The sequence below is a fragment of the Macrosteles quadrilineatus genome, unplaced genomic scaffold, assembly GCF_028750875.1.
Source record: "Macrosteles quadrilineatus isolate MER2022 unplaced genomic scaffold, UCM_ALF_1.0 Scaffold_4__1_contigs__length_99947679, whole genome shotgun sequence".
NCBI classification, from domain to species: Eukaryota; Metazoa; Arthropoda; class Insecta; order Hemiptera; family Cicadellidae; genus Macrosteles; species Macrosteles quadrilineatus.
In genome coordinates this window covers 30,400,460-30,542,346 of record NW_026542597.1, presented here as the reverse complement: position 1 = coordinate 30,542,346, position 141,887 = coordinate 30,400,460, and the positions used below count along the sequence as shown (strand labels likewise).

General features: G+C 34.6%; 5 protein-coding genes and 2 non-coding genes across 13 annotated transcripts; 3 read left to right on the top strand and 4 right to left on the bottom strand.

Annotated features, from left to right (window-relative positions):
* The first annotated feature begins 12,644 nt into the window (after nt 1-12,644).
* On the top strand, nt 12,645-19,198 carry LOC128993536 (uncharacterized). Its single transcript, XM_054417507.1, has 6 exons — nt 12,645-12,728; nt 14,054-14,135; nt 15,344-15,435; nt 17,422-17,499; nt 17,647-17,748; nt 18,547-19,198. The coding sequence occupies exons 1-6, from the start codon at nt 12,700-12,702 to the stop codon at nt 18,572-18,574; spliced, it is 411 nt and encodes a 136-aa protein (XP_054273482.1). The 5' UTR covers nt 12,645-12,699; the 3' UTR covers nt 18,575-19,198.
* Nucleotides 19,199-32,057: 12,859 nt separating this feature from the next.
* On the top strand, nt 32,058-78,483 carry LOC128992183 (dynamin). Of its 7 annotated transcripts, none has more exons than XM_054415642.1 (18): nt 32,058-32,330; nt 37,448-37,521; nt 38,045-38,194; nt 40,008-40,211; nt 42,174-42,366; nt 43,662-43,782; nt 44,166-44,254; nt 46,187-46,386; nt 46,972-47,117; nt 47,638-47,795; nt 53,724-53,750; nt 57,350-57,518; nt 58,193-58,315; nt 59,149-59,268; nt 64,489-64,695; nt 65,366-65,544; nt 67,289-67,486; nt 76,839-78,483. In XM_054415642.1, the coding sequence occupies exons 1-18, from the start codon at nt 32,167-32,169 to the stop codon at nt 76,903-76,905; spliced, it is 2,589 nt and encodes an 862-aa protein (XP_054271617.1). In that variant the 5' UTR covers nt 32,058-32,166; the 3' UTR covers nt 76,906-78,483. The 7 variants fall into 7 exon arrangements, with proteins under 7 accessions (XP_054271617.1, XP_054271611.1, XP_054271612.1 ...); XM_054415636.1 differs by lacking the exon at nt 76,839-78,483 and adding an exon at nt 71,068-73,048; XM_054415637.1 differs by lacking the exons at nt 40,008-40,211; nt 76,839-78,483 and adding exons at nt 38,847-39,050; nt 71,068-73,048.
* Nucleotides 78,484-79,463: 980 nt separating this feature from the next.
* LOC128993375 (lactosylceramide 4-alpha-galactosyltransferase-like) lies at nt 79,464-80,677 on the top strand. Its single transcript, XM_054417240.1, has one exon. It carries the CDS (start codon nt 79,573-79,575, stop codon nt 80,581-80,583), a length of 1,011 nt encoding a protein of 336 aa, XP_054273215.1. The 5' UTR covers nt 79,464-79,572; the 3' UTR covers nt 80,584-80,677.
* A 4,134-nt stretch (nt 80,678-84,811) lies between these two features.
* On the bottom strand, nt 84,812-84,883 carry Trnad-guc (transfer RNA aspartic acid (anticodon GUC)). The gene has a single exon. It is a non-coding gene; the product is annotated as a tRNA-Asp (tRNA).
* A 999-nt stretch (nt 84,884-85,882) lies between these two features.
* On the bottom strand, nt 85,883-85,954 carry Trnae-cuc (transfer RNA glutamic acid (anticodon CUC)). The gene has a single exon. It is a non-coding gene; the product is annotated as a tRNA-Glu (tRNA).
* Nucleotides 85,955-101,739: 15,785 nt separating this feature from the next.
* LOC128991498 (innexin inx1) lies at nt 101,740-120,157 on the bottom strand. The gene is made up of 2 exons (XM_054414424.1): nt 119,367-120,157; nt 101,740-103,815 (listed from the first exon to the last, which is right to left on the bottom strand). The coding sequence occupies exons 1-2, from the start codon at nt 119,877-119,879 to the stop codon at nt 103,243-103,245; spliced, it is 1,086 nt and encodes a 361-aa protein (XP_054270399.1). The 5' UTR covers nt 119,880-120,157; the 3' UTR covers nt 101,740-103,242.
* A 16,347-nt stretch (nt 120,158-136,504) lies between these two features.
* On the bottom strand, nt 136,505-137,418 carry LOC128992829 (gastrula zinc finger protein XlCGF49.1-like). The gene is made up of 2 exons (XM_054416572.1): nt 137,409-137,418; nt 136,505-137,070 (listed from the first exon to the last, which is right to left on the bottom strand). The coding sequence occupies exons 1-2, from the start codon at nt 137,416-137,418 to the stop codon at nt 136,505-136,507; spliced, it is 576 nt and encodes a 191-aa protein (XP_054272547.1).
* Nucleotides 137,419-141,887: the final 4,469 nt, after the last annotated feature.

The following is a 141,887-nucleotide window of genomic DNA, read 5'->3' as shown; positions in this document are numbered from 1 at the left end:
TGTCAAAACATTGCCCTCCTTTTCACTGGTTTTACCTTTCAATAACACAGTGCTCAAATCAGTTGTGATCGGTCGGCCTTACAGAAAAGCTGAGGATGACATAGACATACTTTATTTGCAGCACAAAACATTCCATACATGTCATAACATTTAGAATAGGTGCATTGTCAAAATTAAATCTATATCTATAAAAGAGGAACTATGTATGTATGTATATATATGTGTATATACGTTATGGACTCCGAAACCGCTCGACAGATTGTAATGAAACTTTCAGGCATTATTAAGCATCTTTCAAGGATGGTTCGAGTGAAGTTTGGTGCAGATCCGTCAAAAGGGCTCTGCCCCAGAGGGTTTTAAGTGGGCCAATGTCAGACTTTTTGATCTAGAATGTTTACAAATAAATATAATTTAAAAGCAGATGTTTACTTTCACCAACTGTTTTGTAGGTTTGAATAACTACAACATTCTGTATTAGCATTAGTCATGATTTGAAATCGTGCCACAGTGTTTCTACAGATTGCAGCACAGAAAACTATTTTACTTTTGAATAAGCCCAAAGTATTAAGCCCCAATCGCAGCACTCCTGTGCACTTAACAACGTTTGTTTAAATTCACCAATGTTAAATATTAAAACATAAAAACCTTTATAAAAGTACTGTATTATAAACAATAAAAGGGATGACTTTTTTAAATGTATGACAACAGCTAATTTGCAACCAAAAGGTGAGTGAGCGTAGCGAACGAACATCAACCTGGAGGCGAGTAGCGTAGCGAACGAGCTAACCTGAAAACAAGTGAGCGCAGCGAACGATTTCCAACCTGAAGGTGAGTGAGCGTAGCGAACGAACTTCAACCAGGACGTGATTGAGCCATGCGAATACTTATGAAGTTAAGCGGGGCAAAGCCCGCGGGTACAGCTAGTCCATACATAAAACAATTAACATTTAAAATAAACTTAAAACTAAACACTTAAAATCAAAACAAATTTAAAAAATTACAAATTAATGTTCTGTAAATATCTTCAATTAAGTAAAAAAGTCTTGTCAATAAGTAAATTATTTATTGTCTCTTTAAATTTGGTTTTGTTTAATGACTTGCAGCATGGTGAAAGCACATTGTACAATTTCAGCCCAGCATACAATGGAGAATTTTCATAATAGGGTCAAACGGTGCTTGGGGAGTCTAAATATACAGGGTCCCGTAAGTAGGCCTAAACAGCCAAACTCCGGGAAATGGTTCTATGGGTCAAAATAAAGAGAAAAATCAAGAATAAAATGTTTTTCCAAAATCGCTTTGTTAACCAGATATCTGCCATTTTGTATTTTTTACATAAACATTTTTATTTTTGAAATTTTTTCAACCGATCTTTATAAAACTTGGTATGTAGATTAAGGTAGTAAAAATCAACTTTAAAAAAGAAATTCATCTTGATTCAACTTAAAATTTCAAAATGGCGGCCATTTTCGTTTTTAAATTTTAAAACTTTCTCTATCAAACGGTACCAAGTTAAAAAAGGTCTAATAATAATTAGCTGAAATATTAAGAGTTTTAGTTGTAAAATGGGTTAAACAGGACTATTTTAGCCTTATTTTACCCCATTTTACAACTAAAAATCGTATAGCTATTTATCATTCAATCTTTTTAACTTGGTACCGTTTGATAGGGAATTAAAAATGCCAAATAAAAGTGTTCTTGACATCTTTTCATAAAATTTGCCGTTTTTGAGTAATTTAAGTTTTAAAAATTAAAATGGATGCCATTTTGAAATTTTTTATTAAATCAAGATGATTTTTTTATTACACTGGTCTAGTTCACCTTTTAACGTACATACAGTACCAAGTTTCATAAAGATCGGTTAAAAAAACGCTAAAGAGAAAAATGTGTTTCAAAAAACACAAATTGGCGGATATCTAGTTAACGAAGTGATTTTAGAAAAAAATGTTATTCCTGATTTTCACCTTAATTTGAACCATAGAACCATTTCCTGCAAACTTTGCTGTTTGCTTACAGTTAAAATATATTAATATATTAATAATAATTAATAATATATATTAATATATTAATAATAATTAATAATATATATTAATATTAATATATTAATAATAATTAATAATATATATTAATATATTATTGAGTATATGCATGAAAATTTAATAAAATTTGGAAATTACATGAAAACTATAACTATAAACCTACGAGAAAGCTATACAATTTCAGAATCATTGGTCAAGTGTTTCTTTTATCAGACCAGGCTATCAATCAATCAATAAAATTCTTTATTTCATACGAAGTTCATTGCTAGCAATTTGTACAACAGTATCATCAATATGTCACAAGGCTGAACCTTTCATTTCAAGTGTAAACCAGTATCTCCTCACATACAATTTATTTGTCGATTAAGCTGAGTAGAAACAGAGATGCATCATTAAAGTAGAACTGTCCTCATTAAGTAGGTTTGAACTGATTGAGAGGAATACATGCAACTGAAGGGGAAAAGGAGCAACAAATGCACTAGTACTTACTAGTGTCCAATTACAATTTGATGGATTTAACCAAAACCTTTTCTACTGTATTTAACTTATTTTCAGCCGTTAAATTTCAAACAATACGTTTTAGCTACATCATATTAACATTATTATTATCTTCATCGTTTGAGTTCGGGTTTGCGGCAATGTATTTTTATGAATAAAACCTCTATATTGATACCAAACTTGACCTCTGCTGCTATTTGACTGTATGGGCTATTAATTAACAGCTGTGTCTAAGGATTATGTCGGTCTTAGTCACTAACAAGACTATACAAGATCGCGCCACTCATTCCACACTCATCTCCATTCATACTTGGCTTAAAATACCTACATTTGTATAGTCGTCATTTCAAAGACAGGTAAAAAAGTATTAAAAGTATTTAAAAATGTTGTCTTACTCTGTGTGGCCCATCCCCCTTAAGGGATAAAACGTGATAATAGTTTAAGACAGTATATATTTATGGCTATTATTGATATACCAAATCTCATTACTTTATCTATATTGGTAAAAATATTTACCCAATCCGGGACTTCATCAAACGAATCGTCCACACCCATTCTTTATATCAATTTCACTGCATCAATTGCTAAAAAAATAAGTGTAAACAAAGAAAAAGTAAAAGCAATAACATATCGTTTGTTTTGAGACAGCTGCTTGGTTATAATGACATTCATTTGAAAGAAGAAGTGGTTACATGTTGAAGGGAAAAGTAAACATGCTAGTAAAGCTAGTGACGTAATTGTATATGTTTATTATCCATATCGTTATCAGTTCTAATATCCTTGATAATTACCCACCCTCATTGAAACAATGTACATAGTAATTTGCATATTAATTTATTTAACCTATAGGTAAGATATTTAAATTTGAAATAAAAGTGATATTTTTGCCTAAATCAGTGCCCCCAAACGTAACCAGAACTGAACAAACTCCAAACAACCTTATTTTAGAGTTCGTAAAAGATGGTTTGTATAATTATTGCAGTAGGTCAATGATTTACTTTGTGTTCAATCTATGTTATCCCATCTTTGGATAAAATCCGGCTGAGGTTGTGGTAGTAATTTAAAATCGTGATTACTGATGGTTATTGCTTGATCTCCTTTTTTTATGACATCAATATTACCGGGCCTAAAAGGCTACCAAGATGAATTAAAGTATCAGGTAAATCGAAGATAAAAACGTGACAGGTTTTTTTTATCAACCACTTGACGGATTTTCACGGTTTTTGTGTTGAAAGAAAGATAATTTTGAGAACTAGGTAATGTCAAAGCCATAATTTTAGTTTAAGGTATCAGTTTTTTAGAAATTAAGTTTTAATTTTTAAAAAGTCTAGCAGCCGACGTAAACATTCTAGACCAGTTTTTGCTATACAGTAATACCATTTGCTTAACGCAACAGCTGTAAACATTCAGTGTTTTTTAAATTCAGTATTTGGATGAAATTGAAATGACATACGTATGGTTAATATATTTTTACTATGTGTAATGCTGTGATCATTAATACGTTAATTTATTCGGTAAGAGGATGACAGATTATTTAAATATACATAATAAAATACTTGATGTCCTAATTTATATTTTTGAGCAGTCTTGAAAATCTTTAGTTTGTTTTAGTGCAATATAATTTGTTATAACTAACAGCTTGTTGAATATACAAATATTCCATATTCTATAGAGATCTATGACGTTACCTATTTTATTTACTTTGTGATTTTGTCATTGATTATAGGAAATAAGTAAGATTCTATAACCATTGCTATATACGAATCGAAGCTACAGTTTTCAAAAGAAAGCTTATGAAAATGTTTTTTACTACTTCAATTTTTGAGGAAAGGTTGAGAAATAACAATGATCACATGCTTTAATTCATCTTGGCAGCTTTTTCTTTGAAATAAATTTTGAACTGCTTTAAACTATGCTTGAATTAGGAACATAAATATTGATATAACTATATACAGTTTTAATGGACTACTCGATTCCCGTACGTAGGACGGGCCAACAGCTCGTTTTTATTTATTTTGACTTCAATAGTGCTTTTGTCTCATATAATATTGGTTATAAATAGAAGGAACAATCAAAGACATTAAAGTACTGGTAACTCTTATTAATCTACAATATATGGTTATGGTGTATTTGTATTTAATTTCATTTTAAGTATGTGTTTACAAACCCTGACTTTTTTACATTTATATTTTAAGGGAACAGATTAAACCCTGGTCTTGGTCATATGGCAAGCTTTTGTAAGTAATTCAATGGTAAATTTGAATGAAATCTGGGCCCAGATTCGACCCAACTTGAGATCCCCTAACTTCAGATTTGCAGTCGAGCGGCTCGGAGCAGGTGAGCCACTCGGGTGACTCGCCTGTAGGCAGTAAATCGTACGATTTTCGTAAACAACGATATTATGAACTGCTCAAACTGCACTCATTTATCAAGATTCTTTCGGTCTATTTGCGAACAAATTCTTTCTGCACACAGTAGTTCACTCAGACCAGACCTCCTTAACCATCCCATAAGTGGGCACCTACCGTCGTTGCGTTGATTCGTTCACAAATAACTATCTACATACAACGGGCGAACTAATGGTTCTTTACTTAACGAATTTCCAATGTAGAGGATGAGCTAATCACCGTATGTCTCATAGACCTAGGCCCGGTTCCCGGTTCCCTAGACCTAGACCGATTTTTCGTTTTGATGTCCCCAGTTTTTGTTTTGTATCTTGACATTGTCAACGAGCACATAATATAAATATTTATATTATGTGCTCTTTGGATATTGTACGATTGAAGGTCGTGGATAAAAAGACCTGGGCTTGGGCCGTTTTCTTTCCAACACGAAAAAATACAAATGGCGTAATCGCAAAAATAAAAACATGCTTTGTACATAGCTGAATCTATGTTAAGTGTTTTACGGGAAGGAATTTCTTTCATTCATCGAATGTAGGTCAGATACTAGAGTGAGGAGTAAACTGTAAACTTGGCCACTGCGCATGCTCTCCTCATGTATCGATTATAACATTAAACTCCGTCAGTATCCGAGTATTTGGCTCCGGCGTGAATCGAGCAAAGGCCTTCGCAAGCAACAGTTTGTTATCCCAGGGTGTAAATGGGTCATCAAATGTATAAAGGGGGCTTGAACATGATTATTGCCTGACATTCCCACATTTCGCATAACACAGCTACATTGCATGGCGGATTGCCTGCCATTCCCGATTCCAGCAATTTTACATCCACAAAGCGACTAAATTGTATTGCTTCAATTTTTCTCCCGGATATGGGCAATCCAATTATTTATGGAAAAACATTGAACACGATTATATTCTCACACAACAGTTATGGTAGATTCGTTTGGTATTTCGTACCTATTTTACACTATCCCACTTCAGTACGAAGCGATAAAATTATGTTGCTTGTAACTATTGACAGTTTTCCAATGTTATGGAGAATGGCTCTCAGCTAATGTTGGAAATAAAAGTATATTTACAAATTACAATCAAAGAGGTTTAACATTGATTAATTTTAATCTCCATAATTTTTGAAATGTAAAAATATTATTAATTTATGTTTTAACGCCATCCTAATGGCGTCTTGGTCCCGATCTCGATGGATTTGGACGTCTTTTTCGGGTGCGCTCGGTCATTCTCGTCTTAGTTCTAACCGATTGAATATATATTCATGTTAATTTGATCATTTCTTATTTTTGTTGGCTTGTATCGTTTTAACTGTTTGGTAATAGTACAATATCAAGTGGGAATGACTGGTAAATACTTCTAAAAAAGCTTTTTCTATAGCATTTTACACATATAAATTAATTTTTTGAAGAAAATTAAAACGATATAGTCGTAAATTTGAATCTAAGGAGGAAAAACCACCCTTCAGATGAAAGAAATTTTAAAAGTTAACTGAGTAGTTTGAGAGGACTTAAAACGTCTACAAGCGCAATAAAAGAACCCTTTTCATTTTTACAGAATTTGACATCAGCCGCTTTCATCTGAAGGTAAACATTTTTTAGTAGGTTATCTGCTCTCATTTGCACATATAGACATATTGAGTTAGAGTTGATACAGTAATCAACCTTTGTAACTGATTTTTATGTAGATCTGATGTACCATGCTTAAGCATTATTATGCCTTACTGGTACTCAGTATTCAGCATAACGCAACAATAGCTTATTCCTTATATGGGAAAGTCGTTAAAAATAATTAAAACTTGACCTTGAGTCAAAAGTCAGTCGGTAAGTTACCAATCTAAAATACAAATAACAAAGTACCTACCATAGAAGTATGATAGGTTCTTAAACTGCATTGTTGTAAAAGCTAGTTATTTGATTGATTACACATTTTATTTCGTCTATACATAATCAAAACATTTTTAAGATTTTTATCCGCAAAGACTTTCCAAATTTATTATATTGGAGAAATAAATCTAAGTTCTTTTCAAACATAATTTAATTTATTTTTAAACACTACCCTGTTCCTAGTCAAATAGCCATTTACTATATCAACCTGATGGTTAGTTGCAATACTTTTACACGAATCAAAAACTAAGTAAAACCTATAATTTCCAAGACAATAATTACATAAAGTAGTAATTGCTAAAAAAATACTAGAAGCTATTTTGAAAACCGATGTTAAGTGACTAAATCCATAAATATTTATAACATCATTTTACAAACGATTATATTAAGAAAATTAATGCCATCATAAAACTGTTGAAAGCCCAATTTCGTCATTTGGTACTACCCGGACCGGATGAGAGCTGACGATTGAAAAACGTCCTGTTTTTCTCCAACATCGTCATTGCATCTGAACATTGACTGAAGAAGAAGAAGAATCACAACATCTATCTCCGCTCTACTATCGCGCGGATTGCTTCCGGTCAGTCGTTCATCAGAGGAAATACAAAGAGTCGTTTGTTTGTTTCAACAGAAGCGATGCGTTTGAGCTTCCGAGTACCGAGATAGAAGATGAGTCAATATGAGACTGATTTAGTTAAGATTATTGCGATATGTCGACACGATTCACGAAACGATTCCTTTTGTTCCGTAGAAGAAATAAAACCCCTACTTATTTTAAGCTAAATATGCAAGGTGAAATGGAGATGATCTGTGTAGTTTTGTTACTGACCTAAGATCAGCTGTTTTATTAATCCGGATCATTTAGTAAAAGTCCAATTAATCGACAACGTGTAGTGTAAACTCCACAGTAAGTCTGTGTGAGTGGATTGGATCGTTGACCAGAGAATACAACAATTTGGAAATGTTCCAACAGCTGAGGGTTGAAATATGGCTTCGTTGTACAACTACAACTCCTAACCTCTTAACGATCTGTACACTAATGTGAACTACAGACCAATCTATTACATAAGACATACACTTATTTTTTAATTTACATGTTTATCTTATTTTAGGGCAAATCTTACAGTGTGCATACTGTACTTTTTTGTTGAATACCACAGGAAAAGCAATAGTTTTTAAGTAGACTGTTTATTTGGTAAACAAATTAAAGTTTGTGAACTCCCATAAGTTTTAGTAAAGATCATAACATGCATACTCCACGTATACTGGACAGAATTATGGTTTCGAGCCCAAACCCCATAAGTCTCCATGGTTACTATGCATACTACAGTGCTTGCAAGGGTGTCCTCACTTATAATTCAAGTAAGTTTAACCTCAGAATGAATTATTACTCTGAGGCTTAAAACAGAAAATACACTGCTAGATCTTAAGCGAATGTTGGTACCTCATAAGAACGGTGTTGATATTGACGTATTTTTGTGAGTAATTACAGGAAGTAAGGGAGGAATACCCCTCATCAGAACAGCCCCCCCCCCCCCCAACCACTCATTCACAACGGAGAAATCCACATCCCAGCTGTCATTTATGTTGGTAGCCATGACAGCAGCGCAATCAGCTGACACTCATTGTTACCATTACACTCGAGTCTTCCTAGAGCCAAGAAAAATCAATTGGCTGCTTGACACGGTCGTTTTGTGTTATATATTGTAAATATTGTGACATGATGACAAAAAACAACGCTTAAAACTTAGTATTATAAATGACTAGGTACTGTATAGAAATGTACATTACATTGACATGGTAAAGTCGTAGCCAGTATAAAAATTGTTATTAAACTTAGCCATTAGCAGAGTGCGCTTACGAAAATTACTGGATTCTGTCAACTATCACTCCATGTTTCCCCCCCACCAAATTCATAGGACCTTGGACGACTTATTGTTAACTATAGGGCTAGTTTACATTAACTGCCACTGTTACAAAAACTAGGAAGAGGTTTTTATCTGTAGCACACTCTCTGATTTTTTAAATCCCAATACGTTACTTAAACGTTCACAAAATATATACAGAAATTTGATTGTTTCAGTTGGCTATGTGCACATTGTAAAAATAACGCCCGGTAAACTTAACGTCCGGGAAGAGAGGCCTGAATGCTTTTCAGACCAGGAACAAGGCAAAGATTATCTCAAGATTACCCTACTAAAAAAGGACAATTTTCAAAAATTGCATGGTTGATGATGTACGGGTTTGGAAATGATCACTGGGAAAAAATGGGTATTTCCTAGCTACAAGGTAACTTCGCAGCTGCACTGTTAAATGTTATTAAATAGCAAAGTTGTCATACTATAAATTAAAACACTCCCACGAATACAGTGAAAACAGACAATGAAACGACAATGTCGCGTAGCTCTGATTTTTCTTGGCTCGAGGGCTAAACAGACCCATGGATACTGAATTATACATTCTATCTATAGGCCTATATGGTCCAGTTATAGCAAATTATTTTTTTTATGATTGTTTAATTGTTTATGTCAAATACTTTGATCAATAGTAAGCCGTTCTTGCAACACATTTAAAATCATTGTTCTTTATTCTAGATTCAAATCCCGTTGCAAAACTGGGGAAATTTGATCTAAAAAATAAATAAAACCATGTTTGTTTAAATAGCAAGGTTTTAAAGTACAGTATTCCCCGTAGGCACCCGCAGGGTATAACATTGTCGTAGTTACTGCAAAAGAATTAATTTCGACGGTTAGCTGAAAAAATAGAACGGGAATCAGCAGTCAAAACCTAGATTCTTTCAAATGTATACAAAAAATATTATAGCGTTATGTGTTATACCCTTAGTTCGTTTAGCAATACATAGCGTAATTGCTGTGCTACTTTGTGCCTCACCGTCAAGAACATACTTGTATTTGACAAAAGTATGAGTGAGTAGAAATACAATTTATTATTATTTACTTTGTAATTACCGAATACGAATACATCACACACAAGTGCCTGTGAAGTATTACATCACTGCCATTTAGATCGTATTTTTCAACAATGAGCATGAACACTATTCGCAAGACTGTGGGAGTACATTTTTCCTGACAATAATCACAGACACACGACTGGTCAGCCTTGGATAGGCCAATGATGACGTCACCGGCGATTAAATACGTGAGTATTGTAACAACATTTCTGTACAACACCTTCGACTTTGGATAAAACTATACAGTACATGGTACATTCCCATTTTAAACTTTTAGTTCATTTTAGAATGAGCAACGACAGAATACGCTGATGAAATTATTGATTTCGGTCGATTACGCCAACATTTAAAATCGAGCCAAACTTTCGACGCCTGTTTTTTTCCTTTTTTTGTTGCACCACTTTCGAAGCATCAAAAAGCTACTACCTTTTCCCAAAATCGAACAGGCGACCTTTTTGATTTTCATGCGAGCACTATAATATGTAAGATGGATCCTGTCTCCTGACTCTTCTTTAAACATTAGTTAGTCCCCAGATAGGAGGTAGACGAAGGGTCCATGGTCCATCATTCAGATCGTAATGACCACTTAGCTACCCAGTTCAGACCACTGTGGGGGAAAAACATTAGTAATAGTTTTAAATTAGCGTTATTTGATCGATAAAAGTAAACAGCAAATGTAAATAAGCGATAGATGAGTCATAACCAATTGCTGGTAACAGGCTACGACGGCGCCGAGGTCATTGCCACAGCTTATCAATGACTGATACCAGAGTAACCTTGTCCGAGCGACGCGGAAACCACTCCAAAGGAAACTAACTATAGTAACCATATGCTCACCCAATTTTAGAAAAGAATTAATGAAAAGCTGCAACTTATGCATGTTTAAAAGTAACAACCATTGGTACGATATCAAAATTCAATAACTTAAAACGCTTAACGTGTACTAGTACAGTAATCTCTACAATATCTACAACAAAATTTGTCTTAACGAATGTTTTGATAGATCATCGGATTTATTTGACTTGTCCCGCATTCATTCATCAAATGTGAAAACTGTTGCAGTTGTCCTGTGTAAGGACTTACATGGAAATAATGCAGTGACTCACCTGAGTCCTTACTGCCTGTAGAATGACTCATGACTCATGTCCCCCGTATATAATTTTTTAATGCACGTGAGTTAATTTTCGTCATACTGCATCAAAAACAGCAGTTTTTAATGCATGCGTTGCGGTTGCGGCTCTAGAGTAGCATAGGGAGTAAAAATCAGCTGTTGTAAACCGTTGTTAATTTCAATTGTGGCAATCGTATCGATTGAAATTATTTTTCGATTGGTTTATTATGTATGTTTAGCCTATTGTCGATCGCTCGACATATCGATGGTATAAACTGTAACACAATCGTAATAGACGAAATGATTGAATAACCTAATAAACAGCTGCTTAGTTGCATTAGCAGAATTAAAAACAAGCTAGAAGTTGTTTTGAGAGGTTACCTGTACATAAAAACTATTTCGTTTTCTAGCTTAATTTGTTAATTTATGATGCAATATGACGAAAAATATAGTTTACCACACGGGCAAAAAGTGTCTTTGTAACCCTCGCTCCATTTCCGACCTCGGCTTCGCCTCGATCGTAAAACTTGACCTCGGGTAAAAAATAGTCACTTTAGGCCCTATAGGGATGAAATATACTACATTTATTTACTTTTAAATTACTGTAACTGTTTTCTACACCATTTCCAATTTTATTTGAGAGATATACAGTTGTGTTTATTTCAGAACATGTTAGTCAATTATTTTTTTTTAGAAATATCAAATAAAATTGAGAACAGTCAGTTTATTTGAGAAGGCATCAGATGAATTTAAGAGCCGTGAATTCAATTTAAGAAATAGTTAAATGTACATACTTGAGAACTTGTGATTTAATACTTTAATACATTTCAATGAAATGGCGACCATAAAGTAGGTATTTAAAGCCAAGTATGAATATGGAGATGAGTGGAGGCAGGATGAATCGCGTAATTTGATAAGGAAAAATAAATATTCAACTGATTTTTATCAAATTCTCAAATTAAAAACTCACATTCTGAAATTAAATTAACGATTTCTCGATTCTATACTGTATAATACTTTCTCAAATACAATTGACTATTCTCAACTACATTTTTTGTTTTATCAAATTTAACTGACTTATCTAATTTACATTTAATATCTTCTCAAATACAAGAAATATGATTCTCAAATACAATTAAAAACTTCCAAAATAAATGTGGAAAAGGTGTAAAAAACACAGGTACATTTTTATCACGTCTTTTTAATTTGAGAGTTTTATCTTTAACAATAAAGAATTTAAGCCGGATTTTCTTATACTATAAGATACAGTAGGCTACATAAGAAAATACTGCCCTAGCAAACCTGTAGACTAAGGGAATTTCCGTTTGCCTGAATGGATTTTCACATAAATATTTCCTTAAAGATATGAGATTTATTCCCTATTTTAACATTAGGTTTTACGAGTACTTATTGAATTATTCGTTACCTTGCCTTTGTTCTTGCAGGTTTCAGATGGTTCCTCCAATATATTTGGCCACAGCCACAATTATGGTATCTTCAGAAAGTAGAGAAGTTCTATTTACATATTATACATACACTATATACACACACAGCACAACAACGCCATTTAGTTTTCATAGGTTTTCCAGGGCAAATTAATAAATTTTATCAAAGTATTTTTCAATTCAAGTAGGCCTACAGTACCATCAATGTAGGCTATATGAAACTTGGAAACTTTGGAGTAAATTATTTTAAATAAATAATTAAGATGTACACAATCTTTTTTACAGGTGGAAAAATACCAAAAGCTAAAGGGTGAATACCAAAAGCTGAAGAGTTTATATCAAAAGATGGAGGCAGAGCACAGACAGATGAAAGAGTAAGATTTCAAGTTGTGTATTTTTTCTAGTTACAGTAATTAGATGATGACTGTGTTCCTAAGTCATGTGTGCCATTTGGACACTAAACAAATATTCATTGTGAACACTTCACTAAAAGCAAATACGTTTGGTTATCATTCAGGAAGTGGTAAGTTAGTCTATATAATTACAATTTTAAGATAACTATTGGCCATCTATAAGGTGCAATGATGTAAGCAACATGTCTTCATTTTAAATCAACAAATTTTGCAATTGCCATGAAATATTTCTCCGTTGTGAATGTATTAACTACAAAACGGGTAGAGTGACACTATGTTAATGTTCCTGTATTACTAAGGAACCAACTGTTCTTTATATCTTTGTGTTTGTTGTTTTACTCACTTGGTGAATTTAGGTAATGTGTTTTATTAATGAAAGGTTGTAGAAGTTTAGTATTTTGTTTTTCGTATTTCCTAACTGTGTATTTTTTAATGAGCTTTAGGTAAAGAGGTCTGACCAAAATCTAAGCATTTTTGTACAAATATATATTTTATGTGAATTGAACATCAATAACATTTTATTGGCTTTGCTACCGTACCGGTACCATTTTACATGCTGTATTCTTCTTTAGCCTATTGATTTTTACTATAGTTATAGGGATACAAATGTATTGTATATTAAAAAAAAAACTAAATTATATTATTGAATTACAAATCAGTGCCACTTACACCGGTCTATGTAGCTTGATATTTTCTTACCACTTATCTGAATTAAAAGAAAGATATATAATATCATCAAAATAATAAATACTGTATGCAGTATAGTTGAGTTATATCTCTTAAATCAATGGTGGAAGTGTAACTATTTCATACTAGATTGAAAGATCACTCCCATTGCAAGGCCCCCGTACAGCTAATAGTTGAATTACAATTTCTGTTGACAAAATTAGCTATCATAATTTTCTAAGTGTAATAACAAATGTAAAAACTGCAGAAGGTTTACAGTTTATACTACTCTTGCGACAAAGATGTTGAGTAGCCTTTTAATATTGATGGTAAAATAAGTACCAAATATAAAAATATGCATAACAAACATCGTCATTTGTATACCATCAAAATTTACGGGGATGGACAGTAGAATGGAGAATGGACGCAGAACTCTGCACGACCGATTTGGTGGTGTAAGCCTTGGAGGGGGGATGGGCACCCTTGAGGAGTATCGAGGCTGGTTTAGTGTACTGTTGTAATTAACATGAAATCTGACTAAATTAGTCATAAGAGAGTTTGATAAAAAGCTTAAAGATAAAATAATTTGCAAACTGCTAAAAGTTATTGTTATTTTCCAGGGAGAATATGATGTACAGAAGAAGACTAAATGCACCTCCATCTGGTTCCTCTCTGTTCAGACAAAACAGTCAAGAATCTCCGGTAAGTAGTCTTGAATTTACCTGTGTTTTTTAGAAATGTTTGTAATTTTTTATTTACAGGAATATTTAAACCAAGCACAAACCAAAATCCAGACTCATCCTATATTCAAAATACGTCAGTAAATAATTGGACCAGAATGATTTACAATTACAGTAAAAACATAAAAAAATATTCTCTTTTCAAATATTGTTCGCCATAACACTCTGTTTTAGTGGACTTTTAGTGGATGGATTTAGTCAGTTGCTGTTTGCCGTATGTTAAATTGTATGGAATTTCTTTATGTACTACTGTGCCTCAGTGGCGGATCCAGAGGGGGGGCGACCGCCCCCCCCCCTCGGACATACATATACATATATCTTTTACTACATGTGATACAGTAGTGTATACAAATTGTGTAAAATAATTTGTCACACTAACTTTGGACAAAGAAATCCATTTTGAACTAAAAAAAACTGCCATTTTGGAGACTTACTTTACACAAATTTTTACTCGAACCCCCCAGACCCCCTGGTTTGCCCCCCCCCCCCCTTGTGGCTGTTCTAGATCCGCCACTACTGTGCGGCAATAAATTTTGCCGGACACCAACTGATTACAATTAGTTTTAGTGGTATTGAAAACCTTGTATATTTTTAAGCATAACCAATCATTAAGTGATAAAACTTACACTTAACTTTATTCTGAAGATAAAATTAAAATACAAGCTTGTTACTAAACCTACATCATATAAGTTTGATATAAACTACAACATAACCTCTCAGAGAAGCTAGGAGAAGTGGTTGTTAAGTCCTTAGGCCAGTGGGAACATTTAAGAGATTTTGACAGATTTTTATTTGTTAGATTAGTTTAGGGTAGTATGGCAAAAAATATTGATCATATTTTTCCAAAATACCGTACTTGTATGGTTATCTTGCACTAGACTTCAGTTCGCTCGGAAACAACTATACTTGTCAGGTAAACAGCTATTTTCCGGACTACTATGTAATATACTATTTCCTGAAGTAAAAACTCTGCTTTTTGGATAATATTTAAAATTTAAATATTTTTTTTGCTCACAATTCATTTTACAGATGTGCAAAACTTATCTAACTGACATGCAGTCAAACAAATTCAAACTAGTCAAAGTAAAAAGCAATGAATGTGATAATATAATTTCACTTTTTAGGAATTTTATAACATTAAATAACAACATATTGTTTGCATGTTTTTAGTTCATTCGGACATCGGAGAAAGAAAATCGAGCGCCAAGTTCGCCTTTTTTTGTCACCCCGCCGAGACCTTTATCTTCTAGTCAGATATACAGGTAAATAGTTAAATTAGCTAGTTTTCTTTTACCAAATAAAAATATTCAACGGAACTAAATCCAATCATTAGACGTTTTATTTGATAATGCGGTAAAGTACAGACACTGAAAAACAATTTTTGAGAAGAAAAAACTGTACCAGGTGTTTAAGGAAAGATCTCTGCATTTGTCATCAAACTTATAACAGTATGGATTAAGTATAATTTAATATAAAAGTTAAACAAAATAATAATCTGCGTTTGAATGTATGAAATTTATTTCTTAGACGTTTCAATTCTCTCCCTAAATAAACGGTATCAGCATTCTGACACATACTTTCTCCCATAAGTTTGTCAACAACCTTTATCATGTGTAAGTGGTGAGTGTAAATATACGCAAATGGGATTTGTACAATATTGTTCAGAATTTATTTATTTGTAAGAATAAAACTTATAACTTATAAAATTAAATGTTCTGACTGTCCAAACTATTACATAGGTCAGACCGGCAGATCATTTAACACGTTCGCTACTGAGCGTCGCATATATGCGACGCCGCGGTCTTTGCCACAGACCGAGGTATACATTTGAATCTTACACATAGACCGACTGTCACTTGGATAACAGTACACACAGACCACGGGCGAAAACCTGTAAAACAGTGATCATTTACATTGTAATACGTTACAATCGTGTTTGTAAATAAATTATTCTTGTTTATTTGTATTTTTTATAACCTTTTGTAATGTCGCATATTTGCGACGCCCGGTCTACAGCGAAGATAATAGTGAAAATTATCATAGTTTTCTTCGTTTTCTTGAAATAGACTAAACATCGCATATATGCGACAGTTCATTTTTTTGTGTTTTAAGGTGAAAGTAAGTAAAGAAATAAACAGATTATTCAAGAACAGTTTATAACTGAACAAATATAAAAGCTACATAGGACAATGCAGCATACATACTGCATACATAATACAGTGATGCAGAAAAGTAAAGACCAGTTTTTCCAACTATTATATGACGTCACCAATCATCATATCCACAGACCAAGCGACGCAGTTGTGCGTCAGACATCTCTGTAGACCACTGCAGGGAATTCAGTGCCTTCAAATAGACCGTTACAAAGATATAAGCATTTTAATAACATTAGAACCCCGACGCAAATATGCGTCGGCAGTCTATTTTAATGTGACTAGCCGTCGCACATATGCGACGGCAGTCTATGGGTGGAAACCGGCCGTCGCATATGTGCGTCGCTGGTCCATGTGAATGGAAAATTTCATACTATTGCAGTAGCGAACGTGTTAAGAAACGTTTTTCTGAACATTTACCTAAACCAAAACAAACAGAACAAAAATCCAAGTTCGCTGAACATTTATTAAATTCAAACCATACTGTTAGTAGTTTTAATGATAATGCAGAAATTTTACATGTTTGTAAGAAAGGCTTCATGCTAGACACCCTCGAAGAATTCGAAATATACAAAGCCACTAAATCCTACCCGTACAACATGCTCAATGAAAAACTTAATTATGGTTCAAACAAACTATTCAACACAGTCTTAGATCACTTTGGTAACAATTATGTTGGCAACACGAGTCCTGGAGGCACAGCTGATAAACGAAATGGAGTGGGGTAAATAGTCAGTCATCGTCGTCGACCAGTTCAGTGACGTGTGCCGGCCGGCCAATTATGTTAAATGTCTACCGTGTTCGTGTTATGTTTGTTTGTGTGTTCGATATATTTAAGTTTTGACGACATTCAACGAATGTAATATTTTAACGTTCCGTTTTTGATAATGACTACGTAGTAGTCGAAACTATAGTCAACGGATACCGACTAAGGAATTGTGGACGTCAAGGTACGTAACCTGTTATAATCAAGTAAGAATGCCTTCAATTTATCATAAATATAGATTTGTCTTTTTAATTTTTTTTTTAAGTCAGAAAGTTTTATAAAAATAGTGTTCAATATGAGGAGTTTTATTTCTAATATTTATGTTACAGAAATGTCAACACCCCATCAACACCAATGTCAGATGGAAGTACTTCACCAATCTCTGTGACTTCCAATCAAAGTTACCGGTATGTTTTTATTTATGTCCAACCTTCACATTCTAGGATGTAGGCTCTTAATTCTATTTTATCAGAATGCAGTTATGGAAGATTTCCCACTTATCTGGACAACTTTTATCAGAATTTGTGTGTTAAATGTACAAAGTTTTGTTACAGTAGCTGTGTCAGTGGCAGAAGCAGTCAGAAAATGTATCGGCCGGGACTCACTCCTCCATTCAATAGACTCAGCTTACTGTCTGTCAGCGCACAGCGAACCAGGTATTTTGTGTTCTTAAGCCTCGAGCGGGCGCTTGCGGAGTTTTCCTCCGCACTTGTAGTTTTTGTTAATATAAATATGCATAATGGGTGTCGGCAGTCGTGTCCACACTTCATGCACATCATCCTGGGAATGCCCCTAAGCTATTTTTACCCCCGAATTCCTCCTCATTTTGTTGTCAGTTGCAATTCAGTGACGCGGTGTCAGTTTGCGGAGGTTTACTCCGCTTGCGCCCTATCACGTAAGTCCTTAGCGCAGAGTTTATTTCCTCGTGCCCTATTGTCAAACTGTGTGTATATTTTATATATACAAAATTATAAACATGTTTAAAAGTATTATTTCATTTATAATTACTATCAAATATATTTTGTTTGTATGTATTTGTATAATTGCATTATTGCGGGACAAAACTCCGCACGTGCTCTCTCTCTTAACATACCTTTATACTAGAAAATTGCTCAATATGACTATTTGTGAAACATTATTCATATAATGTTAAAGAAAAAATCTTATTAACAAAGAAATTATGTGTCTGATTAGGTTATTCAACATTTACATATAATATTTCGTTATAACAACAAGTAAAATTGGTAAAACTTATGCTATTTAGTGTTGCGGAATAAAACTCTGCATGCGCCCCCTTCTGTTTTACTGGTGAAGCACCTCCTTGAGGGTTAAGTTGAGGAGTCAATCAGTCAATATAATTAAGATTAAATATTTAAAGTTCAGTGCATACTACAAAAGTGAAACAAATTTAAAACTTTTTAAAGCTGCTCTAATTAAAATGTTATTTTTTTCAGGGAAACAAGTTCAAGAAACCAACATTAAAAGAAGTGGTGCAACTAGAGCCTTTTAGTTAGGTTTTTTGTTGTTCGTTTAGTTTTTCTAACTTCTAAGTGATATTTTCTTTTATGTTATTACTTTTCTTCCTAAGTGATATTTTCTTTTAGGTAATTACTCTTCTTCCTAAGTGATATTTTCTTTTAGGTAATTACTCTTCTTCCTAAGTGATATTTTCTTTTAGGTAATTACTCTTCTTTCTTAGTGATATTTTCTTTTAGGTAATTACTCTTCTTTCTTAGTGATATTTTCTTTTAGATAATTACTCTTCTTTCTAAGTGATATTTTCTTTTAGGTAATTACAATTAGGCATTATGGTGACCAGGGGATTAAATAGCTAACTGTTTTTGTTAAACTTAAAATTTAGTCTTGGTAATAGTGTCAAAAGAGTTTAACGTTTTGTAAACATTAATTTTTATTTAAAAGAAATAATTAATTTGATTTCTAGTAATTGACTTAAACAAGAGGTTAGTTCAGTAGTTTAATGCATTGTACAGGATTGAAAACCTTTAGGTTAACTTATTCATGCTTTTTTCAGTTTATTATCATAGATAGATATCTTTAGTGTCATGTTCATAGTGTTATTTTCTTGTTGCATTAAATTAATTTAGTTTCTGTACCCTTTCAATAAATATTAATATAAAAGGTATGTTGACCAAATTATTTATTAGGTTCACTAAATAATCCCTAGGTTATTAAATAAAAAAAAAATTAATAGTGTTTTAAAACAATTAATAGTGTTTTAAAACATAATCAGATACAATAACCTCCCTCTAATAAGAGGATCCCCTTTATTACCTATCAAACAGACATTGCTTTGACTGGTCATTGTCAAAACATTGCCCTCCTTTTCACTGGTTTTACCTTTCAATAACACAGTGCTCAAATCAGTTGTGATCGGTCGGCCTTACAGAAAAGCTGAGGATGACATAGACATACTTTATTTGCAGCACAAAACATTCCATACATGTCATAACATTTAGAATAGGTGCATTGTCAAAATTAAATCTATATCTATAAAAGAGGAACTATGTATGTATGTATATATATGTGTATATACGTTATGGACTCCGAAACCGCTCGACAGATTGTAATGAAACTTTCAGGCATTATTAAGCATCTTTCAAGGATGGTTCGAGTGAAGTTTGGTGCAGATCCGTCAAAAGGGCTCTGCCCCAGAGGGTTTTAAGTGGGCCAATGTCAGACTTTTTGATCTAGAATGTTTACAAATAAATATAATTTAAAAGCAGATGTTTACTTTCACCAACTGTTTTGTAGGTTTGAATAACTACAACATTCTGTATTAGCATTAGTCATGATTTGAAATCGTGCCACAGTGTTTCTACAGATTGCAGCACAGAAAACTATTTTACTTTTGAATAAGCCCAAAGTATTAAGCCCCAATCGCAGCACTCCTGTGCACTTAACAACGTTTGTTTAAATTCACCAATGTTAAATATTAAAACATAAAAACCTTTATAAAAGTACTGTATTATAAACAATAAAAGGGATGACTTTTTTAAATGTATGACAACAGCTAATTTGCAACCAAAAGGTGAGTGAGCGTAGCGAACGAACATCAACCTGGAGGCGAGTAGCGTAGCGAACGAGCTAACCTGAAAACAAGTGAGCGCAGCGAACGATTTCCAACCTGAAGGTGAGTGAGCGTAGCGAACGAACTTCAACCAGGACGTGATTGAGCCATGCGAATACTTATGAAGTTAAGCGGGGCAAAGCCCGCGGGTACAGCTAGTCCATACATAAAACAATTAACATTTAAAATAAACTTAAAACTAAACACTTAAAATCAAAACAAATTTAAAAAATTACAAATTAATGTTCTGTAAATATCTTCAATTAAGTAAAAAAGTCTTGTCAATAAGTAAATTATTTATTGTCTCTTTAAATTTGGTTTTGTTTAATGACTTGCAGCATGGTGAAAGCACATTGTACAATTTCAGCCCAGCATACAATGGAGAATTTTCATAATAGGGTCAAACGGTGCTTGGGGAGTCTAAATATACAGGGTCCCGTAAGTAGGCCTAAACAGCCAAACTCCGGGAAATGGTTCTATGGGTCAAAATAAAGAGAAAAATCAAGAATAAAATGTTTTTCCAAAATCGCTTTGTTAACCAGATATCTGCCATTTTGTATTTTTTACATAAACATTTTTATTTTTGAAATTTTTTCAACCGATCTTTATAAAACTTGGTATGTAGATTAAGGTAGTAAAAATCAACTTTAAAAAAGAAATTCATCTTGATTCAACTTAAAATTTCAAAATGGCGGCCATTTTCGTTTTTAAATTTTAAAACTTTCTCTATCAAACGGTACCAAGTTAAAAAAGGTCTAATAATAATTAGCTGAAATATTAAGAGTTTTAGTTGTAAAATGGGTTAAACAGGACTATTTTAGCCTTATTTTACCCCATTTTACAACTAAAAATCGTATAGCTATTTATCATTCAATCTTTTTAACTTGGTACCGTTTGATAGGGAATTAAAAATGCCAAATAAAAGTGTTCTTGACATCTTTTCATAAAATTTGCCGTTTTTGAGTAATTTAAGTTTTAAAAATTAAAATGGATGCCATTTTGAAATTTTTTATTAAATCAAGATGATTTTTTTATTACACTGGTCTAGTTCACCTTTTAACGTACATACAGTACCAAGTTTCATAAAGATCGGTTAAAAAAACGCTAAAGAGAAAAATGTGTTTCAAAAAACACAAATTGGCGGATATCTAGTTAACGAAGTGATTTTAGAAAAAAATGTTATTCCTGATTTTCACCTTAATTTGAACCATAGAACCATTTCCTGCAAACTTTGCTGTTTGCTTACAGTTAAAATATATTAATATATTAATAATAATTAATAATATATATTAATATATTAATAATAATTAATAATATATATTAATATTAATATATTAATAATAATTAATAATATATATTAATATATTATTGAGTATATGCATGAAAATTTAATAAAATTTGGAAATTACATGAAAACTATAACTATAAACCTACGAGAAAGCTATACAATTTCAGAATCATTGGTCAAGTGTTTCTTTTATCAGACCAGGCTATCAATCAATCAATAAAATTCTTTATTTCATACGAAGTTCATTGCTAGCAATTTGTACAACAGTATCATCAATATGTCACAAGGCTGAACCTTTCATTTCAAGTGTAAACCAGTATCTCCTCACATACAATTTATTTGTCGATTAAGCTGAGTAGAAACAGAGATGCATCATTAAAGTAGAACTGTCCTCATTAAGTAGGTTTGAACTGATTGAGAGGAATACATGCAACTGAAGGGGAAAAGGAGCAACAAATGCACTAGTACTTACTAGTGTCCAATTACAATTTGATGGATTTAACCAAAACCTTTTCTACTGTATTTAACTTATTTTCAGCCGTTAAATTTCAAACAATACGTTTTAGCTACATCATATTAACATTATTATTATCTTCATCGTTTGAGTTCGGGTTTGCGGCAATGTATTTTTATGAATAAAACCTCTATATTGATACCAAACTTGACCTCTGCTGCTATTTGACTGTATGGGCTATTAATTAACAGCTGTGTCTAAGGATTATGTCGGTCTTAGTCACTAACAAGACTATACAAGATCGCGCCACTCATTCCACACTCATCTCCATTCATACTTGGCTTAAAATACCTACATTTGTATAGTCGTCATTTCAAAGACAGGTAAAAAAGTATTAAAAGTATTTAAAAATGTTGTCTTACTCTGTGTGGCCCATCCCCCTTAAGGGATAAAACGTGATAATAGTTTAAGACAGTATATATTTATGGCTATTATTGATATACCAAATCTCATTACTTTATCTATATTGGTAAAAATATTTACCCAATCCGGGACTTCATCAAACGAATCGTCCACACCCATTCTTTATATCAATTTCACTGCATCAATTGCTAAAAAAATAAGTGTAAACAAAGAAAAAGTAAAAGCAATAACATATCGTTTGTTTTGAGACAGCTGCTTGGTTATAATGACATTCATTTGAAAGAAGAAGTGGTTACATGTTGAAGGGAAAAGTAAACATGCTAGTAAAGCTAGTGACGTAATTGTATATGTTTATTATCCATATCGTTATCAGTTCTAATATCCTTGATAATTACCCACCCTCATTGAAACAATGTACATAGTAATTTGCATATTAATTTATTTAACCTATAGGTAAGATATTTAAATTTGAAATAAAAGTGATATTTTTGCCTAAATCAGTGCCCCCAAACGTAACCAGAACTGAACAAACTCCAAACAACCTTATTTTAGAGTTCGTAAAAGATGGTTTGTATAATTATTGCAGTAGGTCAATGATTTACTTTGTGTTCAATCTATGTTATCCCATCTTTGGATAAAATCCGGCTGAGGTTGTGGTAGTAATTTAAAATCGTGATTACTGATGGTTATTGCTTGATCTCCTTTTTTTATGACATCAATATTACCGGGCCTAAAAGGCTACCAAGATGAATTAAAGTATCAGGTAAATCGAAGATAAAAACGTGACAGGTTTTTTTTATCAACCACTTGACGGATTTTCACGGTTTTTGTGTTGAAAGAAAGATAATTTTGAGAACTAGGTAATGTCAAAGCCATAATTTTAGTTTAAGGTATCAGTTTTTTAGAAATTAAGTTTTAATTTTTAAAAAGTCTAGCAGCCGACGTAAACATTCTAGACCAGTTTTTGCTATACAGTAATACCATTTGCTTAACGCAACAGCTGTAAACATTCAGTGTTTTTTAAATTCAGTATTTGGATGAAATTGAAATGACATACGTATGGTTAATATATTTTTACTATGTGTAATGCTGTGATCATTAATACGTTAATTTATTCGGTAAGAGGATGACAGATTATTTAAATATACATAATAAAATACTTGATGTCCTAATTTATATTTTTGAGCAGTCTTGAAAATCTTTAGTTTGTTTTAGTGCAATATAATTTGTTATAACTAACAGCTTGTTGAATATACAAATATTCCATATTCTATAGAGATCTATGACGTTACCTATTTTATTTACTTTGTGATTTTGTCATTGATTATAGGAAATAAGTAAGATTCTATAACCATTGCTATATACGAATCGAAGCTACAGTTTTCAAAAGAAAGCTTATGAAAATGTTTTTTACTACTTCAATTTTTGAGGAAAGGTTGAGAAATAACAATGATCACATGCTTTAATTCATCTTGGCAGCTTTTTCTTTGAAATAAATTTTGAACTGCTTTAAACTATGCTTGAATTACGAACATAAATATTGATATAACTATATACAGTTTTAATGGACTACTCGATTCCCGTACGTAGGACGGGCCAACAGCTCGTTTTTATTTATTTTGACTTCAATAGTGCTTTTGTCTCATATAATATTGGTTATAAATAGAAGGAACAATCAAAGACATTAAAGTACTGGTAACTCTTATTAATCTACAATATATGGTTATGGTGTATTTGTATTTAATTTCATTTTAAGTATGTGTTTACAAACCCTGACTTTTTTACATTTATATTTTAAGGGAACAGATTAAACCCTGGTCTTGGTCATATGGCAAGCTTTTGTAAGTAATTCAATGGTAAATTTGAATGAAATCTGGGCCCAGATTCGACCCAACTTGAGATCCCCTAACTTCAGATTTGCAGTCGAGCGGCTCGGAGCAGGTGAGCCACTCGGGTGACTCGCCTGTAGGCAGTAAATCGTACGATTTTCGTAAACAACGATATTATGAACTGCTCAAACTGCACTCATTTATCAAGATTCTTTCGGTCTATTTGCGAACAAATTCTTTCTGCACACAGTAGTTCACTCAGACCAGACCTCCTTAACCATCCCATAAGTGGGCACCTACCGTCGTTGCGTTGATTCGTTCACAAATAACTATCTACATACAACGGGCGAACTAATGGTTCTTTACTTAACGAATTTCCAATGTAGAGGATGAGCTAATCACCGTATGTCTCATAGACCTAGGCCCGGTTCCCGGTTCCCTAGACCTAGACCGATTTTTCGTTTTGATGTCCCCAGTTTTTGTTTTGTATCTTGACATTGTCAACGAGCACATAATATAAATATTTATATTATGTGCTCTTTGGATATTGTACGATTGAAGGTCGTGGATAAAAAGACCTGGGCTTGGGCCGTTTTCTTTCCAACACGAAAAAATACAAATGGCGTAATCGCAAAAATAAAAACATGCTTTGTACATAGCTGAATCTATGTTAAGTGTTTTACGGGAAGGAATTTCTTTCATTCATCGAATGTAGGTCAGATACTAGAGTGAGGAGTAAACTGTAAACTTGGCCACTGCGCATGCTCTCCTCATGTATCGATTATAACATTAAACTCCGTCAGTATCCGAGTATTTGGCTCCGGCGTGAATCGAGCAAAGGCCTTCGCAAGCAACAGTTTGTTATCCCAGGGTGTAAATGGGTCATCAAATGTATAAAGGGGGCTTGAACATGATTATTGCCTGACATTCCCACATTTCGCATAACACAGCTACATTGCATGGCGGATTGCCTGCCATTCCCGATTCCAGCAATTTTACATCCACAAAGCGACTAAATTGTATTGCTTCAATTTTTCTCCCGGATATGGGCAATCCAATTATTTATGGAAAAACATTGAACACGATTATATTCTCACACAACAGTTATGGTAGATTCGTTTGGTATTTCGTACCTATTTTACACTATCCCACTTCAGTACGAAGCGATAAAATTATGTTGCTTGTAACTATTGACAGTTTTCCAATGTTATGGAGAATGGCTCTCAGCTAATGTTGGAAATAAAAGTATATTTACAAATTACAATCAAAGAGGTTTAACATTGATTAATTTTAATCTCCATAATTTTTGAAATGTAAAAATATTATTAATTTATGTTTTAACGCCATCCTAATGGCGTCTTGGTCCCGATCTCGATGGATTTGGACGTCTTTTTCGGGTGCGCTCGGTCATTCTCGTCTTAGTTCTAACCGATTGAATATATATTCATGTTAATTTGATCATTTCTTATTTTTGTTGGCTTGTATCGTTTTAACTGTTTGGTAATAGTACAATATCAAGTGGGAATGACTGGTAAATACTTCTAAAAAAGCTTTTTCTATAGCATTTTACACATATAAATTAATTTTTTGAAGAAAATTAAAACGATATAGTCGTAAATTTGAATCTAAGGAGGAAAAACCACCCTTCAGATGAAAGAAATTTTAAAAGTTAACTGAGTAGTTTGAGAGGACTTAAAACGTCTACAAGCGCAATAAAAGAACCCTTTTCATTTTTACAGAATTTGACATCAGCCGCTTTCATCTGAAGGTAAACATTTTTTAGTAGGTTATCTGCTCTCATTTGCACATATAGACATATTGAGTTAGAGTTGATACAGTAATCAACCTTTGTAACTGATTTTTATGTAGATCTGATGTACCATGCTTAAGCATTATTATGCCTTACTGGTACTCAGTATTCAGCATAACGCAACAATAGCTTATTCCTTATATGGGAAAGTCGTTAAAAATAATTAAAACTTGACCTTGAGTCAAAAGTCAGTCGGTAAGTTACCAATCTAAAATACAAATAACAAAGTACCTACCATAGAAGTATGATAGGTTCTTAAACTGCATTGTTGTAAAAGCTAGTTATTTGATTGATTACACATTTTATTTCGTCTATACATAATCAAAACATTTTTAAGATTTTTATCCGCAAAGACTTTCCAAATTTATTATATTGGAGAAATAAATCTAAGTTCTTTTCAAACATAATTTAATTTATTTTTAAACACTACCCTGTTCCTAGTCAAATAGCCATTTACTATATCAACCTGATGGTTAGTTGCAATACTTTTACACGAATCAAAAACTAAGTAAAACCTATAATTTCCAAGACAATAATTACATAAAGTAGTAATTGCTAAAAAAATACTAGAAGCTATTTTGAAAACCGATGTTAAGTGACTAAATCCATAAATATTTATAACATCATTTTACAAACGATTATATTAAGAAAATTAATGCCATCATAAAACTGTTGAAAGCCCAATTTCGTCATTTGGTACTACCCGGACCGGATGAGAGCTGACGATTGAAAAACGTCCTGTTTTTCTCCAACATCGTCATTGCATCTGAACATTGACTGAAGAAGAAGAAGAATCACAACATCTATCTCCGCTCTACTATCGCGCGGATTGCTTCCGGTCAGTCGTTCATCAGAGGAAATACAAAGAGTCGTTTGTTTGTTTCAACAGAAGCGATGCGTTTGAGCTTCCGAGTACCGAGATAGAAGATGAGTCAATATGAGACTGATTTAGTTAAGATTATTGCGATATGTCGACACGATTCACGAAACGATTCCTTTTGTTCCGTAGAAGAAATAAAACCCCTACTTATTTTAAGCTAAATATGCAAGGTGAAATGGAGATGATCTGTGTAGTTTTGTTACTGACCTAAGATCAGCTGTTTTATTAATCCGGATCATTTAGTAAAAGTCCAATTAATCGACAACGTGTAGTGTAAACTCCACAGTAAGTCTGTGTGAGTGGATTGGATCGTTGACCAGAGAATACAACAATTTGGAAATGTTCCAACAGCTGAGGGTTGAAATATGGCTTCGTTGTACAACTACAACTCCTAACCTCTTAACGATCTGTACACTAATGTGAACTACAGACCAATCTATTACATAAGACATACACTTATTTTTTAATTTACATGTTTATCTTATTTTAGGGCAAATCTTACAGTGTGCATACTGTACTTTTTTGTTGAATACCACAGGAAAAGCAATAGTTTTTAAGTAGACTGTTTATTTGGTAAACAAATTAAAGTTTGTGAACTCCCATAAGTTTTAGTAAAGATCATAACATGCATACTCCACGTATACTGGACAGAATTATGGTTTCGAGCCCAAACCCCATAAGTCTCCATGGTTACTATGCATACTACAGTGCTTGCAAGGGTGTCCTCACTTATAATTCAAGTAAGTTTAACCTCAGAATGAATTATTACTCTGAGGCTTAAAACAGAAAATACACTGCTAGATCTTAAGCGAATGTTGGTACCTCATAAGAACGGTGTTGATATTGACGTATTTTTGTGAGTAATTACAGGAAGTAAGGGAGGAATACCCCTCATCAGAACAGCCCCCCCCCCCCAACCACTCATTCACAACGGAGAAATCCACATCCCAGCTGTCATTTATGTTGGTAGCCATGACAGCAGCGCAATCAGCTGACACTCATTGTTACCATTACACTCGAGTCTTCCTAGAGCCAAGAAAAATCAATTGGCTGCTTGACACGGTCGTTTTGTGTTATATATTGTAAATATTGTGACATGATGACAAAAAACAACGCTTAAAACTTAGTATTATAAATGACTAGGTACTGTATAGAAATGTACATTACATTGACATGGTAAAGTCGTAGCCAGTATAAAAATTGTTATTAAACTTAGCCATTAGCAGAGTGCGCTTACGAAAATTACTGGATTCTGTCAACTATCACTCCATGTTTCCCCCCCACCAAATTCATAGGACCTTGGACGACTTATTGTTAACTATAGGGCTAGTTTACATTAACTGCCACTGTTACAAAAACTAGGAAGAGGTTTTTATCTGTAGCACACTCTCTGATTTTTTAAATCCCAATACGTTACTTAAACGTTCACAAAATATATACAGAAATTTGATTGTTTCAGTTGGCTATGTGCACATTGTAAAAATAACGCCCGGTAAACTTAACGTCCGGGAAGAGAGGCCTGAATGCTTTTCAGACCAGGAACAAGGCAAAGATTATCTCAAGATTACCCTACTAAAAAAGGACAATTTTCAAAAATTGCATGGTTGATGATGTACGGGTTTGGAAATGATCACTGGGAAAAAATGGGTATTTCCTAGCTACAAGGTAACTTCGCAGCTGCACTGTTAAATGTTATTAAATAGCAAAGTTGTCATACTATAAATTAAAACACTCCCACGAATACAGTGAAAACAGACAATGAAACGACAATGTCGCGTAGCTCTGATTTTTCTTGGCTCGAGGGCTAAACAGACCCATGGATACTGAATTATACATTCTATCTATAGGCCTATATGGTCCAGTTATAGCAAATTATTTTTTTTATGATTGTTTAATTGTTTATGTCAAATACTTTGATCAATAGTAAGCCGTTCTTGCAACACATTTAAAATCATTGTTCTTTATTCTAGATTCAAATCCCGTTGCAAAACTGGGGAAATTTGATCTAAAAAATAAATAAAACCATGTTTGTTTAAATAGCAAGGTTTTAAAGTACAGTATTCCCCGTAGGCACCCGCAGGGTATAACATTGTCGTAGTTACTGCAAAAGAATTAATTTCGACGGTTAGCTGAAAAAATAGAACGGGAATCAGCAGTCAAAACCTAGATTCTTTCAAATGTATACAAAAAATATTATAGCGTTATGTGTTATACCCTTAGTTCGTTTAGCAATACATAGCGTAATTGCTGTGCTACTTTGTGCCTCACCGTCAAGAACATACTTGTATTTGACAAAAGTATGAGTGAGTAGAAATACAATTTATTATTATTTACTTTGTAATTACCGAATACGAATACATCACACACAAGTGCCTGTGAAGTATTACATCACTGCCATTTAGATCGTATTTTTCAACAATGAGCATGAACACTATTCGCAAGACTGTGGGAGTACATTTTTCCTGACAATAATCACAGACACACGACTGGTCAGCCTTGGATAGGCCAATGATGACGTCACCGGCGATTAAATACGTGAGTATTGTAACAACATTTCTGTACAACACCTTCGACTTTGGATAAAACTATACAGTACATGGTACATTCCCATTTTAAACTTTTAGTTCATTTTAGAATGAGCAACGACAGAATACGCTGATGAAATTATTGATTTCGGTCGATTACGCCAACATTTAAAATCGAGCCAAACTTTCGACGCCTGTTTTTTTCCTTTTTTTGTTGCACCACTTTCGAAGCATCAAAAAGCTACTACCTTTTCCCAAAATCGAACAGGCGACCTTTTTGATTTTCATGCGAGCACTATAATATGTAAGATGGATCCTGTCTCCTGACTCTTCTTTAAACATTAGTTAGTCCCCAGATAGGAGGTAGACGAAGGGTCCATGGTCCATCATTCAGATCGTAATGACCACTTAGCTACCCAGTTCAGACCACTGTGGGGGAAAAACATTAGTAATAGTTTTAAATTAGCGTTATTTGATCGATAAAAGTAAACAGCAAATGTAAATAAGCGATAGATGAGTCATAACCAATTGCTGGTAACAGGCTACGACGGCGCCGAGGTCATTGCCACAGCTTATCAATGACTGATACCAGAGTAACCTTGTCCGAGCGACGCGGAAACCACTCCAAAGGAAACTAACTATAGTAACCATATGCTCACCCAATTTTAGAAAAGAATTAATGAAAAGCTGCAACTTATGCATGTTTAAAAGTAACAACCATTGGTACGATATCAAAATTCAATAACTTAAAACGCTTAACGTGTACTAGTACAGTAATCTCTACAATATCTACAACAAAATTTGTCTTAACGAATGTTTTGATAGATCATCGGATTTATTTGACTTGTCCCGCATTCATTCATCAAATGTGAAAACTGTTGCAGTTGTCCTGTGTAAGGACTTACATGGAAATAATGCAGTGACTCACCTGAGTCCTTACTGCCTGTAGAATGACTCATGACTCATGTCCCCCGTATATAATTTTTTAATGCACGTGAGTTAATTTTCGTCATACTGCATCAAAAACAGCAGTTTTTAATGCATGCGTTGCGGTTGCGGCTCTAGAGTAGCATAGGGAGTAAAAATCAGCTGTTGTAAACCGTTGTTAATTTCAATTGTGGCAATCGTATCGATTGAAATTATTTTTCGATTGGTTTATTATGTATGTTTAGCCTATTGTCGATCGCTCGACATATCGATGGTATAAACTGTAACACAATCGTAATAGACGAAATGATTGAATAACCTAATAAACAGCTGCTTAGTTGCATTAGCAGAATTAAAAACAAGCTAGAAGTTGTTTTGAGAGGTTACCTGTACATAAAAACTATTTCGTTTTCTAGCTTAATTTGTTAATTTATGATGCAATATGACGAAAAATATAGTTTACCACACGGGCAAAAAGTGTCTTTGTAACCCTCGCTCCATTTCCGACCTCGGCTTCGCCTCGATCGTAAAACTTGACCTCGGGTAAAAAATAGTCACTTTAGGCCCTATAGGGATGAAATATACTACATTTATTTACTTTTAAATTACTGTAACTGTTTTCTACACCATTTCCAATTTTATTTGAGAGATATACAGTTGTGTTTATTTCAGAACATGTTAGTCAATTATTTTTTTTTAGAAATATCAAATAAAATTGAGAACAGTCAGTTTATTTGAGAAGGCATCAGATGAATTTAAGAGCCGTGAATTCAATTTAAGAAATAGTTAAATGTACATACTTGAGAACTTGTGATTTAATACTTTAATACATTTCAATGAAATGGCGACCATAAAGTAGGTATTTAAAGCCAAGTATGAATATGGAGATGAGTGGAGGCAGGATGAATCGCGTAATTTGATAAGGAAAAATAAATATTCAACTGATTTTTATCAAATTCTCAAATTAAAAACTCACATTCTGAAATTAAATTAACGATTTCTCGATTCTATACTGTATAATACTTTCTCAAATACAATTGACTATTCTCAACTACATTTTTTGTTTTATCAAATTTAACTGACTTATCTAATTTACATTTAATATCTTCTCAAATACAAGAAATATGATTCTCAAATACAATTAAAAACTTCCAAAATAAATGTGGAAAAGGTGTAAAAAACACAGGTACATTTTTATCACGTCTTTTTAATTTGAGAGTTTTATCTTTAACAATAAAGAATTTAAGCCGGATTTAGTTTTCCATTTAAGGTTTGTTTTATTATTTTACTAGCTGGATCAATTTAGGTAATCTAAAGAGAAAACGATTTTATAAATCAATATTTTCTTTGTATGCTTTATTAACTATGCCACTAGGAGATGGCACGAAATTGTGCTGAGATCACACCGAATTCCCCGAATGATGACTTATTTGTTGTCTGACACACAGCGAGTAGATCGGAATGAGCCACTATATTTTCTAAAATTTTAACTAGATTAATTCGCAATTTGTGATGGAATAAGTTTTCAATATTAATTTATAGGCATCGGGGTTTACATACATGATGCAACACTTATAATTAAGTTTTATGCATATTTTGTAATTTTATTTTATTTATTGTAGATTATAATTAGCGCATCCATGCCTCTTTCTCATGGAGCTGAAGTTTTGCTTTGAGGCAGCGCAGCGCACGGCGCGGCAGTAGCAGCTGTTTCATTGATCCTCGACTGTTTGGAGTTCGATAGTCAGAGAGCGCGCTGCATTGTGGGCTGTCGTCGGCCATATTAGTTTTCCTCCCCGAAGTGAAAATCTTCTGTTGTGGGGGTCAAGTTGTGCAAGTAATTTTTCACGATGGCGGGTAACGTGGGGATGGAACAGCTTATCCCCATCGTCAATAAACTTCAGGATGCATTCACCCAGCTCGGAGTGCATATGCAATTGGATCTTCCTCAAATCGCAGTAGTGGGTGGGCAAAGTGCTGGCAAGAGTTCCGTGTTGGAAAATTTCGTTGGCAGGTAGGCTAGGCCTAAGATGTTTACTCACAGGTTTTACCATAGTTACCCCTTATTCTAGTTTGGTTACGCAAAATGGTCAATAAACTTGACATTTTATTATGATCACGCGGAATCTCGTCCTAGAAGTGGGCGCATCGGGTCAACAACTTGTTATTAAGCATTATTGATTGTTACATTGACTGACAGGTAGCCTATGCCTTGGCATATTTAACTTTAGTGGGTCACTTAATTCGATGCTAATTCCTAATTACGGTGATATTGCTAGGCTATCTTTTATTAGCCAGTCTACAAGGTAGGCCTAACTTATGCCTCTAATCAAAAGTAGGTTTAGGCTAAGTTACTAGCCTAGTCCAATATAGGCCTACCTGAACACTTTTGGGCAGTGTAGCCAGCCAGCCATACCATTTTATCGAAGTAGTCACAACTTTGAGACAATGTCCCCTGAATGGTGGTGTTGTTGGGTACAGTTTCTTAACTGGGCTATGCTAATACCGATTGTCGATTCGATTAGTAAACCTTCAGTAGATTTTTCGCAGAGGATAAGTTACGCGTCCGGTAACAGGACGTGGATTAGATGTTCGGCAGTTACTGTCATAACCTAACCTAAACAACCAAACTGAAAAGAATCAAATGAAGGTTCAATTCTCTTCATAACATTAACCCTCCGAGTGTTATTTGTCGGAGCTTCGACACATAACACACTTTGTGTAGTGTTTTGTGTCGAAGCTTCAACTCACAAACACTGTTTACGGCCAATGCTCTATGACTGACAAAATCGGATTGAACTGGATCGAGTTAGGTACGGTATCGTTTTATTTGGCACATTCTAAGCTTTCTCCCTAGGTCTGTCTCTAAGCCCTTTTTTTTCTCGAGCCGATCATAATTGTAGCAGACAGATGACGTGCGTATTTGTAAACAGCTTGGTTAACCTCGCACCGATGACTGATGTGTTTTATTATGTTTAATGTATCATTGTTTTAGTGTTAAAAATCAAAAGTAGGTAGTGATATACGTGGTGCATTATAAGAAGATTTAAGTGATTTTGAAGGGCTGGTTGATGATCCTGAAGAAGTAGGTAGTGATATTGATGTAAACTATCAGCCAGATTCCTAGCTATGGTTAGGCTATGCATTCTTAGCTAAACTCTATGTACCGAAATCTGTTTTTTGCCCATAACTTATTTATTTGCAAATCTACTTCCTTATATTAGGTACATTATTATATTTTTGGAATCATCATAAAATTTAGAACAAAGTGGCTATTTTCAAATATTTATAGGCCTATAATTTATACAATTTCATTGAGCGTGAACTTATTTTTTTTTTTGAAAATTTTCCAAAATATTTTTTTTTACCTAAAATTTTTTTGAAACAAATGTTCCTTATGTTTTATGTATAATATTGAAGCCCATGATTTTCCAAACAAAATGGTAGATAGAACAGTATAATTACCGGTAACATTGTCTTTAAGCTTCTCAGATCCGTTTTAATAAAACCTTGCAAATGCGCAAAAAATAGGCAGACATAAAGGCCAAAACTAGGGACACTCGGAGGGTTAAATTATAAATGCCAAAAATTCTAACAAAAGATACGTACAGTTAAGAAGAAATTACATTCAAAGAAAAATCTGTGACAAAAACTTAAAGAAACCGATGGGTTTCGAACCAGGGACCTCTTGGATATCAGCCGAGCACTCTATCCACTACACCACGAATAACGCTGGCCGAACATCGTATCGTTGTGGTAATGGCATTCCGGGACCCCACAACCCGGTGACGTCACTACCGGACGCCTAATCCACGCCTGGTTACCGGACGCGTATCCTCTGTGTAGATTTTTTCACTAACGTATCAAGAAGTTTGGTTAAGTTAGTTAGGTTAGGTTATGACAGTTTAATTTTATAATTGATATAGTAAAAATATCATTCGATTGTTAAACAATATTTTCAATTTGATAATAGTTTCAATCGGTAGGCTATTAAGTTAAGTAAGCTTAGCATAAGTTAGCGCAGTTAAGAAACTGTACCCCGAAATAAGATAATACTGTTCTAAACCAACCTAATTAACTACCTAACTAAGTTAAACTTGCTGTGTAACATTTTAAAATTCCGTTTGATAAGTTATACCTCACATGATTTTTTCGGTTTGAAACGGAATTTTGAAATGGTAAGTTTGGTTGGTTAGCCTATGTTAGGTTGGTATTTCCAATCCAACACGACCACATAAAATAAGTAATTGAATGGAAACAGCCTTTAACTTAGTTACCAATAACTTCAACAAATAATAAGGCAGTAAGTTTAAGTTAGGCCTTGGAAACAACAACTTATACGGTAGCCTAACATGTGTTTTAAAAATCAACAAGCTGTACAATTAAAAAAAAATTAAATTGCCTAGCCTAACTTACAATCATTTAGGCCTATCGGTAAGTTGTAACCCAATCGTATGTTGTTACGCTATCTAGGTAACTTAATTAGGCACCAGTAACTTATTGGATAACAATCTATTTAACCGATAGAGTTCTGTATCAGAGATCTGCCTTTGCAACTTGTGTACGTATGCAAAGGTAGCGTATTGCAAACAGGTAATTTAGGTAGGTCCAGCCTACTTAGTGCATAGCACAAGGTAACTCTGCACTTAAGATTTTTTTTAGACCTTATAACTTAGGCCTAGTTTGCATTAGGCAATCAGACTTTGAATGTAACTTACCTAATGTGCTTCCTTCAAAGAACTGCATTGTAGGCATTTGGTTTTAGTCGGTTTCATTTTAAAAGCATATTCGATCGCTGTCAATTTTCAATTTTTGTATAGACTCGACAGGCAACTTGGCTTTCGCAAGTCCCTGATAACACAATTCTTAGTGCAAAATAAATGGTACCGGTACGGTATCCCTCTTTTCTGTTACACCACTACTACTGTGTGCGCCTAACTTACAATTTTTTTTTTACCAAATAAACTTCTATGAGCTCTGGATGGATTCAATGCCATTAACTTAGTGCAGAGTAGGTTAACCACCTTTAAACATTTGAGGTTTTATTAACTTACAAATGAGGTTAAGTTTGTAGGCATTTAAATATTTTTTGAATTCATCATTTATATAATTGTAGGTTTGTATCAAGTGCCCTAGACAAATGAAAGGCTGGGCTATATGCAAGGAACAAACTGATATAAACTAGGCCTACTAACAAAATCCAATGAGTGCTTGAGAATGTTAACTTACAACTAGGCTAGCTTAATTGAAATTTACTAAATTTATATTGGTAATTTTCCATTGCATTAATTATTAAGTAAATTTCATCTTTGGGTTTGGTCTTAGATGTTTTACATTAGGCCTACAGATGTAGGCTAAGCTTAAGCATAACGATTTTTATAGGTATTTTAAAACTGTTAATTTCAACATTATCAACATTGTTGGGGGAGAAGAAAGCGATATATGGTACTTTATTGTAAAAAATATCTACCTATTAGGTCTATGACCAAATAAAACTGCGCTTATAAGCCTCATTGATAATGTAGAAGTTTCTGCAAATCATGAAATTTTCTGTTTTGTAGAAAAACTACTGTACCGGTACAGTGCCGTACACATAACTTAGAGTAAGATTACAAAGATTTCTAAAGGCAAAAGTTAACAGATTTTAACTAAGGAAATTGAACTGGGTAGACATCGTCCAGTAGGCTTACTTAGATTTGAATCTTCAATATAATATTACTTTTTATGGCCTCCTTGCACTAAGTTAGTTTAACAATGGTTAGAAACTACATCTAACTGTCCTTCATCATGGGCTTATATAAATTATACTATCTTAAGTAGGCCTAAGTTAAGTTATTCAATATAATCCAAGTAAAGTGTCTGGATGATTTCATGATCATGATTATTTGATATGGTACATTTTGAAAAAGATTTCAAACTATTTGTCGTTGTACGTACATATATTATTAAATAAAAATAAGCGGTAACAATTAATTAAGTTCCTGTAGTTGTCTATGATCACTTTCAACCGGTCAAGTAAGATCTGAAGTTTATTATCTTCGGTGATCTCACTTAGTGAGTGAGTCAATGCAGTCTCACATCATCAATGGAATATCTCAAATGTACAGTCACCTCCGGTTGTATGTAAATTTGACTTGATTGCTGCCAATCAATTTATGATTGAAGCTGAATGTTTTAGAACTTTAGTTAAGCATCAGAGAAAAAATCTCTAGGTAAATAATTACTTTGTCGGTTTACCTAGAGAGTGACAAGGATGTTGATGGGTTAGTGCAAAATGCAGTATAGCTCGCTACTTACTTCTCACAATTTTATAGCCTATGTTGCGGCTATTTCTTCCTGCACTTTGCACGCTGAGCACAGAAATGTCACCTGTTTTGTCGTATGCAGCAAAAAAAAGTTTAATTTTTGTAGGCCTAAATCAAAATTTACAAATTCATGCACAATTGAGTGGTGGTTTGTATGAGACTAACTTGTATGAGTAACAGTATGAAAAGAGCAAACAATTCACTTGTAATTTACAAAGATTCAACGTTTAAACAACACAAAAACTAGCAAGTTATTATTTACTGATGATTAACATAATCTTGAAGATAAAGAAGTGTGTTTTGACTCATGCAAATAAAGAAAGTACTTACTTGGACACTTGTCTTCTTTATCTTTGACCGTGGTTACGGATAGATAGTGTCAAATCTTATAATACTATACAATAAAACATATATTTACAACACATAAATAGGCCTACTAAGGCTGTGGCCGAAATTTCATCCCGGCATGAGAGGTTCCTCTACCAACTCTTGCACACTATAGAGGGGCCTTTGCAAGAGAGAATTGCTCACTGTCGCTTTAAAAGCTAGGTCTGGTGTAGGTTGTAAGAAAATCATGAATCAGTATACAGTAAAGTTGTATTAAGTGCTCGAGGCATGTTTAGGATGGGAATAAAGTAGTAGGCCTAATGTTAAATTTGGGAATAAAGTCAATTTATTTGTTTTTAAGTTACCTACCTACTTATTTTCTCTTAACATTTTTGTATCAATACTTTTTGCCCATATTTTCAATTCACCTATAGTCTACTGCGCAACTAACTTAAATTGTTGATGTTTTTGTATTTACAACATTTTTATTTTCTTACAGAGACTTTCTGCCTCGAGGTTCCGGTATTGTTACCCGAAGACCTCTTATTCTTCAGCTGATCAACAGCAGTATAGGTAAGACTGTATGTTGTGGTTAAACTTTTAGTGTACCGGTGGCTCAATTTGATGGAACAACAGTGGAGTTGTGACTCTTAGAGAAAATTACAAAATATTATTAGGCTATATTAAAATACGAGTTAGGCCTTTGCAGTACAAATGTGTCAAAAAATACCATTGGTATTGTGTACTGCTTTCTGTAGTACTAGAGCACTAGGCTATTGTCTATGAAAGATAGGGATTCAGCCTTTTGTTCAAATGTTGTTAATTTAACCGCCAAAACCATAATATTAATCACCAAATACACTCCATCCTATGTTCACTGTGCAGTCCAGAGTAAGCCACGTTTTTTTCAAAAGGAAGTTTTAGCAACTAGTAAACCAACCTAACTTGTAATAAGTCAACAGAATCAAAATATATATTAAAATATGGTAATGGTTAAATGAATGGTGTTTGCAGGGCTTACTAGAGTATTCAATATAGGTTAAGTTAGTATAAGTTGTTGTAATTGTTAATCACCGGGTGCTCGCTTTTTTTGCAGAATATGCAGAATTCCTGCACTGCAAGGGCAAGAAGTTCACAGACTTTGATGATGTGCGGAAGGAGATCGAGGCGGAGACGGATCGTGTGACAGGCTCCAATAAGGGCATCTCCAATATCCCAATCAACCTGCGGGTTTACTCGCCCAATGGTGAGCTAAAGTTACGGGTCCATGACTTGTGTTAGGAATACAAATTCAGTACATGCTGATTAAAAAAACTTATAACAACTGCTTATGTAGCCATCCACAAATTGATTTTATCAAACACAAAACATAACAAATGTCACTTGATGCGTAGAATAAATTTAAAACATTCATTGCAGGAAATAACAATCTCATATCAACAATATAAAACCGCCATGATTTGTAAGTATTAATGGACTCAACATGAGCTGAGGAAAGTCTTTCTTATTTACGTTTAAATTACTATGAGAAGGATCAAGTTGATTCTTGTCGTGAGAAGACATCTATTTGACACGTGCCAAACAAACCTAAGCCTCACCAAAGGGAGTATACCGTAGTTTTTCATAGGTTTGCTTGTCAGATAACTCCATTTAAATCAACAAGTAGTAGAATCCATAGTGGTTTTTGCCGTCAGTCGCATTACCGGTTGGAGTGTTGTCAGTCTCAACTTACCTTCTGAGGATGCCTATTCAAAGTAAGGGTGAAACTTTTTGACAGCAATCTCCAACAGACTAGCAGTTGATGTTGAAAACCCTGGATTCTAATTATATGTACAACAAAAGCCTAGGAATGAAGTTGTAACAGTGGAGAGTGTTGCATTGTTGATGTGGTGTGGCAGTGCTGAACATCACAATGATCGACTTGCCCGGCCTCACCAAGGTGCCCGTGGGCGACCAGCCTGTGGACATTGAGCAGCAGATCAAGGAAATGCTGTTCCAGTTCATCACCAAAGAGACTTGTCTCATTCTGGCTGTAACGCCTGCCAACACAGATCTTGCCACCTCCGACGCCCTGCAGATATCCAAGCAGGTCGACCCTGATGGTAAAACACAACAGACTAGCGTCTTCGTCGCCGCCTGCTCGATCGTTGTGCCTCTTTATATTTCTGTTGATATTTTTGTTTTGTTTTTTTGTGGAAAGTCAGGTCTGCTGCAAGCATTTTGAGCGTTGGAAGTTTATTGTTAGTATCATTGCAGACATTTTCTATAACCTTGGAGAAATATAGGAGTTTCACAATGTGGCAATCTGGAATCTGGCACTGTAAAAGATGGGAGAACACAAATCATAACAGAATTAGTTCACAAAATGGAGTTTTTGTTTCCCAACTCTACCCAGTTTGTATATTAATCTTACTTTCTAGCTTTAGCTCTGGAGTTTAGTAGGCATCCCATTCCCATGTAAAAGTTCTAGCCCGTTATAGAATGAAAATAAATGTAGCTGAATTAAACGACAAACACCTGTTGCCAATTACTTGATTAGGACTTGTGATTTCATACACACAAACGTTTCAACCAAGTCAAGATGACAGGATAACTTACTGAAAACTTTACCTTGGCTTCCTTTTTGATATAAATTAATATACCAGAAACTAAGAGAGAAAACTATGCGTTGCTCTTCTACAATTCACTTTTAAAATACAGAATTGAATACAGCTATTTTTAAAGATGGGGTGTCAACTCTAGTATTTAAATGTCAATGGTTCTACATCCCTTCCCATCTGAAGTAGGAGACAGGTTCCAGATCCCTTGTGAAACATCTCTTATACTAATCAATAATCAACAATGGAAAATGGCTGCTATAAGTTTTTAAACTGCAAACATCACAAAAACAACCATTTTAATGACTATATTACAATTTACTTGTAATATAAAAAAAAATCATTACATATTTTAGTTTACCCGAATTTTGTTTAATTCTTATTCTGCTTGAAGCCAGCACGTGACTTTCCACCTCATGGCTGTGTAAAGTAGTGTTTAGCCACTCTCCTGTTGTGTTGCAGTACTGAATCTGACCCTAGTAGATCTCCCTGGTATGACCAAAGTCCCTATAGGCGACCAGCCGCCAGACATTGAGCAACAAATACGTAGCATGATTATGCAGTTTGTAACTCGAGCAAACTGTCTGATCCTGGCTGTAACTCCGGCCAATACTGACCTGGCCAACAGCGACGCCCTCAAACTGGCCAAAGACGTCGACGGCCCAGGTTAGCCTACATTTTGGTTTGGTGGCGGGTGGTAAAAGTTGTGTGACTAATTGACAAAAGTTTCTAAATTCCAGTTTTCACTTTTCTAGGGTTAAGGGTGTTAACTAGAGCCCAAGGTTTTAAAGATATTCTCTAGCAGGCTGACCTAAATGCGACATAGATAAACAAAACTTGCCACTATATATAAAAGAATATTTTACTGTCACTGACAGTAATTTTAACTATGGAAGATTTAATTTCTTCTCCAAGTTTAATGGTATTAAATATGTTTCAATAGTAGTTGCCATTATCTCTATTGTTTTTCAAACTCAAATTTGTATAAGTTGAAAATGCAGTACTTTTGTATTATAGGCCACCCTTATACAGAGCGCTGCGGCGGTTATGTTAGGTTGCGTTATCGTACATTTTTATGACTCATCTGGCATCGTTCGATTCATAACGAAACGAGGAAAGTCCTACAAACTTATCTATGATAACCAAACCTTACATAACCGCTGCAGCGCGCTATAAAATAAGTGGCCACCATATAATACGAAAGTACCGAAAATGCTGCCAATGATAGTGAAATAATCTTATTTTTGTGCATAGTGTAGTTTTTTTAAAAAATTTTGTTGTGGCTGTTGGGTACAATTTTCCATTTAGGTAAGCCTGCTATACGGACAAAAATCCTTAAAAATTTTGGAGGTAAGGAAAACAGGAGAAGTTAATCAATCTGGTTGACACCACGTTATATATATTTTTAATTCTATTCTTATTCTGTAACCGAAGTCGTTTTGTAGAGTTGTGATCTATCAAAAATCTTAACCATTTTTCTGAGGAAAATTTGAAACGCTTCAAATAAATATTCCACAAGTATTTTAAAAAGTTTAAGGTTTTTTTTATCATCCCGTGGAATAATTTGCAAAAAAGTCCCATAGCAATTGGCATTAAATATCATAGTCTCAATTTATGTAAAATTAATTTTTTAAATGACTTTTTTAGATCCCTAAATTTGAATTTCCACAGCTCTAATTATTTCACTTTTAATATTGATAATTCTTGAAGTTCACCATATGTGATTTTGTAAGACCTATCACATTTTTTAAACGTAGGGTTACAGATAAAAATCATTAGACATATCGTGATTTGGTGAGGAATCTATAACTTGCCTTAATGGTAATTTCAACATACAGTTTTTATTTCTAACCAAGGATTTATGGAAGATTCTCTCAGAAAGCTGGTCTGTTTGGGCTTGGGTATTGTGAAATTTATCCTAAATCATTTTTCAAATGTTTCACAATATTTTGATCTGTTTATCTGCTACAGCTGTGTTACGGCTCGTAAGTCCAACATCCAGGGCACTTGAATCCTTAAAATGTAGTTTGCACTGCATGAATAGTTGTATGTTGTTTTAATTAGCTAATTGCTTGTAAATATGATATTGTAGTATTAATTTTTTGAAACAGTAATTGTTGTTTGGATTCATTATCAACTCAATTTTACTCTTACACTGATTTTATAGCTAAATTCTTTCCAATACTTCCAATAATGTTGGATTAATTAATTTTTTGTTTTTTATTTTTTTTTGTTGTTGTTGCCTTATAAGATTTCTAGTTCTCATTTTAATGTTAATTTTTGAATGTAACTGAATTCTCTTGTTTTTGTTCTAGTATCTTTCTGAAAAATTAATTTAATTTTAATTATGAAGCTTTGTTTGGGATAGGCCTATATTGATTTGCGAACTTAGCAAGAGTTGATAGTATTTAGTTACCCAATATTGGTTTGTTATTTTTAACATTAATATCAAACCAAATAACAGTGTTGCTTGAAACGTATTGTATACAGTAATAACTGAAATCTCATAAAAAATGACCAAGATACAACAAAATCTAACTTTAAAAAAGCAAATTTGAACATCAAAAGTGTTAAGGGAATGTTGCATATTTTTCCGAACTGTTCCGTACACAAGATGTGTTGTGGCAGGATTAAGGACGATAGGAGTCATTACCAAGCTGGATCTGATGGACGAAGGAACGGACGCTCGAGATATCCTGGAGAACAAACTGTTGCCGCTGCGGCGTGGCTATGTGGGCGTGGTCAACCGCAGTCAGAAGGACATCGATGGACGCAAGGACATCAAAGCGGCTCTCGCAGCAGAGCGCAAGTTTTTCCTAAGGTATTTAAGAATTTAAATTGTTTCGAGGTTAAGGCATTGGTCTAAGGAGTTTTATTTCTTTGTTTGACGTTGAATAAGCCTGCTAGGCTTTAGGCTGAGAGCATGGGAAATGGACATGTCTGACTTACTAAGTAGTGATGGTGTGACAAAGACTGTGTAATTAAATGGCATGGCCATGACATTTATTTGTGTTTAGATTTTTGCGTAATGTTTGCAGTAAGTATTTCCTGACTTTATTGTGATTAATTTCCACAATGTGCAAAATTGCATCGAACGCTTTAGCTCTACTACCACTTGTGGCGTATTTTGGCCTCATTTCGTGATTTGGTCATATGATTTACGAACATGGCCAAACCGTTTGTGTTGGAAACAACTGAACTCATTATCTAAACAGAGGAGACAATTTACCGCAACTCACAGGCCCAAAGAGCCAGCTTTGATGATTATTATTAATTGAAGCATTTTAACTAGTGAAACACCCTAATCTTTGGATATATGCAATAATTATTAATCAATGAACTGGACACAACGTGAACTAACATTTGAGCAAATAATGAAATGAAGAGCTGATGGAATAAATGAAATAAGTGATTTTGACAACATAATCTGAAAATAATTATTAATGGAATTAAGAATAACTATTGTGTAACACGGTACCTCCAAGGGGCCCCCATATCCCACGTATTCAGCAAGCCATCTTCCTTCTTCCACAGCAGAGACACGACAACCGGTGTTTCCGTCTTGCTCCCCTACTCTCGTCGGTGCGCATGCGCAACCATAATGTCTTAGGTTGTGTATCATGGCTTGAGCTCACATGAACGTGGCGGGACATTTAAATTATTGTGGACTGACCTCCACAACAAATAATTCTTTAATTCTAGACTCATAATATTTATGTACAGTAGACTCCCTCTTATCCGGACTCCTCGGGACCGAGGCCAGTCCGGATGACGGGATTTCCGGTTAAACCAACTGTAAACTGTGATATTCGACTTAAATTTAGGATAGCATATTGTATTTAGACACGTGATCACTGGTCTCAAATCTTTCCCACGAGAACAGTCATTTCAGTACTGCCCACTTCCTGCCGATCTAGTCCGGTTAAAACAATGTGCTGATACAAATTGTCCGGTTAAAGAGATGTCATTTCCGTCAAGTGTAGTCCGGTCAAAAGGTGTCCGGATAAGAGGGAGTCTACTGTATTATTAATTGCACGGCAAACCAAGATGTTAAACAATCCCAGTAGACTCCTTTTTGTTACATGTGTTATTTTTATGCAAGTTTCTGTTTTGCAGCCACCCTTCATACAGACACATGGCTGACAGATTGGGAACTCCGTACTTACAGAGGGTCCTCAACCAACAGCTGACCAACCACATCCGAGACACACTGCCTGGTCTCAGGGACAAGCTGCAGGTATACAAATGTGACGAACTTAAATAATAAATTACTACATTAAGTAGGCCTACATTTAATCCTTTGTTTGTGAAACCAATATAAGTTTTTTTTATTGTTTTACTGATTTTTTTATAAATAATTATCAATTTTAGACTTTGTGGATTTTTAATGGTTGTTGAAGGAGATTTTTAATACTTTGCGGCGTTGGAGGTATTCACACACACCGATAACAACGTCACTTCTTAGTCTTTATCTTACCTATCGAACTTCGTGGATCCTCAGATATGCAGCCTAGCCACTGAGGATGCCGTTGTAATTTACTAAAAAAGTTCATTTCTTAGTATTTTTAAGTTGCTCAGTTAGTGTTTTCTGTTTAGTAACAAATGGATATATTTTTCCAGAAACAATATCTGGCCCTGGAGAAAGATGTAGACCAGTTTAAACATTTTAGGCCAGACGATCCTTCTATCAAAACCAAGGCAATGCTACAGTAAGTACTTTAACTAAATAAATACTTCCGTATTACCTAACTGTCTTTTACAAAACTGGAAGAATTAGAAATAGCTTTTTATTTAAAAACAACATGTTATTTCTTTAATTTCATCCATGCCCCCGTGGGGATTTACGGATGCAATTGCATGTGTGAGCAATTTCTACACAACTTGTTTTCTATTATTGTTATTCATTTTAGACTAATTATTTAATTTTTTAATTTTAGCAAAACACTGTATTTTCATTGTAACTGGACAGTGTATGATTGTTAATTATAACTTACCTATGTGGCCACTTAAACCTCAGTAGGTTTTAATTATGACAATTTTAAAATCTTAATTCAATGAATCAGTGGCTCAATCAGTTAGCGTAATGCTTTACTTGATACATTCCATGCACTGGCCTTTAAGGCCCATGTGGACAGGCTAATGCAAGGTTTAAAGACCCTTCTACACAAAGAAATTAAAAATGTCATTCCAGTTTTTTGTGGACCATTATGTTTAGGTTAGGCTAATTAATTTTTTTGTTGTTAATTCAAACATAGCTATTGTTATATTTCATAGGATGGTAGATTAATTTACTATACGTTTACATTCTGCTTCATTTATTGATACAGAGTGCAGAAAATGGGTATAGAGAAGCATCTGAACTTGTTTTGGTATGTCCAATGTTGAGCAGAGAAAACTAACATTGTCCCGTAACCAGCTAGGTTCAAATTTTCAAGTTTGGCCAATTGTTTTAATCCAGGTTGTCTAATTGTAATAAAGTCACAGAAATCACTTATTTTCCCATGGGATTACAGAAATAGTAGGCCTAATTGATTCAATTTAATTTAAAATCATAGATTCATATACCATTCAACTGGTAGTCATCATTTTAAAATTAAAATGCCAATATAATTTATTAGTCCACTGTAATGACGTTTGGGAATTTTATTTTTGTGCATGAACTAAAAAACATGACATTCAAAATTTTTCTTTGAAAAAGATCAAACTAGTCCAGTAAAAATTTAACTGCTTAACAACCCAAGAAAGCTGTTTCTTTTAAAATAATTTGGTTTTCCTAACAGTGTTTCTTAAGTTTGCTTGTATTTGTTTTTAATTAAAAACTTCTATTGGACATTTTGTTGCATAAAGAGATATAAAGCCTTAGAAAATGTGGTTTTGTTTGAATACTATTTTAGTGATGAATTGCTTTATTCTGAATCTAATTAATTGTGAATCATGTAATTGAATCAGTTTTGGTTGTTATTCGAAAGTAGATATTTATTTTTATTATAATTTTGTTTCAAAATTCAGCAACTGTGCAGCCTAAACAAGTCCTTAAATTTTCATTTTTTTAAGTAAAATTTAAGTCAATCTTCTTAAAAGACATCTTCTCTGAAATATTATTCTCATCCTTATTTACTTTATTTTGATTCAATATAAAACATATAATGGATTTTCTAAAGTGTTTACCCCAAAATTGCAATTATCTTATTATTATCTCCTGTGATTGTGACAACCCTACTGTCTACCCTACTGTGTTAATGTTCATGACTCTGTTACATTTTTTATTTTATAGTTTTCTTTGACAATGTCTATTGCACAACTGTGTCTAATGACAATAAAGGATTCTTATTCTTATTCAACAACCATCTCAAAATCATGGCGACATAATGATCATTTCCCCCAATTTCAGTAACATTGATTTCTGTCCCAATAATTTTCTTAAAGGCCACAAACAAATTAAAATAAAAATAAATCTCAGATCGAGGATTAAAAAATTCAGATTTGACTAACCCCCAGATTGTGGTTGACTGGCAAATAGCAAGTGTAACTAAATATTAAATTTTACATTTGATTCTCGAATCCAGTAGATTCATCGAATCTCGAATTCGTTAGGTGCCGCTTTAACAAAGATCTGCTAAAATTGAACTGAATGTTGACAGGATGATTCAACAGCTGCAGTCAGACTTTGAGAGAACCATAGAAGGATCAGGGTCAGCACAAATCAACACTATGGAACTGTCCGGGGGGGCCAAGATCAATCGGTTGTTCCACGAACGATTCCCGTTTGAACTGGTGAAAATGGAATTTGACGAGAAGGAGCTGCGACGAGAAATAGCTTTTGCCATTAGAAATATTCACGGTGAGTTAAACTAGTAGATATTTTGGTGATTGTTTACAGATATTAATCCTCAGCACCAATATTAATCATGCACTTGTAAGTAAATTTGAATTGTAAAAAGCTGTAAAAATCCCCATTATAATCCTTAGTTACCAAGTATTACCTACTATTTCTAGTTTGTCAGTCCAGAAACTTCATTTTTGACACATAACCGCTGATTATGCTTCTATTTAATCCTTCTTAGATACATTTACAGCAAGAACCTTTGCTGGGAGTGTGGGGAGGAAGCTAAAACTTTCTTTACCAATATTAAAGTTGAATAACCGATCAAGAGGAAAACACAAATCAGGAGATTACATAGTTGAATAAAAAGTGCTCGCATCTTTTAATCATAGACAACGTGTTGTGATAGCAAAGTTCATGTTATTGCATTTGTGTATTGCGTAGCTTTATTGGCTGTGATGACTATTAAAACCACCAACATTTATTGCGATATGGACAAAGGTAAAAAGCACTCAACTAGACAGCTGTGTATAAGAGGGTTTTGCATTCACCTCAAGTTTTCAAAATCTCTTGGTGTTATTACAATTAATCTGTCTTTTTTAGGTATCAGAGTCGGTCTTTTCACTCCGGACATGGCTTTTGAAGCAATAGTCAAAAAGCAGATCAATAGGCTCAAAGAACCCTGCTTAAAATGTGTAGATCTAGTGGTTTTAGAATTGTCAAACGTTGTTCGGATATGTACAGAAAAAGTAAGTATACAGTTTACTTATTTAAAACTACTACAACTTTTTAAAGTAGGGGCCTTAAATATTTGACTTCAGGAGAAATTGAAAAAACGTAAATCTGAAAAGTTTTGTGCCTGCCTCACTATGAACAGTTTTATATTTTGCTTCTCAGACAATTTTTTACCTGTGATTCAGAAGTTGAGTCCTAGGCGTTGGTTTGTTCCTGTCAATCTTTATTGTTTTGAGTTATTATATTCTCAATAAAAAATTTTGATAAGTTTATCATTTTATTTTATAATAATAATACCGTATCACATTTGTGGTGTTAGAAATTAAGATTTTTTTTTGTTCTAGTCGATATTACTTACTTTGAGATGCTAAGTTCTCACTTTACCTCTCCTTGTTTTATAAGGACTTGATGAAAATCATGGTAGAAGAAGTCAGAACTAAACCAATGAATGAATCTCTGGTGTTCAAAATATCAATTCAAGATTTGTGACTGAGGTTATCTTTACCGCTTCTCACGTATCTTCTGTGTGTGTAGATGAATCGATATCCACGTTTGCGTGAGGAGGCGGAGAGGATCATCACAACGTACATTCGTCAGCGAGAGCAGATGTGCAAAGAGCAGCTGGCCATGTTGGTGGACTGTGAGCTGGCGTATATGAACACCAACCACGAGGACTTCATCGGTTTTGCCAAGTCAGTAACTTTACACTTCCACACAGGTTGTGGCAAACCAATACAAAACTGTGCAGAAAACATTTGTGTCTTCGATAAAAGCTCTGGAAAATACCATGCAAATTCTACACAGTGATGCTCTACGTAAAAAATGCTATCAAATTGGATACAAAATCTTTGGCATCGTCCAGAAAATTACACTGGAAAATGCAAATCTATAAATTCCTTGAGTTTTTCTGTAGTTTAATGTTCCCTTCCTTAGTTTTTTATGCATGGTTTTGTTTTTAATTTTTTAGTTTTAAATACTAGGTTGGGTGTAGATTTTTGCCTTTTATTGCCTAACCTACTTGGGCTGTGCCCTTATAGTTTGAAAATAACACTCCGTAGAAAGAGTACTTTCAAAACAACACATCACTATTTATTTACCAACAGCTCCTATAGATTTTTTTTTTGCATTATTAATAGTTATTATAGTTGTATTTCAGTTTGAGTTTTGGTGCTCCATTTTGAAGAATAAGAGTTAGTGTTGAATGAAGAACATTCTTTTCAGAACTTGAAGAAACTGTTTTCAAAATATTTTTTTCAAAATTCAGTAAAAAAAATGTAGTGGCTATAAAAAAAGGTTGTTGTGACTTAGGTACGTCTTAAAGAGAATAAGAATTGTCTTCAAATTATGTGTATGCCACTACGTATTTAGTATACATGTTAACTTTTAAAATATTATAACTTAACTTCACTACTGTTATCATACATCAGTATACAAAATAATTTCCATTGAATATTCAATGAAGACAAAATATGTAAACTTAAATTTCAATAACTAATTTCCTCTTTTTTCTTAATTAACAATGATTATTTTTTTATAGTCTAATTACAGCTATCTTATTACTTTTTTATTTATAAGTTTTAATTATGTCTTATTTACATTTGATCATTTTATTGTGTGCATCTGTGGTGCCTGTAACATTTATTTCACTTAGAGTTTTTTTTAAACATAAAATAAAAAATCTGGTATGCTTTTTCTTTTTACACAATGACACAATATATTTTTAACCACACCATTCATTGACAAGCAAGTGTTTAAATTCACAACTAAGGTTATACATGCATGAATTTCACAAAACACTTGTATTACTCTTATCTAAAAAAATATTTGAAACAATTAATTATGAGCCTTAAACATTTTTGATAGGGTAGAGGAGTGCAACCCTACAATTTTTCAAGCCAAGCCCTAGTCAAGCCTTTGGAAAAACGCAAGCCTCAAACTTTTTTCGAACCAAGCATTTTTATAATACAAGTTTGCCGACATTTGACGTAATGTCGTATAATATGTATTCATTCGTCAGAAATATTTGCAATATGCTATCTAATGTTGTAATGTATTCAGACAGTTAATATTAAATTTAGTAGGCCTAATGATCAATTTATTGTAATGTGCATTATTACAATGTCATGATGTAATCAAGGTAATATCGTCATACATAATTTCCTGTGGTAGTTTGGATATAATAACTGTCTCCTGTGTTTGCTGAAACATACTATTATTTATCCCAGCGTTCACGGAAACATCATCATCATCCTCTTTCCCAATTGCAGGCAAATACCTGAACATCTTCCACGGCTATGTAGAAATCACAAGTCTCCTGCAATTGCAGATAAAAATATTCAATATCTCCCACAGAAACATGACTTCACTTTCCCAATCAAATCCTGGACAGATCCTGCAGTCATGAAAAAAATCATTGTCTCATGCAATCAGAAAAACTCTTGTAGTCACAGCAAAATAGTGAATTTTGCACAGATGCATTCTGGGACCGCAATAAGCTTGGCTCGAGCTAAATTTGCTGACTTTCCGTTTTATTTCTCCAGCTTGAAGGCCTGGCTCAGCTTTAAAATAGAGCTGCTCGCACATCTCTACTTAAACGCCAACCTTAAGAATGAAACTTACACTTAACTTTTAGTTATACCTATTTGTATATAAACATAAAACAAAAACAGCCAGAGGTAGCAGGATTAGTCTAAGGATAGTTTTCTTCTTTATGAAATAATTTTATATGATCCACATTTCCCATGACATGATCAAACACAGCTTATCCAGACATAGTTAGTTAGGGTTTTACTGCAAATCACTAAAATGCAATCAGTCTCGTCTTGGCTTTTTTGTCACTTCTGCTATTTCCACTAATGTTTTGTTTTTCAAATTAAATGAGAAATACCTCAATTAAAGAAGCACAAAGGGCTGGCAAGAGCTGTTTTTCTATCACAGACATAAAAATAAATAATTCACCTAGGCTAAATAAATTAAATTAAATTTGTTTTTATAAAATCTAGTAAAGTTAAAATAATTGGGCTAACCTTTAGTAACAATATGCACACAAACCACATAAAATCTAAATCTGTCACATCAACAGTATAGAAGCACCCATGCTTGTTCCTAAAAAATCTTCATCCCAAACAAACCTAGCATGTTAGTTTTGTTTTCCCCTTGTCATAAATCTAAAGTAGACCAGGGCTGAATCAATTTGATGCTTGAACTTTGTGACAAAAGCTTCAAAACAAAACAAAAAGTTTGACACTAAACTCATTTTGACCAGTGAAACTTTGCAGTCTTTCTGGGGGCCCACTCTGTATGAAAGTAGATTGATTTGGTTTTTAATCCACACCATTATTCACATAAAAACCGTCACCAACCAGGTTGTAATCTTAAACTGTACCGAAATCAGTCTATAACTTTGCCTTCGGAGCTTTTGGTGGATCTTAGTAAATTAAATATTGGTATCTTTGAAAAAAGGAGAAAACCACACTTGTTAGGTACATTTTTTTCTCATGATTTCTCTAATTCTACCTATTTTATACCTTCGACATTTGACGCAAATAATGAACAGACATTTTGTAAAATATTAATATTTTTCCAGCGTAAAGTAGTTTCAAATGACTAACTGTACAACCTTGTTGCACCGGTAAAGCTATTGTTACAAAGTTCAACGCCTGTTGCCGCTAAAAAAATTCTATTTGAAAGCTTTTAATCATAAACTTAAAGTATTTTCCTCTATTGTTATGCATCACACAATGCTAAGAGATATAGGATCTTTAGCCGATCACTGCACGGGTATCATTCACAGAGCAAGTTTGGGAAAGGGTGCTTGAGCATGCCTCTCAACTGTTCAAGAATGTTACCAAAATTCCAGACATATATTTCTGTACAGAATTTGTTTTGGTTTGTTACAGTAATTCAACAATCGTAAGGTTCTCTAAAAGGCACAATTTTTTTCATTCACACAGAAGCTCGAGTTGGTATGTAAATACAATCTGGTGTATATCATTGAGAAGTGTAATTTGTTCTAAAGTTTAAGGACTCTGAGAGTTTTACTCTATTTACAGTTTAAATTTGTAATGTATAGATTGGTCATTCTTGCCCAATATGTAAGATATGTTCTGTATTTTGAATTTTGGTCCTTCCTCAGATCCGCCTTTGACTTATAAATGTGTAAAAGAAGAGAAGAAGGATTATAAACTTAAAGACTAAACCCTACTTACATAGTATTTGTAGCCTACAGGTACATTCAAAGTAGACATCATTTATACATTATGTACAGATGAGATAAAACATCATGTAAATCGGTGTAGATTCTTAAACCTCATAAGGGCATTTCAAAGTTTATAAGTGCAGTTAGATGCTAAATAATATTTAATCTTTTTAATAACTTTTAAATTAAGGTTTTAAAAAAACAAAGAACACAAATATTTTATTTAATCGTATACTTTTAGCGAATTTCCCATATAGGGAATAAGCTATTACCGTAGTACTCATGGTAAGACCTGGACCCGGAACCGATTTTTTTTTTCGTTTTGAGGTCCCTAGAGGCCAAAAACACCATCCGTTCAAATTCATATATATATATATATTTATATATATATGTGTCCGTTAGCGCGATAACTCGAGCAAAAATGATCCGATTTTGATGAAATTTGGTACAAACGTGTAAACCTACGTTTGTTCGAACGAGTTCGCGAACCAGCATGATCGGACCATGGGAACAGGGGTTTATGGGGGCTTTTATGGGGTAAAAATGGGTTTTCCCTATTTTTGACCCAAAAAACATAAAATTTTGAAATTTCTTTCCAAACTATTTTGTAGAGCTTAAAAAAACAAATAATTTAGTATATTGAAGCGTTATAATGCGCCTAATGGTTACGGAGAAAATTCCAAAAAATTGTTAATTTAAAATTCCCATGTTATTCTTATGGAGAATAAGTAAACCGTTGTAGTGTGCTTGTTTATTAACATATTTTGCCCAAATTTGGAAAATGTTTTTATTTCTTACCAACTATTAACATTTTAGGCCTACATAAAAAAAAATTTTACCCTCCCTGTTGCAGCAAACCTAAGTATGTGTTAAACTGATTCTATTTAAATAGGGAATAAATGTGATATTTTTAAGGAGACATTTTAGTCTAAATCCAATCAGGCAAATGGAAATTCGCTTAGTCTGCAGGTTTGCTGCGGCGGGGGTATTTTCTTTTAACGATATTGTCATTTTCTAACAATCTGATTTTAGGTCCTCAAGAATTCATTGTCCTCATGATAGTACTTAATGAACATTGATTGTGTTTGAGACTAAACAACAATAGATAGAATACTTCTATTTTTAAACACAATATAGTGAGCTTTTGCGTTTTTCCTGTCTTCTATAGCCTAGGGTTATTTCTTGCTAATTTATACAATAAACCTAAAATTGGGTTGAAGTATGGGATGCAGCTTTTCCATTTACAAAATCTATTGTTAGACATTTTGTCACATATCTGATGTTATTTTTATAATTTTATATTTTACAATTTCAATAACGGGAGTGTATTTTTTAAACTCTTGTTGTATGTATGTCCCAAAGACTTTTTAACAGTTTAATTTTTAACATTAAAAAATAATAAATATCATTGTCAACTCCTGGAGGTTTTAGACTTTGCTGGATATGGTTTGTTTGAAGTTTTCTGTATTTGAAAATTGAATTTGTGAAAAAAGGTATTTAATAATGAAATACACAAACCCTACAGCAGTTGATTTAGGCCAGTTGTTTGACAACTGAATATAAAGCTATTTAAATCTCAAATTATATTTAAAGATTGGTATTTACTTATCTGATTGCTTTGATCAATAGTATTTCTTGTCCAATTTTATGTATTGGTTTAAGAAATTGGTAATACATATTGAAACTATCACTAATTCTTGGGTAAATACATTGCTTTATATATTAATGTCTTAATAACAACCAATGCCTGAGAAAAAATTGTTTATATAAAATGTGACAATTTGTTATTTTTGTGTTTTGAATGATTCAATGTAGGCCTACCCAAGAATTAATGAAAGTTTGATGATGTTAAACTTTTTTCATTAATTTAGATCAATGAAATTTTCATTGGAGGTTTCATTGGAACCAAGCAAAGAATGAACAATTATTGTTCTTTTACATAGGAGTAAATAAATACCCTATAAAACAAGCAAGGACTGCTTTACAATTGCAGTCTCAATACTACTAAACTATTTCAATAGCACCTCCTCGTTAACTGGATATTTTCTTTTTTTTTGTTGGAAGTTTTTCTGTTTAATTTCTGCCCCTGCATTTTCATTTTATCTCTATATCAAATTTCTACACAATTCATCTCAATTTTTATTTTTCAATTTTCTGTTTTGCCTACCTTTGGATGTTTTTATGTTCTTTTGTTGGTTTCTTCTTCATATTTTGTTTCTCATTCCCCAAACTAACATTGTTTACCAAGGTCAGGGAGCTGAATTGGAGAGATTTGCCATGCTTGTAAATTGTATTTCTCAATCCGATAGGCTTTGGTCTAACCAACCGAAGCAGCTTTTGATTGATTTCCCCAAATATGGCGACCAATAGTGGCACACGTCGGCCGAAGCGGACTGTAAATTAACCATACATCTGTTTGCAGGGTCGCTGATCCTTTCGGCCAAAATAGGTAAGCCAGGAGTTGCACTAACGTACTAATGATTATTGAATGCTTAATTCCTCCGTGTTTTGTGCCACTCGCCACTCCTTTATCAAACGTACACTGTACTTGTCTATTACAGCTCCTTAAGTAACGGACCTAAGGTACGTACACACATTCCAGCCATTTTATCCTTTTAACGTTCTTTTTGTTTACATTTTTCATTTTATTTAACAAGCCGGTCATTTCAGTTGCATAGGAATGTTGTGATTCTAAATCCTAGGTGTTGGAATTTGATGGCAAAATGATAGGTTCTCAATTTTAAACTAATCGATTTAGTAGTTCTACAAGCTAATATGGCAATTTACACAGACATTTAACTCAAATAAAATATAAACAATCAAATCTACAAGATGTTCATTGTTTAAGTGTTATTATTATCTTCATAAGTATTAAATATGAATGGTATTCATACTTTTTTTTTAAAGGAGGATTGGAAAAAAATCGAAGTAGATGCACAAGTTAGTGATTTATCTGGTTGGTGTCTTAGATGAGTACGGTACTTCCCTCTGTTTCTTTCTCCTAGTCTCGAGTCTATGGGGTAGTGTTGTCCTCTTGATGTCTTAGTAACTCAATCTTACTGTTAATTCTTCTTGTAATGTTATACTGGGATAATAGGTATAGTTGTCTTTTGAACTGTTTTATATTAGCATTAAACATTGTCCATTCATCATGAAAATATAAGTGTGGGTCGTTAAATAATTGTTGGACATTTAATAAAATTAACTGTGCATGATGTTAAAATGTATACTTATTCAGGGTCAAATTATTTACTGTCTGTATTAAATAAACAGGTGTAGTGTAGATTAATAAACACTCAGGCTTTAGGGCACAAAAATTGACTCTCAAGAAAGTTATTAGTCCTTTAGGATGAAAGTTATGATGTCTTCTTATCAAATTGTACCCATTATATATGCAATTTCAGAAGTGCCCCCCCCCCCATTTCATACTGCCTCTTCACACCCTTCTAACTTTGCCCCCTTCCCACACAGAAACCAATATTTAAAAAAATTACTTAAGTAACAAAAAATACAGCTGTCATGCAAAATGTTCCTACACAAAATTATTGGGGCCATGAAGTATTCACAATGTTTGGTAATTTTGGAGTTAACAAAATTATATGCTTATTAAAGAAAATTAATTGGGAAGGGTCTCTCCACCCAAACCAATAATGATGAAATATTCCACAGAGAAACGCAAGACCTGGTAGCCGCTTAGGGACAGAGAAAATAGAATTATATTTCTCTGTGTGTCTTCTCTGAGATTGCGGTCAATCACCAGCATCATAATGTTGTCATGACAATAATTCCTGATCAAGGCCCTATTTAGATCATCTCCCGCTATCGTGTCAAAAGTTCATCATCTCCTGTGATTGAGACAAAATTGGCAACATCTCTCACTTCCATTACTGTTAAGACATCACCGTCTCCTGTGTTTGTGGCAATATCTTAACGATCCCTTGGTCGTGAAGACATAATCACCGCTTCTAGTGATCGCGGCAATATCTCTATCATCACCGCCTCCCTGATCGCGGCAATATCTCTATCATCACCGCCTCCCTGATTGTGGCAATATCTCTATCATCATCACCTCCCGTGGTTGCGGTAATATCTCAAAATTAATCCCGGTCATGAAGACATCATCACTGTCTCTTGTGATCATAGCAATATCTATCATCATCGCTTCTCATGATTGCTACAGAATTAAGAGCGTCCGTTGTGATTGCGAAGACAATGAACAAATGTTAACAATTATGAATAAAAAATATATAATAACAATAAGTGTTGATAGAATGTATTAATCATAACAAAACCACTTATTAGAACTTTAAATCATCAATGGCAAAAAAATCCTTTGGTGCAAGTGCGCCACTGTCCCACCCTTTGGACACCCCTATGCAATAATAAACTGTTATCTTAGAGTTATTTTAGTGACCAACTCTATTTATATAGTTTATTCCTTCCTTTTACGCAACTAAATACGTAATTTTACATTACAGCAAAATGTTATGTAAAGTTTTTATTTTAATTGAGTGCAACTTTCAAACAAATATCCGGGTTAAAATAATTGCCAATAGAAAACCTTGAGGGTGAATAAATGCATGTTAAAAACAGCATCAATTGTATGGCTTCATTACAGTTTTTTTATTTGTTCTCTGTTTCTATTTTCTTTCAATATTTGATATCTCTTTGTACATACTATACTAATATATTTTATCAGATAGTGAAAGTTGTTTAATAAGTAAAAACCTGTGGAAAGGTTTGTTGTTTTTACTCTTTAAAGTGATATGTTAACAATCCTCACTTATTTGAATTGCAAAATTTAATGTATTCACAGATAAGAATTGTTATACTTATTTGGTTAGTTTGAAATACCTTAGTATGCTTATAGTTGAACTGAACACGCAGTCATGTAGTGTTTAATAAATTTCAACCATAATATTGATGTATGGGCTTCTGTCATGATTAAAATAGATATTAGTTATTTTACTGCCTTAAACAATCTATTAAGACCCTGTTTTGTTGATAATTACATTTCTTTGAAATTGATTCTGTTAAGTATTTGAAACCATGCGAATGAAGCTATTTCCGCCACATTATGAGTCAATTTCATAATGTTTAAGTCACATAATGTCTAATAACTTTGTTGTTGGAAATTGTTTTGCAAATCAAGCTGGTGTCAATTGGTCTATTTTTTCTGGCCAAAACTGAATTAAGGACTCTCAAAATGTCCACGTCTTTTGTTTCCAACTATATACCAAATAACACAAATTAAAAAATACCCCAAAGAGTCAAATTCATAGTAGAAAACCCAATCATCAGTTTTATAAAATTGCAATATTTTCAAAGGACAAGCGTAGCTAAAATATTTACTAGATGTGCATTGTGCAAAGATACGATTTCAAGACAAGTCCAGAGTAAACATTTCTTAACCGTAGAATTCTGCCTTTGAATAATGATTTAACTAAACTTCATATCCATTATTCACGAGTCACTAAATAATACATGTTGAATGTCTACGGTATAATATGTTAAGGGAATTTCCTTAAATGCTTGTTTTGGACAATAATACGCAGTTTTCTTTGAGATTATTTAATTTATTTTTGTTTTACAGGCTGTACTGTTGAACAGAATTAGACTTCCTAATTGTTTTGGACATTGTTACACTTTTCTAAAATTGGGTTTAAACATTATGAAGCTAGTTTGATGGTATCAGGCATTATGTGACTTGCACATTTCAAAACAGTTTCTTTCCAATTGTGTTGAGGTTATGAGGATTGCTAGATTATGATTTCAAATGAAATGCATTAATTTCATTTTATGTGTTGCTACATCATTTTCACCAGACTACAGTTAGGTTGTTCAAGTCGAGTAACACACCTGATTAGACGATTAAAGATTACACACATTTTCCACAAATTAATTTGATTGAATAGTCTTTAATTTTTTTACATAGTAAGTTTAATTTACTATTTTTGTGTTTTGTTCCTCCTCTCCTCGCTCACTCACTAAGCTTCGTCCTAATGTAGACTTGTTTAGCGTGCGTGGTGACACGGTTGTTTGTTTCAGTGCTCAGAACCAGACGGACAACACCGCCAAGGCCGGCCGCAAGCTCGGCAACCAAGTGATCCGCAAGGGGTGGATGTGCATCCACAACCTTGGGATCATGAAGGGAGGCTCTCGGGACTACTGGTTCGTTCTCACCTCCGAGAACATCTCTTGGTTCAAAGACGAAGAGGTGATTTGGGATAGAACTTCTTTTGATTAGTTTTGTTTGCGTTTCTGTGTTTTATCTATACCATTTGGCATTTTTTGAAACGTTTTTTTAAGGGACCTGTCCACCCTGGTCTTGTCTAACGTTGACCTTCATCAACCATCAATTAACAATGACATCAGATTTGAATCCAAACACCATACTTACTCTAAGACTCTTAAGTGTTGGTAATATTTGTAAAGATAAAAAAATGGTGTCCTACTCTTCTCAATGTTTTTTTTTTTTTTTTTTTTTTTTTTTTTTGCTGTATGGCTTTTGTTATCCAGCCACCAAAGATAATCAAAGTTGTGAAATGTCACAATGTACTTAAGCTGTCTAAAAATTAATCTTAAAATAAACAAAAGATCTCACCTTCGTAAAGCTAAATCTAATGCGTTTGTCCATTGTTTGTGAGTGCCAAACACATAACAAATTTTCAATTCAAGAGAAGTTCATTATTTAATGAATGAAATTTATTAATTTTGGTACAAAGAGTACCAAAATTGATTTTTCCCCTACGGCGGCAGTTTTATGTTGTTATCTTTTGTCTTTTTCTACCCATTGGCCAAATTTGCCTTGGTAAAAACTTGGACTCAAACAAACAATTGCTCTGCAAACCATTGTAGACTTACAAAAATAATGGAGTAAATTACTTGCAGGAAAGAGAGAAGAAGTACATGCTTCCGTTGGATGGACTGAAGTTGCGTGACGTTGAACAGGGATTCATGTCCCGACGGCACACATTTGCACTTTTCAACCCTGAAGGTCGAAATGTATACAAGGTATGATTGTAATCTTTCATTTCCTAGTCGTTGTTTCATTGGAATGTTTTTGTAAGTTTATTAACCTGAACAAGTCTTCCTGTAGTGTTGGCAGAGTTCATGGGCAATCAGCAATGAGGGCTAGTTTGCTCAGAATTTATGAGAAACACACTTAGAACATGGGGAAATGCAATTGTACTTTGTACAGCCCTATCTTGGCTTTTGGTGGTATTTCTGCTTTCATTAAAAGCTATATTTAGACAGTGCTCAGTAAACCGGCATACAGAGTGTGCTAGATAAGTCTTTACTGCTGCCAGATATGGTCAGTAAAGCAGTTTGAACAACTCTTATGAACTTCATTTTTCATCACAATGCACAAAACTTATAGGCCGTTCGTAAAATGTAGGCTGTTTGAGGGGAAGTTCCCACACTACTTTTTTTTTCATTAATGTATATTTTGCAGCTGATTGAGGTTTTGGCAAACCTCAGCTGTTGAGCTATTGTTTTAAAAGGTAGGATGAAAAGGAGGAGACAGATTTCTTCCCCAACACCACCTAAATTTTGTGTATGGAGTACAATACTCTCCACCAGTTATGGAGTGTAACACTTCATATAGCACCATATTCACTATCTTAAAAAGTAGGTTTACATTGAGTTTTTCAATCTTCTTGAATTACTATTTTGTATTGATACTAATTGCAGCACAGTTTGTTTGTGTGTGTAGCATCAGTCGAGGGTCTGTTTGAAAGTCAAGATGATAACCTTATATAATTTACAACAACTTTCATTGCTTCAACCAAAGTGTGCAGATTCCAAGTGGCAACTCAATGTTAATGTATGCATATTTGTTACAGGACTACAAGCAATTGGAGTTGAGTTGTGAGACTCAGGATGAGGTTGACTCTTGGAAAGCTTCCTTTTTGAGGGCTGGAGTCTACCCGGAGAAAACCACTGACACGTCAAACGGGGAAGAGGTAATGCTTCAAATTAAACTCATAGGCGCACCAACATTCAAGGGTTTTTAATCAACAACTTTCAGTGGTAGATATTTTCTAAACTTATTAATTTTAACTCTATCACATCAATGTTAATAGTTTTTGTTATTCAATTGAGCATATTATGAACACCTTTAGTAACGGAATTTGTGAGATAAACGTTTTAATCTGTTTTTCATCCAAGTTACATTCTTTTTATTCTCTGTTCTAGTAATTTTATGTGATTTTTTTACATCTAATATTAATCTGTACAACAATTGTATCTCCTCAAGATATCTTTATTTACGTCTCTTTTTTATAATGTAAAACAATATCAGTATGATGTATTGTGTTTAATCGTTTTATGTTATTAGCAGCTATTTCATGGTATTATAAACGTTTGGTCAGATTCCATTAGCTACTCACTGATATTATCCTGTTTACTATGAAGTATGGTTACCTAACCTAAGCCAAACTATATACAACAAAAGCAATTGGAAAACTTTTTTAACAAAAATATCAGTTTTCATCCGGTTGGAAAAAATAGTATTCCAGCAATAAGCGTTCTAACATTGTTTGTATTGTTAAAACAACACAGTTATTGTCACTAAAATGTCCAAGTTTATTATTAAAATCACACTTAAAGGAACAGTAAAAAGTTTGATATTAGTGATTGGCCAATTAAATTTGACCCAATGTTCCATATTGTAAGCCTAACCTATTACTTGTCACACACAGACTGCTAGCCCTACTTTTAATTTATTGTTTAGTATTTCCCATGGTTTTAACTAAAGCTCGCTTGAATGGTTACCACCAAACCACCATATGAGTTGTCTCTTCTGTCACTGTTGGGATCGCTACATCTTTTGCATTAATTATGTTCTAGGCCAGGGTAAGTGCGGGGACTTGTCGCTGTTTCAGGTTAAATTTTCCGTTGTGTGCATACCATCTCATCTCTTCTTTGTTTGTCATGCCCATCCATTTTATGCTTTCACTGTTTTTCAATTTGTTCATGAAAGTTTGCAAGCGTTTGATTGTTTGTTGAAATTGGTTTGTTTTAATGAAGGTCACACAAAAGTCGAATGAATTGATCTAATGAAGAAGGTCAAAGAAAAAGTCAACATATAATAGGATGAATAATTATTTTCTCGTAAATAAATCTAAAATTTGTACAACTGAACCTCTATGAGACGAATTTCAAGGAGTACGGGAAAAATTTGTACTATAGAGGTATTCTTAATAAAGAGAGTCGTTTTATTGAGGTTTAATGCTGCTGTTATTCTTCTTATAGAGGTTTCTCCTCGTTCCAAAGTTTCTCCAAACAATGACTGAGGAAGGAGGAGGGATGGGTGGGAGTTTCATGTTGAGACAAGCTTCTGTTTGTTTTGAAAACTACGTACTATGGAGGTTAAGATTATGATAAATTTGTCTTATAGAGGTCACGTTCGTCTTGTAAGGTTTTGTGCTAAGAATATTCCCATGATGTGGATCCGGGAACTAATTTGTCCCAAAGTTCCTTGATATTTCTAGAATGAACATTAAGTAATAGAAGAGGTAGAATGATGAGACCACTATTTCTTAGACTTTTTCAGAATGTTATGAACAGCTTACATATTCGGAAATGTTTTTGTGATCATGAACAAATTGAAAAATATTTAATAGGCTTTTGCTTCTTATAACCACGCCCCTTTGGCGCTCTGAGTTGTGCAAGTGGTTGTCATCAGGCAATCTTCATACACATTGTTCGACATTCATGCTTTATATTAAACTTGTATGATGATCAGCAAAGTAAGTGTTGTCACCCCCGAATAGTTTAAATTACACAGTTTAAATTTCAGCTTCAACGTGTTTGTGTTGTATTGTGCTCAATAAAGAAACCGGCTAAAAGATTTGTTTTGCTTTAATGTAGGTTATAAAATCTGGTTGTAAAAGATAAAATATGGAATGAAGTTGATTGCCTTTGCTAGCAAACACTAATTATAAATCATGAATAACAAATCCTTAAAACTTTATAATCATTGGTGAATAAAATAATAAAATCTATTTAACTACAATCATAATCACAATTTTTCAATAATGATATATATTAGAAACTGCCTAAATTCAGTTTTTTATGCTGTTTACTGTTTTTTTTTTCCGATGTTTGATGTTGTTCGGTAAACCAAAACTAAAAATTGATAGGTTTCCTTTAGAAATTTTGATTCTCACACGTTCTAAAGAATCCAAGACGGCCCTGTACAAAAATTCAAGATCTAAAGTTGGCCTAGGTGGGTTCCAGCTATTCCCAGGCATCCACAGTTCCTCTCCCTCCACCATCCACCATATTACTCCCCCTTAACCTCTCAGTCTCTCTTTCCAAACAATTAGTACAATCTTCTTACTATTTTACTCTTAATAGATTTTTAATTCCTCATATCTCCAGCTTTTGTCTGCCCCATAAGTAACTATTGGCCTGTAATATGTCTAATAAGCCAATTTTAGCCTTAATTGGCATTTTTCTATCCCTTAGTAAGTGTTTTTGGTGCTTATATGAAGCTCTACTTCTTTTCTCGGTCTAGTCCTACCAATCTCTCATCACTAACAAAACTAACCGTGCCACTCTTAACCTACCAATACGTAAACTGCCCCCCCCCCCCAACTTTAGCGGCTCTTCTTCCACCTTAAAAATTCAATGACACTCTCAACGTTTCTTCAGAGTCGCAGTTGCATCAGTATTTTCTTTACTTATATTTTAGCTCCCTCTTTCCAACCATATAACAAAAAGTAAAAATTTATCATTTCAAAATTTAAAAAACCTAATTGTCCTTGTTATTGATGCATTTTTTATTTACCTCGTTTTAAATCAACATTGAAATAAACATTAGCTATACCATTTAATTTCAATTTTGGTTACAAAAAGAAAATTTCATTCTTCAAATTTAGTTTTGTTTACCAAGCTATATGGAAAGCAGAAAATTAACTATTCCTTGTAAAACACATCTGTTTTATTACGTTAACAAAAAACTCTGATCTCATACAAAACAGAACGGATACATTGCGGAGCATTTTCTATAAATAACCTAAAGCCTATGACTTCTGGTTGCCAAGTCTCTAACTTATCTCTATTTCTTTGTCTAAACAGCACTGTCACTTGTAGGTTGTAAGTTGTGACAATTGTATGCTAGATGTATAGATTTGTTTGTCTCTTTTGCCATTCTCTCCTGGAGGGTTATGAGGTTTGTAAACTTGTATTCCCTGTAGTTTGCACCCTTAGTTGTATGTTGTCATAGTTGCTAAACGAGTACGGGTTACACGTGTTAACCGATCTTTAAACAAAGTTCTCGTCCGTAAAAATACTCTACTCTAAACCTTTACTAAACATAAAAATAAATTCCAACACTAACTTACAACATCTTAGCACTACAACACAAACACCTGGTAGAATTAGAGAATTTAAATCTGTTATTGGAATGTTGACCAAATCGTATCTACGCCTTTTCTTTTTAAGCTTGGTAGCATGTTTAGATGTTGTTAGGTTTGATTTCTTTCTTGTGTATTTGTGTTTATCTAATCAAGCTGTTTTCTGGCATGGAGATTGGTGATCTGTGGTAATTTTGATTTAGGAGGAACTGAAACTGATGAATACCAAAAATAATATCTTATTTATTTGGTTTGAAATTCAACCAAACTCTATGTCACAACTTTACATGCTTAGAGTTGCCTTGTGATTTGGTTTTTCTAGACCTTAAGCAGTTTTGTTACAAATATCCTTGTGTCCTGTAAAAGTTCCAAAGACAGAAAAGTGTCCCAAATTCGAGAAAAAGTTTCTCTAAAAATCTAATGTTGAGGTCATTATGACAAGATTTTATGCAAAGGCTTTGTCTTCTGTGTCTTATGTTAATCCAACAACAGGCATAAGGTGACTGTCTCAGTTTCACTCTGTCAAAATATGGCAACTGTATTATGTTGCATTCATCTTTAGTGTAGGCCTAAGAACTTTTATGATAAAGAACTAAAAAAACTACTTTCAGCCGTTTCAGTTCTTTTAATACTTGCAATTGTGCTGACTTAGCTCTTACCATTGAACAATAATAATTCTATAATTGTGTTATTAAAATAACAAGCTATTACCAATACAGTGGGAACTTGAATTATGCAAACACAAAAGACACCATTGAAAACTTTGGTTGCTTTTGATTATAAAACTGAACTGAAAAGACATTTATACCTTTAGCAATTCTGGAGTGTCCATGAACGCCAGGTAGGCTCATGCACACACACTCAGGCCTCACTCACACAAGGACAGGGGATTAGGACCGGCCACATTCTGTCCCTTGCTCCGTTAATTAGTCAAAAGTGACAATTCCTTGATCAAATGTAAAATATGTTAACTTAAATATTAAATTTCAAATAGTTAGTAGTAATCAATTCTACTCATAAACACGAGAAAATTTGTACAAAAAAATGCAGCCTTTATAAAACCTACAGTACAGCAAAAACCAAGAACTACGACCTGAAATATATTGCAGTTATGTTATGTGAAGGAATGATAGTTAAGTAAATTATGGGTTGTTTGGTATAGTTTGTATTGTAATATTCAGGGAAATTCAAATGTATTAACCATTTCTATTTCAAATGACAACTTTAAAAAGTTATATTTTGATTACAAGTGGTATCTAAAAGAACCAAAGAAGTCAAAGTACGGTCGGTCTAGGGTCGGTCCTACTCCTCTCTGCTCGTGAGGGTGAGTGTGCGTGCGTGTGAGGAGAACCAACCTGGGGTCCTGGGACATTCCCAAATTGCTAAAACTATAAGTTAAGGGTTTATAATAAATTTGCGATTTTTTCAGATATAGTCACAAGCTTAAGGTTTATTTGGCTTTGATGACAAAATCGTTGCTTTGCTTGATTTTATAAGCGCAAACCATGTCTAAACAAAAATTATAAACTGAACAAAAAAAACAACAGTGCTCATACAGTATTTGAGGTTCACTGTGAATAATAAACTGATGGATGGTTCTGTAGAAAACAAGGTTAGAAGATGGGAGGCGACCAGTTAATAACCAACCAGCGTAGTTAATTGGTGAGGTAGTAGGAGAGGAGATGGCAGTTCAACAATAAAGTTTGAACTAAACATGTTCCACTGTATTTTTATTTACAAGAGTGATAGTCTCCCCTCCCGCAACCTCCTTTTCAGCTTCTCGGCTTTCCTGTCACTTATGAGGCTTTGCACTGTTACCAGGGGGGCACGGAAGGCACCTCCTCCATGGACCCTATGCTGGAGAGACAAGTGGAGACCATTCGGAACCTGGTCGACTCTTATATGAAGATTGTGACCAAGACGACACGTGACTTGGTGCCCAAGACCATCATGTATATTATCATCAATAACTGCAAGGACTTCATCAACGGAGAGCTGCTTGCGCACCTCTACGCTTCTGGGGATCAAGTACTGTTTTTTTTATGACTTTGCTTCTACAGAGAAATTATGTACAGAGAAAACTTTCAATGGTACAATTAATTGGTGTCTAGTGCATAGTCCAACACTGTCCCCTTCCCCTTCAAGTAATACAAAGCTCACAGTAGAGGAAGATCTAGAGCCTTGTGCGAGTGGAATTTACGCACAGTGTTTGCCGCTCGGGCTCTTCATTGCTGGGTAAATGTTATTTTTACCACACAAAATACTAGAACTGTAGGCGTATGGTCGTCCAATAAGCAAGTTTCCTCTGTAAATTATTTCTCTGTGTTCCTTCACATTTTAAGACCCTAGGCTAGGGCAGAACCGTTTTAAACTTTTCTTAGAGCAAGGCCTAGAGGTTTGTTGTACAATATATCACATAGCTAAAAAATGCTGGTGATTGGACTTGAATCAAGGTCCTTGGAGACCGAAGCCCTGCTCTTGTCCCACAGGTCTTGAGTTCAAACCCAACAATTGTAGCAATTGTGGCAATAGTAGCCTAAAGAAAAACTTCATAAGGAAAGCTTATTGCAGCAGTGCTCCCTGGGGGTTGCATCAGTCGCTCTAAGCAAAACATACCTTTACTGAGTTACATAAGTCACCAACAGTATTGTGTGCAATTTTTGTGGACCAAGACCCTTATCCAGGATGATGTTTACAGTCGTCAATGATGGAGGAGAGTCCAGAGGAGGCCCTGAAGAGAGAGGAGATGTTGAGGATGTACCACGCATGCAAGGAGGCGCTGCGAATCATAGGAGATGTGTCCATGGCGACAGTCACCACTCCTGTACCTCCCCCTGTCAAAAACGACTGGCTGGGCTCCAGTCTTGACAACCCGAGGTCAGTACTTAACATCTATGTTAAAGGTGTAGCTGGTTTCATGGTAAAAACTAATGTTGTTGAATTGAGCCAGTAGAGTGTGCTTATAACACTAACTTTCACCCAAGCCAAACCTAAATATCAACTTGTTTTGAACTAAAGCATCGTTTATATCATATGAGTAAGTCATTTGTTTACCTGAAACCAAAATTTCTATATAAATTAATGTACTAAGATTTAAAAATTAAGTAATGCAATCACAGCAAGTGTGCAAGACTGTTCAATTGTCTCTTGCTCTTGGCAATATCAAGTGTTTAGCATCGTATACTGAGACACGATCACTGAACATTGGCATTCATCAAGGTAGAAGGAACGGGTAACTTACCGAGATAACTACTACTAACTTACCAGAGAATAGTTCCAGGCAGCACACAATAAGTTTACAACACACAACACACACACTATTAGTTCCATATCTCCTTGTAAAGGCCATGTCACACCGACATCCGCCGCTCCCGCCGCGGGAGTACCGCGCGCGGATGTTTTTCCTCGAGCCATGTCACACCAAAAGTTTGCGTCCGCTGCGGGAGTTTTGAGATGAGTTCATTACAATTTGTTTTACATAAGAAACACATCTTACCTGTTTAGTATGCCATGCAAATTTGCAGGTTTTAAGTAAAGTGTTTAAGAAGCAATTGAATGTTTATTAATTTGTTAGTGTAGGGCTACTTTAAAATGTGAATAGCTATTTTTTTAAATTTAATTAAGACCTTGTGTTCGAAGCATTTTAAATATGGTTGTGGATAAATTATCCACTTTCAGCTTTTGAACGTTATTTTTTGCTACACTACAAAGACTATTTACTTTTAAATAAAACATATGTCCATTTTAAAACTAATGTAATTTTTTGCTAAACCTTCTATTGAAAGTTCAAGTTTACATTAATTGTAAAGTTTTGGTTGTTGCAAATCGAAAAAGTTGATGAAACAATAAAAAAATGTTTATGTTGGCAATATGGAAATGTTTAATGTTTAAATGGTTAAATGGTTAATGTTTATGGGAAACATTACATTTTCACCGTAAACATTATTTTTGCATGGTAAACAAAAATGATTTTTTCTGGTGATAAACATAATTACGAAGATAATACAAAATAACATAGACTACATCATCAACCAAAGGAAGCGTGTTAAATTTAATTTAAAACTGTATTACTTTTAAACTTTAAATAGCTTGGGCATTCGAAATGCCCCTTTGCGCATGCGCTAGACAAAACTCCCGCCGCGGTAGTCTCAGAAAATTGCTCAGCAGGCGGACGTGGCGGACACTACCGCACGCCTGCGGGCGCGCGGTAGTGCGGTGTGACTTGGCACATTTGATAACATGGTAAGCGATTTTTCAAAATTCGCTCCTGCCGCGGGAGCGAGCTCGGTGTGACTTGGCCTTAAGGAGACTTCTTCAGAAAAAATTAGTAGAATGGTAGTTACCTACAAAATTCTTCTTCTATTGGCAAGATTGATTTAGATTATTTATCAAACAGTGCCATCTTACTCCTGCAACTGCCACCTTACAACCTCTGATGAAACCCCTTTGTGTTGGCAAAATATTAAATTTAAGTGTGTTGTAAAAGAAAAAATGTTTGTGAAGTATCAAATCAACTGCCTGGAATTTCTTTTTTGGGTTAGTTAAATATTCATTCTTACTTCCTTAACGTATTCTTTAGCCAAGAACTCTCTCCAAAAACTGAACGTTGGTGTTGTCATAGGTTATCCCCACCATCACCTGGAGGCCCGAGGAGGGGTATACCACAGGCAGCACCCATGGGAGGCAGCAGAGCCCCTCCTGTACCCCCCGCTTCTGGTCGCCCTGCGCCTGCCATCCCCTCACGACCTGGAGGTGGACAACCCCCAGCACCGCCAGGTCGTCCCCAGGGCCAGGGTCTGCCCCCACCACTCATCCCATCGTAAGTACACAACTAACCAAGCTATCAGGGGATTTACTGTAGTTGAAGTATGGGATTGTGTTAACATTATTTTTGTTCTTGTCATTAACTACTAACCTTATGTTACCATTAACATATTTTCCATTATATTGATTCTAATTTTTGTTCGTACCCAGAAAAATACTTTTATCATACTATTTTTAATGACTTTTGATGGCTAAAATGTTATGAAAATACTATATCTTTGTTTCAGAAAGTCAAGGATTTTATCAGGAAATCTATCGCCATTTACATTGTTTTTCCCCCTTTGAGTCCTTTTAGTTAGGGCAAAAAATTGTTTAATATAGGCCTATTGTTTATTGAATTGCAAATCATATTTTATTTAAAATTCTCCATATTGGGCTTCAAATAATTCTTAAAAATATCTAAATACATTTATTGGTGTAACACCCAAACAACCAAAGATTGCTAACAATATTTTGATTGCTAAAATCATCCTTTTTTGTATTTTTCACATTTTTTAGTTATTCAAAAAAATATCCAAGTAAAACTTCAAAACTTGTTGATAGGTTTTCATTTATTTTTTTTTTATTTACAGGACGAATGAACATTTTTTGTTTGGCAACAGGACAAGAACTTTCATTGATAAGTTTTTAAAGCCCAATTTATTTAAAGATAATACATAATGTATAAATACATATTTTATTAGAATTAAAACTTCAGTGTATAACAATTTCAATTATATCTCATTTTTTAATAAACTTTATACATTGAGTTTTGGTTCTTTTTACTTGTATTTTTTTAACAGCAGAACTCTTTTCAAAATAAGTGTATTTATTTGCCACAAGATACATTTCTTCTCTGTCCTTTCTGGTTGACTAGTAGAAGGGTAAGGGGGTTGAAGTAGCTGTAAATAGTGTATTTTTGAGTGCAAAGCACCTTCACATTGGAAGTGTATCAACACTGTTGGATGTAAAAACTGAGTTAACAAATAAACCTACCTGTGTTATCCTACTGATCTGTTCTTCTTTAATTTAACTGTGGCTGTTTAATGCTCCGGAAATGTTAGCACATGGTTAAAAAAATTTTATGGTAATCATCAGATGTTCACAAGCACATACATATTTAGTTGCCCACGTCGATGGTTCCTGGGCTGATCCACATAATCAGTCAAATTAAAGTCTGTTTTCGTTTAAACAGTGTTGTAGACTAAAAGCCTCATAACTCAGCTAAGTTCCCGATTCCAGAAGTTTGACATGTTATCAATGTGAAGGTGCCTGCCTGTGTGTGTGTTTGTGTGTGTGTGTGATGTGGCTACATGCGGTGGTGGTTTGTCGTTACAGGCGGCGCTAAACAGCATGGCCGTCAGGACGTCTCCTCTAGCGTGCTTCTCCCCTCGCTTATACACACATATATGTACCAACTAACCGTGTGCCGTTTGGTTTCAACATGTACTCGTGTTATAACTTTAGTTGTAAAGCTTCCGAATAGTTTTGTAAATATTCATTGTATTACTGCTCATAAGCAATGATAGTATGTATATAAATAACAAAGTTAATTGTTAGCTGTTATGTCCCTAGATATGTTAAAAATAAATTGTTCATTCTGTTAATTTTTTATTTTTATTTCCTTTATCTGTTGAATCGTAAGAAAGTATTAGAATTTTGTTTACAGTAGGGTAATGTTGAACACGTGAGTTTTAAATATTGAATTGGTTATCGGAGTTGGAAATATACCTTGTTTAGTAAATCAAAGTAAGGAAGAGTTGTTAATTGGTCACAGTTGTTTATGTAAAGTCCGTAAACAGAGTGTTAGATTCTTGGAGTCATGCCATCTATATATATTTTGCAATCTCTATTAGTAAGATTAATCCTGGTTTTTAAGATCCATAGTTTTTTTTCTCCCCATTGAAACTATACCTGTACGAAAGTGTTAATTTATACATTTGACATTTTTATGTGCTACTTGCTTAGGAGATAAGCAATTGGCACAATAAACTAAATATTCCCAAATAATAGTATATTTTTTCCATATACTTTTCTACGTTATATTTTTTTATTGAGTTTTACCGTTGCAATAAGTTTTACTGCCTATTTCAAAATCAGCATTTAGTTGTAGCAGAAAGTTTATGAAACCGATTTAGTTTGCTAGTTATATAGTTTGGGTTAAAAAATTTTTTTGATCACCAAACCATAAAACATCATTAATGGCTTTCACTAAAACATGTGCGACTCTCTCCCAATAATTGTTCTGACACTCGTAAAAACACGCTCTTGTGGACCGAATCATTGCTGTCTCTAATAGATCACTCAAACCTTGCAAGTCCAGTTCCCGGCAGACTGGGAATTTCATCTTCTTGATTTTTTATTTATTTCGGAACAGAACTTTAAGCCTTAATGGTTTTGTTTAGTCTTTCCCATATGCAAATACTTATAGACTGTTTGCTGATCCAAAACACTGATATAGATACGCTTGTTTTCAAATAACCTGTGTTTGAACTAAAACTAAGTGTGTGCTTTTAATGTGTAACAGTCTACCTTTAGAATTTTGACTGTAACATTAAAAAAGGAATGATATTTTTGTAATTGAATGAGTATGGCTGTAAACTTGTAAATGTTATTTGAATTTGTTTCAAAATTGTTTTGCTATCTCTTATAATCTGTGAATTTCAATGGAATTTGCTTCATACTTAGCAGTGTAGTTCATTAGGTCTGATAATCAAATTAAATGTTCCCTGTTTGTTGAGTGGTCATTAAAGATTTTTTATTCTATGACTTTTATTATGATATAACTATAAGTGGAATTTGATGTTATCAAAGTAGTTTTTTTAAGAGTCAGATAAGAAAATACATTACATTATAGAGAGAGAGAGAAGGTTGAAGAGTCACATTTTGCTCAAATTATTTATTTTAGAACTATGTCAAAATGTCCTTCTCTAGGACAAAATACTTTTGTAACTTTGGCAGTACCATGTTACTAAGTGCTATCTAAAATAATTTTTTTTAAAGGTAGTAAAACATCACAAAAATAGAGTTATACAAAAGGCTATTTACATGGCATTTAGGTTAATCAGGGCATTTCTCGTAGAATACCTGAATTAATTTGATTTAGCTAAAGAATAAAAAACACAGGAATGCTTATTAAGTTTAAAAACATCTTTAGACAGATTCCAGGATTATTGCATGCCAGGGTTTTTTACTGTACCAGTATTAAGTGTATTTTTCTTGTCCACCACTCTGGATTCTAACTTTCCCAGGCTAGCTGAACAAAAATACTCTTTCCAAAATAACTTGTAATATACCTAATATAGGCCTACATTTTAAGTTTTTATTTTTACTCTAATCTTCTAAAATAATTATTCTTAATTGTATCTCAATAAAAAACTTGATAAATAACTCCCTTATTATATTGAATCTATTTAATCTGATATAACTATTTACAAATTTACGTTTTAAGAACTTTATTCAAAAACATTAGTTTCTTCCCCTGGTTATTCTGACCTAACAAACTACACTGTTAGCTATTTAATCTAATGGTTCCGTGATTGCAACACATACCTTGCTCCATGCTCGTTCAAGTTGTCTAACACAGTTGTGGTACAGGCGCGGAGGCCCAGGCATACCCATGCCTCAGATTCCCCAGCGGGTGCAACAGGCCGTGGCGCAGGCGGCAACACAAGCCGCGGTCAACGAACTCACCAACGCTTTCGCCAGCCGATTCAAGTAGGCTAACATCACATTTTGTGTGGCTTGTTGTCTCCTGACAATAGTAACCGATGCTTTTTCACACTAAACCATTCCATGATTTGGTTTACTGTTCTTCAAAAGACATCTTTTGTATGGATAGGCTCAAAGTTTTGCTTGCTCGGTAAAATCAATGTATCTTGTTTAAGGCAACAGTAACACAATTATTGCTAGTTGAGGGAGGGGAAGACATGAAGGATGAATATACCACAAACACTTCCAAGAGAGTTCTAGGTGGATAGATACACAAAGTTCACTGCACATTACATAGCTTTACATTATTTTGCCACTCCAAAGAGACATCTTCAGAAGAAAATACCAAATTGAATTTCCCGGTAGAAGGTAATTTTAACTTAATTCTGAAGAAGTTCTATCTGAGGGCTTAAATATTAAAATCATGTGTTATGAATTTTTGTGTGCTAACAACTGCGGAACTCGTTTCTCGGATTAGTTAGTTGTGTTATCCGTTTAAATTCCGTATTTTCTACAAATTTAAAACGCTTGAAAAAGAAACTGAATTGGTCTGTAAATCTGGATGTTTATTTGTATAAAATTGTTAAAACAACTTTTGTACCAAGTACTACAAAACACAAGCATGTTTACAAGTTGTAGATTTGTAGAGTAAATGTGTTTCTGTTGTCTTAAGTGAATCTGACGAGATATAAGTTCTGAGCTTCAAAGAAGTTCTAGATGGTCAGTAAAAGACTTGTATAAAATTAAGTTGGTCTTTGTTTAAAATTTAAAAGCCCCAAGCATAGATGATAGATGGTTTGTAATTATGTAAAGTTAACAAACAATAATCATGGAGTTGTTTGAAAAGGTAACTTATTAAATAAATCTAATTAACCAATATCTGTTTTCATTTTGAACAGAACAAAAATTCATTATTTTAACATTAAAATAAAGAATCTCTTACATTAACGAAACACTAACGGCATCAAGTAATGTGACCAAAGTTTAAATGGACGTCGGATGAACATAGCTAACATACATCTTTGTAACTGACAGTTTTACCTGTATCAAACTGATTAAACTATTTAAGTGAATGGCTTGTAAGATATAATCATAATACATTTCTGAGATACTAGTAACTTTCCAATAATGGTTCATTTTTTCAATCGTGTAAGATTGATTAAGTTGTAATGGTTTCGTTAAGTGTCTGTATACCGTGATTTATTGAGTGCATCCAATACGTTAGATTGTTGAAAGGTGAATTTAGTGTTTATATAACTGTACATAAACTTATTTTCACATTATAAATTAGTTATGTGGTGTATAATTATTATTTAAATAATATTTTTATATGTATTCTATTAATAATGCTTGTAAACTAGCAGGCGTCAGTCTGTATGTATAGTGTATGATATTGTTTTCGCCCTCTTTAAGCAATGGAGGCTTCCAAATGTATTAATCTGCAAGTGCATATTTTTATCCAGTTCCTTACAATCACTGTTATTTTGAAACTCTGTGTTTTGTAAACACTGTTTCTTATTTTTATGTAGAATCAAATTCTTTAACTTGTAACTGTAAAGTTAATCATATTTAAAATTTGTGTTTTAAACTTCAAAGTTTTTAATTGTTTAGTTTTCTTAGTTTTTGTTTGTTTTTATTGGTCATTTTACATTAAAATGTTTATTTGTTTGGCTATATACTGAGTGTTGTCTACTTAGACTAGAAATGTTTCATAACCAATAGTACCAAAGTGATTGATCTCTCTTTATCGTCTTCTAACTTTTAGTACAGCTTTATTTATTGCCCTAGCACAACATTGTTTTGGGTTCACGTATACTTTATGTTTCTTATACCATGTGATAAGTAAAACACACCATTTTACAAAATATGTAGATTAGTCGTTTTATTTATGCAAGCCCGAGTAAAATGTATGAAAAGTATCGAATAATATACATTCCTAGCTTGGTTTGCTGTAAAAATATATATAACATACGAGAATATTTACTGTATATTCATTGTAAAATAGATATTAGAAAAGTTATAGTCATTCTCGGCAAATCTATTCTTCAAAAATATAAATTGCACACATTAAAACAGCACAAATGCGACTGGAAGGGCTACGGAGTAGTGATTGATAACAAATAGGTTAGGTATAACAATGTGAGATAATATTCAGTGCCTTCTTCTTGACAGTTTAAAAGAAAGACATATTTTTCCTTGCATAAAAATATAAAATTAAAGGCCGTACAAACGATCACAAAATATCTTAACTAATCAATCTATAACACAATAATGTAAATGTAAATCTTGTGTTAAGGAATGACTATGACTTGTGACCTTCTCTTATGTTAGGCTACTGTTAACCTCTATGATTAACTCATAACTAGTCGAGCCTTAGGCCTACAGTTTCTCGTGTACTATATCGATGTTGACTAATACGTAAGTTTAAAATGTCAAGGTTTTTTTCTCTTAAGTCTGTGGGATCATTAGGGTTAGGTTAGTTTTGAGTCTGGAAGCGTGAAGCTTTAAGTCTAGTTCTAGCCACGATAGCTTTTCGTCTAACACAATTCTACTTTACGGTTGTGTCTAAATTTTTTTGTTGTTGGTAGATGCGATCCTTACCGCTTTGACTGTTGCCTAATTTACAAAACATGCTCAACCTATCCTTTCTGCACGGTTATTTTAGGGTCTCGGTTAGTTAGGATTTGATAATTAATTTTAGGCCAATTTTACTTTAGGGTTTGATGCTGAAACGCAGAGAAACGGTTTGTAGATCCGTGCATTTAGTTTTGGCCAAATCCATAACGCTAGTTGCGTTAGTTGGATGTTATACTCTAGTACACTCAGAAACCTTTTATCGTGTAACTATATAGAGCTAGGATAAAATGGTCCCCTATGCACCTTTCCCAATGAATAACTGTTTCAATTTTGTTTCCTTTGTAAAATTAACCACAGTATATGAATAATTTAATAATTTTTGTATGAATTCTACCTTTTGTTAAAAAGTTTATGACATGTTCTGTCAAATATAATATCGTCACCCATGGCTAAAATGATAGTGAGTGAAAAATAATAATTTTATGCGATTTATAATCATAAATATTTGAAGTTGTTTGACTATTTTTACCATCCTCTATTTTCCTATATTTTAACCTGTATCGTTTAATTTTTACATTGATGAATAACAAGTCTTATCCTATATTTATAAATTGAATACCAGTATTTTACATATATTTAATATTATTTTATTGTGTGTTTTATCAATATTATTCATCTCTAATGGTATTAACATTGGTTACTTTTAGTATTTTATTCTGGAGTAACACAAAATACTCCTCAATTTATTCAGTACTATTTAACTGCCATGTTTTAAAATAGGCCTACTTAAGTTGTTTATTGTAATATAAACGTAAGTGTAGCAAATACCTGCTAGAGATTTAATTACGCTAAATATTAAAATTGCTAATAGAGATATTGTATTTTATCATCTCAAATCAGATTTTTTTGTATTGTACCTTGACATAAAACATTTACCTTCATCGTCGAGTCGACATCATCTCGCTCATCGTTCCATTAGGTTAGTGTGTTAAACTGATTTGATACTAATGTTACCTGCGCCAAGCATTCCGTAAGTCGACAGTTACGTTGTATACAAGTCAATTAACCCGATTGTTTTGTGCAAAGTTGACTGTTATTTGCACTATGTGTCGCTAGTGTATATTAGGTAGGTTATAACGTATTGCAAATAAATGTAAATATAAATAAGTCTTTTATTTCATTCCTTCTCTATTTGTTCACAAAGGTTAGATGGAAAACTATGTCAGATCTTGCAGAAGTTAAATCGTGATCTGTTTCTAGACTTTTAATACTTAAAAAGATATTCTTAGCTTGAAATGTACAGAAATTAAGTGTTAACTAACTCTGATTCAAATTGTGTTTTATTGCAAATTGTAACGATAGAAGGAACGTTTTTTTAATTTCAGAAGGAAACATGAAAGTAAACGTTAAGTAAGTTTGAAAATCTGCCTAATCCAAAGATAACTTGGAAAAACTACTAACATATTGCTTGTGATATGATTTATCTCAGAGGACACATTTTAAATTCCAGTGCACAAGAATAACTCTCATTTCTTACATTTATATTTACATCACAGACAAATGTTTGTTTAATATGTCTAACAAAGTCAATTCTGTATGAATTTGAATTATACCGCCTCATCTAAATTTTCACTGATCAAAACAGTAGTCAGTCACGATTGGTTTGTATCATTCAACTCAAAAGATTAAGCAACAATCAATCATTGACAATGATTAAGACAGGTTATAATTCAAAAGAAAGTCAAATGTTTAATTTTTTGGGAGTTGTTTTTTTTTTTTTAAGGAATAGAGTTCAGCAAACTTAACTAAGAAAATTGGGAGACCAGGTACTTATAAAATAATACTGAAATTTTGTGCTTGTATAGGAATTTTTTGGAGAGAAGGTTGAAAAGGAATAATAATTCCTTAATACCATTCTTGAAACTTAGATTTAGGGATTACCAACGTTAATGAATAATTCTGAAGAAACAACAGCTATTGATAAAAATGGGTATTTTTGACAAATTGCTAGTTAATCAAGAAGAGGAGTGTTAAAGGGAAAAGATTCTGCGGATTCTACACAGTTTCAACTTTCAAGATTGGTCAGTTTGGTATTGTTTAAAAATAAATGTGAAATAGATCAACTATATGCTTAATTGCTTCTAATTTTATGTTAGCCTAGTATATTTAATTTGTCATCCCCAGTTAATAGGCTATAATTTATTTTATTACTTTGAATGTAGTGTAGATCATTTTATTTGAGTTGTATATTATTATGTTTTATTTTAGCGGTGTACAGAATATATTTCCTCCTAAAAGAAGCATGTTGTGTTATTGCATTCAGTTGATTGTAGAAGTTGTAAATAATTTGCATTGTTTTTGCAACTAACACCTACGTAACTGGTAGTATTTACTTATCAGAGGTTACCTGAAGTTAGTGATGATGCAAGTAGTGACCATTTATTGCATAACTTGTCTGCTTTCGTTTGGTTTTATTGTTACAGTAGCTTAAATTGTATTCTTGTCTATGCTTCATTTTATTAGAAAGAATTTCTAAGACACTCACTCAAGATAAGATAAAGGTAAGATTTTATTCCTTAATCATGGTTGTTTTACCTTTTTCATTATTATATACCTAATAAATCTGTGATTGGTCGAGCAGTATTAAATGTTTAGTGTAGTTTGTATTTGCGCTTTGCGTTACAATTTATTCAAAACTTTTGAAAAACTCCTCCGTGCATATCTTATACAGATTTTGACATTTTAACCTGCCTCTGTTGAAGAATGATGTGTCATTTGCTATTTTAGAAGTAATAACATTCAGGTAAAACAATTTACTATACTATTCTGATCACTCTCCAACAATAAAAAACAAGTTCCTTGCTGGTTGTCACTGAAAATAAAAAAATATTGCATACTTAATTAGGTTCCCCTGTTTGAATAAAATAATTATAACATTTTTCAGAAAACTTTAGATTTTTTGTACATTATATTTCACTGTTCACACAAGCACCAACACGCGAAGTGCTATTAAATAATTATTTTGTTTGTTAATTAATTTACTGCCAACTTAATGTTTATTCAGTTTATTTCTGTGCCAGGCGTCCTGTACCCAACCCCCCTCCCAAGCTGCCAGATCGCCCATACAGCGCTGGTCGACCGTACTGAATACTGAAGACGTCAAAAAATAAGTACAACCTCTCAGTATTTTTACCAAGTATTGTTTTGAAAAGCGAATAGTGTTACCAACTTAAGAAAATATTTCTTACAGCGAATTTTTGAAAAAGTTGTTACCTAACTTTTTATACTCAAATGTTGCATTTTCACTTTCATTCCATTTTACAGGTAGTGATTTAAGGTGTAAAAAAGAGTGGAATAAATGTACAACGATTATATTATATGTACAGGCATACTACTAAGAGTGTATATTCGGTGCTAATTTATATTGTATATTGTACTCAGTTATATTTATTTAATAATTTACAATTTTCTAATGCACTAGGATGTAGAAGGCTATTCTCACTTTTAGCTTTCATGGGAAATAAATTGTGTTTTAAGGCTGCAGCTAATTTATACTCTTTTGTACTTGAATATTAATCTACACCAAAGATTTTTATTTAGTCTTTCTTTAGACATGTTTTTAACTAAAAAGACCTATTACATTTTTTAAAGATGCAAGAGCATTTCTAAGGTTTCAACTATTGATCCAGAAATCATAGTAAGTGAACTCTTTTTGTTTAACACACCACATTTTAAACTTAGATATTCCAAAATCTAACGTGTGTGAAGGCTTGCTAGACAAGTTTTATGAGAAGTGGTGGTTTTATGATTCTACATTAGTTAACTTTTATTAAAAGAATACAAAAAAGTTTGTAAAAACATTTTGTTTACAAATTGTTAATTATTGTAATAGTGAATTAAGAAGAGTGTTTATTCAGTGTTTAACATTTTATTTAAATGCTAAACTTACATGAAAAACTGGTTACAAAATTAATTATTTTTTAATGAAAAATAGATAAAGTGTAAAATTAGATAACAAACATTATTTATATTACTTTTATTTTCTTAACATGTAATCTTTGAATGACATATTGGATGAAGAATAATTTTAAATAGTTGATAACAAAAGTACAAACTGGTATATTATAGAATTCTTAGAGTCTTACATAATAGCTACAAATAAAATATTCAATATTTCTGGATTTTAGCTTGAACACAGGCATAGATTCATATTTTACAATACGCAGAACTTTTGCAGTTTTGCGTTTTTAATTAATTTGATTATGGTACCGGGTGGTATTCATTTATTGAAAATGTATGTATTGAAAAAAACTTTTGAAACATACAAGAAACAGATATCCTAATAGCTTTATCTCATTATTAAAGCTCCCTCAATGAGTACTTTTCTTCCATTCGTATTTAAAAAATTGTATAAATATATAGCCTATGTTTAACAATTTATTTCCATTAAGAGGTTTGGTGAAAAATTGTAGTGTCCCCAAGGTTTTACTTCTTTTCAAAAAAATAAATCAAGTTTAATGTACTGAACTCATATTCATTATAAAGAAATGTTTTATTTATTAAAATAAACTTTAAAAAATTGAGTGACTAGTAAAAATTAAAGCATACTATGAAATCCAGTAGAAATTATTTATACTATAGCTATAGTTATTTAGAATTGTCATGTACATTATGTATAGCTTTTATATATTTCTTGATTGCTTTTTACCAAAATGTGATATAGACTTATTTGTAATTTATGTATATATTAAACACAATTTGTTACTGTTACAAACAAATTTGAAATGTCTTGCTTATTTTGTCCATCTGTTATCCATTCCTCATTGACAATAAGACTATTTATCATAAATTTAAGACATTTTCTGGATTGATATGAAATATTTGACAGAAAAATTGCTTCAGATTTTAATTGAAGCACGGGCACAAGTGCCTTTATTGGTGAAACATATTAAAATTTATTGTCCCTCGTCTACTTATTACTAAGATGTCTAAATTACTAATGTCTAAGATTAAATTACTCCAAAAACAAAATATACAATTCCCTAGCTTAGTAAGTTTTTGGTTAGATGGTAGGGATTAATAATCACCTTGATGTTGCTAGATCTTGCTTGAGTGCTTGTAGGTTTTTGGTTTTACAAAGTCAATTTTACATTTTTATAATTTTTATCATTTAATATTTGTGTTAGTAAGCTATTTTTGGATAGTGTTTGTTTGGAGATTGTATTTAGTACCGTAAGTAGCCTACAACTATTGACTGTTGGGTACTAGAGTAGACAACTCATGCAGCCTATATGTTCCAGCTGTAGCCTATTTACTGAAGTGGAGCCCCTTACAGATTGTGCTACAGTTGAAATTAAATTTTCTCTCTTTTATTCCCATGATTTGATAATATGGCAAGAGTCTATAGTTGTGTTTATACAGTGTATGCAACAGAAATCAGGTAACATCAGAACACCCTGTCAGTAACTAAATTCAACTAAGCCCATTTTCATTCTGTAACCGTGGACAACTTCAGCATGGGATGGAATGTCTAGTTCTATGAATAATCAAAGGTACAATATATAATGTAAAAGGCTTGAACAAATTACTCTATTACTTTCTTTGCCAAGGAACCATGTGATTATTTACACTCTTTTCAACAGCTGTTTTGTTAAGTTCTGATCAAATCTTTTATTTTGCTTCACTGCCAAAGTAAATATGTCAGAATGTACTATTAATTCTGTAAAGAGATCCAATAAGAAATTAATTTTCTTTTTAGTAATTCTTGTGTGCTTTTGCCTCATCAAGATCCTATCGTGTCTCCGAGACCATAACATGAAGAATATGCACTTTCCTAGAGAACAAGATCCAAGAACACCAAAATATGAAGAGATTGAAAACAAGCAAAATAATGTTTTTGAGGAGTACATAAAAATCAGACTAAGTGTCTCGAATGTGTTTTTTATTGAAAGTACATGTAGTAAATCGAATGTGTTAAAAGAAAACCAAATCAATAGCAAAATGATGACGCTTAACCCTCGGCAAGCTTGTGCTGTGGAATCTGCTGCCATCACCAACCCCGACAGACCAATATACATTCTATACACTTGTCCTATCTCTGACGATTTCATATCTTACTCCCCAAACTTTGTCAAAGCTCTTTTTGTTTACAAGAATGTTAAAATTGTTCGCTTGAATGCTGAAAAAGTCTTTGAACACACCATGTTGAGACAACTATACGAAACTAATAGAGTGGAACGTTCAGACTACCCAGTAGAAACGTTCAGTGATCTTCTAAGAGTTGCTGTGCTTTGTAGATTTGGTGGTACTTATCTAGACCTGGATACCATAACAATCAAGTCATTGAATGACTTAGGCTCTAACTACATCGGACTTGAAAGTTCAAAATCCATCAACGGAGCAGTGATAAACGTTGAACCGTTTGGTGATGGACACAGTTTGATGAAGTCTGTTATTCAATTCATCAGTCGCAATTTCGACAGCAAAGTCTGGGGTGCTAATGGTCCCGATGCTTTGACTTGCGTCATCCTACAAAAATGCGGCCTCAAGACTATTAACAAGGCAATACACAAGTGCAAAGCTATACATGTTTTGCCTCAAGAAGTATTTTACCCTGTGAATTTCAAAGAAAAGGATTTACTTTTTAATAAGGCAATCGGACCTCAGTTGGTAAGTAAAATAAAAAAATCTTCATATATTGTTCATTTTTGGAACTATCTCAGTCATGGAATTCACGTTGATGTCAACTCCAATCAAGCTTATGGGCTTTTGGCTTCTGAATTTTGTCCAAAGGTAGTGGATTATGTCGGTTCTAGTGTGTTCTAAAAAACTTATCCTAGATAATATTTATAGCCTAGGTACTGATAGCTTTAATGTTTTTGAAAGAAACATGTACAAGTGTTTGTTTTGTAAAATTAAATATAGCCTATTTTTATTTTTTTACGCACTCTTCTTTTTTGACATTCGAAATACTGAATTGATAGGTTTACTACTATTTTTCATTGTGAACCTGGTGCTGGTGCTATTTTACTGTTTAGTTTGGTTGGGTAGGGTTTACGTAGGTAGTTTAATATCAGATTCTTTACAAAAACCTCTACCGGTACCTGATTTTATGTAATGACCCTGACCAGGCATACTCAACAATAATATTAGGGATTCAAAATAACGGAAAATAAGTATAATTTTTATATTGTTTCATTATGCTTAAAGACCCTAATTATTTACTTGTACTAATTATTTACTGTTATAGGTGGAAACTACTACTGGTATTAATTATTTAATTTATAGAGGAGTTTTCATTTATACCATGTAATACTTGATTAACACATTTCACTGCTCCCTGATTTGGTTAGTCAACATAAATTTAGGGTTTAAACATCCAAATTAAATAATTATGAAGCTTTTATCCTAATATCTTATGAAATCCTCGAAAAAATAAAAATAAGTACGCCCAGAAATCTTTGAAATTCGTGCTAAATATCGTCAGTTGGCAACACTGAATTGATTGTAGTTCAGCTGATTGTTACCAGAGAAGAACAGAACTAGTACACCTCTTTGCCACTAGAGCGTGAACGACTGTAGTTAGTAGAACTATTCTCCGATAGAGTGTGCACAAGTGCAAGTTAGTAAGCGGAGTTGCTTACTGGGACACTTTTTGCTCTTATGTTTGATTTAACTACTGTAGTTATTGTGGTATGTGTATGTCAGAAATTGGTCTTAATAAGAATATAAGTCAGGATAGATACTTCATAATTTAAAAAAAATTATATTTTATAGGTACTGTATTTAAAATTATATCAATGGTTATAATAGTGTAGAAGTACTGTAATATTACAATTGACAATCCCCATTAATAAGGACTCTAGGACGCCGCCCTCCCAACAATACAAGAATAAATTACATTCTAATATTCTTCAGTTATATGAAATTACAATTACTTTGACTAATTTAAGTACCTACAGTAAAAAAAAAAAATAATTAGATAATTCAATTAGGCTAAGTAATGACTTATTCTATATAAGTACTCCTGACCCAACATGCAGGTAAAGAAATAGACAGCGGAAAATCTTATCCCCTAGCCTGTGAGTCGGAAATCAGAAATACTTTAACGATCAAATAAACTGTCAGAAACATCAAGTCCAAGTCTAGGCCTAATCGTTTTAGCAAGTGCATCTTTATTCATATTCAAATCAGCGATCCACAATTAAACCTAAATAATTCACAAAACGAAAAATGTCTCTGTTTTGAGTTTCCAAAGTGGCTTCCGTTTACATGTGTAGTTTGCTATCATAATTAAAAAAAAAAATAGATACTGTTGGGATTACCTAACCAACATGCTGCTGGTTACGAAATCGTTGTAGGTTACGATTGTGTTAATTGCCCTTCAGAAAACAATGTACAGATTATGTCCTTTTTACCCTGGGACAAACAACTATACTTTCCCGCGACACACGTATTGAAAACATCCATTTTATTGCAGTGAGACGGAAACATAACATTTGAATGACACCATCGCACGTGTACTCTATCAGCTGTTTTTGTATGACTTGCGACTGTTGACGCCTGCATCACGCTCGTGTCGAAATGTTTATCAGTGTCAGCTTCAGCCATTATTGCATCAGCCGTCTACACTCTACACGCCTTTCTATATTGCACAGCAGCTGTTATGTAAATCGCATCATTTTATCATTATATTCAGACAGGGGCACAATGCTGCGTATTCGATCCTCAACGTGATTAAAATATAAATGTGGAAAACGTCTATATAGAGTAAGATAACCGATAACGTATATTAAAAGCCCATTGATCAAGGATGGATAGTCCAGTGTTAAGCCATCAACACGAATCCTGAGTCATTACTATTTTCATTAGACGTATTTCCCTATAGATTTGTCATCCTTTCCTTATGGATTATCTGAAGAAAATGTCAAGACATTTTCGCTGTACGGCATGTGGAGGCAGTGTTTTGGTGTAACTATTCATTCCATTCCACCAAATTCAAACCAGTTCAACCAAAAAAAAGATCCATCGCTTTGTGATCTGGAATAACCAAAATAGCGCATTTTGCAAGATTTTCCCTGAAATGTATTGCCATTCAACAAAATGTTCTATTACAACTAGTGATTTGTGTTTATATTATGAATGATTTAATTATTTATGGAGTTGAGTTTTCACTAGTTTTACCATATTACAGGTATTAATTTTATAACCCCGAATTCTTCATTCTCACACACAGGTCGAGTGCTGGATTATTACTAATATGACATTACATTTTATGCAGAAACAAACAAAATAGTCTAATAGTATAATAAAGACCAATATTGGACGGACCAATAGCAAAATACGCGGAGCTCTTTTCAAAGTAGAGATGGATAAAATGTCGAGACAAGAAGTCCCATTATGGATTCTAGTCAGCTATCAAGGTAGGGCCGTGAATCTCTCGGCGGCGTCTATTGTGTTGCTGTATCAGGAGACAAGAGCCGCTCACTGTGTTGTCTGTTGTGTTACTGTATCTGGAAAGTGGAGACAATAGCCGCTCACTGTGTTGTCTCTTGTGTTACTGTATCAGGAGACAAGAGCCGCTCGTCATGTCGTCTGTATATCGTGAAGAAGGAGCCGCTCACTGTGTTGTCTGTTGTGTTATATCAGGAGACAAGAGCCACTCACTGTGTTGTCTGGTGTGTTGCTGTATCAGGATACAAGAGCCGCTCGCCGTGTCGTCTGTATATCGTGAGGAAGGAGCCGCTCACTGTGCTGTCTGGAAGTCTACCTCGATGGTTGTCTGTTGTGTTACTGCATCTGGAAAGTGGAGACAATAGCCGCTCATTGTGTTACATTGAACATTGAACCACATAACAGGTTGGGGGTCAGGTTGTCATGTTGAACGTGCGATACTGTGATATTAACGATGGAAAGGTAAATTTAAACTAACATTTATATTATTGTCATGTGCTACTCCCTTTTATGACTTTTTCTTTTCTATTCGTCATCATTAGATCTTCAGAGAATTTAAAAATATGCCCCTAAATGTTTAAAAATGTTAAATGTTGGTTCACAGGTAAACCAACATGACACACAATATTTTATACAATACAATTTTACAATACAATTTATACAATTTTACAATAGTATGAGACGTCTTGACGTCTACTTGCATTTATCAAACAGAGTCAACGACATCGTGGACTTTGGGCATCGCAAGCAAGAGTGCTTACCTCGCCAATGCGAATCTTACCTGCAAATCTGTCAAGCAAGCAAAGCAGTTAAGTAAAGTGAACCTTGGCAAAATCAACAACCCGATACGGGACTGATGACTGATGGTCCGCACCATCGACCGTCACGGAGACGCACCGGAAATGGAAGTGGTCGTCACGGGAAGGGAGGGACAAGTCATTTCCTGTCCCTACAACACAACGTCACTATTAAGTTTAAATGCACTTTATACATCCGTTTCTGTGAAACTATTTGTCCCAATGCTGAAGAGGGAAGCCCAGTGAACTCATCAACAACAGAACCGTCACGATCACGTTAACATCATGAAATTATGTTATCACACAGAACATAATAATTGGTTCCTTAGTCCATGGTATTATTTACCGTATAAACTTTACTGGGTTTGTACCAGTAGAGCTGATGTGATTACTGATTACATTAATATTTTTAAGTTTTGTTACATGGACTCTAAACCCACTGTATCAAATCCAAATCAACCAAATCCAAGGTCCAAATCCAGGTTGAATTGGGTAATGTTAAGGATACCGGTGTCAGTGACTCGGTAGTCTAGTTTCTAGTTATTTCAGTTTTATCATATTATCTAACCGAACAAAATTTGTATTGGGAATACACTATAAGCTGTGTACCTAACCTAATCAAACAAACTGATTTAGACCATAAATACCTGAGAAATTAAATATATTAGGAATGAGAATAAACTAAAATTTAAATATTCTCGTTCTAACATGTACCTATGTAACAGTTAAATTAACAGTAACAATGTGACAGTTAATGCAGCAAAAGACTACTAAAACTAAATTAGCAGTTAACAAAAAGTTACCTCCCCGGCCGGGAATCGAACCCGGGTCTCCCGCGTGACAGGCGGGGATACTGACCACTATACTACCGAGGACGATGTAAACCCCGAGGCAAATTATCAGTTTTGAGCTTTTCCCTCCTTAGCTTTCGAATAGGTGCAACGGAAAATAAGAATATGAATGCTACTGTATTTATTTTCTTGGAATGGAAGTATCACAACAAACCTTACAAAAGGTAAAACTATACATTGACACTGGTAATATTTTTTTTTAGAAATAAAATTACTAACTTCATGGTAACTCATCTCTCTACAATAAAGGGTTTTCGTTGTTATACATCCTTTTTCAGCTGTCCTATTTAACCGATTTTCATTATTGAGGTGGTATTTTAAAGCTTATGAATCACGCGAATCACGTAAAAGGTAAATCCTTCAGGGGTTCGCCCCACCTTGCCTTTCAAATAATTCTACAGTAGAGCACGAATATTAGAAATAGTAATAGTGCAGTAGAGGTCACTTGCAAATATTCGGTATTGCATGGTATTGCTGACAAACTTTCTTTATAAATTATAACTGGTTATGAATTGTAATCTAACAGCTGATACTTCAGTTGAATGTATAACCACAATCAGCTTGTAAACAAGAGACATAAAAATTTGTTTACATGTGTAAAGAACAAAATTAATTAAAAAATCTCGTCCAAGAAATAGTATAAGTGTTATCTTCTTTAAAGAAAATTTAGGGCCTTCAAAGGACCTACAACTGGAAAAATAAGTGGTAAGTTACTGTTTAAGCTGAACACTCTCTGTATTTAAATAAGTTTAAGAAGAATATCCTATCCTATAATCTAAAAAAAGTGCAGTGATAAAAATGTGGAACCAAATTTAAGTAAAACTTCGATTAAATGTTTACGTAATTAAATAAAAGTTTTGTTTATACATGCCTCGGAAAATATCAAATAGGTAGGTACTGTGGTTCATAAACAAATAAGTTACTAAATTATATTCACAAAGTTTATGTCCAGTTTTGAAATACGTAAAACGGATTTTGTAATTATTTTGTCAGAGTACATTGTCCGGGAAGCAAAAAGTTAATTTCCGGTACCGGGAATCGAACCCGAGCCTCCTGGGTGAGAGCCAGGTATCCTAGCCACTAGACCATACCGGAGCTTGCTTTATGAGGGGAAAAATCTTCTTTATTAACAAACCATAATAATTATGCAGGATTCGTAGTTTTCAAACTGAACCGTGGATTGTTCAGTACAGTATTACTAGTAGTATTGTTGTTAAGTCAAGTATTGTATTATTAGTGTAGTATTGCTCGAAATCGAACATTTTCAGTACCAGTATTACAGGAGTTATTTAAACAAGAACAACAGTCATTAAATGCACGCTTTTTGATAGTTTAATCTAATTCAATTTTTGAAACGTAATATTTGGATGAAGTGTTGTATATTTACATTTTGTAACTAATGTCCCACTTGGTAGATATCATAGTGTGGATGGAGCGCAGCCTTAATAAGAATTTCTTGCGACTATCCAGCGCAGCTATCTGACATACAATCATCGCATTTATCCATTTCCAAGGAGAAGAAGGCGAAGGAAGCCAAGGGTATAGATCCTAGAAATTACATAAATGTGATCCATCGTCATCAGTGGTAAATATTTGACACAAAACATATATGATGTTCTTTAAGCCGTGTGGTTTTCCAAAATAGCGTCCAAGCCAGCAGTTAAATTTTAAAATTTCCTCTTGGGTGGTTTCTATAAGCCCCCAAAGCCGACAACCGTCTGGCCTTTGACCTCTGTCCTGGGGTCTGGTCTGGCCCATTCTAGAAATACTCTAATTCTGGACTAAGTCAGCGCTCATGAACATGGTTCGATGATCAATATCTTACTCAAGCCCAAAATAGGGCTGGGTTGAGTTACCCTCGGCGAGGGATTTTGAATGGGCCCGGGTAGGGGCTGTAGGATATCCGATATTGTGCGGGGGATGTGTTATTTGATCTCCCACGCAGGTGTTTCCCTTATTTTCTCTATCCATTCAGAATATTTCATCAGAATAGGTAGCTTTTAATTGAGCGGAGCGAGCGAAGCGAGCGAAGCTCTTTGGGATCAACTTCAATGCAACAAATAGAGAAACATCACTCAATAACGGCTGAACGCATTTCAGCCAAACTTAACAAAATTACTTAGACTAATAGTGAGATGGTTTTTAAACAAACAAATTTCAATTAGATAATGCTAATGCAATTTAAAACGAACTTAAAATTTCCAATTTTTAACATTAGGCTTATGGGACTAAAGTAGTCATATGACAGTTTTTTGTTTACAAGAAAAATGTAAACAAGAGAATCATAAGGTATTTCTGAAATTTCTAGACTTTTCTTTTAAACGGTTTTAAATTATTTCTATGATCTTAATAAACAAGAAAATACCGTTAAAACATTTTTTAAGGCTCGGAATTCACTACAAATTGCGAAAATAGACGGAACTACTTTTTCAATGCGCGGAGCATATCGCAGTGACTACTTACTCTTGGGCACCTATTTGTGTTGCCAGCTGATTAGAAACAGTCAATGTTAGAATAAGGATTTAATAAGCGATATATTGAACCGCATCGAAATCGATATTTAATCCGATAATACCTCACAGGTTATATTATGTTGAATTACATCGACGATACAGTAAGTTATTACACTTATTAATAAAACGCAGATTGAACACTGATCTAATTTAGGCATGTGGGGAAGGTAGGTCGGGGTTTATGAGTATTCGTGACTACATTAAGTGTTTTGAAGTAAGGTTAGATTAGGGAGGTAAAGTGTAGGTTATTGGTAGGTGATCGGTATATTTATTTGTGTTGCACCATATTATTTTTTTATTTTTTGGAATAGTTGGTTAAACGGGGAAACGATTTCAAAAATGCTTGCATATTATGGTCTTAACAAACCATCTACAGTATTCTAGCATTGACTTTATATAAAGTCAATGATACTAGCAAATTACTACATACAGACCAAAAGAAAAGAACATTTGGATTTGGACCTTTGACCATAGCAAAACTAACATATAATTTATCCAGTCCAGTTACAGCCGTAATAATAAGTAAATAATTAATTACCTGGGCTTATAGAAGTACACTTTTAATCACGGTATGGATAATTGTCTAGGGCTGTCCAATGATTTTATTAAGGCCAGTATTAAAATGCCGTCTCTAAATCGTCCCAATAATGGTAGAAGACCTACATTCCAGTTAAATTACAATCATATCCTCCATCAAGAATACTTTTCCAGCAAAGAAAGCTGAGTTTAACCGATTGCAATGGTTGAAATGAAGACCAATGTTTATGTTGCACAGTTGAATTTAAATGTCAATTTTCCCCTCCTGATGTTATACTTTAATACTCGTTTTTTAAACAGTTACTGTTTTTTTATACTTAAATACTTTAACCGATTGTAAGGGTGAAAAATGAAGTCCAATGTTTTTGTTGTAGGCTACAGTTGAATTTGAATGTTAAATTTCCTTTGTCTTTTTTATACTTGAATGCCCTTTTTGGATGTTAATATCAGATTCCAACTACTGTAATATTTTTCTGGTCAAAACTACCATAATGCACTTCTGGAAGACGTATCTAAATAACAAGATGTAGTTAAAACAAATTTGAATTATTATAATTTTTATCAATAAAACAAGCATTAGTATATCTATTGACTTTTTTACATTTAGTTACTTATACAAATATCAAATCACGTTTGTTCCGCTCAACTGGCTTTCACCACTCTGAAAGCAACCCTAGTGATAACTAGCTGTTACCCACGAGCTTCACCCCGTTTGACTTCATTAAGTATTAATAAAACTATATTGATTGGTTAAGTTAAGCTGAACTGCTGAACTAAACAAAACAGAAAAAATAATCACACCTGATTTTAATAAGATGATAAAATAAGTACAGCTGAGGGAGTTTAAAAATTAGGTATGTGGAAAGTTCCCTTTGGAAAGCAATTACGACCTAATAGGGCAATTTATGAAATAATGGTCATTGCATCGTTTTGCGCAAGGGTTCTCGCCATGACGAACATTTTAAGTATATGGTTATGGGGGTGTGACTTGTAGTTTTCTCAAAAGTTTATGGCTACTTTGGGCTTTATACAATACAGTATATGGATTAATTAATGTTTACACACTTAAGTGAGGGACATCCGTCTGGGTCTGATGGACACTATAATATAGGGATAAAACATAACCTTCGCAGGCATGGAGATTTCTTTGCTATGACGTTGGCGTAATCCAACTACAGTACATGTTAATTAAGTGTAAGTCGTAATACAATAACATGTCAAAAATATTCAAAACTAGATAATAATGTTGTAATTATGTAAATATTGTTACGCTCGATCTGTTTCCGTAAAAAAAACGATTCTCATAAGGTTCTAACGTGTTGTTCGTATATAAAATACCCCCGCCGCAGCAAACCTGCAGACTTAGCGAATTTCCATTTGCCTCATTGGATTTACACTAAAATGTCTCCTTATATATATCACATTTATTCCCTATTTAAATATAGTATTAGTTTAACGAGTACTGTACTTAGGTTTGCTGCAACAGGGAGGGTAAAAAGTGTTTTTAATGTAAAATGTTAATAGGTACTGTAGTTTAGTAAGAAATTAATGTATTTTCTAAATTTAATCAAAATATGTTCATAAATAAGCAAACTAACAGTTGACTTATTCTCCATAAGAATAACATGGAATTTTAAAATTAAAATTTTTTTGAATTTTCTCCGTAACCCTTAGGCGCATAATAACGCTTCATTATACTAAATTATTTGTTTCTTTAAGCTCTACATAATGGTTTGGAAAGTAATTGTGAAATTTTGTGTTTTTAAGGTCAAAAATGGGAAAAACCTATTTTTACCCCATAAAACCCCCCATAAACCCCCGTTCCCATAGTGCGATCATGCTGGCTCGCGAACTCATTCAAGTTTATCTTGCTTTACACCTTTAAACCAAATTTCATCAAAATCGGACAAAAATTACTCAAGCTGTCGTCGCGTTCACGGACAACTTTATATATATATATATATATGAAAAATAGAAAAATAGGGCTACTATATATAAATAAAGATTAAACATTAATAAACTTAGTACCTACCCAAGTAAAATTATTTATTAAAATATTTACTGACTATAGTTTCGGCTCTAAGCCTAAGACTTTGAAAATGGCCTTAGAGCCGAAACTATAGTCAGTAAATATTTTAATAAATAATTTTACTTGGGTACTAAGTTTATTAATGTTTAATCTTTATATATATATATTTATATATATATATATATATATATATATATATATATATATAACATTTTTAACGAATAGTGTTTTTGGCCTCTGGGGACATCAAAATGAAAAAGTAAATCGGTCCCGGGTCTAGGTCTTACCATGCCACCTACGGTAATAGCTTACTTCCCTATAGGGAAATTCGCTAAAAAGAAAACATTGGGTTAAGGTGAGGCGCGGGACCTATTTTAATATCGCTTGATCAGAAATAAGATACAGTAACCTTTCCAAGCATATTTTAGAATTTTGTTTGCTATGATGCCATCCAAATGTTTGGAACTTCAAAATTGTAAACAACATAGACGCTTTGATGGCGCTAGACATACCGTTCCATCAATTTGAAATTTGATTGAACAAGGAATATTTTGAATTATATACATGTGCAGTATTTATTTAGTGCACGTTGGACCTCCGGATGTTTTTCATTTTTAGAAATATAAATAATTTGTTGGCCTATAAGATTAGAAAGAGATAAGAAAAAAGGTAGAAGGTGTGCATCATTGGGGTGATTTGGTTTCATAGGACCCCAAACAAACCAACACCCACTGGTTTGGGTTCATTTTAGCATGAATCTTAGATTTAGGATAAGGAACATTGGATCATTATTAGTTTAAAACATCAATACAATTAATAGGTCACAGTAGTGATAATGCTGGCTGATATAATAATTATGAAAACTTAAGTTATAAAGTGTTTATAATCTTCTTCTCTATTCTCGGACGCATTGCTTGATTGCTTCTACATATATAGTGGTAGAGTTGAGTTGTCGTCTCCTTGTACGGCAGGGCGCCTCCCTTCGCTGGAGGAAAGGGTCCAATCGTTCTTCAGCTTCAAGCTAAGTTTACTATCACACCGTGGACAGAAAGTATTTTTGTGGATTGATACAACGAATATTTTTGTAGATGGATACGAGTTTTTTTGGATGGATACAAAAGTGTCTTTTAAAAAATATCCTCTGTAATTTTGTAAAGATTAGTACATACCAGACTGCGTTATGATGTTTCGTTCAGCTATCATTTCTTAAATTCTAATTTTACTGTGTAGGTATAAGAATACAGTAGTTGAATTGATCGACGGTGTCATAGAACATTATTTCTCGTTCATGTCTGTGATCTGAGTGCAATCGACTGTCTTACTGTCTACTTCAGTGTTCCTTGGTTCAGCTTTGCCACGGCCGAGAACACATCGTATCCCAGTATTGTATACAGTATTACAGCCTTGGTGTTGGTGTGTGTGTGTGTGTGTAGAGGGCAGTGGGAGGGGGGGACAGCCCGACAGCCTTGTCTGAAGACTGGGTCAGCTGTGTGGAGTGTCTCTCCTATCTGTCTCTTTCCCTTCACTCGACACTCGTCGTTCGTTTCACCGACAGTTCAAGGAACGGAAGCAGCATCAACCAGGTACTTTATACAGTACAGTTATACCAACAACTGCGTAGCTACATCAGCGGGTACTTACGTATTAAACGGAGGCCACCTAACCTACAGATTCGATTCGATTAGTAAACCTTCACCATCAGCAAGTTTGGTTGGTTAGGTTAGGTTAAGATAGTTTAATTTGATAAAAAAACATATATTTATGATAACCCAACCTAACATAACCGCTGCAGCGCGCTGTAAAATATGTGGCCTCCGTATAATACGTAAGTACCCATCAGCGTGTACGGTCCAATATTACCTCGACCAAATACGGAAAAATATTTTGTTTTGAGTTTACTGCGTCACTCGGGAACTGCAGTAACGTCGAAGCAGCGTTTCAAGCCCCATTACTTACTTTAAGGTTATGATACGACGAAGAAACGTCTCTGTTGTAATTCCCCCATTTTGTAGCAAAGAAGACATCAACAATAACCGCAAACCATAACCTTGACTGACTGACATACCTTCACGCGCGGTCGCCCTTCATGTGGCTGTAGTCAACCGCAGCACAGCAGAGAACTGTTGCAACGGTGTTTGGCTAGTTGCTCGAGAATCGAGAACTATGTTGAAACTTCGAGTCTGAACTCCATCATCACTCTAATGTGCCAAAGCCAAAATTTCTCTTTTCCAATCTTAATTTACGTTCCGAAAAAGTCTCAATCACTAGATAGTTTCCCGCTAAAACTACAACAACAATTATAGTTTCCCGCCGAAACCAGCCTTGACCGACATGCCGTCAACGCGCGGTTGCCCTTCGCCCCTTCAACATGTAGCCTGTAGTGCCTGTAGCCGCAGTCGGCCGCCCCGCCTCGTCCGTTGCAACAGACCAACAGACCCTTTCTCAATTATTGCTCTGTCAATCAAGTGTAGGAGCTCGGCCCCAGGCCGTGGCTGGGCGTGGTCACTGGTCGTGAAACTAATTGGGCTTACGACTACAAAATAAAACTTAACTGAGTGTTAAAAAGAACCAACATCATCCTGAAGGTTTGTAGCCAGACATTTGGGGAACTTTAGTTGAAGATCTCGCATTTTCTGCATATCTTTTAGTTTTAATGTTGGCATAGAACCGAGTTCTATGCCAACATAGAAGGAAAATATTATTAGTGCGATGTATGATGTAGTAGTAGTACAGCTATGTTTAGTCTGAACTGAATGACTTATCTAAAACCAAAACTTAAAATGATTAGTTCCGATCTCTGCTTGGTACAATATTACTCCCGAGGTCTGTCAGTTGTAAGGGCACCGCTTTGAGTACCTACTTTAAACGATTACGAAGCGAAGGCTTACACAAACAAAAGCTTTTTCAGGTAAAAAAAACCTGTAACAACTGGGAACTGAGATGAGAATCAGATAACAATTCACATATAAACAAGCTTTTTTATCCTTAGCATAATTACTATTGTTAGTCAAGATACAATACTATGTGTTTATGTAGGCATACCTAAGCTCAATAGTAGCATTGACTTTATATCTACACACTTTGTATCAAGTGTAGATATAAAGTCAATGATAGTAGTCTACCACCAACAAGGAGGTTTTTTTATTATGTACCTGGTGTAATAGGTACCCTACTCTTCTGTGTCAGGTTCTCTGGTCAGCACATTTCCTCTTTTTGCGATTTTTAATCCTCCGCTCTTTTTACTCAAAACCCCTACTTCGTTTCCCTCTTCTCTAAATACTCCATTTGTAATGGTATCTTGTTGGAGGTCAATGGGTCGATAGATGGATAAACCTCAATGAGGTCGTCAATTTAGATTTAGCATTTAGCAGTGCAGACCCGATGATTATTCTAGTAAGGACCTAAATCAACACACATATTCCCCGCAGTATGAGCCCTGCTTGAGTGGACAGTTTTAAATACTTACTAACCCTTCTGATACGAATTCATCACAATTTAGCTCTAAATCCAAAGCTACAAGTTGGGCAGTGAAGAAACATTACAATCTCATACTCAAAAGGTATGTTTGGTACAATAGTGGAATAGTGCAACTGCAACAACATCTCAAAATAGGATAACGTGCCCAAAACATGGCATTCACTTCATTAAAGTATAACCATATTAAACACATGTCAATTGAACGCCCACATCACACTCAACCATACTAGACTCTTCCTGAATACATTTCAGGAACCCTAGATTTCGAACAGATCCTCTACATTCCTAAAGAGTGGAGAAAGCGGTTTCGGTAAATGTTCTGGATAAGATCGGATCCGAAACCTCCATCCCATAACTCAGATGGGCTGATAATCGACACGGGGTGAAATATGGGCCCCCTGGAAGGTTGTAATCAGGGTCTCGCCCATATTTCAAGGGCTGACGGCGAAATTGCGCCGCACGACGCGGCAACAGCGCGCTGGTAATCGCATGTTTGAGCGCGCCGAGCTACTTTTTGTTCACAACCGAGTATGTTGTTATTAACTCTTTGAATGCGGTCCGAGGCTGGAAGCGGGGAGACGGATCGAGGGAAAAGTTTGGAATTTTGTGCAAGAAGCATATAAATGGCTGCATGGTGGCTTGATCGAGCCGACAAAGCGACGGTGAAGAAAGAAAAGCTGACATGAAGAGTTGCGATGTGCGAACCTAGACTGAAACTCGTTTTTTGGCGAAATTCATGAAAATATCTTTTTGAGTGTTTTATACCTACAATATCATAATCCTGGTTAACGAAACAGCTGATCAGCCAGTAATAAAGCTACACAGATCATTTCATATCATTTGGCCTTAGACTCAAACTCATGTGTGTTATACATGAAGTGATGGAGATATTATGGAGGCTCAAGGCTCAAAGGAGCTTATCAAACTTTAATCAATCTAAATTTGTTTTTGTATTATGTGATTATTTCAGAAGTTGGGGCATGTCAAGATAATACGATACGTTCTAACTGTGACATATGAGACAACAGAACCTATAATTCACTTGATCTTTTATGCTTTTTGTTCTTACATTAAATAAGGAAGGACACAATGCTGAAAATTGTCATTTGAATATGAGCGAAGAATGCAATGGAGTGGGACGCCGTGTGTAGCTTTGTTATTGCCTAGGGTCAGGTTTTTCTTCAGCCAGGGCCATTGTAAAGCCAATGATTGTAAAAGCCAAACAGGTTAAGTAATTATATAATGGTTCGGTTATGTTGTATATTGTAAAACTGTACAGTAGACAACGATGCTGCAACGGCCAAACCATGACTACGATTAACTTCTACAGAAATACACAATAAATAACTAGTTGACTCGATATACTAAAAGTCAGTTCACATGTTGTTGGTTGTGGTACGAGATTTGTTAAAATTATGCATAACATCAAGCGGTTAGGTTCCCGCGATATTACTCAAGACGTGATAAAAACCGCGGCAAACCCGCAGAGAATGGCGGGGAAATTGCATCTATTAGCAGCTGATGAGCGGTTGGTTGAGATTTATTTGCGGCGCGTGTAGAACTTGGGTCTTGTATGAGTTGTTGAAAACAACAAACAGATTGTACTCTCTGACTATATCTGCAGAGCTAGTTTTTAGCTTAAAATCATTGACTTTGAATATTAAAAATATACTTCTCATCATATTGGGAATGGAAAATCTGAAGCATTCTGTGTTTCATGTTGGTGACGTTTAAGCGCTAGTGCTGACTTGGAGTTTACATTATTCTATGGTGTATTTTATGATTTGTGCTTTAGACTACTCTATGATTATAATATCAGAGGAGAGGCCCGGCATTTATTATTTTTAGTTAGATAGTTATTATAGATAGGTTTTAAAATCGGTTGTAAAAAGAGAAACAAAGAGTGAACAATAAATCAACCTCTACATAACTCAATCTTAAAATTGTCTTCAGCTGGTAGATAAAAAATCTGCAGGGGGTATGTGTTATCTATGGTGTAAACTATGAATAGATGTATTAAAACGCTGCACACAATCTGCTGCATTTGTTAAATAAAACACTGTAAATGTATCCAAAAACACATTGTGTGAACATAAGCCCACTCAAGCGTTTTTTTATATATCAAACACGTTAAAATAAGCTTATGTTTTTACAGCAAAATATGTAAGAAGTTTGCTGGTAGTTCTATAGGTGTCCGGGCAAATGCGGACATGGAATATTGGGGACACATCATTAAAGAGGGCATAAGCGGACACTAGAGATTACTGCTACCTGACAAGGGGTTGACAGGTCTCTGCAAATATTTCAAGGGCGGAACATTGCGGACACATGTATCTACGACGGGGAAAAAGTTGCGAGGGAGGGAGGCCACGAGTATTTGGCAGTTTAAATCTATTTCTATTTACAGATAGACTCTCCCTATCTATATAAATAAAATTAGAGTTTGGTCTGTGCATTGCTCAGAATCATAAACTTTTAGGTTATTTTTACGTTTTGTACATTAAAGAAACCGAAACAAGTCTCATCTAAATTTCTGTCTGTCTTCCTGTCTGTCACGGCCCAAGAGCCATTTTACGCGGCCATGTTTCGCCATGTTGGCATTTTCAAGTGGTACACAGAAACATTGAAACATTATACTATCCGAATTGGACTTGTCAGGTGTTAGAAATTTACATTTAAACATAAAACTGTATATACATTTAACACGCACGAACAAAACATTTTCATGTAGGCCTACAACACTTATTGCAACCAGATCACGGCACTGACAGAGACAGAACTGGCAGGAAAACTACTGTAGTACTATTATACGCGTTACGTTTGTGCTTACAATGTAAAAAAAAAACGCTCCAAAAGGATTTCCAAAACTGGGACTAATAGCCTTCAACAAATGTTGTTATTTATTATGAATATTTTGTGGAGTTTACTGTTAATAATTAAATTTTCATTAGAGATCGCTTGCCAGATTGACAATGTTTGTTAGTTAAATAAAGAATAGAGACAGGGCATCGCTAAGAGACATTGGTTTTATTACTTTATTAGCAAACAGCTGTTATCTGGACTAAATCCTTGTGTGGGAAGTTCGTAAAACCAGTGTAGTGTGGCGTAAAAGTTTTTTTACCGTACACTTAGTCAGCTGATGAAATAAACAGCAACATGCAACGGCCTATTTTATTTTCTGAAATATAAAAATATTAAGCTATAATTTATTTTATATATAAACACATTGTTTATTGAGTTTAAAATGTACTAATTTGTGTAGTATGATGTCAGGTATCATATAAGTATCATTATAAGTAATTAAAATACAAACAATAGGTCTTTTCATAAAGAATACTTTAAACTTAAGTGATATTTATAATGTCAAATATATTGGGGGTCGATGTAGGCTATATAATCATTAAAAATGGTAGAGAAATTAGTTTACATTTGTAAACCTATTATACATGTAAAACTAAAACGAAACTTATCAAATATACTTCTGAACAATATTATCAATACGTTAGTTATAAAAACTTAGTTTCAGGTAAATTGATTAAGTTCACTCGTATTTTTCTGTTTGGAATTTTGCAAACGTACAATTCACAATACTACAATAGCTCACAGGGCGAGTTTACCTGGGTTGGGAGGTAACTATTAGATGTCAGTTTGCTTCTTACCGTCACAGTGTACGCATCGTTCGGTATGGAAGTTATAAAAAATTGTTTAGATTGTTTATATAGGGAATAATATTTTACTGTGATGCGGCACAACAGGATAGGCATATAGGAATAGCACAAATAGAAATTCGCTAAACATATGTCTCATGGCAAGACCTGGGCAAGACCTAGACCCGGAACCGAAACAGATTTTATGTTTTTGTTTTAAGCTCCCCAGATGCCAAAACAGTTCGTTCAAATATGTATGTGCAATATAGAGATATTTGTACATGCGTCCATTAGCACTATAACTCAAGTAAGAAAACTACGATTTTGGCAACATTTGAAACAAACGTGTAAAAATCTACGTTTTTTTCAAAGGAGATCGAAAACCAACATGGCCGGACTAATAAAGTTAGAAAACCAATATCTCCTAGCGATTCCCCGTCTTTATTCTTTATTTAATTAACAAACATTGTCAATCTGGCAAGCGATCTCTAATAAAAATATAATTATCAACAGCTTTAAAATCAAAGCTAACAATTAATTATCAAGGCTCTACAAAATATTCATAATAAATAACAACATTTGTTGAAGGCTATTAGTCCCAGTTTTGGAAATCGTTGGAGCATTTTTTTTTAAACATTGTAAGCACAAACGTAACGCGTATAATAGTATAGGGAGAGTCTAGCTATAAATAGAAAGATAAAGATTTAAACTGCCAAATACCCGTGGCCTTTCTCCCTTTTTCCCCATCGTAGATACATGTGTCCGCAATGTTCCGCCCTTGAAATATTTGCAGAGACCTGTCAACCCCTTGTCAGGTAGCAGTAATCTCTAGTGTCCGCTTGTGCCCTCTTTAACGACGTGTCCCCAATATTCCGTGTCCGCATTTGCCCGGCATTCGTTCTATAGTAGATAGTGCATGTAAATTAATACTTTACCCATTGTGTTGCAATGTAGTTCAATAAAATGTTATCATCGTTTGATTATACATCAACCTTTGTTAAAAGGTTAACGGTTTTGTGCTATATCAAGGTTATTGCGCTTTGGACTTTTTTACAATAATATTACGTAATGTATTTTTCTATCAAGCTGATAAGCATTTCGATTGATAAGGGAAAATTTATTTGCATGATATCTTGTAAAACAGTCTTATTTAGATTAAATTTAATGTAATAATGCTATCTTAAGTGAAATTGAATATATTCAAAATCTAGTCAAAAGGAACACTATTGTGTGATGTAATCATAAAGCTAAATCAAAGGTGTCTCCAACGTTATTCTCACGATGGAGTTTGTTAATGTAACTTCCTTGCAGTGTTTATGGAGATAAAATGCTTTTTAGGAGTAATCTGTTAATATTCAACACAACACAGCATTATTGTCTTTTCTCGATTAAATTGTTAAGAAATTATCTAAAGTGATAAAAATGTATTTCCTCTAGTTTGTTTATTTAAATTGTGACTAATTTTATACGTAAACTGCCCTTGTGCATGACACTTTTTAATGTGGAGCTTTAATGAGGTAGACAACTGGAAATGCGCTGAGTCAGCAGGTTTGATGCTACGGGGGTCATTTTGCGGTTCCGTTCTAACGGTGGGACGAAGAGAAGGGTTATGATTGCAAGTTCGATGTTCTTTGCGCGGTTCACACGAACATCTCTATACATTTATCTCATGGCAAGACCTAGGCTCGGGACCACTGCGCTATTTCGTTTAAGGTAAAAAATAGAAGCATACAAAATCCCGTAAAAATCGTGCATTTATATGTTCATTACATAACCACTCTACGCCTATGTACATAAATACTGAAAGTGCTTAACGTATCTACAATCTACATATCTACATATTTCCCATGTTATCCTAACTGGAATAATTGTACAAAATAACAACACTACGTGATCATAAGGGCTACCTAAGGTGATATATGATTTGTACAGTAGGCGTGGGTCTGTTGAAGGTAAATTCTATAGGCCAATGCAAATTGAAATCCACAAGGTTTGCTACAAGAGGGAAAACTTGTATAGGCCTACCGTATAGTTCTGGTAACACTAACCTGTTAATGTTTTTAGAACAGACAGTAGTCGGTCTGCGCTACTCAGGAGATTCCAGAAGCTACTGCAGACTAGTGACGAGACCGAGGATGAATTATTTACCAAGAGCAAACTCTGAGACAACCTACGCTTCACACAACCACGTGAGGTATGTGTTGAGTACACATTGTAATGTACACTTTACACCCAGTAGCTCCGTGTACTTATCACCTGGATACGATCAAATACTGACAATGTTATGGTGCATGTAGATGTTTCATTGATTTTTCAACAGATACATCCATTCATCATAGTTATGTTGATCATGATCATGTATTTTGTAATAGATTAATTTTCGATTTTTTTCTGGTTTCTTGTCTAATGTTGGCAACAAAAAATAATTTTGAAACATAAAAAAGAGGAGCGAGAAACAAGCTATGAATTACGGATGAGTCTGTAAGATAGAACTCAAAAAGGTTGATCGTACCTTTTTGTATACGGACAATATCATTACAATTCATATTTCATTGTATGTAAAATGCTTAATATCCGCCATCCAACCTACCAATGGACCGATATAAAATAAGGACTACATGAATTTTGTTACAAAACAGGCACATGTTAATTTTTATGAAATTAATTTGCTTTGAAAAATCCAACCCCACTTTGCTTGATTAAAAAATTAAAAAATGTAACAAAACTAAGAAATTTCTTCATCAACATGACCATTTGTAAGCCAATTGGTTATAAAGTAATGGGTTTTATAAATTTAGTTCTTTTCTTCATACGAATCCTCTGTATTCAACGTAAATTACAAAATTACTAGCTGTAAAAGTGTTGGCTACAGAAGTTTCTTGCACAGGTGAAACAAAATAAAAATTCTTTCAAGTTAAGTTGAACACGAATTATCACAGAAAGTAATTATTCTGTTTTACATTTAACTACCATTTACCTGAATCAGTCTTAATCGTTCAAATCTACTTGTTGAGTCAATTATTTCTTGTTAGGTGTTAACTTAAGTGTATAACGAACAATTTATAGTGTCAACATATTTTACATCTAAAATAAATATTGATGGAAATATAAAGCACCGGGTTATCCTTTTGACCTCGGAATACCTGCGTAAATATTCCATCTATATGAACCATTATATTATGTGGTCAATTTATTTTCTTACAAAAATAACTTGGTTGTATAGCGGTAACCCTTTTACAGTGCTACTGTCTAAGTTCTGTTAATAAACTTTTCTTGTTTTTGATACTTTGATAAATTGGGGGTTCGCAAAGATACAAAAAGCTTAAGTTATCCTCACAGGTGGACGTGGTGTAGGTATATACGAGAAAATCAATATCTAATTAAGGAATTCACTCTGTCAGACCATTCTAAAACTGACTAGGGCTGGAACGTCTAGTACTTTTCACAGTCGAATCCTTTATTGGGAGTAATGACACTTGGGTCTCATTGTTCCATCAATAGCATATCATGGAAGGAACTAGCTCATAGCACTGGAGACGGCTGTCAACCAATTGTGGTCAATTGACCTTCATTAACAGCGAACTGTAGCAATCACTCGATATTGCGTTCGTACGTAACCATTTCAGCGTAGGTTACCGATGAGGTTACCTCCCTTGTTAAATAGTCAGCAGACTATAAATGTGTAATTGTGTGTGTCCTTCAGGACCAAGTTTGTTGAAATTTCACACAAAAGTAGTAACTAGATACATAAAAAATGTCTTCTGTCTTTCTAGTTTGCTTTTCAGCAGGCTAAAGTACTGTACTTATCAGTTTTTCCAGGATCTGATAAACCTGTTTCATGCTTGACAAAAGCAATCCCCTTTTTGCTTGACATGGTTAAAAACAAATTTTAATTCTCCTCGTTATCATTGATGATGGTACGGCTACCCTAAATTTTTTTTTTTAGATAAACCAAAACTGGATGTGAAAAAAACTGAAAAATCGCTTTATCACAAAAACTGGCTAATTGAAAATCGTATAAAGTTACTATTCCGAAAAGCTCTTCCACACTCAGAACCACATTCAGCCCATGTGTTTATAATTTTTTCTATCAATCTAAGTAGTTCCTCAGATGCCAAGAAATAAAATTAGTTTTGCAGGTTATGATTTTGATAACCTATGATATTTTAAAACATGCAATGTGTATTGAATTCATCGTAGACTTGATTACCAACATCAAGCAATATTTTCTTAAAAAGGTTGCAATAATTTTCTAACATCTCATACCTCAACATTTCATAATGATATTTTACATGAGACAATGCTTTACTGTTATGTAAACTCTTAAATTATTAGTAATGCATTTGAGATATCCATATCGTATCACTTATTTAATCAATATAAGTACTCTTGCCCTTGTCTTATTGGTTGAGATACAAGACCAATTCATTGACACGAACGGCATTGAAATGAACTAAGTAAAAATATATATATTTATATAACTTTCCTGTTTACTTTCCTTGAAAGATCTGTTCAATATTTTAAAGATTTTAAATTATTTGTACTTTGTTAGATGTAAAATATAGGTGTCTACACTGTCCTTACCAAAAATTTATTTTCACCCATGAATTAACCTAATTTTTTTCAATTTCAAAATTCTAAAGAAGAGAAAATCTAATAGGGATGAATAAAACTATATTTTAAAAATACTTGAACCATGAATTTATTTGTATAGCAAATCATATGAAGCATGCACTAATGCTGACAATGGACTACAAAGTACAATAAAATGGAACGTAATAGCTGGATGCCCAATAGCATAGCAACAGCAACCTTACAGTACACAACTCTGTATATATTATGTATAAAACTGTATAAAACATGTCTTTATTGTAGAATGTAAGGAAGTATTTGGAACCACAGCCTATAGTTTAAATGGTGTGCTTTTACTAACATACGCAGCCCGAAACGCTACCATTGTATATGTATATGAAGTATCATTAAAAGTCTAACAATCGACCATGGAATATCGATACAAAATAGAGTACATAAAAGTAAAGAAGTACCAAATGTATATAAAATACAGAGCTTTGTAAATTTATTTTACTCTACAAATGCACACGTCACATTTCTAACCTAAAAGTTTGAGACAACAGTTATTAAAAATCGGAATCAACAATCTTCGGTTCAGTCACCAATTGCAGGTCTACTACATAATAAATAAAGTAATAAATATTGAGCATACACTGAGTCTGCCCGATGTAAATTACAACAGAAAATAAACTGAGTAAGATAGAACTGAATACAAACCGATTCTACATTCAAATTCACAATGATATATACATACACTAGATACAAACGTAACACTAGACATTCCACTAGGATAATTCCCAATCTGAATACAGCGAATCTTAGCTTTCCAATTAGGCCTTTAACTACTCTGGGCTTACAAAAGTATAAATAATCACAGTCAATACAACACGACAGTGTCAAAGGCACAAGAGTGGCAGTCTTCGTGGCAACACCGTCGCAACTGCAAGAACACATAGAGAAATATACAGCATGGTATGTGGAACATTCGCTCAGGGAATCCAATAGACAACGTTTTGCCAGTTTCGTGAAAATTAGTTTGTCAATTAGTTCTTAAATAGGCCTACAACAATTAAAAATTATTATTTCAAGGTACAGTGAGTTGAAGATACAAAAACGTAGTACTGTAGCATTTGAATAAATTCACACGAATTTGAAACAATATATTTAAGCGAAAAAAGCGGCAAGAAGATGCATATAGACATCCTGAGCAAATGTTATAAGCTTAGAATATGGAACGCTTAAAATGGAATGATCTTTAATTGACTTGAGGAAAAAGTACTTGTGCACATAAAACGGAAAAACTTCTACGTCATGATAAAATTTCAGCAAAATCTTAATTAACAATAATTATCAGTCTTACAATTCGATAATTTAAACAGTCAAAACACACTTTGCAAAAGATTTAAAAATTGGGAATTTCAAAACCAAAATAATAAATCAAATAGAGAACACATAGAGAGTAACAGTAGAGTACGACATATATTCCGTAAACAAAATACTTTACAAATATACACTAAGATACAAAATAGCTGCCTAGGGTCAATAGGCACGGGCAGGACCAGGATCTTCAAGTTGGATGGCGGCAATTTCCTCGCCTTTGCTCCTGTATCATTGACTGTTGCTAGCCGCTGTTTCTATCTTCTTGGCCAGTTCGGTGATCATCTCGCGGTATATGATGGGGTCCATGTTGCGACTCAGCATGTATATGATCCACCAGTCGCCGACGTCCGTCTTCCTCGCTATGGCCTCCGCCACTTCCCGCGGCACCAGCTTGTTCCTGGCCCTCAGCAGCATGGGCCTCACTGACGGACAGGCGATGATGATGGCTCGGTACATGACCAGGAACGACAGCAGAGTCAACAGAATGATGAACCAGAACCAGATGAAGATGTAGGTCTTCTCGTTGACGATGTTCAAGGGAAGGATGCAGAGTGAGTCGTGTTTTTGGATGGTTCCAGAGGCTCCGTACTTGTGGAAGGTGCACTTGGTGACCCTGGGGAAGATGTACACCATGGGATCTACTCGGTCTTCCTGCACTTGCTCGGAGAACGTCATGACTCGCCAGCCGTAGCTGAGGAACTCTCCGTCGAAGAACTTGTTCATGAAGTACAGCTGCACCACGATGTTGACCAGGCAGAGCGCCTCACAGAACCAGTAGCGAATCGCGTACATGTTGTGTCTCTGCAACATAACATGTTTTGATTAGTCAAAGCTGCAACATCTAAAATTGTTAAACCTGAAACGGGTTGGATATGATTGGATAGAATTAAATCACCGTCAATACAATAAGTAATTTAAGTAATGAAACCTCGTTATCCAGTATTTGAAGTTACTGTACTACGGCAATATATTTTATTAATCTACACAATTCGTCACGAAACCCTGATCTTATTTCATGTTATTCAAAACTAGACCTGAACTTAATCTAATCAGCCCAATATCCCACTAAATTATGTGTTGTAAGAAGCTTGAGTGGTTTCAACCTTTAGCCAACTTTGACTAAGGTAAACACTTCCAGGATATGTGTAACAAATTGAGTCTCTTGCCATTCAAAATGACACTCTTACACCCACAAATAAAACATATAACATATTGAGAATTAACCGTACAATAATTTCATATTACATACATTATTATTAAGCATTAGGCCACACCGATTTCATCACTGTTTCACCGAACCGGGTAACGGCGTTTCAGAGAAGCCTGTAAGAAAGGCAATTCCCCCGGCGGGAAGGTCGACGGAGGACGTTGGCTGCAATGTCCGCAGCTGCAGAGGTCGAATCCGACAACAATTACGTAACGAGAGCAAGCCCTCGTGTCAAGACGGACTTGACAGTGTAATTGCAACGTGGCGAAGAAAAAGGAGCAAACAAGTTCAGCCTCTCTCCAAGTACAAAGGGAATCGAGCAGAAGTGATCTGAGCTCTGGGTTATGGCTATGATCAAGATTTAGTTCGATTGATGTCAGAATAAAAACTTGAGGATTGAAACAAATTGGGCAGTGAAAATAGGAAGTTTTTCTCAAAAGAAACATGGGCAATGGAGCATTAAGGCTGATTGTAGATTTGTAAATACAGAGTACAGTATTTGAACAACTTAGCTCAAATTGCATAATAGTGAATCTTAAATTTATTAGAGAGTCTATTCACCCAGACTATTGATTACTTGATCAGTTCCAACGAGTCTGCGACGTGCTTTGATTACCCTACACAGTATTTTACAGCTGAGTATGAATGCAAGAACGGATAATAGTGTACAGAGTTGACTAAGATAAGCTTTTTCTGTACCTAGCAACAATGATCAGGGAAAACTGGGCCCATTTTTAACTCTTAAAAATCTATACAGTATTGACTTTTCTAAAGATAATTATTGATGGTCATTTAGGTTAAATATTCTGCTGATTAATATGTTTCATAAATAACGACACAGCCAAAATAAACGCAGAGTATTTCAATGACTTGTTTTTTGTTAGCACTCGAAGATCAGGTATCGGCTACTTCAAGTAGCTTTCTCTTATTTATCATATAAATTTCCCTTCACTTAACGTTGGTAAACAAAATTAAATATGCGTCAGCAGTTTCTTATCTGGCCTAATGAGGAAAGATGTATGTGGTACAAGTCAGTTAAATCTTTTCTCCCGGAAAACCACCCTCGTCGCCTGCGTACACAATGTCTATTGTAAGCGCACAACGCGGACGGGGGCGAGCCCACTAGATGACTCAGGAAGATCAACTGTGGGTGGTTGTTGGAATCAAGGCTACTATTTCAACTACAGTACATACAATATTATGTCAGCTCCAAAACTGCAAGTTTCAACAATAACATTGTAAAATAACTGACGACTACTCAAGTGATGTTGTGCAATATGCACATACAAATCAATTGTGGTTTTTCCATTATTTTCGCCTAGGTATTTCTGCCGCGGTCTTTTGCTGTGACGTAATGACGAGTAGTTTGCCTGGAAGTTGTTTCTCAATCAGGTAAGTAATTATTGGACTATAATAACAACACTTCCTGGAATTCATTCACAGTGTCGACAATAACTTTTCTAAATCACAAATATTATGCGAGTAAAAAATCTGGACAAACTTAACTTTCAAATCGAATCTTCCACCGTCCAAAGAAATGGTTGTGGGATTTGCAGCTATTATTTGATTGGGAAGTTTTTAGTCAGGCGTGATTTTATTTTGTCACAAATATTGCATTTCCGCGTTGTGACAGACAAGTTGGTCTGATAGAGACGCAGACACCCCGCCGAGCCAGTGATAGATAGCTTTATAAACGGCTTCTCACACTCACACTCACACTCGCGCATCGCACGTCGCACCTGTCCATCGCACATGTGCGGGCGAGCAGCCGAGCACACCACACAGCCACAGCACAACAGGTTTGATTAATAGTCACAAGTCCTCGCACATACAAATCATTCCTAACTACTTTCAGAAACGCGCTGATTAAGCCATTAAAATTTGCTAGAATGAGTTCGTTTCACGTAACGAGTTTTCTGGGAAACTTATCGCGGCATGCTGGAGGACAGCAACCGCTGGTGGAGGTTTCCAAGAACAGGCGAGCCAGAGGAGAAGGCGACCACGTACTGCTGACAGGGTATGATGTCATAGCTGGGATAAACTGTCGAGGACAAAGATCTCAGCTGGTTACCCTGAGGGCAATGCAGAGAATAATTCAACGAAGAGCAACACATTTGGTGGAAATTGCATTTACCGAGTGAATTTTCCAACAATTATGTAATCTTCCATTATGATGAGAAAATTAGATGACGATTGCCTTCAAACCCTTGCGACGGAAGAAACCAATGACTAAACAAATCTATCGGCAGGATTTCCTAAAAAACTTACATGTAGAACTGGATCTAGCAAGTAGCTGAGTTGGTTAGAACTCGTGAGGTCAGAAGGTAACTGGTTCAATCCTGAGAGGTCAGTAGTTGTTAATTCAACACTGGGCACAGCAGTCTTTTATCATTGGACTATTGCTGGTTAATCATTAGTTAATTTTGCTAGCTAAAGAAGTAGCTGATTTTGGTAAGAATTGACAAAGTATATCAATAAATTCCACTTTGAACCTTCATATCTATCAAACCCTACTCTTAGAAGACCTAGTGAAGTTGTTTTAATGGTAGGCTACTGGACCACTGATCCAGACAACAACACTTGGCAAACTGAACGCATACGGTTTTTATAGAGAAAGTAGTGGACATCGCACACTAATTTCTGTTGCTAGTTGGTTTTAAAATAAAGATGTACCTATAAGAAAAATAAAACACCAAACTTACGATCACAATTAACTGTGCCAATGAGATTAACCAATCTGTTCACGAGGTACGAGAGATACATCAATCAACGCATCGAAAGTAATTTCCATTGACAGCTGAAAGGGATTTTTCGAATGCGTGGATTAAATTTATATCAAATTTTAACCTTGAAAATAAGCAGCAGATTAAGAACGAGAACATGATTGAAGATTCAGAAAAGACCAGGTGCGGGTGCGAGAAGGAAAAGGGACACCTTCTTTAGTATAAAGAGGTCGATACACACACAGCATCCCTGGGGGTAACGACCTACTGGGACAGTCGCCACCACAGCTGCACACGTGGGACATAGACCACTGATCAGACAACAACACTTGGCAAACTGAACGCATACGGTCTTTATAGAGAATGTAGTAGACACCAAACACTGTTAAATATGTTGCTAGTTGGTTTTAAAATGAGATACGTAGTAAAATGAACCAACGATGACAAAGTGCTCTGGATATCAAGTATTTCCATTTTTTGTCGAATAAGCTAAGTTCTTAGCAAAAAAACTGAAACGGCAACTGGTAATTTATAGCATTTGTTATCGACTATAAAAACTAAAAAGTAACTACCTAACTAAAATGTTTTTAAAGTTTCAAACACAAAAGGAAAATATATTTATGACTGTAGCACACTCTAGCTAGTGGCACATTCAATAATGTATTCTATTTGAAAAATTAGCTGCAGGGAGAAATGGATAAGATGTTTACTTCAGGTGCTCAAAATCAATCACTGATACTAACTTTTGCTTTAAAAAGTGCAATTTGGCTAATTAATGAAAACTCAAGTCTTGTTGGCGTGTGGTAAAAATATTTAGAGATATTATTTTTTTATGAAAAATTGAATGTCAGTACACTTTCTACATAAACAGTACAGAGACATACACTGTCATCAGCTCAATTCAAGGATGATTTACTATGAGGGAGTACGATTATTCTACGATTCTAACTTTTATACTAAACACAAGACATTTTATTATTAACGAAGAATAAGGGAGTGGAAGATCACTCATTGAAGCCAGAATAGGTGGAATAGAGATGCATCCTAAACACATTTTTTTTAAGTACTCGCAAATATTTCAATAATATTTACAATTAATTAATTATTCAATAATACACGATGCAAGATTTGTAAACATGAAATTTATTTTATTTTAAGTTTGGGGTTCGTTAAAATATGACAGGTATTTTACAATGATTCCCAAAGAAGTTTTTTTCTGATAATTAAGTGAGAATACTGGCACTGGGAGCCTTATTAAACAACCTTGTTAGTTGTAGTATTGTCACCGGTCGAATGAACAAACAAAAGAACTCTTAAACGAACCGCTGTGACGAAACCTTTAGTCTCAGTTTTGCTGGCTTCTGTTAAACCTCATTTTGAAATTAGTTGGACTAGCCAATAAACATTATGACTACAATGTGAATAAAGAAGCAAGCATAATGGAGTGCGGCTATGTCACTGAAAGGGTTTTTGATTATTTTACTGTCATCGAGACGAGTTCTGACCATCGAAGTATATAACACAACTTCGATGGTTCTGACGAGTTAATGCAGTAGTGCAATTTTGCGCAATTGAAATCAGATCCTCCTCTGAATCATAGATGCCATGACGTCATGCTATATAGGAGTTACAGGTACATGACGTTTATACGAGACAATAGAACTGCCATGAGTAATCACTAGTTGATCTTGCAAAAGAAAGGGAACTTACATACAATGGATATAGCCTATAAAAATCCTACCTAAATGAACTGCAGCGAAAAGTGCAATAACGTTATCTGTTGGAAGTGATCGGAAACCTTTCATTTGAAACTAAAGCGTGACTATCGTTTCCAAACCGTTAACTTACTCAAAGAACTTACTCCTCAGTAACAACGCTACAGCGATTATGGATTATGATAACACTACTGTATATCTACTGCTATCTCGTTACGACTGTGACAATCGCGCTAATTGCTACCAGTTATACACGCACGGATGTACGTCTAATGAACAACAAACTACCATACCAAGCGGGGGGAAAACCACCATTAATCATATGGTAATTGAACACTTTGCTTACCCACTAAACAATATTGTTATACATTCTTTGAGCAGTGCGAACGTTTCCGGTATCGCATCGACACCTTGACCGCTCATCACATACAGTAAACAAAAACGTCATTTAAATCCACCACCATAAATTATTTTATCTCAAAACATTTCTTGCATCTTAACACCTACACCGGGTGGGCTCTAGAATCCGAAACCAATCATTGCCTCCTAAAGAAAATTCATCGTCCCCGTAAATCACCATACTCGGTTGAAAAACAAACTCACAAAAAACGCAAAATTACAAAGTGCACAATTTGCAATCTGGAGCCAGTATAAGCCAGATCGGCTTGATAAAAATCAATCATAGGTGGTCGAACAACAGTTATAGATAGCTGGCGGGAAGCCAAATAATGAACGACAATTAGCCACACAAAAACAAACGATGATCGGGCTTGCCCCTGACATAGTGATACTACCATAACTCGCCGAAACTGGTTTGCCTTGCCTCACTCAAACACACGTCCACAGCGGGGCGTGAGTAACCTATCCGGCCCGGCGGGACCATTTTTGTAACGTGAAAACACCGCGTTTTCGATCAGCTTCTTTCACTAAATAATATAATTGCCTACGAAGGGGCTATGTTGACCTATGTCTAGGATTACGGAAAACTTCATAAAGTCTTATTTCATCAAATCAATGCTCCTCTTCTTTACAGCACTTCAACTATTAAAGCATCTCGTACATTTCTTCTTTCTCCTAAATAAAACCTCGCATGGATCGACTGTGTTGTTTATCCCTCGTTAACTTGTCACCTACCAACTGTATTCATTTTTTTGGGGATTCATAGCCGTTTAACTTGTTTTTGTACCGTATTCCACCTCATCTTCTTCAGAGGTGTTTCTCTTTACTAGATCGTCAACGGTTGAATTCAGCCAACAGTCTTGGTCAGCTTTTTGCAGTACTCTACTTATTGAACATCTTTTATTTCATCTTCAGTCTACTGTTGTTGAGTCTGACGAGAATACGTCCATATAACCGTAATCTTTTTATAATTTTTTACTGGTCCCTCCTCTACGATACGGTCTTATGGTATTTTGAGAATTTATCATTCCCGAAGCACAAAATGGAGACTTCTTAAAAAAACGATACCACAGGTGTTTATTTAAATGCAAATTTTAAGAAATTTTTACTTATTGGGTGAAACTGTTCGCTACCAAGTTTGCAACACTTGATCTTGTGTATGTCTACTAATAGATTTAAATATATTTCTCGCTAATACTGTCAAAGTGTTTAATCTCATTTTCATGGTGGAATGGCCTCTGGATCGTCTGAATTAACTATATAGTGGTTTAAATTACCTTGTTACTGTCAAAACGATCCTTTGTAGTTAGTAGACTACAGCTGTTTCATGCTACGAATGGAGCACATCATCAGGTCAGAAGAATGTCAAGTAGTCTTCATATTCCTCGCAGTGGAGTTCGTCAAAAGTTTAATAATAAATAGAGAACAAAACACATAACACACGGAAACACGAAACATTTAATATTGGTCGACCAGACGACGGTAACAACACACGTGATACGGCGCCGGTAGAGGGTGAGTCGCGACTGTCACGTGCCGTCGGCGTTGACCCCTACTCCTACTCCACTGTTATCCTTATCTCGTTCCTTTGTTTTCTGTTTATTGTGTATATGAATAGCGGTATTGTAGATGATGTTTGATTCGAATGATAATTGTTCATTTAATATATTCTGTGGTTGTTCTTTTGACGCCTTGTAGATTTCAAACTCCTCAACTGTATCCATGTATCGTCCTTTATTGCAGAGTTGTACTATTTCTAAATTATTGTCAATATTTGTGTAATTATGGTTGGATGAAATTAAGTGGTTTGCATACGCTGATTTTGAATTTTTCTTTGGCATATGTTCCTTAAACCTGATGGAAAAAGATCTTGATGTTTGGCCTATGTAAAAATTGGGACAATCGTCACATTTTAGTTTGTAAACTCCTGTTTTGTCCATTGTATTAGTTCTAGACGGTTGTCGTTCTTTGACGATGGTAGACAGTGTATTGTTACTTTTGAAAGATACGACTACATCATTCTTAGCCAATTCTTTAGTCAAGGTGTGGTTCAGTACGACACCGTAGTTCGCAAGTAACAATAAACTGTCTACCATCGTCAAAGAACGACAACCGTCTAGAACTAATACAATGGACAAAACAGGAGTTTACAAACTAAAATGTGACGATTGTCCCAATTTTTACATAGGCCAAACATCAAGATCTTTTTCCATCAGGTTTAAGGAACATATGCCAAAGAAAAATTCAAAATCAGCGTATGCAAACCACTTAATTTCATCCAACCATAATTACACAAATATTGACAATAATTTAGAAATAGTACAACTCTGCAATAAAGGACGATACATGGATACAGTTGAGGAGTTTGAAATCTACAAGGCGTCAAAAGAACAACCACAGAATATATTAAATGAACAATTATCATTCGAATCAAACATCATCTACAATACCGCTATTCATATACACAATAAACAGAAAACAAAGGAACGAGATAAGGATAACAGTGGAGTAGGAGTAGGGGTCAACGCCGACGGCACGTGACAGTCGCGACTCACCCTCTACCGGCGCCGTATCACGTGTGTTGTTACCGTCGTCTGATCGACCAATATTAAATGTTTCGTGTTTCCGTGTGTTATGTGTTTTGTTCTCTATTTATTATTAAACTTTTGACGAACTCCACTGCGAGGAATATGAAGACTACTTGACATTCTTCTGACCTGATGATGTGCTCCATTCGTAGCATGAAACAGCTGTAGTCTACTAACTACAAAGGATCGTTTTGACAGTAACAAGGTAATTTAAACCACTATATATTTAATCTCATTACTTCACTCGATTCATAAGAATAGTCAACAGACATACGTGACAATACCTTGAAACGTCACCAAAACTGTTGCAAGATTCTCAATAAGTTGACCATAAATCAATATTATCTGAAGTGTGTGCTCAAGACAACACTGGGGATTATCAAATAAGTAGGCTAAAACAAGTGTTGTACGTAGCAAACTACTGAATTTGCTTTGAATTTAAAATCACGAACTAAACACACAAGAAACGGATTTCAATTGAAGTTTAATCTAAGGAATTGACCTAAGATGAAATTAACATTATATTTTCAGCTGACCTCTAATCCAATGTTAATCTATACGTAATATCGAAGGTATATTCTATTTAAATTAAACAATTGAACATAACACCGCCCATCCGAAATATTACACAGCTAATTAAAACAAGTACAGTAATGTAATAGATTATTTTCTGTGGTGATTCCATCTGTTAAAGACAGTACATAACCCAAACTGATTTGGACAATTGCATTCATAGTCCGCCAAAAAGCACGGGTGAAAATAAACAATTTTCTGATCCACTAGTTGTCTCGCTCAGAGACGAGATCAGAGGAGAAGCAGATGGAACCAGAACACGGAGAGAAAGTACGGCGGCTGTGGCAGCCGTAGATGGAATTCCTACTGGACCAGAACGACAAGAGAAGGGAAGGGGATCAGTGCCAGTGAGCAGAACAAGAACACCTCCTGCGGCCCAAACACCAAACTGGTTCCCGTCACAACTGTCTTTATACAAATTAAACAGCGGGAGCTAGGGGGGTAATTAAAACCAAAACTGGGCTGAGAGGGGAGGGCGGATAGGCTGTTATTCATCCCCAGGCCGGACAGCCAAATTGGCCGCCATTAAATTACCCGCGGTGGCACACTGGTGAACAAGGAATCCTCAAACTGGCGATTCTTACAGAAATCAAGTGTGAAGTGTGAGACGGACGGTGGTTTTGGTTTAGTTTAGTGCAAAAACGTGGATATCGGGGTGTTACCAATCATTTTAACGAGAAATCAAGACACAACAAATTTCTTAACTAGTATTACATTTTTGTATACCGGTACGTTTTGATGCTGTTAATTTGGCTTGGATAGAGCAAGTGAACCTTTCGTATATTCGTCGTTGTAGTAAAGTCTGTTTGATTCATGTTGAGGTCAAATGAACATTTCTCCTGAGTTTTTGGAGTGTATTTTACTATGTTTTCGTTACAGTTTGGCTATACAGCAATAGCAGAGAACAATTAATTGGTTATAATTGCAGTACATCCTTGATTTGGTTATAATATAGTTTACCTATAGTCCAGTCAATGAATGATCCAAAAGTAGGTGTAGAGTGCGTGAGCAGGTAACTAAGCGATTCCTTCAGAAACTTGTTCAGGGGGCTTAGGGTGTTAACATACCAAAAGTCCTGACTCCTAGGTGGTGAGCCAGGGGGTGGAGGGGGGAAAAAGGGGGGGAAAAGGTACGCATTTTGGGTTTTTTTATTATATCTCGAAAACTATCAACTGTTTGTATACTATAGTAAATTATAAAATTGAAGAAGATTAAATTTTCTACAAGAAAAGTATATAATGTGTTTATTTTGGTTCAACAGATTACGAGTTATAACTTATTTAATTGATATCTTATTAAAATACTCCTTCCATAAGAAATACATGTAAATTAGTATGCGAAATGGGGCGAATCCTATCCGCCCAAAGGAAATATAACTGATATTCTGGAAATATTGACAAAATTTCCAGTAATTTCACACTTTAATCATGAAATTTTGTCAAAAATTAAAGCGAGGGTGAGCGTTTAAAAATGGGATGATTTAAGGTTTTTTTTATATTTCCAATAAAAAACCACCAAAACTCGAAATTTTGTTACCTCGCCCTCGCCTTAAATTTGGATCAATTTTAATGATTAAAGTGTCAAATTACTGGAAATTTTGTCAAGATTTCCAGAATATCATTTATATTTACTTTGGGCGGATAGGATTCGCCCCATTTCGCATACTAATTTACATGTATTTCTTATGGAAGAAGATTTTAATAAGATATCAATTAAATAAGTTATAACTAGTAATCTGTTGAACCAAAATAAACACATTATATACTTTTCGTGGAGAAAATTTAATCTTCTTCAATTTTATAATTTACTATAGTATACAAAAAGTTGATAGTTTTCGAGATATAATCAAAAAACCCAAAATGCGTACCTTTCTCCCCCCCTTTTTTCCCCTCTCCACCCCCTGGCTCACCACCTAGGAGTCAGGACTTTTGGTATGTTAACACCCTAAGCCCCCTGAACAAGTTTCTGAAGGAATCGCTTAGTTACCTGCTCACGCACTCTACACCTCATTCCTTGACTGGACTACTACGGCCGGTTTTTTTTAACTAGCCTTTTCAATTCAGTTCTTAGAATTGAAAAAAATCACCTAAGAGTTATTGTTTTTGTTTACTTACTTTACAGCACTGTTTTGTTACTTTACATTACAGTACAAGTTTGGACCAATGTGATACAAGGATTGAGAGAAAAGAAGTAAAATCGTAATGTTTCTGAGTTCTAACATAAACTTATCAGCTGTTAAGGCAAATTTAATTGATTATGTACAATGAGTGAGTGGTAGAGACAACGTTGCATCACAGTGGCAATGAGAAGTTATAAACGAAAACACAACCTCTAGACGTTATGAGTACCCACCTAGTGATTGTTAGTAATTTAAAAAACGGCCATAGGTAAAGTAGGGTACGCAACTCGTGTAATTAACCTTTAAGACAATCGTAAAAGTTTAAAAGGCACTCGCCAAGGCTCTCACATTAAATTTTCTACTCGTATCGCTTAAAAGACCATCTTTACCCGATCCTTGCATAAAATAAGTTAAATATCAACAAACAGGAACAGTAAACAAAAAATAATCAAAAACCCCCCTTACATAAGCCACACGTCCACAGGGAACTAAAATTAAAATTGTCTCCTACTGGTCCATTTTGTATCAGTAGTTTTGCACTACACAAGGTCGCCAGTTCAATCCTAAGAAAACTGAGTAGGTAATTTTAAATGGTTTAAAATAGGACCAAGCTCTACAGTGTAAGGACCTACTGCAGCCCATTTTGTTTTCAAACTGATCGTAGAAAAATAAGAGGCTGCGCTACTGTCACTAAATTATGTATCTTTAGTTTTACTGTTACAGTACTGTGATTATAGCTATGACATAAAAGATGCTATACTTTTGAATAAAAATCTCCTTTCAGTTGAGTTTGGTTAAAAGTTGGTGTATGCTACAGAAATCAATAATTTACAACAGTAAATTCAGCTAGTTAAGCATCAAATAACCTTCTGTAACCAGTTAAATAGTTATCTAAATGTAATCCTATTGCCAGTAGCTTTTTCAAAATCTTAAAAACCAAAGAAATTTAATTACCTATATTAGGGGATGAATATCTTATGGTAAACCATGCCCCCGCTGCATTATAAGATCTAAGACCACTGCTGGTCATAGCCCAATCTCTTTGGTCAAGTGGTGGTAATCTGTTGGGATGAGACCATGTGACTAATCAATGAGACATGGTGGGATGATGAACAAATCCATGGTTTTGTTACATATTTTGATTATAACTTATTCTAGGGTGCTTTTAAACTTTAATCATGAACTTAAGAATGAAGAGTGAGAGTAGGATCATAGTCATTAAAACCTCATTTAACCAAATAAATTATCTAATCATAAACAATAACTCGTCCCCTAACCAAGCAGCAAAGCACACATCATGAAATTAACCATCTACACCACGATCAGCTGATTCTCTAGCCGGATCAAATTTGTAAAAGCTCAATGATTAATGTACAAATGAACACAAACAGTAGTCCGTAGCATGTACAGATGAACATCAATAGATTAATGATGGTAACATTGGTATCGACCAACTATGTAACAATAACATCATTGTAAAAACATTGAAGTTTTCCGGGGCAAAAACTAAGTTAACCTCGGGCCTAAGTTAACCGATGTTATTTTGTTTTAAGATTTTCATCAGCTTTCTGTCTCTGCTTATAATCCTAGCTACTTGTTAAACGATCTAAATGGTCAATTTCTCATTCACATCTGCTGGAATAGAAATATCGGTCTTAATTATTGAACATAAAGAAGCCGGAAGCGCTCCTGCTAAAATTCATTTCAAATCAAAAAACTGAATGTTGGCAACATTTATAACTCTTACCCCACTGTATAATGGATATTGTCGAAGTGACATCCAGTTTTCAATATTTTTTTAATTAGATACCTATCAATGTAAGTTAATAAATACAAAAAAATGATTTCTTGCTCATAAATCATAATCAAAATTTTCATTATTCTATTATTGTACTGTACAATTCAGTAGCAGAAAAACATCAATGTTTCTATGGTTGGTTAAAAACTCTGATGTTTGACCTAAACATTAATGTAGGCTAAACAAAAACATCGGCAATCTACCACTACCGTAATGTAAAAAGCATCGGTTATCGAAGCTCATCTCTGAATCAAGGATAGCTTTTAGTTCCAAAAGATGATCGTAGCCGATGTCACTAGTCATATCCTGATTGGTTACTTAGGCTATACAAGGTAGCTACTCCTTTCCATATCATAATCAGATTCACATGTCATTGAGATTATGTTGATTAGGCGAGATTTTTTAACTACCAAGGGTAAGGTAACAGCAATATAAGTGTAGCCTACTAGTGCAAACATATAGGCTACTGAAAGGGAAATGTTAACTGGAATGGAAACATTATTACAGCCCCTTATGGAATTATATTGTCGATAAGAGAAAAGGGGACACATAGGCCTACATTAGGTATGGAAAAATTTTACTAAACCCTATTAAAAAGCATGAATCACATCATAGGCTTCAATACAACACACTATTGGCTTAGTTTTGACTATTAAAACTTATACCGAAACCCCAGTCTGACAGGCCCATGAGAATTTTCAAAAACACATGTTGGCAAAACTGTTTAAGAGTTACTTGGGAGGTTCCATTTCCCCAATACCTTCCCATCTTTTCCTCCCCTACCTGTTGATATATTTTTTGTTCATTTTGCGTGGGTGCCGTGACCTTGACAGGTTGTCCGTTCATAACATGCTCGTCTCAGAAGCCCAGCGTTAGTGTATTTTAAAGCGGGGTCTCACAGACCGAGGGTTTCGGTTAGCGTCAGCCTGGGTAGTGTAAGATTTTAAACAAAAAACGTGGGGTGCATGCAATAGATCATTTACAATTACCTTCACCTTATTGAACTAATGTATTATTATCAATTGCATGCACCCCACGTTTATCGTTTTAAATCTTACAAGTATTTATACTCTCCGCTTATTTATAAATTATTTTCTACTTTTTAGTGCGTTTAAAAACGTTTTGTTTTAAAAAGTTTTTTTTATTTATAAATTATTTTCTACTTTTTAGTTTTTAATGTGCGTGGATGTTAAAACTATTCAAGCATCTATATCAAATTAAGACAGAGGTATGTGGGAAATCTAAGGTTTATTTGAGTTTCTTTTCATTTTCATATAATTATGTATTAGATTGAATGTATGGCCTACCTACTAACTATAAATATATTAATCTATTTAATTTATTGTTTACTTTAGAATACTAAATAACAATTGACATTATTAATAAACACCTTTATATCTGCATTGAGATTGTTTAAATCTTTATTTTGAAATGTTTGTTTGTACAGTAGACTCCCTCTCATCCAGACACCTTTTAACCGGACATCGGTTTAACCGGACTACAGTTGACGGAAATGACATCTCTTTAACCGGACAATTATTATCGGCACATTGGTTTAACCGGACTAGATCGGCAGGAAGTGGATGGTACTGTAACGACTGTTCTCTTGGGAAAGATTTGAGACCAGTGATCACATGTCTAAATACAATGCTCTCCTAAATTTAAGTTGAATATCACCGTAAACGGTCCATTTTAATGAGTTTTTGGGGATGTCGGCTTAACCGGAAAAACCGTTATCCGGACTGGCCTCGGTCCCAAGGAGTCCGGATAAGAGGGAGTCTACTGTATAAAGAATCTCTTGGGAGCATTACCTGTACCTCTTAACCTCTGTTCTTCGAACTGTCAAATTTAAGTATTTACAGCTGACTTAAATTAACTGATATATTTACATTCTTTCAAAATGTAGGTTAAACATGGAAAATTTGGAAGCCCATGGGGCGTAGCCCAAGGGAAATATGAAAATTAAATGATATAATATTGCATTGTCATCCATTTGTGAGCTATGTTTCAAATTTAAAGTCTCTAGCTCATAGGGAACTTTGTGTGAAATTGATATCAAAATTTGTAGGAAAGCGAGCTAATAAAAACAAGCCCATGGGGTGTAAGCCAAGGGAAATGTGAAACGCCCAAGGGAAATATGAAAATTAAATTATATAATATTGCATTGTCTTCCATTTGTGAGCTATGTTTCAAGTCTCTAGCTCATCGAGAAGTTAGTATAAAATTGATTGCAAAATTTGTACCGGACAAGAAAGCGAGCTAATAAAAACGTTTTAATAAATGGGTAGGCCTATCAAACGCACCTTACTTTAGGAAGGATATTAATAATAGGCTAACTTAAGTGATTGAGAAGCCACGAGCCTCATTACCTAGGATCAGAGGAGCTTAGAATAGCGTAAATATTCTCGGAAGTTGGTCGATGTTGGGACAAGTCAGTAAGTTAATTAAAACCAATTGTGTCTTTAGAAATTGCAGCCAAAATACAGTGTGGTAGTGTGAAAATACTTTGAATTAACTTATAGGCCTACGCCTAATTTCTATGTAAGAATAGGCTACAATAACAATAACTTATTATAAACAATTACCGGTACCTACAAGCTTTTGGTAAGTTATGCTGTTATTTACGTTGGTTACATGGGCTTAAGTTATTTTTTCTCATCATTGTTTTAGAGGTTTTCACTTTTCATTTTTTTTTTATTGACTGTTAACTTAGGCCTACATGAAGAACATTTTATTTTTATCTGGGGAGAGTTTTACTGGAATTCTCAAAATCTATTCCGTACCTTCTGAAGCAAAGGGGGTTCTTTCTTCATGTAGGCCTACTGTATTCGGCTATACGGTAATATTCAAGGGCATTGATGTATATTATTACAAATTACCAAATTTATTATAAACTTAAAGAAATCAGTTACAGCCCCCTCACTGTTCATTTTGGCCAGTACTCTGGCTCCTTGGTTAGTTAAACCTCCCAAAAGGCCTGCGGTGTGCATTAGCATTGTGATGTGCTATGGAGCCAAGAGATAATTGTGCCTCTTACCACCTTACGTTCTGGGCGAATCCTTCTCTTCCTTGCAGCTCCAACCAACCTAACTTAAAACCTCATGCGCCCGGGCCCATTTAAGAAGCAGCCCAAAGTCCAAATAAGCTTATCGTGGGATAGATATTTGTAAAGCTTAAGTTAGTAACTTAACTTTAGTCCTACTTCCTAACAAATTTAAGTTACAACTTACCCTAACGTGTCTCAGAAGATAGTCCAGTAGCGCCTTCTTTTTCTTACATTTCTCCTCCTCATGACAAAGACCAATGTTCAGACCCATGACAATGGTCCTAAGAAGTCCTCCTTCCCAAGCATCCCAGATGAATTTCGGAGTGTAGCAGAGAATAGCTTGAAAAAACAATACGAAACAAACCCACTGATAGTAGGTGTAGTACTTCTTAGCATCTTCATCGCCAAAATCGTTACTAACTCCTGGATGTGCGACTTCTACTCCTACTTGACGCCTGAATGCGTCAGGCATGGTAAACGTAGAGGTGATCCAGCAGAAAGTATTGACAGGATGAGTAGGTAGTCCACTGACAATACACTGTATAGGGCTTCCAACATATTGTGTCGCTGTGATAACTAATGAACATGCCATTAACAATGCCGTGGTAAATGTATTATGCAAACGGAATATAGCATTATCGGTCGTTATGTCCTGAAATTTCAAGTAATCCTTCAGTCCCCCTAATAGCTTCAGCATTTTTGGTTATGTTGTGATTACACTCACCGTCCGAACGTAAACAACTCCCGCGGTGTAAAAATGGCCGCACTCGTATAACTTGTTTAACACTGTCACAAAGTCCCTACGCAACTTATCATCACTTCTTGGAATATAGCTATTCTGCAGTCAGACTTGATGCCACCATACGACTGATATCGCCTTTAAAGGCCACGTTGAACGTAGCCTATATCAGATACACTCACGCCTCGCTACGCTCCCGCTTGCTTGCCTCTCGCGTACTACAATTGATACTATCCCCTCCACCTTTCCCGCGCCTGCCCTTCCCTTCCCCTCCATACTCTCAAACAAGGCTCCAAGTACCGTTGTTCTACTTCTCTTCCCCCTCCAGGCTTTCTCGCTTTTGCGCAGAATAATAAATTCTGTTCAAATAAGTTAATTTTTCTAATAATAGAGGATAACAATGTATTTGAGTTGATATTTATCATACGTCAAACTCCATGCATGATGATAGTAATGATACAGTATGGTAGATAACAATTAATAATTGTTTCACCCTTTTTGAAAACTTCATGAAGCTTCCATAATTCTGTCTATTTCTTTTATCGAGCAAAAAAATGTTGTTTGACATTAACTGGGAACTGTATAAATAATAATTATTGTTTTGTTTGAGCGAAATTAACGAAATACTGTAACCGTGTCTACCTACCACCATTGCCATTGATTTTACAACACGCTGTTTGTGGTACTATCTAGTAGCCAACACTGAAACTAACCTCTCCTTTTACCCGGAGTAAATTTAATAATGTTACAATATTATAAGTTTACTTTGATTTGAATTGGTATATTTTAAATATATAATTTTAATCAAAAATATGTTTCATTTCAGATTCCGAAGACCACTGTATTTTAGAAATTCAGAACAAAATTAAACCTTACTCTAGTAATGGTAAATTATTTTACGAGATTGGTTTCAATATCACATTGACGGCCTGTTTTTTTAGCAGGTTACGCCTGTCACAGCACACCTGCAGACTATAGTTGAATAGATACAACTTCAGTATCGGCGTGGTGGGGCTATCTGACGTTCAAGTAAGAGGGAGAACTGCCAGGTTGTCTACCAGACCAATAAGAGCGAGGAGAGCCTGACGCGGTTTCCATAGCAACAGGCGCTGTTGCCATATCGCACAGCAACTCCACGCACGCACGCACATGTGCAGTTCCTAGTGTTGGGATATCGAAAGAAAATATCGATATTTATATCGACGATAATATCGGAGCCTCAATATCGATATTCCGATAATATCGGACCAAAAATATCGATATATCGGAAAAATATCGTTACAAATTAAATTGGAATGCTGACGCAATGCTTTCCTTTAACAGGAAATTACCTTAACAAACAATTAAAAAAAAATGCGTTTGAAGATATTAAAACAAAGGAATATATACAGACGGTTTGGTAAAAAAAATATCGATATGTCATCAAAAGAAATCATTGATATAAAAATGTCCCTTTAGAAGGAAAGTACCTTTGCTAATACTGAACAATATTAGCCTATCCTTATCGAAGTTGTCAGCTGATATGTTTTAATTTGTTATAATCAATATATCGGATAGAAAAATAAAATATCGATATTCAAAAAGAAATAATCGATAATAATGAATGTTCCCTTTAACAGGAAAGTACCACCATGAACAGCAGTTAGCTGCACACCTATGACGTTAAATTGTTTACAATTTATAATTTTTTAGGCTTGTGTACAAAAAAAATATACAACAAATGAGAATTTAATGGTTTTGTTTGGTTTTCACTGCCGTCACCTCATTTTGGCACTCCACTTCTGCCAACCGTGCCAACTCACTATTCAAATGCAGGCAGAGGCAACCAGATTAAAAATATATTTTTAACTAGATAGGTACATGAAATAGTTTGTGTGTAGGTCTACAAATAAATTTGTTATTAATAATATTTAATAACTGCTAAACAAGTTCAGAAAAGATTAAACTGTATTTTATTCTTGCATTATTCTTTGAAAAATTGCTAAAATTAATTCTAACGATAATATCGAATTAAAATATCGATATCCCGATAATATCGGAAGTCTAATATCGATATAAAAATATCGATATATCGGAACCAAAATATCGATATTTCCGATATATCGGATATCGATACCAAACACTAGCAGTTCCTCTAGTGTTATGATAGATGACAGTGACTACTTCGAGTAAAACAGTATACTGTCCGCGAGAGTTCAGTCTCCTAAGCTCCAAAACAAACATTTTGATGTTGGAATAGTATATTCTATCACTAGATCCTCAAAAGCCACTTTTTGCTCGTGTGCTGAACTATATTCTTCATCATGTTGCATCATCAAACCTAGCTAGAAAATAAAATAATGATTATGTAGAGATAACCTATCAAAACTACTCCCAGCTTGTTTTCAATATAGTAATATCGTGATAGTAATATTTATACATGTTTAAAGATTTAAGGCATAGTGATATTACTGCGCAAAAAAGATAAAATTACAAAATTAAGGTTTATGTCTAAAAAACAAAAACCGTGTGTAATACATTTTAAAGTGAAACCAATTAATCTTTTTTATGATTTTTTCAATTATTTCTCAATCTCAAATATACTAAGAATTATAGTGCTTTATATATATTATTTCGCGAAATGTTGAGTATATGCGTAACTTTTTCTTTTAAAAAGGGAAATATGTCCTTTGCCTGTTTGCTCAACTCAGCTGTAGTTTTTACATAGGCAAGCAATGGACAAATCAAAACAGAACTCTGTAGGCGAAGACACGAGACTGCACCGAAACAAATGACGCGACCACCCACTCATCATAACAAAGATGATATGAGTAATGATGTTTACAACAGATGTTTACAGATATATACAGTATATGCCCGAGGGCCAGAGGGCAGGAACTCTCAGTAGTGCCGTTGCGTTGTCTGCGTCCAGTGTTGTTGTCGTGAGTGGTTTTGGGAATTACATGGTGTAATATCGTGTTAAATCTGTTGTTTCATATTACGTTGTGTTATCATATTAATTCTGATGGAAAGAAGAGGAGGCGCTAGTGTTAATAAACGAGGGCGTCCTCGCGTTCGGCCAGTGAGACCATCACCTTACACCAAAGTTGGCCAGGGATCTGCTTTACGCAGCCAGTCACGGGAACTTGTGGTTAATGTACGGAATTTCTTTCAGCGAGAAAAGGATAACAGGGCTATTTTAATACCATTAGAGAGGGTAGTAGACAGATCCGCAGCAGCGTTAGGTCTAAATAAAAATACAGTCGTTGCAATATGCAAGGAGAAGGAAAAACTTATTAATGAGGTTGGTAATGCCACTACGACCTTACAGACACCTGGAAAAAGGAGAAAGAAACAGAAAACCGTCACTGCCATAGATGGTTTCCAACAGGATGCTATTCGCCGGCATATATATGATTATATTAGGAAAAAAGAGCATCCTACAATTAAAAAACTCTTGATTTCATTAAGGGACGCAAATTTATTTAGAGGCAGCAGTTTTTCTCTCAAGAGTGTTTTAGTTACTTTGGGGTTTGAGTATAAAAAGTTGAATCGGAGGAGAATTTTATTGGAACGAAATGATATTGTTGCTTGGCGTTGCCGGTTTCTGCGGGAGGTGAAAGATTTGAATTTCGATAAGATAGTGTGGTTAGACGAAACATGGGGAATACCGGCCACACCCTCGCTCGAGGATGGACTGACGAGACAACTGAAGGTACGTTAGCAGCTCCTATTGGTAAAGGTAGTAGGTTGATTTTGCTGCACGCTGGAACATCTGAAGGGTTTGTTCCTAACTGTTGTTTATTGTTTTCTTCAAAGAAAACCACAGACTACCACGAAGAAATGAACCATGATACATTTTTTAAATGGATCACAGAATCACTTCTGCCTAACCTTTCAACCCCATCGGTTATTGTTATGGACAATGCACCATACCATTCCAAGATTTTGGATAAGGCTCCAACACAAGCCAACAAAAAAACAGAAATTCACAAAAAAGCACACAGTGAAGGGAGCTTTCACACGGTGCGGCGCGCGCCGCACAGCCCAACCCCTACGCTGTCTCAATAGGCAAACTTATCACAAAACATATATTTTACATGTTTTTTAATATGTTAAATATGTTTTTTATATTTTTTTTTATACGTAATGAAACATTTTTTTACTTCTAGAATACAATATTTTTAAATATGACGAATTAATTATATTTTAAATTAGCCTATTAATTTTATTTGAACTTTTAAGTAGAGTATTCACTGAGGCGTGGTTAATGAGATTTACTCGGGTTGGTAAGTTGGGTTCGTAAGTCGTAATAGTAACGTTGCGTGCGTTTGCGTCGTTGAAAAGTCCGCTGGCGCGCATATTCTGTGTTGAAGTAGTTGGGCAGTTCCCGCTCACTGCAGTCGTAGGCCGTCCGCGACAACGCGGCAACACCGCAACAGTAGTCTCCCCACTGCTCGCTACCCCTCCACACCACGCCGATACTGAAGTTGTATCTATTCAAGTATAAGTTCCAGCTACTTTGGGTTTTAAGGGCTCCAAAATAAGTGGTAGACCTTTTGTCCTAAGCCAAGTGAGGACTCTAAAACAAGTACCGCCTACAGTAACCTTGTCCAGAATACGGTAATTGCTATATTTCTACAAAATTCACTTTACATACTTAAATTATGTTTAAAGTACACTCGTTGAAATAATATAGGGTACCTACTGTTTTACTAAAAGCAGATCAAAAGTGTAAATTACACTGTGTAATTTAAAAGTGATCAAATCGCAAATACTGATCATTAAATTATACGTTAAATTATTACCAAACTATGCACAGCTTATGAGGCAAGTGATAAGATTGCAGCGAACCTTGATAACAGTAGTTTTGGATTTTCTAAACAAGGGCATTTTGATAACGTAACGAGGTGATAAGAACACATTATAGCACTAGGAAGGAGTTGACGACTAAGATCTGTAGTCGTATTAGCCCATCAGTTAGGGCCTTTATGGATGCTCATTTTTTGAAAACGTTACTTTAGTGAGTTCCTAATAAGCTTTATGACTATGGATCACGTGTAATTCCAAGATTTGCAGAATACTTCATGTACAGTACTTTCAACATGTCACAAGACATATTGTTGTTCAACTATGACATTTTATTGAAGGCTCTAATAAATTGAGCGTTAGTACGGGCATAGATAAAACATACTCCCTTAGATAAAACATACTCCCTTAGTAGATTTCTCATCCTAATGGAACAGCTGAAGACAATATTATTGTTAGTTCATGTACGGTTTATGCAGAGGTCGTGTTTTGTTTACAATTTGTTTCCCGTTATTACAGCCATTTAAAACCTCGTTTAGCCAAATAATACGATCTAATCATAAACAATAAATTGTCCCCTAGTTATTTAACCAAACAGTAAAGCACAAATCAAGAAATTAACCCTAAAATAATAGAAGCAAAATTTCGTTGACACTAGCGCCCAGTGTGGCGTACACTGAACTAGACATGAAAAACGAGCTTCAAAATTTAACGGGCTAGACTTCGACTTTACTACTGAATCCGTTCGCAGAACTAATCTCTGAACGAATCTTCACGAACGGTAAATCAAATGGAGATTTGTGTTCGGTTCCTCCATGAATTGATTTTGAATTCGCTTTGTCAACCTGTCTGGCTAGCTTATTGATAAGAGTTGATCATGATCAATATGCTTTATGTGCTGATTGGATCGGATCTTTTGTGAGCCAGGCCAGGGCGAATGTATGTGGACAAGTTCGTTCTCATGATATTCCAGTCCAGTTAGCTGAAACCCTACTGGACTGAGGCTGTTTTAGGTCTTTGTCCTCTTCAGCCATGGAAGAGTTTGTTGTCGGTGTAATACACAAATGCCCACTGGTTTTCGCACGTTCCAGTAAAATTAGAAATGCCTTTCCAAACATGGTGTGTAGGGCTGACCTACCAGTCCTATAAAACAAGTAAACTTCAGAGATTTTGTGACAACTCCCCCCCCCCCCACTCATCACAACACTAGGTCTTACAAACACACCTGTCCAAGTCTCTGTCCCTTGGATTGAAAGGTAGTAAATTAGCTTCGGACCCTCGTAAACTCTAAACTCTCTTTCTTCGGACATTCCTAGGTTTGAGAAATACAACTTTTGTTTCCTATTTGATCTATTTCTAAAACGGCTTTAATGCTTTTTGGCCTTCATAAATTTGTTAGAAAAGTAAAAAGTAATCAAATGTCATTTGTATTTTTTTTTAGTTTTCCCTTGTGCATCAAGATTGCGGGGCTGAATCAGTGAGTACAGAATAAAGTTGCTTACAATATTTAATTACTGATAGAATCCAAGCAGTGAAAGCATCTCTATTTTAACCTTCCTTGACTATCCAATCATACAATTGACAATATCCCAATATTTAATTAAATAAATACCTTACACTGAAATAACTTACATAATAAAAATATGTAATTGTCCCAAGAAAAGATTATTGTTAACATGTGACTATCAAAGTCTGTTTGGACAAAAATAAACCAAAGGAAGCAACCAAAATGAAAATTATGTAACATAATGAACAACGCGACTGCATTATGTAATCTGAGCAAAGCCACATGTTAACCTTATGAGTTTTCATATTTAAAAAGAATTAAAGATCCTTTAACAGCTCCTTCAACTGAATAAGTTCGTGATGTAACTATATTTTGAGAGTTGAGAATAAAAATGTAGAATGGCCACAACTGCGTGTTTAGCGCGGTGTGACGTAACATTCTTTCTTGTATTTTTTACATACAAATAATATTAAATATAAGTTTTCCCACATAGGGAATAAGCTATTACTGCAGGTCTCATGGTAAGACCTGTTCCCGGGACCTAATAACTTTTTTTCATTTTGAGGTCCCCAGAGGCCAAAACACCATCCATTCAAATTCATATACACGGTGAATAAAAAGTCAAGACCCCCCCCCCCTCTAATATTTATCTAAGTAAATATCCAGAGAATGGTGAAAACCAGAGTTCGCTATCTCTTCTCTATCCAAAATGGTAGCCAATATTACCATTACGGACCAATATTACCATTGATTTTCCACAACATTTGACGGCTACCATTTTGGATAGAAAAGAGATAGCGAACTCTGGTTTTCGCCATTCTTAAAGAACACTTTAAAATAGGTTGTCACTTGATGGGGGTTTAAATTTAAAACATTTGCGTTGCTCCCCAAATTCCTCCCTTTTGGGGGGACACTCAAAATGTTTTTTACCATAAAATAAAACTTCCTGCTAAGGCCCCTCGCCCACTATACGATTTCGGTCGTACGACACTGTGTCGGAACGACAACATTTCAACAGTGAACCATTGGATCTTATGAGAGCTCGCCCACTGTACGATAATCTCACGACTACGACAAACTGTCGTGAAGCAGTCGTCCACTGCTACTGTCATACACGACTGTCGTACGACTGTCTAACTCGCAGTGGTGTGTACGATCAAATGGGCGCTCGCCCACTATATGATTTTTCTCGTGTGTCGTGCGTTCTCCCCAGTAGTCCTATATATACCTTTTACAATTAACTCATACTTCTTCATTATTATAGTTGGTATATCACCTGGTTCTGCCCTTTTTACCATTCTCTTGCGTATTTCTTATAGTGAATAAATATTTTTTACAATTCATTCATACTTTTTATTATAATGTTTGATATAACGCTTGGTTTTTTTAACCATTATTTTGCGTAATTTTGATCTTCCAATATATTTTTTACAATTTGTTTATATATGTTTTCTTTATAATATGTTTATATACTGCACCACTTATAAGTAAGTATACCAAAAGAATTATTGAAACAATGCGAGTTTGGTTGTTATTTAATATTTTATAATCATTATTATTAATTATATTGTGTTGAATAGTTTCACTAATACCTAAATATTACTTTTTTGTAGATTATATTAATAACATTAAATCAATAATATTTAAAAATAAATCAAAAAATTTAACCTACAAACCTTTCCCCAGACTATCCCAAAAACCTATAAAAACGTTTAAAATGCATGGACTTTATAATTTGAAAATGTCTTTAAATACATTAACTTAAGAAATAATCTACACATAAAAAGAATTATTTCCTTAATTCTGTAGGCCTACATTGGCCACCATCGCTTAATCTGCGCCACAGCAGCCACATTGCAACAACACGTAGACTAACAGATTCATTGTTTTACTATTTGATACAGAGCCACTGTTTTAAGATATTGCGCAACACACCTCACTCATCCAGGGCTACCTAGTCATTTATCCGATAAAGTGTCGTAAAGTGGGCGAGGACCACACATGCGATAAGAATATCGCACGACACAGTGTCGTACGACAGAAATCGTATAGTGGGCGAGAGGCCTGATTGCACGACCACCAAAAGGATATCACTTAGAAAAATATTAGAGGAGGGGAGTCTTGACTTTTTATAAATCCTGTATATTATGAAAAGATTAGGGCTGCTATCTCTAATATATAAAATTCTCGTGTCACAGTGTTTGTCTGCAAACTCCTCCGGAACGACTTCACCGATCGTTATGAAATTTGGTGTGTAAATTCTGTAGGTATGCGAATCGGACGTAAACTATTTCCCGTTTCGAAATTCTTAAAAGGGCTCCGCCCCAGTGGCTCTGGAGTTTCCCATGTTAACCTTATGAGAAATGGAATTAATGAATCTTAACACAGCTGTTTCAATTAAACAAGTTGGTTCTGTTCTATGATGTTCAATAGCATTAAAGTTACAAGGATTACCAACAGGGTGCAGCACTATTATTTCTTTTACATTTTCTAATATATAAAATTCTCGTGTCACAGTGTTTGTCTGCAAACTCCTCCGGAACGACTTCACCGATCGTTATGAAATTTGGTGTGTAAATTCTGTAGGTATGCGAATCGGACGTAAACTATTTCCCGTTTCGAAATTCTTAAAAGGGCTCCGCCCCAGTGGCTCTGGAGTTTCCCATGTTAACCTTATGAGAAATGGAATTAATGAATCTTAACACAGCTGTTTCAATTAAACAAGTTGGTTCTGTTCTATGATGTTCAATAGCATTAAAGTTACAAGGATTACCAACAGGGTGCAGCACTATTATTTCTTTTACATTTATGACAACAGCTAATTTGCAACCAAAAGGTGAGTGAGCGTAGTGAACGAACTTCAACCTGGAGGCGAGTTAGCGTAGCGAACGAGCTAACCTGAAGGCAAGTGAGCGCAGCGAACGAGCTAACCTGAAGGCAAGTGAGCGCAGCGAACGAGCTCCAACCTAAAGGTGAGTGAGCGTAGCGAACGAGCTCCAACCCAAAGGTGAGTGAGCGTAGCGAACGAACTTCAACCTAGAGGCGAGTTAGCGTAGCGAACGAGCTAACCTGAAGGCAAGTGAGCGCAGCTTACGAGCTCCAACCTAAAGGTGAGTGAGCGTAGCGAACGAGCTCCAACCCAAAGGTGAGTGAGCGTAGCGAACGAACTTCAACCAGGACGTGATTGAGCGATGCGAACGAGATCATCTTGAAAATTAAACGTAACGGTACTTTCTTTCCATCGGTCTGTCTTAGGGGAAACCTATAACTTAGGCGATACGAAGTTCGCCGGGTCAGCTAGTTTTGATATAAAAATACATTATTGAAAACTAAGTACCCTTTTAAAAATGAATTTTAAAAAGGATAGGTCTGTCAATCATCAAATAATAAACAGATGATTTTTAATTAGACAGGTCAGGTAGAGTAAGCGAACAGTACGCTTGATTGTTTTATTTTAACCCATAAAACCTATTCAACACCGTGTATGGAAAAGTAATACAAACGTAGCCCATTTAAGTAGAGTAAGATGAAACTAAAATGAAATTATATAATGATGGAGTCATACACAACACTAAGCAGGACTTCTTTGGAGAAAACACAGCAGGGAAATGTTTTCTATGACATGTTTTAAATTTATAATCATTTTAAGGAGTACCTTATAAAAATAATTTAAGGCAATGTATTGTTTGTTCTCAGCTATTATTGAGCTACAATTGCCTATGAAGAAAAAGGGGAAAGGTACAGGATTAAGTTTGAAACACTCCCAAATGATTTCAGTGCAGGTTAATGAATAAAAAGCACTGAAAGTATAGTTAAATGTTATTTTAATTTGTAATGAACAATGTTAACTAACAAATTAAAAACTTTAAATAAAATATGTACAGTAACTCCTCATGTTAACAGCATTGCGCATTCTTTCATCCCAATACAATATTTGTACAAACATCTCACTTGCAAGAAAACAATGTTTATTGTTATAAGTTGCTTTGAGCATGTTTTTTTCTTTTCCAGACACCTCAAGCCTTAAAATGCAATAAAACTACAACTACGATACATACATTTGTTTAATCATCAGTAAGTGATTAGTTTTTTATGCTTAAGTGCCCAGCCTAGTAACTAACAAGGAATAGGAAAAAACATAACATAATACATGTGCAAAGAATACAAAATATGCATGAGAACTGAAAGAAAATAATATAACAATTCACAAAAACTTTGACATTACTGGCTTTTCGAAATCAATGCGACATATACTAAGCTGGTGTACCCTGATGTATACTAACCCGTAGAATAACCCTAAATGAACAATCCCAGATATAACATCTAAGAATAATAAAACATGTTTTCGTCATACTGCAGCAAAAACTGCAGTTTTTAATACACGTTGCAGGTCTAAAGTAGCATTTTTACCCTAGGGAGTAAAAATCAGCTGTTGTAAAAAATTGTAAATATTGATTGTGACAATCGATTGCGGCAACTCGAATGGATCGAAACTATTTATCAATTGATTTATTAGGTAAGGTTTGAGCCTATTGTTATCGATTTCTCGACATATCGATGGTATAATGTACTGTAACACAATCGTAATAGACAAAACTAGTGGCTTGTAGGATCAAAAGCCCCTATATATAGTTATTATTTTGTACAAATGTTATTAGTCTCATGGGTTACCCTACCTTGAATTATCTTTTAACCTTTTTGTATATTATACAGTAATATGTATAATAGTTATATAACATACCTGCATAATACATTTTGATGTCTGGTCTGTTTAAAATAAAAATTCCAAAGGACTGATCATGTGTTGTGTTTATAATATAAACTTTCTAATCATAATACAACTAAGGAACATTTACAATAATCTTCATGACTATTAATTAAATATATATAAATTTCTTTTGAATATAGACAAATTCACTAAGATAAAACACAAAGAGATAATGTCATCCTCCAAATTGTAAAATGCTAATTCTATAAAAAATCTCTCTGAAAACAACATTTGTTGTATAGTATCCATTTTGGTCGATTCCTTGGTCTTTATTTGGTTCTAGTACTATTTTATCATCATCTGGCCGCATTACCCGGCTAAAAGAAACGTAAAAGTAAACACAGTTTTTTCTCCTTTTTTCAAATAAATACCAACTTTTGTGAAGGTTTTCACTTTAATAATGAGTAATAGCGAAAGCTAATCGCTATAGGAATTGAATCCTTGTAAATGTAATCTTAAACGGCATATTAGGATCTGTAGATATTAGTTTTATTTTTAGCATAAAAAAATATATTCCCTTTGCCTACTCCAGTAATTACTTCTAACTTAACATTTTATTCAACATAAATAACACAACCAATCATACTCCATTAACTAATCCAGACCCTTAAAATTGGGAAAAAGTATAATTTCAGCCTACATACCATATGATTTAAATAAAGTCAAACCACATGTTTTAAAGTAAACAAAGCAGACATTACATAGATTCCCATGCTATTTATATGTGAACTATTTTATTCCGTAAAAACGTTTTGGTGCATAATTAAGAAAAATGAATATTTTTCCCCAAAATTTCATGCCAAGACCTTTAAAATGAGACCTCTCCCAGCTTTCTACGGCCTCTCGTTCACTCATAATTTCATTGTAAAATTTTGGGCTTACGGAATTAGATATATAGATGATTGAATGATTGAATCACTTAATAAACAGCTGCTTATTTGAATTAGCAGAATCGAAAACAAGCTCGTAGTCGTTTTGAGAGGTTATTTTTAAATTTAAATATTTTTGTTTTTTAGCTTAGTTTGTTAATTAATGATAAAATATGACGAAAAATATAGTTACCACACGGGCAAAAATTGATTTTTTAACCGTCGATCATTTAAAAGCTCATGTAAAACTTGAGCTCGGGTCATAAAGAGTCAGTGAGACCCTAAGCTACGCGCGCACTACGGCGGCACGGCACGGACGGGCGGCACGGCACGGACGGACGGGACGGGACATCCGCACATCCGCAATTTAGGACAGTTGACAGTCTGCGAGCTAAAAATTGTGAGTAAAGATGGATGTAGATAAAGTGGTGATAGTAGGTTTAATTTTAGCAGAGGAAGAGGTGACAAGAAGGTGCAAGCAAAGATTTTGGATACACCACATAAACAGGAAAAGACTAAGTTTTGGAGAGTTCCACACCTTGTTTCCTGATCTTGTAGAAGGATTATGTGTAAAACTTGCCTGATTGTTTCATAATAGATCATATTTCTGCCCATATATTTTCACGCCGGACGTTATTAAAATATTCCGGATGTCGCATGTTGTACAGTTTGGGGGTTTTCTCAACGAGAAAAATCAACTTACTAACATCTATGTTTACAACACACGAAAACACTGCTACTTTGACAGAGATCAGTTGAGAATGGCGGATGTCCCGTGCCGCCCGCCCGGTCGGTGTGCAGTGCTCCCGGTCGGTACGGGCGGTACGGGCGTCACGGCAGCTCGGAAATGTCCTGGAGTTCTGTCTCCCGGACTTTTTAACAAACGGCGGAAGCTGCCGAATGTCCGTTGCCGGCCGTACCGCCGTAGTGGGCGCACTCATATAATGTTATTAACTTTTAAAAATTGCCGTGCCGCCCGCTCGTCCGTGCCGTGCCGCCGTAGTGCGCGCGCAGCTTAGTGATGAAATATGATATTTCCCTCAAGTCTTCATAGAGTTCCAACAATGAACAAGGAATTAATTAGCCACTCAAACCACTTAATTTATTTTACTTTTATGTACTTTTTGTAAGAATTTATTTCTTACTTTTAAAAAGAATCATGGGCGTGGTTGTAGGCCTATACCAAGTTGTTAACAACATTCCCTCAGTTAAATCTATAACAATAAAAATTCGGAATAAACGTCATAACCTAACTATGTCACCCATTAATCTAGATAATGTTTTTGATAATATCTCTCTGATGTTTTATGATTTATGTTTCCAAAGAAGATCACTTTAAGCTTCTCCGTTAAGAACCAATGTATGTACCCTCATAGAGGCTTTGGTTGAATAGGATTTTGCACAAGTAGTGCATTTATGAGGTCACTTTCCTGTATGAATCAATGTATGTTTCTTCATATATTCCTTGTATTTAAATGATTTTCCACATGTAGGGCACTGATGAGGTCGCTCGCTAGTATGGACTAACATATGTTTCTTCAAATGGCATTGGAATACGAAGGATTTTCCGCATGAAGTACATTTATAAAGACCTGTTCCGGTATGAGTATTTGTATGGGTCGTTAAATCGCGTTTGGTTCTGAATGCTTTTCCACACGTAGTGCATTTATGAGGTCGCATTCCGGTATGAATGAATGTATGTCTATAAAACATACTTTTGTAATTGAATTGTTTGCCACACGTAGCGCACTCATAGGGTCGCACACCTGTGTGAAATAACACATGTGTTATCAAATTGGTTTTCAAACGGAAGCTTTTGCCACATGTAATGCACGTATGAGTTAGTTCTTCGGCATGACATGCCATATGTTTCTTCAAATAGCTTTCAAAATGGTAGTTTTTGCCACATGAATTGCATGTATGAGTTCCCTCTTCGGTATGAATTAACATATGTCTCTTTAAATTGCTTTTATAATGGTACTTTTTGCCACATGAATTGCATGTATGAGTTCCCTCTTCGGTATGAATTAACATATGTCTCTTTAAATTGCTTTCACAAAGGTAGTTTTTGCCACACGAATTGCACGTATGAGTTCCCTCTCTTGTATGAATTAACACGTGTTTCTTCAAAAGTTCTTTATAAAGGTAGTTTTTGCCGCATATACTGCACCTATATGGTCGATTATCAGAGTGTATCAACAAATGTTTCTTTACATGATCTTTTACGACAAACCTTTTCTCACATTTCAAACATTTAAAGGGACGCTCCCCCGTATGTGTTAATATATGATTTTTCATTGCTGATAGAGATAACCAACTTTTTTTACATATTGGACACTCAAGAGGAAGCTTTAACATTTTAAATTCAGCACTCCCTGACTTTGTTGAACTGATTTTGTAACTACCGACTAAATAGGACGACTTACTAATAATAAGTCTTTGCATTTATACATAGATATACAGTACAAATGTTAGTAAGTTTAGTAGTTGCACTTGTCTCACACACTATCTAGTCTCTAGAGACGCCTTGAGCGATGGGGTTATGTACTTCATCAAATTTCATTACGTACATTACATATTTTACATTGCATTCCAGCGTTGTATTCGCTTTCTTGCGTCAAATCAAGGTCCTCGATATTTCCGGGATAATCTATTGTCACTTCTGAAAAAGATCATACTTCATTAGACATTTAAGGCTTTTACTCTTTCGTTTAGGTTATACAGTTATTACTATATTACTGTAATCAGTGACTTGAGAGAACAACATAATGATCTAGAATCAGGAATGTTCAAATTCACAGGGCCTAGTTCTTAAGCTCCTAGACAACCAACTAATCCCATTATGTTATAATAGGACACAGCAAACCTGCAAGACCTGCAACTTGTGCCACGCGGTCTAAGGTCTAAACACACCCTTTCCTTTTCACCCGCTTGAATGTGTGCATAAGTAATATTAATATGTTGACTTCGTAGTTAAAATTGTTAAATAGTAAAACATAAAATATAAGTTGAGACTGGATTTTCAATCAAATTGCTTAACAACTATTAGTAAAGGAATAACATGAAAATTAAGGGTAAAGTAAAGTAGTCAAGCAAGGTATAACTTTTAGATATGGATTTTTCTTACATATAGAGAATAACTCAAGAGTATTTTTCTCATTCTCAAAGTAAATGTCAAACACATTTCAAACAGCTTGACTAAATGGTCACAGAAGTAATTTTCTTACATATAATTGAATGACCCATACTTTGCATAGTTATCTAGAAAAGCCAAAATATTCTTGTGTGACATCAAATTTACAGGTCACAGGTTACATGTTATACTCCGTTCAAACAGCCGTGGCACTTGAGGGATTAGGAGGCCCCAAGGGTTTCCATGGGGTCTCCTAATCCTTCAGGTGCCACGGCTGTTTGAACGGAGTATAGAAAGGGCAATGTGCCGCTAACTTTACCAGTGTAAAAATATAATTTTTCATTTCATTTCACATCTAACATGAGCTCTCACACTACAAAAATTACAAAGTGATTATCATAATAATGGTTCCTAGGAATTTAGTGTATGTCCACAGATAATCTGTGATATATCTTAACAAAAAACCTAAACCAACAGTAAATTAGGTCAGAAAATGTGATTTTTTTAATGTTATTAATGAACGATAGTACAAACTTAAATTATATGCAAAAAATGTTTGCATAGCCTGTTACACAATAGAAAAGCAATAAAAACAAATTTTAGGTCATGGATATCGGACTCTTTAAAATATCTGGCGAGGCGCTGTGTGCTCTCGGCGCAGGCTGCATTCAGCGCTGACTGCACGGCACTGCCCAGCAGCACCGTCTTGATTTATCCGTTCTGTGTGATTTTCCTTTTTAGCTGTTTTACATTACTTTAAATAACTTTAATCTTTAAACAATTTTCACGTGAATGTCACTCTTGGGCTGCTTTTTTGGTATGAACCCATGTACGTCTCTGCATACCTACATAATTTTCACGTAAAGATTTTCCACACGTAACAGCAGCACACTTATAAGCTCTCGGGTATGAATTAATGTAGACTATGGTTCTTCATTTGTTGTCTGGATACAAAAGATTTTCCACATGAAGCACACTTATAAGGTCGCTCTCCGATATGAATCAATGTATGATTCTTCAAAAGACGTTTTAACATGAATGATTTTCACATGTAACGCACTTAAGGTCGCTCTCCGGTATGAATCAATGTATGACTCTTAAAATTACTTTTTAACGAGAATGATTTTCCACATGTGACGCACTTAAAAGGTCTCTCTCCGGTATGAATCATTGTATGATCCTTTAAAGGACGTTTTGACGAGAACGATTTTCCACATGTAACGCACTTAAAAGGTCGCTCTTCGGTATGAATCAATTTATGACTCTTCAAACTACTTTTAAACGAGAATGATTTTCCACATGTAACGCACTTAAAAGGTCTCTCTCCGGTATGAATCAATGTATGATCCTTTAAACTACTTTTTAACGAGAATGATTTTCCACATGTGACGCACTTAAAAGGTCGCTCTTCGTTATGAATCAATGTATGACTCTTCAATTGATGTTTTAACGAGAATGATTTTCCACATGAAGCACACTTAAAAGGTCGCTCTCCGGTATGAATCAATGTATGATCCTTTAAAAGACGTTTTTGCGAGAATGATTTTCCACATGAAGCACACTTAAAAGGTCTCTCTCCGGTATATGAATCAATGTATGATCCTTTAAAAGACGTTTTTGCGAGAATGATTTTCCACATGAAGCACACTTAAAAGGTCGCTCTCCGGTATGAATCGTTGTATGATCCTTCAAACTACTTTTTAACGAGAATGATTTTCCACATGTGACGCACTTAAAAGGTCGCTCTCCGATATGAATCAATGTATGATTCTTCAATTGATGTTTTAACGAGAATGATTTTCCACATGTAACGCACTTAAAAGGTCGCTCTCCGATATGAATCAATGTATGATCCTTTAAAAGACGTTTTTGCGAGAATGATTTTCCACATGAAGCACACTTAAAAGGTCGCTCTCCGGTATGAATCGTTGTATGATCCTTTAAAAGACGTTTTTGCGAGAATGATTTTCCACATGAAGCACACTTAAAAGGTCGCTCTCCGGTATGAATCGTTGTATGCTCCTCCATGTGTTGTCTGCGATCGAAAGATTTTCCACATGAAGCACACTTATAAGGTCGCTCTCCTGTATGGACGTGTGTATGTCTTATAATATTACTTTTGCAATTGAATCGTTTGCCACACGTAGCGCACTCATAGGGTCGCACACCTGTGTGAATTACCAAGTGTTTATTCAAATAGGTTTTGAAACGGAAGCTTTTGCCACATGTAATGCACGTATGAGTTTGTTCATCGGTATGAAATAACACATTATGTGTTATCAAACTGGTTTTCAAACGGAAGTTTTTACCACATGTATTACATGTATAAATTCGCTCTTCGGTATGACATGACATAATATGTTCCTTCAAAGTGCTTTCTAAACGGTAGTTTTTACCACATGTATTGCACGTATAAACTCGCCCTTCGGCATGACATGACATATGTTTCTTCAAATAGCTTTCAAAATGGTAGTTTTTGCCACATAAATTGCACGTATGATTTCCCTCTTCGGTATGAATTAACATGTGTTTCTTTAAATTGTTTTCATACCGGTAGTTTTTGCCACATAAATTGCACGTATGAGTTCCCTCTTTTGTATGAATTAACACGTGTTTCTTCAAAAGTTCTTTATAACGGTAGTTTTTGCCGCATTTACTGCACTTATATGGACGATTCTCAGAGTGTATCAACAAATGTTTCTTTACATGAGCTATTCGAACAAATCTTTTCTTACATTTCAAACATTTAAAGGGTCGCTCCCTCGTATGTGTTAATATATGGTTTTTCATTTTTATACAACTTTTTTTACATATTGGACACTCATGAGGAAGCTTTAACATTTTAAATTCAGCACTCCCTGACTTTGTTAAACTGATTTGTTAAACTAGCGACTTAATAGGACGACTAACTAATAATTAGTCTTTGCATATCTACATAGTTATACAAATGTTAGTATATATGTTTAGTAGTTGCACATCTCACACACTATCTAGTCTCTTGAGATGCCTTGAGCGATGGGTTGTGTACTTAATCAAATCTCATTATGTACATTACATATTTTACATTGTATTCCAGCGTTGTATTAGCTTTCTTGCGTCAAATCAAGGTTCTCGATATTTCCGGGATAATCTATTGTCACTTCTGAAAAAGATCATACGTTATTAGACTTTTAAGGCGTTTAATTTTTCGTTTAGGTTAAATTATAATTACTACATTACTTGATAATTAATGACATTAAGTATAATATTCAAAGGGCCTAGTTCTTTGGCTCCTACATCACCAACTAATCCCATTATGTTATAATACCCCAACCACAGCAAACCTAGTGAATTTCCCATTTAGGGTATAAGCTATTGCCGTAGGTCTCATGGTAAGACCTATAGACATGGGACTTATTTACTTTTAGTGAATTTCCCATAAGTTATTAGGGAATAAGCTATTACCGTAGTACTCATGGTAACTCTCTTGAAATCTTTGTTAGTTTCATAAAATTTTATCATATCGTATTTACTTAACGTGCAGTGATAATGCCGTCTGCAATAACAATTTATATTTGATTAGTCCGAAGATTACCCGAAATTTGTGTCGAAATGATTTAATATGAAATGAAATACTAAATACGAATTAAAATTGTAACGTTTACAATAATCGTCGTCAAAATGTGCTTATGAATAATTGGGTAGGCCTACGTTTCCATGAGATGTGCTATAGGCTTATTGGTTTGGTCCAGCGATTGCAGCACATAGAGGTGAGTAGAAACAGAAAGTGACACTAAGCAAGTTTAGCAGCACCGTAAACCTCTGTTGCGATCACAACGAAACCGACATTGCAGCAAAATCCATTATCACCCACTGCAGTTGTGATTATTTACTTAAAAATTTACACAACTGTCATTAAGAAGCCGTCAATGAGTGGAAACCTTGTTTGTAAGCTATTGGTGACGATGATTTAAAAATGTAAGTTTCCCAGCCCTATACAACACTGATTCATGGTCTTTTCCCCGTTTTCAAAACTCAAATACAATTTGATACACACAGAATCTCCGGTTCCCGACCTGCATTATGCATATAGTTATTTAATTTAATTTGTGATTACACATTATTACACTTCGGCTTTCATAGGCTGTGATAATAACAACAAAAAAAACTACACGATTCTAAGCAATGTACAGACAAAACTGTAATTTTATTTATATAGATATGGATACCCTGTATATAGATATAGATAGATAGATAGGTAGATCCTTGAGGGGTATGTTTTATCAATGCTACTACACTTTGAAGTGTTGATATAGGCCTAAAGGTATTCTTAATTGCAAAGGAAAAAGTCTAAATATTCAAATAAATGAACTGAATGTATAAATTTACCTTAATTCAAAACTAATAATATCATGTTTCGTTAACTTTACCATAATATTATTATTTACAATAATGTAATTTATTTATTTTACCTTCCAACGGTCAAGAACCAATTTACAATCGGACAGGATGACTTAATCTAACTTAAACATTATATACAAAGCTATTTTTTTTTGCACACAAAAGTTTCTTTTTATCGAATTTTCCATATTGGGAGTAAGCTATTACCGTAGTACTCATGGTAAGACCTGGACCCGGGATCGATTTAATTTTTCGTTTTGAGGTCCCTAGAGGCCAAAAACACAATCCGTTCAAATTTATATATGTATATGTCCGTTAGCGCAATAACTAGAGCGAAAACGATTTTGATGAAATTTGGTACAAACGTGTAAACCTAGGTTTATTTGAAACGCGAACCAGCATAATCGGACCATGGAAACGGGGGTTTATAGAGGGTTTTATGGGGTAAAAATGGGGGTTTCCCATTTTTGACCCTAAAAACAAAAAAATTTTGCAATTTCTTATTCAAACCGTTTTGTAGAGCTTAAAAAATAAATAATTGAGTTTATTGAAGCGCTGTTGTATGCCTAACGGTCACGGAGAAAATTCAAAAATAGTGTAATTTAAAATTCCCATGTTATTCTTATGGAGAAAATGAAAACTGTTGTAGTTTACTTGTTTGTGGATATATATTGATAAAATTTGGCAAATTTATTTATTTCATCTTATACTATTGACGTATGGTCAAAACACACTTTTTACCTTCCCCGTAGCAGCAATCCTAATCACTCGTTAAATCTAAAGTTAATTAAATTGGGAATAAATATGTCTTATTTATAGAAATATTTTAGTAAAAATGTAATCTGAAAAGTTGAAATTCGCTTAGTCTGCAGGTTTGCTGCGGCGGTTTTTTTTTTTAAATGACATGCAGTAAAAGAAATACAATTCGAGCAGTATCAAAAAGGAGAAAACCTGTAGTATTTACCTAATAAATTTGGTAATTTACATCAGGCACAAGCATAGTAAATAGAAATACACAAATTAAAACTATAAATAACAACCAATGAACATGAACAACAAACAAGAATAGTAAGTGAAAATATAATTGAGCGACAATAACAATAAATATATGAGTTTCAACGATACCGGTAACAATAAATATATATAAGTTTCAACAATAACAATAAATATATGAGTTTCAACAATAACAAACATAACAAGATTTGTAAAAAGAGAGAAAAACACATTTGTCTGAAACAAAGATAATGACAATGACTTTGGGTGGTAACTATGATGAGCGGATTGTTTTTTTGCTTTCTGTGAAGATTTCGAAACTGGCTCAGAAGACATTCCCATTTCGAAACGTAATATTTATTAACTCAATTCACGTCCACTAGTGGCTTGTAGGCTATATATACTAGGTGGCGTTCGCAGAGGCATCCACAAAATTGAGCGGAGTCATCAAGGGTTCATATTATATTGTTTTTGTCTTACTGCAGTAAAAACAGTATTTTTTCATGCATGCGCTGCGGGTCTAAAGTAGCATTTTTAATATTTAGGGAGTAAAAATCGTTTTTAGCCTCTATGAAGTAAAAATCAGCTGTTGTCAACTCAGTTGTAAATTTCGATTGTAAACGATTGCATGTATCGAAAATATGTATCGATTTGTGCTTCGTAATCATTTTTAACATATTACAGTCTACAGTCTCTTCCCGTAGCATTTTAGCATTGCAGATACATTAATCCATTCCCAAACTCAACACTGCTCACATTTACTACTTCCTTCACCACACCCTACGTCGTGGACCTGTTTCCCTCTCTTCCCATAGCATTTTAGGATTGCAGATACATTAATGTAATTGCCAAAAACAATTCCCACACTCTGCGCTGTTAACCTTACTACTTCCTTCACCATTTACTACGTCATTGGCCTGTTTCCTTCCTTTCTCATAGCATTTAAGTATTACAAATTCACTTATCCATCTGCTCAAACGGTTCCCCCACTCTGCACTGCCAGCCTTTACTACTTCCTTCACCACTTACGTCGTGGACCTGTATTCATCGCTTTCCATAGCATTTTAGTATTTTAGATACGTTAATCTAATTGCAACAAACATCCCCACTGTCCGTACTGCTAGACTTTACTACTTCTTTCACAATTTCCTATGTCTTGGGCATGCTTCCATCCCTTCTCATAGCATTTCAGCATTGCAGATACATTAAAACTGCTACAAACGGTTTCCAGTTCCCACACTCCACACTGCTCACCTTACTACTTCTTTCACCTGTTCCTACGTCGCGGACCTGTTTCCCTCTCTTCCCATAGCATTTTAAGATTGCAGATACCTGAATCTAATCGTCATAAACAGATCCCACACTCCGAACAGCTCGCCTTTACTACTTCCTTCGCCACTTCCCACATCGCGGACCTGTTTTCCTCCCTTCCCATAGCATTTTAGGATTGCAGATACCCTAATCTAATCGTCATAAACAGTTTCCACACTCCAGACTGTTCACCTTTACTACTTCCTTGACCTCTTCA

Excerpts from the sequence above, each read along its gene's own strand:
- LOC128993536 (XM_054417507.1), top strand. The coding sequence starts at position 12,700 with ATGGAGGCAGAGCACAGACAGATGAAAGA. Across the intron at positions 14,136-15,343 it reads AAAACAGTCAAGAATCTCCG|TTCATTCGGACATCGGAGAA; the intron begins GTAAGTAGTCTT and ends GCATGTTTTTAG. Across the intron at positions 15,436-17,421 it reads TCTTCTAGTCAGATATACAG|AAATGTCAACACCCCATCAA; the intron begins GTAAATAGTTAA and ends TTTATGTTACAG.
- LOC128992183 (XM_054415636.1), top strand. The coding sequence starts at position 32,167 with ATGGCGGGTAACGTGGGGATGGAACAGCTTATCCCCATCGTCAATAAA. Across the intron at positions 46,387-46,971 it reads TGCCATTAGAAATATTCACG|GTATCAGAGTCGGTCTTTTC; the intron begins GTGAGTTAAACT and ends TGTCTTTTTTAG. Across the intron at positions 58,316-59,148 it reads AAGGTCGAAATGTATACAAG|GACTACAAGCAATTGGAGTT; the intron begins GTATGATTGTAA and ends TATTTGTTACAG.
- LOC128993375 (XM_054417240.1), top strand. The coding sequence starts at position 79,573 with ATGAAGAATATGCACTTTCCTAGAGAACAAGATCCAAGAACACCAAAA.
- LOC128991498 (XM_054414424.1), bottom strand. The coding sequence starts at position 119,879 with ATGCTGAAGCTATTAGGGGGACTGAAGGATTACTTGAAATTTCAGGAC. Across the intron at positions 103,816-119,366 it reads ATCTTCTGAGACACGTTAGG|AGACACAACATGTACGCGAT; the intron begins GTAAGTTGTAAC and ends GTTATGTTGCAG.